Here is a 121896-nt window from a genome sequence, read left to right as displayed (position 1 = left end):
GAACTGTTCCTCTTCCTCCTCCTCATCTTTTGCTGCTTTTTCTTTTTTTTTTCATCATCATCACCATGTTCTTCTTCTTTTTTTTCTTATTCATCTTTTTCTTTTTGTTTTACCTTCTCAAGTGTCTTCTTGTTTTACTCTCTTAACAAGAATAAAAATAAAAAATCAAAAAAAGAATAAGAAGAAACACATAATGCTGCAAAATTACTTGTAAGAGGATGAACTTATATTCATTTAACTAAAAGAAAGAAAGAAATAAGAAAAAGAAGAAGAAGAAAAAATGCAGCATTAGAGAAAATATTTTTCTGTACAAAAATGCTATTTGTACACTAAAATCAGCCACCAATGTATTTGTGTATAAATATATGTGCGCTTTAATTTATTTTCAATGTATTATTTGTATTCGAGTATGTATAATATTGATGGATGACTTTGGTTGTTGATTTTAGTGTACATGTAGCATAACTCATTTCTATATTTACAGCAAATTTGGGTGTAAAACGAAGATATTTGGGTGTATTTTTATTTTGATAAGTTTTGCATAATTCAGAATTCTTCATCTTTCTCCTCCTCATCTTCTGATGTTCTTTTTCATCTTCTTATTTCATATTCTCATAATTCTTTTTAGGAGGAAAAAATCAAATAAAGAAGAAAAAATACATAATGTTGCAAAATCAAAAGAAGAAGAATGAGAAGCACAATGATGACGATGAAACACGCGAAGAAAAAAGGAGGAGAAATACAAAGAAAAAAGAGAAGAAGAAGGAAGAAGAGGAAGAGGAGGAGAAACGCGAAGAAAACATGACAGTTATGATTTTCATCGAGAAAGAAGAAGAAGAGTCGTTCTTAATGGTGAAGGAGCGCTTTGAAAACGTGATGCGCGTGTTAGTACGCTTTTGTGAGTGAGCGTAACTTCTGTTTAATTTGGCCCAACTTATAAGACTTATAAGTACAAAGATTTGTATGTGTAGCAAACCTATTTAAAGAATAAATAAATAATGGAGCAAAACATTATATATATATATATTCTCCTATAATTAACAACCTAACTAACATTTAACTAATCTTCATCTAATTCTTCTAGGAACAAAACATGCTTAATTTTCTACCTTTTTGATATTTTTCATGTCGCTAATTTTTGCCATAAGAGTGGCATATTCCATAATATTGGTTCCATGGATCATATCACATCATTTCCGTGGACAAGGGGAAAAGGGGTCCACCCTACACCCTCATCAAAGAAGATAGTGACGAGATCCTCATGATGTATGCCGATGCTAAATCAGAAACCAATGTCATTATATCATTGTTTGTTTATGTGTTATTGATAGATTCTTTTAAAATAAAAATAATTTTTTTATTTTTTAACACGTTTGAAAATTTTTAAATAGTTCTCTAGAAGTTATAATTTATATTTTTTTAAAAGATATTTAAAAAAAATATTTTTATATAATAAATAAATTTTTTATATTATTATATTTAAATATAATTAATAAATAAAAATATTTTTTATATAAAATATTTAAATATAAAATTATTTTTATTTTTTAAAAGATTTTTAAAATAAATAATTTAAATATTTTTTTTAATTTACTCAAACAAATTTATTGTGTCATGACACCATGTTGACACGTAGTGCCGATCTACCATAGGTGGTCTCCAATGTATAGGGAAACGTTGTGTGTTGGCATGAGACCAAACCAAAGTTGGTTTCTTCGGACCATGAAATGATCAAAGAGATGTGCTTGAAATCATGTGGTGGATGGAGGATTTGATGTTGTTGAGTTGAATCATCCATATGTTTTGTGGTAGGGTTATGATAAAATAAAAATATATTATATCTCTAAATTATTCGTCTAAATTTTAATATTAGAAAAATTATTCTCATACCTAATAAAATGAATATTCGATATATTTATTGTTTATATTATTTAATATTTTTATTGTCTATTTATACTTTTTCTTTGTGGTATAAGAGGTTAAATATGTCAATGAGCTTTTAACATAACAATAGCAAATTAAGCTTTTAAGATGGAGCGAGTTAATTGTATTAATAGTCAAATTCAAAGGATCATTCATTCTTTAAATTAGTATTTAAATAATTTTTTAGTCATATTATTCTTGAAAGATAAAAGACAAAAATTCACCAGTCGACTTCATATGAAGTTGTTTTTGGATGGCTGATATATATTACTATTTGGTTTTAAGAAAACCGATTTATTTTATATAATGATTTAATTAAAATTTTAATTTAAATTAGACCAAACAATTATTTTTACTCACCTCTTTTTTGTTATGCTTTTGAAATTCGTTCTCTTCTAATTTTTTAGAATTAATATCAAACTTTCAATTATGTATGTTCGTCTTATTTGTATTTTTTAATCAAATTTATTATTTCAAATGTATTTTTTAATTTATACTTTTATTTACTTCTCTATTAATGATGAAAATCATTTAACAATCACGTTACTGTTTATATCATCACACCATTTGAAGTTTTTGGGATGCCATTACTTTCCATATTCAAATTATTATAGAAGAACAAATCAAATTCATCGTTTAGGAATTTAGGGATAACACACAGAAAAAAATAAAACTTTTTTAGAGGCAGTTATTTGATTTATCTAAATCGATTTTTTTAATTAAATCATTTGTATAAAATAAACCGATTTTTTTTAATCAAATGATAACTCGTGTCAGCCATCCAGAAATAACTTTATGTGAAGTCGACTGTAGGTGAATTTCTACTAAGATAAAACTTAAGTCAACTTGGTCCATCCATTAGTTAAATAATGACATGTCACGTTAAGTACCACGTAGCATGATGACGTGATAGGTTAATATTATATGTCACAAGATAATTGGTTGACGTGTCAGGTCAGTGACATCTAACACGTCACGTGTCACTTGATATATAAAAAGTTATTTATAATCAAAATAGTCCTTAAAAGTTCAGTTATAAATAATTTTCATCCCTAAAATTTTAAAAATTAATCAAATTAGTCCTTATATAATTTTTTTATTTTTTTCTCCATAATATTAAATTTAAAATATTTTTTATAGTACTAATTTTAATATTATTTTTTAAACCTTAATACATAAAATTATCTTTGCCAAAAATAATAAAAATAATTAAATTATTATGAAGTTATTTTGTCATTTATATTTTAAAATTTTATATTTTCAAATGGTAATTTTTTTATAATAAACTTTTTTTATTTAAATGAGTTTATCACATTATTGTTGATTATATATTTAAAAATTTAATATTTTAAATCTCACTAAATAATATAATAGTTATTTTAAAATTTGAATCTCTTAAATTTTTTAAAATTATAATTTTTATGATTGTTTAATTTATATGATAGAACTTAATAATTGAAAAATTGATTTGTGGGATCACTTGTTGGCTCTTAATATTTTAATATTTATTTTAAATAACTACTATATTTATTTAGTGAGATCTAAAAGATTAAAATATTTAAAATAACTACTATATTTATTTAGTGAAATCTAAAATAATCTTTTGGATTTCACTAAATATAGTAGTTATTATAAAAAAAATTATATTAAAATATTAAGATTCAACAAGTGATCCCACAAATCAATTTTTCAATTATTGAGTTTTACCATATAAATTAAATAATAATAAAAATTATAATTTTAAAAAGTTTAAAAGATTTAAATTTTAAAATAACTACTATATTATATAGTGAGATGTAAAATGTTAAATTTTTAAATATATAATCAACAATAATTTGATAAACTCGTTTATATAAAAAAATTCAGTATAAAAAAATTTACAATATGAAAATATAAAATTTTAAAATATAAATGACAAAATAATTTTATAATAATTTAATTATTTTTATTATTTTATATAAAAAAGTTTGTTTATTAATGTCTAAACCATAATACTAAAATTAGTAGTACAAAAAATTATTTTAAATTTAATATTATGGAAAAAAAATTATATAAGAACTAATTTGATTAATTTTAAAAATTTTAGAGATGAAAATGACTCACGTCTAAACTTTCAGGGATTATTTTGATTATAAATAATCTTTTTACACGTTAAGTGATACGCGGCGTGTTAAGTGTCACTTATCTGACACGTCGACCAATCATTTTGTGACACGTGGTATTAACCTACCACATCATTATGCTACGTGTTACTTAACGTGACACGTCATCATCTAACTAACGAAAGGATCAATTTGACTTTTGTTTTATCTTTTAAGAACTAATATGATTAAAAAAAGTAAAATGTACTTTTTGTCCTTGAAGTTTGGTAAAAGTTTCAAAAATACCCCTAAATTTTATTTTGTTTCAGAAGTTTTTGATTTGCATCAAATATACACTCAACGGCTAAATTTTCAAAAAAATTAAGAGCAATCCAATAATGCATGAAAATAATGCTTGATTTGCTTGTGTTGAGGGTTGTTCTTATGAAATTGTTGTTGAATTAGTCTTAATTTTTTTGTAAAATTAGCCGTCAGATGTATATTTGATGCAAATTGAAAATTTAGGGGACAAAATTGAAACAAAATAAAATTTAGTGGTATTTTTTAAATTTTTGTCAAATTTTAGGGATAAAAAGTATACTTTAACCTTAAAAAAATTATTTGATAACTAATTTAAAGAATAGATAATTTTTTAGGGATGAATTTGACTATTAACCCTTAATATAATGAAAAAAGATATTCTAAAATAACAATGTTAGTAAAGTGTTAAAGTGATGCTTTAATTATCTTTGAATTTGTAATATTTATTATCTGTGAGTCCACTATCTTAATTCAATGGTAATTAATAATTAATGGTATACTTTTATCTCTAAAGTGACAATACAACTTTAGAAAATCCAAATTTTAATATAATATGTGTTCCTTAATTTTGTTCTATTGGATATGTGTTTAATTAGGTATTGACTTATGAGTTTGACTTAAATGTTCAATTTAATATTTGTTAGGAACTAATTTAAGTATTTATTTTTTCTTATTTTGGTAAGTAGTTAATAAAGAAAAATTGATAATTATAATGGTATAAAAGTTATTATTATTGTTATTTTATAAGTTTGTTTGGGTGAATTTTAAGAAAAGATATTCTTTGAATTATTTTTTAAAAATATCTTTTAAAAAAATAAAAATAATTTTATATTTGTATATATTATAAAAATTTTTTATTTATCAATTATGTTTAGATATAATAATATAAAAATATTTTTATTTATTTATTATGTAAAAATATATTTTTTTAAAATTTTTTTAAAAATATTATAAATTATAACTTTTTAAAAAATTTTTTTAATACTTTTATTTTTGTTACTAAAAATTTATTAAACACATTAAAAAAATAAAAAAATATTTTTTATTAATTTAATAACACTCAAACAAATATTATATTTATATTAATTGATAAATATTTAATTAATATCATCAACACTTGTTAGGAGAGAGAAATAAATATCCTATCTTCTGCTTTTAAAATAATGGTGTAACATCCTGAGATTATTAAATTAAACACAATCATTTAACTCAAATACTCACCGCCTAAAAAGGTTAGTATGTACTTAGCATTTTCGAATTATATAATTCGAAATGGATTTTTTTAAAAAAAATTGAAAACGTATCGAATAACAAACTATATAATCTTCATAAAAATGGAAAGGAAAGAAACTATAAGAAAATGAATGATCTTCGTTAAATTAAAATAGTAGTTTGGTTGTTTTTGGTAACTACCATAAAAGAAAAAGATAAAACTACTATTAGTATTATCAGAACTTGGAAAACAAAATCAGGGCCAGCAGAAAATTCGGGATTTTTTTTCTTTTACATATAATTTTATTTTCTATTTTCTATTATTCGCATATCTTTTTTAAATTTTAAAATTTTATCTATTTATTTTCACTCTTTCCCGAACATAGTTGTGGCTGTCACAAGCTCCTTCTCTCAAGCGGGAAAATTCAGAGTCTCTCTCTCTCTGACTCACACACCTAACTTCATCAAGATTCAATTTTGACGCTTACCCTCTTTTTCTTTCCTTATATATAGTATTTTAGCACTAAACTCTTTTCCTCTCTTTCAACCTTTATTGGCTAGGGTTTTTCCACGGTTCCCTTTCTCCCCCAATTTCCAGCACCGACTGTAAGAATCTTAATCACTCTTTATCCCTTTTAATTCAATATTGATTTTTAATGGAATTGAGTTTTATTTTAGTTACAAGCACGGTTTTTATTGGATTTTGGAATGAACTCAGCTATGGATTGATTTTATTTGATTTTCTGTTTAATCTTTAGGTCTTTGAATAATTGGGAAGGGATTTAAGTTCTGCGTTTCAAGCGTTGATGTGCTGGGAGTTATGAGATTGTGTTTTGCTTGTGGTGAAGGGAACCATTCTTTTGAACCTGAATACTTGTGTTTGTAAGATGCCATCCAATAATTACTTTTCAAAGCTAAGTTCAATTGTGCAGAAGAAGGGTGGAATCAAGTGCTGTTCTGAGGTTCTGATTGGGCAAGGGAGATTGTGGTTTGGTTTGGATTCAAGGCTTTTCCATTCTATGAATTTCTCATCCTGTATGGACCTTAACCGAATTGGTGGTGTTGGATTGACTTCAAGCTCAGAACTAGGAAGGAGAACCTTGTCTGTAGCCGACACGTTGTCACGTACAGTTTCGACTCCATCCATATCAGGGCCTTCATTTCAGGTCTGTGGATACCACATTGGCCGTTCACTTTCTAGACCTGAGCAGTTCTCGACCGCCACGAAACCTCAGAGTAAAACTATGGCTATTCCCTTGCCCAGAGCTATGTTTGGAGAATGCTATTTAGATAACCCAAATTTGAAGTGTGGTTGCCCATCACCGTCGATAAAGAATAGGAGTAATATCGGTTTAAGCAAGAGTTTGGCCAATGGGAAAAAAGTCATCATGAGTTTGGAAAATAATCATCGGCCAGATAATTCTGTGATTTATGGATATTTTGTTTACAGTGCTGCAAAGACATGGTTCAGTTCTCATGCTTACACAGAGCCTTGGTCTAAAGGTTTTCATAGCTCGCTGGCATCATCTTCCTCGGTTGGGCCTGCTCATGATGTACATTTTGACTCCTCCTGGGAAGAGCAGCTAGCAAATTCTGCAGAGTCAGCTGAACAGTAAGTTGTTTGCTTTATTATTCATTAGTATAATAATAAAACATATAATGCGTGTGAAGCAATATAATTCTATCCAAAGAGTGATTATGTCTGTATAAGGATCAAAGAGTGAAAGTTTTGATGATGCATATTTGATTAGTGTTATTTTTATAATATGTAGCAGTTATGGTTTGATACCATGTTTACATAATAAGGCTCAAGATGCTTATTTAACCTTAAAATTTAAAGCACTGAATAGCGAGATTTGTTTCTCTAAGAACCATGAAAATATTTAGTTGGATTTTGATCTGCAACTATGAATCTACTTACATGATAAGGAATCCTACCTTGTAATCATTCCTTGCTGGTTATCTTGATAGGTTTTCCATATCAAGTGGTGAAAAATATATTCCGGATTTATAATATTAATTGCTAATATATCATGATTGGATGCTGACTGCAGGAAAAACCCTGTGTGCCAAAACCTCAAGTTAGTATCAGGATCATGCTACTTGCCTCATCCCGATAAAGAAGAAACTGGTGGAGAAGATGCCCATTTTATATGTTCACAGGAACATGCAATTGGTGTGGCCGATGGTGTTGGTGGCTGGGCAGAGAGTGGTGTTAATGCTGGATTTTACTCTCGTGAACTCATGTCCCATTCGGTAGATGCTATTCAGGAGGAGCCTAAAGGCTCAATTGACCCTGCTAGGGTGCTGGAGAAAGCACACTCAATTACAAAAGCTATGGGTTCCTCTACAGCATGCATCATCGCACTTACTGACCAGGTTACCTTCATGTTCATGCTGTACTTTTTGAATTTGGAACAATACAAGTGCTTCAATTCTGTTTCGTTGACTTATATTGCTCTAAACATCGGAAAATGCTAATAGATTATTAATGGTGCTACCTTTGATCATTATTAAAGACTAGATCTTCCTAACAATTAAGAAAAGTTTAAAAGGAAGGTTCTAATTTAATTTTCTAAATATAATTTGTTTGGCATTAGACTCTGCATAGCATGAGATGACGTATATGAAGCTCAATTAACAAAGATGGTGCTAACTTGTTTGTACTTTTGATTTGGAACTCTCAAAAAGGAAGTTTCTGATAATTGTTCTGGGACTTTGCCATCCCTTCTGCTTTACTTGGTATTTTATCCTTCATTCTTTCATCACCATATATTCATGTGTTACATTTGTGTCACAGGGTCTTAATGCTATTAATGTGGGAGATAGTGGGTTTATGGTGATCCGTGATGGGTGCACTGTATTCCGATCCCCTGTGCAGCAACATGGCTTCAATTTCACCTATCAGCTTGGTACTAATGGTGATTTACCTAGTTCTGGTCAGGTATGTTTCTGTGGTGGACTTGACACTTTCGAGTTGGGACAACTTTTGTTGGTGAAATATCATTTCATTCTCTCTTCGTGGATTAAATTAGTTCCAATGCCTTTCTTTGAATGATGTGTTCAATTTGGATTGTACTTTTGCAATTTTCACAACTTATAAGACAATATATCACTGCCGTTTTCTTCCTATAAACTTGTACTCTTAAGATTTTAAATTTTTGGTTGGTGCTCTATATTTTTAAGTATTTGCTGTGGTAATCCGCAAATTGAATTAAAATCTTTCAGCTTTTTCTGTGTTCTGTTATTTGTAGAATACTTATATGGTTTGACTTGATCTTAGGTTTTCACAATTGCTGTTGCTCCTGGAGATGTCATAGTCGCCGGTACAGATGGTCTGTTCGATAACTTATACAACAACGAGATTACGGCGGTCGTGGTTCACGCTGTAAGAGCTGGGTTTGGTCCGCAGGTGACAGCCCAGAAGATAGCTGCGTTGGCGCGTCAACGAGCATTAGACAAAAACAGGCAGACCCCTTTCTCGACTGCGGCTCAAGATGCCGGAATTCGTTACTATGGCGGCAAGCTTGATGATACTACAGTTGTAGTTTCATATATTACTGGCACAAAGAATGCATAAATTTTCATTTTGATGTGTCCCCCTTCCCTTTATAGGCTGTATATACTAGCCATTTTGTCCTGGTGGTGACTTAATTGTGATTATAGGATTGTAGTTAGAATTTAGAGACATATCGTAGTGAAGTTCTGTTGAGATACTCCCATTGAATTTGAAGTTTCTATTGGTTCTATTTATTATCCCAAGTTTTAATAATTGCTTCAGTGTGAGAACTGAAAAAAGATTATTATGTAGCTCCAATTTGAGAGTGAAAGTAATTTTTGATTTTGGTGGATGATTTTCTGAATCTACTTTAATTTGTTGAGTTAGTTTGTGATACTTAGAGTACCCTTAGATATGCATGCATGCATGCTTGCTTAGGCAATTTATTATCATTTGTATTATAGTACTGTTTTATTAAAGAAACTCAAATTCTTTTTGAAATTCTTCGTTCTCACGTTAATAGTAAAAATCAATCTCAAAATTTGTACTAATACTAATACTAATTATTTTTTTATATTTTATTTTGTATATGAATTAATACTAGCTAATAAATATGAAAGATAATTTAATGTTGTTAGAGAAAAATTCAGTTAACTTTATATGAAGTTGATAGTTAAGGGTTATTAAATAATAATTTAGTCAAACTCATTAAATTATTTAATGATTTTTATCTATCAATTTCACATATGGTTAAATATTAAGAGGCTATTAGAATTTATTATTTTTTATTATTACTCATTATTTAGCTATCAATTCAATTTTTTTAATATAATTTTTTTAGTCTAATAATTTAATAATATATTTTATTCTATACTTTTTAATATTAATGACTAATCGATGGCTAAAAACAATAAATTCGGATGGTTTTTTAGCATTTTTCTTCTAACCTACAGTGATTAGTGAGGGTGTAATTAGTAATTAATTATGTTGTATAAAAAAAAAGTAAAAAGAGAATGAAGTTGGCAACTAGCAGTGAGTAGTGAAGTGGCTGCAAGAGAACAAAGATTCCCACTCTACTCTCTTCTTCTCTCAGCTCAAAAAGCCAAAACCATTAAAATAATAACCAATAAATAATAAATAAAATCCTTTTGTTTTTTTTAATTATTATTTTCCGTCAATTTTAATGTGAAAAACACGAAGAAGAAGAAGGTTCCTCTTCAATGGCGGGTCGAAGAGACGCGTTGCTGAGCAAAGACAAAGCCCACTCCTCCCTCTTCTTCAGATCTCCGATCGCCGCCGCCGTCCTCGTCGGCGTTATCGTCGGCTGCGTCTTCGCATTCCTCTTTCCGCATGGCCTCTTCTTCGGTCCTCATCATCGCAAACTCAAAACTCGAATTTCACATCCTCAGGTTGTTTTCTTTTTTCTTTTTTCTTTTTCCTCTCTCTCTGTTTTTTATTTAAATTATAATCTACTATAATTGATTAGAACTTGCACTTAACTTTGATTTGTCTGTGATCACTGTTTCCTTCAATCTTAAGTATATGTTTTCTCTAGCTTCAATATTTGAGCAGCAAAAAATAGAATTTTGTAAATTTAGGGTTTGGTTTGGTTCAGTTCAAATCACTGTAAGGTTTTGAATTCAGAATGAGCTGAATGAAATTGGCACTGTGTTGATGTATTGTTACTATTAGTATTTAATTTCCTTAGGGGATAATTTTTTCGGAAACTGAATATTTTGGAGGCTAAAATTGTGGTTTATTTATTACTATTGTATATTTTTATGCTGTATTTTGATCATTATCAGTGTTGATCTATTGCACTTGGCACTTAAAATTCAAATGCTATGATTCTGTGTTGTTTGGTTTAGCATAGTTCTTTAATGTCTGATGATGGCTCTTGCTTTTGCTATTCGTTTGTAAGATGGTTTCGTCTGTGGCGTGTGTATTGCCGGAACAAGTTAATGTGCTGAAAACCGATATTCTGGCTGCGAGGGAGAAGAATTCTGAGCTCAAGAAACAGGTCAGGAGTCTAATGGAGAAGCTGCGGATGGCGGAGCAAGGAAAGGGTCATGCACTGGAGCAGGTTGTTGTGCTAGGTGAGAAGCACAAGGCTGGGCCTTTTGGCACTGTCAAGGGTCTCAGGACAAATCCAACCGTGGCTCCGGACGAATCGGTGAATCCAAGATTGGCAGAGATCTTGAAGGATGTTGCTATTTATAAAGAACTTATAGTTTGCCTTGCAACCTACAATGTGAAGGAAATGTTGGAGCTCTGGTTTACCAACATCAAGAAGGTTGGCATACCTAATTATTTAGTAGTTGCCTTAGACAGTGAAACCGAAGAATTCTGCAAATTGAATGATGTTCCGGTATATAGAAGAGATCCGGATAAATATGTTGATTCAGTCGCCAAGGCAGGTAATAACCATGCTGTCTCTGGACTGAAATTTCGTATTCTAAGAGAATTTTTGCAGCTGGGTTATGGTGTTATTCTCTCGGATGTTGATATTGTATACTTGCAGAACCCATTTGATCATCTTTATAGAGATTCAGATGTGGAATCAATGTCTGATGGCCACAATAACATGACAGCCTACGGTTATAATGATGTCTTCGATGAACCTTCGATGGGTTGGGCGAGGTATGCTCATACGATGAGAATATGGGTTTACAACTCTGGTTTCTTTTACATAAGGCCTACTATTCCATCAATCGAGCTCCTAGATCGTGTCGCTACCCGGCTTTCCCTGGATCCAAAAGCATGGGACCAGGCCGTTTTCAACGAAGAGCTCTTTTTCCCTTCGCATCCTGGTTATGATGGAGTTTATGCAGCCAAAAGAACAATGGATATGTACCTTTTTATGAACAGCAAGGTTCTGTTCAAGACAGTTAGGAAAAACAATTCACTTAAGAAGTTGAAGCCGGTGATTGTACATATTAACTACCATCCTGATAAGTTCGAAAGAATGAAGGCAGTGGTTGATTTCTATGTCAATGGAAAACAAGATGCGCTGGATAATTTCCCAGATGGTTCTGAGTGGTAAAAAATATATTTGGGGGGGGGGGGGGGGTAGTGATACAGTTACACATAGGGAATCATTTTACTTCACCTACCAAGATCAGTTTTATCTCCATGAGTGCGTTGGTTTCAGTTTTACTCATTGGAATGTTAATTCAATAGATTTATTGTAGTCTATACACTTGGGTAGTTCCCATTAAGGAGAGAAACTAACTGTAAGAAATTAAGAATGCTTTTGGGGTATGAAATAGAATGGGAGAAGATGATTTCGATAGTAGTATGCAGAAAAGGACAAAAACTGAAGACTTACATACCGTTGTTTTTATGTGAAGTTAATAGTTAACAATCGTTAGATAATTTAGTCAAATTTATCAAATCGTCTAATTATTTTTAAATATCAATTTCACATGAAGATAAGTACAAGTAAGTTCTCGTCTACAAAAAAACCTCATGTGAAAAGTAAACGGGATTTAACTAGTGATTCTGTTGGCTATTAACTTATAGATACTATAATGTTTATGGTTAGAGAAGTAAAAAGAATATTACAGTCACAAAAAATAACTATTATGTTTTTTTAAAATAATTATTTACATAATGAACAAAAAAAATAACTAATTTTATTAAGATAATATTACATAATTATATGCACATGTGAAACTTTCTTAGCTTGTGAATAAAAATTAAATCTATTTTAAAATATGTTCACCAAAATCAATTATTTCAATACAAATTTTATTGTAGAGCCAATGTTTTTTAGAAGGAAAAAAAAGGAAGAGAATTTTAATACAAATTTAATGCGTGTTTCAAGAATATCCACAATCTAAATGATGCTTTTATCGGTTATTTGTATAACAAGTTTATTGCTATATTATTATTAATCCTTGCACTCTTAAAAATATCACTATCCGAATTGAATTTGATGTCTCCTAAATTAATTATGAATGTTATGTTTCGGAAGCATAAGCTGCAAACTCTGTTCCGCATGACATGCACCTGGTTTTCTGAGGAAAAAAAAAAAAAAAACAGAATTATTCATTACTCATTCTATAAGAAAAGCAATAATGAACACGAATTCAATATAATTATTTATTTTCGTCCATTGGGGTTATTTTATTTCTTTACTCTAGTGTTTCAAAAAAACAAAAAAGATATAATTAATTACTTAATCCCTTACATTATGATTGTCATTGTCTAGACATTTTCTTATATTTTTCCAAGAGCAATAATGCGAGTATTGGCTATGAGCACATTTAAGTTGGTATTTATTTTAGATACTTATTGTTCTTGCCTGATTACAGCCGAACTATAAATCGTCCCCGAGTAAAGGTAGGCCGAGTTTATTCTCGAGTTGTATTACTCCACCACCAGCCAGCAGAACCAAAAGGAAGAGGGGGGAAGTACCTGCAAAAGTACTCCGACGCTCAAGTCAGTTTAGAAGAGTTATTCTTAGAAGTTAACGGGTCAAGAAAGGTCTACCTTTACCGATTCTTCCTGATTGCTTTTTATAACCGAGATACTGTAACAGTCATATTTCTTAGTTTACCGTTTAAGGCGTAACCGATGTAACTGATTATAAGGTTGTTTATTGCCATAAACTCGGCATAGGGGATTCGTCGGTTATCAAGATGTTCGCCGAGCTATAAATCGTAACCGATGTATAACGGTCGTATCACAGCCCCCAAGCTTAGCCTGGACGTAGATAGGGCAGGTTGAGCTTTGAATTTTGATTTGACCGAGTTATAGCTCGGCGTAAGGAGCCCCCAGTTCAACTTGACATATCGAGTGGGGTGCATTTATTATAGCATAGGAAAAGTTACCTGAACAGTTAATGATGATGCCTGTCTTTTCAATGCAGGTGCAAGTTCCAAAGTGACATTTATGCCATTAAAAGTGGGTTTGGACGGACGGTCAGGATTTAAACTTTGGAAATGAAACATTTTCTTAAAAGAGTGGCTAGGAAGTGATGTTGAGTTACTTTCGTGTGAGAGTTTTAGTCTCTTTGTCTTCTAAAGGCGGTTTTAAACTATGAGTAAAAGAGGTTAGAACTTCTGCTTTCTCTCTTCTCTTCATTTCGTCTTTTCTCCGTCTGATAAGTAAAATGGGTGATTCGAAAGTAAAGCTACTGCCTAAGGTGGAAGATGATGGGTCATATGGTTGGGTTGGTGAGGATGTGAAAATTAGGGCCTCTTTGTTCTTTGATGAAGAAAGTGTTAGAGCAATATCTTTAGAGAAAGTAACGAGGCCCGGTTTTCACATCGAACTGATTCCGTGTAACCGTGTGGATAGGGTTTATCACAGAAGAAACGATTTTGAAAGTTTTTATTTGTATAGTTGTATCCTTGAGGAGTTGTTTGTGAAATTGCCGTTTTCAAAGTTTGAATGTAGTGTGTTGAAGCAGATGAACTGTGCTCCGTCCCAGGTTCATCCTAACGGATGGGCTTTTATAAAGTGTTTTGAGGTATTAATGGAGTTCCTAGGTATTGAACCTGAGGTAGAGCTTTTTTTCTCACTCTTTCAAGCAAAAGGCGTTTGGAAAGGTGTCTGGGTAAATTTGAACAGTACACCCGGATTTGCTGTTTTTAAATTATACAAATCCTCTTTCAAAGACTTTAAAGAGATGTTCTTTAAGGTGAGATCGGTGGAGAAGGAATTCCCGTTCTACTTGGACGAGAATCTCGGCGAACAGTTTCCTCTTTTCTGGTGTTGTCATCCTAATCATATTTTGGGTCCTGAATTAATTTCGCCGCGGAATGAATGTATTATCAATTTTTTAATGGAAATGGTTGATTTGGGCGGTTTGATATCTGTCTCTAACTTGTTGCCTTGGGAGGAAAATAGGGCTTCGGTGGTGGAATATTTGGGTAAGGGTTTGTTGATCATATGTTCCGTGCTAAATTCTGATTTCTAAGAGTTTTGTTTTGTTGTTTTCAGGTGGTAGATATCCTAGGGTTTCAGCGTCGAGTATGAGGGCTCGTTTTAAGTTAAAAAACTTTGAAGGTTCTTCCTCTAACCCGGAGAAAGTGGAAGGGGAGGTTGAGGTGAATCAACCGATTCCGAGAAAGAAAGGTATCGTATTTAAGAAGAGAAAGTCGGAAAACTTGGAGGAGGGGAAGAAGATGGTTGAGCTTGACGAATTGGCGAATTTTATCGTGAAGCAAGAGAAGCTCCACTCGTTTGAGGAAAAAGGTGATGGTTCGTCACTGTGGGACAAGAATTTTCCTTTTAATGTGGTGGCGGACGAAGTTGTGCAGTCTGCTTCTGATATTACTCGTATTGATGAAGTAGGCAATCTTGGAATAGACCAATTCATGCAGGTCTGCTGTGTTGTAAAATATACATATTCTTTTTTAAGCAATTAATTGGTTTTGCAATAACGCAGGTTTTGGGTTTTCGGCTAGCCAGCATTGGTCGGAGCCAGGAAAAGAGACATAGAAAAATGTTACAGTGTGCATCTGAGAGCACCGAGTTAAAAGGTCAGCTTGAGACGAAAGAGAATATGCTTGCCGAGCTTGAGAAGGAGTTAGCTGCTGTGAAAGAGAAATTGAAGGTTGAGAAGGAGAAGCATCAAAGTGTTTCTGAGGCTTTAGAGAAGAAGAAGGGTGAATTGACTTCTATGAGTGAACAAATCGTTGAGGTTACGATGAAATTGAAGCAAATGGAATCTAGTCGGCAGACTGATGTCCTAGATGCTTTTGCAGAAGGTTTTGAGCGTGCGGTAATTCAGGCTAAGTTTTTGTTTCCTGGCAGCAATTTTACTGCCATGGATCCGAGTAAAGTAGTTCGGAATGGTAAGTTAGTTGACGATGAAGATGAAGCTGAAGAGGGGGACGATAATTTGGCTGACTAAGATATTAGGCTGTATTTTGGGTTATCTTTTTGTTTGTTTTAAATTGGAATGATGTTATTCCTGTAAGAACTGTTTGTTTCCTGTTTGATGACTTACATACGGTTGTTTTGGCCATTATGGTTTTGGCGTTGCTTATTTTGTTATCTGATATGTCTGTTGGATTAGGACGTGGTTAATCCTAATTTTATTTGTTCCCGTTTGAGGGTCTGATTAATTTGACAAGCTGATTGATGCTTTATCAGCAGCGGTTTGCGCATGAGTTATCAATGCGACTTAAGGTTTGGCCGATGATATATAGATGTCTGGATTGCCAGATTTTAAATGGGAGACAATGTATATGAAATATATAGAGTTGTATATAGATATTGTAAAACAAATTTTATTCAGTGCAGTACCTTTACATTTGAGATAGGTAAGCTAGCCTCGTTAAAACCTTCTTGAGCAAAACCATATATGGAAAAATCTCAAGTTAGGAAAAAGAGTACTAGCGTGCTGCACCTTGTTAGCTGTAGTATTTCTTCAATGAGGTAACATTCCAAGTGCTAGGAAGTGTTGTTCCATCTAATTCCTCTAGCTGATAGGCGCCTTTACCGATCACTTGACGTACTCTATAAGGTCCGTCCCATGTTGCGGCGAGCTTGCCGTGGGAAGGTGGCTTGCGGGCTGTTTCAGTTTTTCGTAATACCAAATCTCCTTGGTGGAATGATCGTGGCCTGACAGTTTTGTTATGACGTTGAGCTATTCGTTGTTGCAATGCTTTTTGCCGAATTGTGGCTATAGCACGGACTTCTTCAATCAAGTCAAGCTCGGCCCGGCGTGCTTCGTCATGGGCTTCATGTTGTGTTCTCAAGGAGCTTTGTGATATCTCAACCGGAATCATTGCCTCTGAACCATACACCAAGCGAAATGGTGTTTCCTTTGTTGTTGAATGTACCGAAGTATTGTATCCCCATAAGATCTCCGGAACAAGCTCGGCCCAAAGGCCTTTAGCGTTATCGAGCTTCTTCCTTAGAGCTTGGAGGAGGACCTTGTTGGCAGCTTCTGCTAAACCATTGGATTGAGGATGCTCTACTGAAGAAAAGTGTTGTTTAACTTTTAAATTCTGCAAAAAAGTCTGAAAATTATGGTCTATGAACTGGCGACCATTATCAGTCACAATATGTTGAGGTATGCCGAATCTACAGATTATGTGTTGCCAAACAAAGGATATCATTTGTACCGATGTAATTCTGGCTAGAGGTTGAGCTTCAATCCATTTGGAAAAGTAATCGATTGCCACAACTAAAAATTTTACCTGTCTGGGTGCCGTGGGAAAAGGTCCGAGGATATCAATTCCCCATTTATGAAATGGCCAGCTTACCGTTGACTGGTGTAGCTCTTCGGCTGGAATACTAAGCACCGGGGCGTGCCTTTGGCAGTGTTCACAAGCTCGGACTTTTTTCTGGCAATCTTCCCATATGGTCGGCCAATAAAAACCTGCACGGAGAATTTTCCGTGCTAAGCTTCTGGCGCCTGAGTGTATTCCACAGATGCCCTCATGAACTTCGGCTAGGGCTATTTCGGCCTCGGATCTGTCTAAACATTTTAATAATGGTCGAGAGTAGCCTCGCCTGTATAATTCGTCATTCAATAATGTAAAAAATGATGCTTGTCGTTTAAACTTTTTAATGTCTTTTACTTCTGGCGGAAATTTAGCATTTTTGAGATATTGGATGTATGGCTTTTTCCAAGAATCCTCGGATTGAAGGTTGCCGATCATATTTATGCTCGGCTCCTGTAAAGTTGACTGCAAAAGTGATGCATTATGTGACTGACTAGTAGCTAACTTAGATAGTATATCTGCCCTGTGATTCTGATCTCTTTCTATGTGGGTAATTTCGATTTTGGAAAAACGAGTAATCAGTTTATTAACAATTTCAAGATATTTCAGTAGAATAGGATCTTTTGTCTGGAAATGCTGATTTACTTGTTGAACGACTAACAAAGAATCACAATAAACATGTAAGTTAGTGACTTGTAATTCAATTGCTAACCTGAGCCCTGCAATGAGGGCTTCGTACTCGGCCTGATTGTTACTGGCTTTGAAGGAAAACCGAAGAGAATGTTCAAATATAACTCCCTCAGGGTTTTCCAGAAGTATTCCTGCACCTGCTCCTTGTGGGTTTGATGCTCCATCAACGAATAGCACCCATTTCTCGGAACTTTCATTCTGGGTAGGTCCTGTAAATTCAGCAACAAAGTCAGCTAAATACTGTGACTTTATGGACGACCTAGGTTGGTAGTGGATATCGAACTCGGAGAGTTCGATGGACCATTTGATCAATCGTCCGGCAAGCTCGGGTCTGGCGAGTATTTGGCGTAATGGCTGAGACGTCCTAACATGGATCGTGTGGCTCTGAAAATAGGGACGAAGTCTTCTTGCTGAAAAAACGAGGGCGTAAGCCAGTTTTTCTAACTTTGGGTAACGGAGCTCGGCGTTCTGGAGTGATTTGCTCACAAAGTATACTGGCTGCTGAGTCTTATTGTTTTCTGCAACAAGGACAGCACTAACTGATATGTCAGTGATAGATAAATACAAATATAAGGGCTCACCGAGTTTGGGCTTTTGTAGAACAGGTGGTTTAGAAAGGAATTGCTTTAAGCTTTGAAATGCCGATTCACAGTTTTCATTCCAGTGAAAAGCTGTGTTTTTTCGTAAGCAGTGGAAAAAACTCGCCGATTTTGATGCTAAACATGGCAAGAATCTGGACAGTGCTGCTAGTCGCCCTGTCAATCTCTGCACTTCCTTTATGTTTGTTGGACTGCTCATATCTAAAATTGCCTGACATTTCTCCGGGTTGGCCTCAATTCCTCGGCTAGTCAGAATAAATCCGAGGAATTTTCCACCTCGGACACCAAAGGCGCATTTTTCTGGGTTAAGTCTCATGTTGTAAACTCGGATTTGACGGAATATCTCAGTAAGATCGTCGACATGGCTTTCTCCGATTTTTGTCTTGGCGACCATGTCATCAACATACACCTCAAGATTTCTGCCGATCTGTTGGTCGAAGACTTTATTCATCAGCCGTTGGTATGTTGCTCCTGCATTCTTTAAGCCAAAGGGCATGACGTTATAGCAATAGTTACCATATTCAGTAATAAAAGCGGTTTTTTCTTGGTCTGATGGATGCATAAAAATCTGGTTGTAACCAGAATATGCATCCATGAAACTCAATGTACCATAGCCACAGGAGTTATCTACTAAAGTATCAATTGAAGGTAAAGGATATGCGTCCTTTGGACATGCTTTGTTTAAGTCAGTAAAATCAACACACATACGCCATTTACCGTTATGTTTTTTTACCATTACGATGTCGGCTAGCCAAGTCGTGAATCTGATTTCCCGTATGAAGTTTGCATCTATTAGCTTTTTAGCCTCGTCCATGGATGCCAGTCTTTTTTCTGCGCCGAGGTTTCTTTTTTTCTGAGCTACTGGTCGGGCTGCCGGATTAATGGCGAGCTTGTGCGTGATAACAGAAGGGTTAATTCCTGGCATGTCCTCTGACGTCCAGGCAAATAGGTCGGCATTCCGTCGTAGGAAGTTGATGAGTTTGTCTTTCTCTTCGCCCTGTATGGTTGTGCCAATAAAGGTGAATTTGGTTGGGTCATCTGTCAAGGTAAGCTTTATCAGCTCTTCATTGGGGAGAGGGCGATCTTGAAGGTCGGCTCGAAGATCCAGGTCGGTAAGCATTGGCTGTTCTGCGCCTATGGAGTTTACACGTCTGTCGCTGTTTCTCTTGATGGGCTTTAAACTAGTGTTGTAACAATGCCGAGCATCTTGCAGGTCGCCGTGGACGATGGCTACTGTATCATCCTGCAAGGGAAACTTGATACAAAGATGAACAGTAGATACAATTGCGGCAAACCTGTTTAGAAAAGGTCGCCCTAAAATAAGGTTGTAAGGGCTGAAGCTGTCAACCACCAAGTATTGAATATCATGTGTTCTGGATGCAGGCTGTTCACCCAATGTGGTTTGTAACCATATTAAACCCATGACTGGGACTCGTTCCCCTGAGAAGCCGACCAGGTCTCCTACAGATGGTTGTAGAATGTTAGTACTTAATTTCATTTTTTCAAATGTAGTAAAGAATAAAACGTCGGCGCTGCTGCCTGGGTCCAGCAGTACTTTCCGAACTATTAAATCGCCTAGCTGGATAGAGATGACGACAGGGTCATCAAGGTTCGTGTCATGAGCATGATAATCGGTTGGAGAGAACGTTATCTCAGGTGCTCTTTGTGTCAGCTGAGGATTGTTGATCGTATCCGTCAGGGCGAGCATGGCTCTGTATGTGCGTTTTCGTGCCGAGCTTGTGTGTCCTCCTCCTGCATAGCCCCCGGAGATGCAATTAATCACGCCTCGGGGTTGTGTGGGAACTTTCTCCTTGTCTTTCGATGTAGTTGTTACCGAGGATGGTTCCGCGGCAGGGTGGATCTCTTTTGCATGTGACCTGCAATGAATTTGTCAAGGTGTCCCTGCCTCGCTAAACGTTCGAGGAGATCTTTAGCGATCACGCACTCATCGGTTGTATGACCGAACTTCTGATGGAACGTACAATATTTGGATTTATCAACATTTTTTGGCTCTGGATAACTCCCGGCCTTCCGTGGAGGTTTGATTAGCTTGGAGTTTAATATCTCCTTGATAATGTCATCTCGCTTGGTGTTGAACTGCGTGTATGACTCGTATCGGGGTATTGGCTTGAAGTTCTTTCTATTTTCTCGGGGCCTCTCGTCGTCTTTGGCAGTTGCCGACTTTTCTGACTTCCGAGCTTGACGGAGTTCTTCGATGTCTATCTGTCCTTTGGCCTTCTCGCGGAACTCGGCCAGGGTTTTTGGTTTAGCTACCGCGATAGCTTCCTGGAATTTTCCTGGGCGGAGCCCACTCTTGATGGCATGTAGGTGGACTTCAGGATGAAGGTCGGGGATCCTCATCGCTATCTTCGTAAAACGGGTGATGTAGTCCTTTAGGCTTTCTTGAGGGCCTTGTTTAACAGTTGTCAAATAGTCCGAGTCGTGTAGGTAAATAGCGGACGCTGCAAAATGATCCTCAAACTGTGTTGCCAGTTCTTGAAATCGGGAAATAGAATCTGCAGGCAAAGAGCAAAACCAGTCAAGTGCAGGACCATCTAAAAAAGAAGGAAAACAACGGCATAGAATAGGATCAGATGCACCGTTAACGATCATAATTGATCGGAATTTCTTGATGTGTTGTTTTGGGTCTCCCAATCCATCATAAGGAGTTAATGTTGTTGGTAAAGTAAACTGCCTAGGCAGCTGGAAATTCATGATGTCTGCCGTGAATGGTCCTGTGGAATTGTCAAGCTCGTCCTTATCGGTTTCGGCTCTTTTTTCGCTCTCGTGCGGACCGCCGCCTTCCTCATCCTGAGGTGTCTCCGAAACATGTGTGCGGTGTTCCTCGTCATTATTCTGCTCATTATGATTGTTACCATGTTCAATGCGGGCGTTGATTAATTGCTCGATCTGTTGTTGCATCCGTTGATTTTCGTTTCTCATATGCTCGTTGGCCTCAGCCATGCGCTGATTTGCCTGCTGAAGTTCAGTCACCATACGAAGAAGCTCGGATGGGGTGGGAGGAGGTGCGTCAGCCATCATCGAGGTATTTGGGACCTGAGAGAAAGGGACTTCAAGCCTCGGGCCCCACGGTGGGCGCCAAATGTTCTTGCCTGATTACAGCCGAACTATAAATCGTCCCCGAGTAAAGGTAGGCCGAGCTTATCCTCGAGTTGTATTACTCCACCACCAGCCAGCAGAACCAAAAGGAAGAGGGGGGAAGTACCTGCAAAAGTACTCCGACGCTCAAGTCAGTTTAGAAGAGTTATTCTTAGAAGTTAACGGGTCAAGAAAGGTCTACCTTTACCGATTCTTCCTGATTGCTTTTTATAACCGAGATACTGTAACAGTCATATTTCTTAGTTTACCGTTTAAGGCGTAACCGATGTAACTGATTATAAGGTTGTTTATTGCCATAAACTCAGCATAGGGGATTCGTCGGTTATCAAGATGTTCGCCGAGCTATATATCGTAACCGATGTATAACGGTCGTATCACTTATTAAATTTATAAGAATAAGGAAAATAAAATAAGTAAAAGTGAATTAAGAAATATGATCTAGTCAATATAAAATTCAATTTAAATTGGATAGAAGAGCCAATATAAAATTGATCTGTGTACTTGCATAGTTGCATTGTAAAGGACTCCAACGGGAACCAAAAAAGAACCAAAAAAAAAAGTGATGGAGCAAACAGCGAAGAATAAATACTTAATTAAACATAATCATTCATATACATTGATCTTTATTAAGTGAAAATTAGGTGAAGTCGATTTCAGTTGAAGTTGATACTTAAGAGCCGTTAGATGAAAATTTAATCAACTCAATAAAATCATCTAATAACTCTCAGATATCAACTTCACATAAAATCGACTGCACCTGAGTTTTCACTTATTTATTAAAGTTCATGCTACAGTAATTACGATAGTAGTTATATAATCTTAATACTATTTAAAAAGTATTACTAAAATTAAAATAATATATTTTTAATATTTAAAGATATTTTTTAATTTGAGAATAAGTATTATGAAAAATTAAAAAATTATAGTCCTAATTTTAATAATATTTTTAAATATTATCAAAATTAATTAAATTTGGTACATCTTCCTAGAAAATCCAATTTCCAGTTTGCTCATATAAAATATTAAAATTACACGTTTGTGGGTCATAGATAAATGCAAGTTATTTGTTTATATTTGTTTATTTACAAATTAAAATTAATCATTAAAATTAATTATTTAAATAAATATATATTAAAATATAAAATATATATTAAAAATAAATTAAATTACATATATATTTGTATATAAATTTATAATAATTAATTTTAATAGTTAATTTTGATATGTATTTGATATATTTGATTTATTTATTTATTTTTTTGGTCTGTTACAGCATTTAGAGACAAGATTTTCTAAAATGCATATGGGATGTGTGAGAATAAACTCCCAAGAACACAAGTAGGGTTGAGATTTGAGAGGTTCATAATTCATATAAATTTTTGAAGGACAATTACGCCAACCCTTTTGCTCCTTTTTGGTTCCACACTCCATCTTGGATCAATGCCAAACCCTCCTCCAACTGTCAAACAACAATAAAATAAAATAAAATAAAAATCAATTTAATATCATGTTCTTCATCTTGGCTTGTATACAATTTATTCAGGAATCTTACCCTAAAATTACTGGCCAACTATCTTATTTATTGAGCGAAATTATGAAATACATATACAAGTCTTTGTTTAATTATTGACTAAAATTTATCTCTTAAAATTTCAAAATATGCAATTTTTTTTGCTACTTAAAAGTTTCAAATAGTATATAGAAATTTTTTCTACTAACTTCCATTTTTTTTTCTAAATCTATTATTATATTCAAATAGTATATTCTTTGTTTAATTTTACTGTTTTAGAGCTAGGGTAAAAAAAGATCGATTTATCAAGAGTCTGCAATCTAATTTGTGTGTTGACTTGATCTGATAAAAAAATAAATTTAAACTCAAACTATATTAAAAACTTAAATTCTTTAACAGGTCTGATTCAGACTTATCAAATAGTCAGTTAAATTTATTAGGTTAATCTAGACCTTTAAAAACATCTAAATATATAGTTTTATTATAATAGTAAAGGCTTAATAGTTTTATATCTATTATTTATTTAGATTTTTATCTATTAGATTATTTGTTTCTTTAATTACATATAAATATTTTTATTTTTAAATATATTTAATATCCTTAATTTTATTTAATTATTTATTTTTAAAATTATTAAATCTTTAAATAAATTTTAAATCAGGCTAAATTTGACAACAGACTAAACTTAATACTGAGTAAATAATTTATATTTATAATAGACTATAAATTAGATCTAAACCAATAAATTTTATTACAAACTTTACATGTTAAGGATGAAGCCTGACTTAACCGGATCTATTTCCACTCCTTAGAAACCAACCAATTTGTCGTTGGTTGCAGCACCATAGAGGATTTGATGTCCTACTATTTGTATTATAAAACCTTTTCACCTTTAAGCATTGTATGTCATGTCTTCAATCACTCACGTGTTCTTATTACACTCTCAAACTCTATCCATTATTGCATGCATGCTATTTGTTTCTTTATGCATCTTAGATCATTCTATTCTATTATTCTTTTCTTAACATGCATGACAAAAATAATTCACATATACATCATGATGATGATGATGATTGAGTTCAAGTCATCAATGATCAAGGAAGATTGATGTCAAATATAAGGCTCACAAATAAAAATATCTAATTCATTGGTTAAAATTAGGGTAAAAAACTGAAATGAGCCAAGTAGAGCTCAAATTTACCTAAATCAGCCAAATGAAAAATCAATACATGAATCAACCAGGACGAATTACTATATAATTCGAATCAATATGATTCGAATTTGATTTGAACGTAATTCGAATCAATATGATTCGAATTACTAGGAACGCCAAAAATGAATGAAGTTCGAAACAACTTGTTTCGAATTACAACTATAGAATTCGAATTTAGTTAATTCGAATTACTAGGAGAAGCATTGTTTAGTAATTCGAATCAAGTTGATTCGAATTACTAGGTTTGGTTGTCACATTAGATAATTCGAAACATATAGATTCGAATTATATATATATAGTGCGAGCCAGGGCTATTTATATAAGGTGTGAACTCATGTTGCTCTCAACAAAGAGGGGAGATGGCTAGTGAGGAGAGTTTCCTAGTTCTGGTACATTACAGAGGGCCCATTAAGAGAAAAACCCGGTCCGGCGTTAAGTTCACTGATAAGGATCCCCTATGTATTATCGTGACGCCGACAACCACCTACGATGCACTTGTTAGCTCTGTGCTGGAGAAGCTGGGTCTTGAAGGCGTTAAAAGGGTGAAGAAGTTTTTCTACCGCATTCCTACAGCGGTGCTCCATGACACCGTGAAGTTTGATTGTTTCACAATCGGTAGTGACGAGGACTTGCAGGTTATGTTTCTTTCTCGTAGGCAGTTTCCCGAGGTAAGGACTCCGGAGCTGTTGGCTAAGTTGGTTGATATGGTATCTAGCTCGGGTGGTTCGAACCGGAATGCCACTACTATAGCCGCGGTTGCCGGCTCGAGCTCGAGACCTGCTGTTGCTTCATCCTCTGCTCCTGTGTATGAGCCACCGATGCAGCCTGTTGCGTCCCCTTCGTTTGCCGTTGATCTGAGCGGCAATGTTGGAGATGAGGTTCGGTATGGGGAACATATTCCCACCGAGGTACGTTGTCCCACACCGGCTGGTGTTGGTGATGGTTTGTTTGATGATCCAGATGACGATGACGTGGAGCCGGATTTCATCGCTGATGAAAGCGGCGATGATGTTGGAACTACTGTTCCGACAAGGGCTATAGGTGGATCTAGTTCTGGCACACAGCAGTATCCACCCCATTTTTCCTCATTGGACCTGGATGCCATGCGGCAAGACGACAATGATCTGCAGGCCTCAGGATTTGGTGCTAGAGATACCGAGGGGTCTGCCGGTATGAACGAGTTCCAGGTTGGCCAACAATTTCAAGATAAAGATGAGGCGCTGTTGAGTGTGAAGACGTACAGTATCCGTCGAGGGGTCCAGTACAAGGTCGTTGAGTCTGACTATCGCAGGTATGTGGGAAAGTGTTCTGAGTTTGGGAATGGGTGCACATGGCTAATTCGGTTGAGTCTCCGACAGCGGAAGGGTATCTGGGAAGTGAAGCGATACAACGGACCGCATACATGTCTTGCCAGCTCCATCTCCAGCGACCATAGGAGTCTGGACTACCATGTCATATCCACCTTCGTTATGCCGATGGTTAGGGCTGATGCAGGTGTGAACATCAAGGTGCTCCAAAATGCCACGGCCGCACACTTTGGGTTCAGGCCTACGTACAGGAGGGTATGGATGGCGAAGCAGAAGGCCGTTGCCGTGATATATGGGGACTGGGAGGAGTCGTACAATGAGCTCCCTAGGTGGGTTTTAGGAGTGCAGCTGACGATGCCTGGCACTGTAGCCGTCCTCAGGACTTGCCCTGTTCGAGTTGGGGGACAGGTTGACAATTCTCAGGTTTATTTTCATAGGCTGTTCTGGACTTTCCCCCCTTGTATCCAGGCATTCCGTCATTGCAAGCCTTTGGTGAGTATTGATGGCACCCATTTATATGGGAAGTATGGGGGAACACTGCTAGTCGCCATTGCACAAGACGGAAACTCGAACATCCTACCCGTGGCATTTGCACTAGTTGAGGGTGAGAATGCTGAGTCATGGTCTTTCTTTCTTTCCCACCTCCGTGAGCACGTGACGACCAATATTTCGGAGTGTGTCAACTCAATCCTGAAGGGGGTTAGAAACCTCCCTGTATGCTCCCTGGTGAAGGCCACATACGGAAGGCTTGCTGAGCTATTTGTCCGTAAGGGGAGGGAGGCCGAGGCTCAGATGGGTACTGGACAACAGTTCAGTCAATACCTAGTAAAGTGTATCGAGGCCAACCTGAGAACAGCCCGGCATTTCACGGTTACTGTTTACGACAGAGACAACTCGGAGTACACCGTTGCTGAGACGACTCCGACAGGCTCATTCTCTCTTGGTACGTACAGGGTCTCATTAGGGTCTCAGACTTGTGATTGTGGATACTTCCAAGCACTTCATTTTCCCTGTCCGCATGCACTGGCATGCTGTGCTTATTCACGGCTTACATGGCAACCTTACGTGCACGAGGTATACCGGCTTAGCTCCGTCTTCGGCGTCTATCAGATGGTATTTGCCCCTCCCATACCGGAGGGTTTCTGGCCACCTTATGCCGGGCCTACAGTTATACCGGATCCGAGTATGAGGCGTGCGAGGGAGGGTCGTCCTAGATCCACAAGAATTCGAACCAACATGGATGAAGCAGATCCGAACCGGCCAAAGAGATGTGGCCTCTGCAGGCAGCCAGGACACACCAGGCGTAGTTGTCCACAAGCCGCAGGCCCAAGCGGGACTGCTAGAAATCAGTAGGCGATTTGCTATGTATGTGTTTCTTTGTTATTGTAGTAGCACTTGTCCTGTACTTGTTTATAACTTTTAATGTATTACAACTTGTATGGAACAACTTTGCTTCGTTTGTGTAATGAAACTTGATAATGGTACCAAATATTTCTGTTTAAAGGCTTTTACATCATTGAAATTTATAACTAGAACAAACAACATTATATAGCGGTAAAAGGATAACGAATAACATAACATGAAACTATAAATCATAACATAAAAGTATAATACATCGACGTAAATGAGACTACATAACATAAATTCAAATAACATAATAAGAAAGTACATATCATAACAACTATAACAAACCAACGAAGTACAAAATATAAAAAAGACAACAAGATGTAAACCAATATCCATGAAGTCATCTAAACAGGTGCGATCCAGTGCCGCAACGGCGTGGCACCCGTGTCCGGTAGCCCCTACGAATAAACCGTTAAGAAAAACCATTAACAAAAACCATTAACAATAAACCGCTAAAACAAAACCATTCACCTAAACCATTAACAAAAACCATCAACAATAAACCATTAACAAAAACTATTAACAAAAACCATTAACAAAAACCATCAACTAAAACCATTAACAATAAACCGCTAAAACAAAACCATTCACAAAAACCATTAACAAAAACCATCAACAATAAACCATTACCAAATACCATTAACAAAAACCATCAACAAATACCACTACCCTACACTAATTTCCTAAACCACTATCCAAAAACCATTTACAATAAACCGCTAAAACAAAACCATTAACAAAAACCATTAACAAAAACCATCAACAAAAACCACTACCCTACACTACTTTCCTAAACCACTATCCTAAACCACTAACAGTAACATAAACCATTCTAAAAACCCTTTAACAAATACCATTATCATAAACCGCTTTCATAAACCACTAACCTCGTCGTTGATAACACCGGCGATATGAGCTACTCCATCCAGACGATAAAGCCTTCCCGGATCGTCCCCCATCGACAGAAACAGCCGCTCTGGTCAAGCTCGTACTGAACGCTGGTCTTTTTCTCTGGGATTTGGTGGGGTTGGAGAATGAGAAAGTGATTCGAATGAACTTGGCTCGAACTCCTTTTATAGCCGATTCCCTTGTAATTCGAATTACTATGCAAGCCCGTTTTCACCTAATTCGAATCGAATTGATTCGAACTCCTCTCACATGCGCTTCTCCTAGTAATTCGAATTAACTAAATTCGAATTCTATAGTTGTAATTCGAAACAAGTTGTTTCGAACTTCATTCATTTTTGGCGTTCCTAGTAATTCGAATCATATTGATTCGAATTACGTTCAAATCAAATTCGAATCATATTGATTCGAATTATATAGTAATTCGTCCTGGTTGATTCATGTATTGATTTTTCATTTGGCTGATTTAGGTAAATTTGAGCTCCACTTGGCTCATTTCAGTTTTTTACCCTTAAAATTAATGTATTATGCTTTTATTTAATAACTAATTTACAATACAAATATTTTGGTGTTTATTATGCTTAACTTTAATCTGTATAAAAGTTAAAGGGGATCGGAAAAATGTTAAATGGATACTATATAGTACATTACAAATGTGAAAAATAATAAATACATTGAATAAAAAACATTTCTCTAACAAATATTTGTGAATATTATTATTAGATAACGTAATAAAATATAGGGTAATTAACATAAATAAATAAATAAATAATTTGGAGTTAAACATTATCGAAATGTCTTAAATCATTTTTTAGTTTGGTATACATCTTGTCCTGAACATTTTTATGTTTGATTTGATTTACACTATTTAAATGTAAAGCGAATCAAATAAATTCAATTTAACATCATGTTGAGTAGTAAATCAAATGAACTTAATTCGATTCATATAAAAATATTTAGGACAATACAGGTAACAAGAATTGATTCCGAATATCTACATAATTTTCAATCTCAAATTATTTATTCATATAAATTGCTCTAAAATATAACTAGATAATTGTGGCCACATTTTTTTTAATTGTTGAAATATCTATTTACCATATAGAAAACAGAAGTGCCGGAAAAATCGCAATCCTAGAAAATGAGTAGCTATAAGTCTATAAATAATGGTTATACTACGTGTACACTAAAATCAATCGTTAAAGTCAGTTATTAGTATAAAATATTTGTTGAAATATAAATATATATTAAAAATAAATTAAATTATACACATATTTATATACAATATATTAATGGCTAATTTTATTAGTGACAAATTTTAGTATACAAATAATATTTCTCATGAATAATAATAAGGGGGCGAGATTTAAAAGTGGTGGTCCATTTGCATTATTAATGAATGAGTTTGATTCTTGAATCCATACACAACTTGAAATATTAGAGTCCTTTTATGACTAAATTATTATTTCTTCGTTGAACTTATGCTGCAGACAAAATTTTGGTTCTTGTTGGCTGCCATTAATGCTGCCGACGAATTTTGCATAAACAAGTACCCAACTCATCATTTTATATTTTTTTCATATATATATATATATATATATATTATTATATATATATATATATATATATATAGTAGAAAATCTGGAATTAATTAAATTTTTGCATCGTTACTGGGTTTTGTTAAGTGAATTAGATCTAATTAAATTATTAAGATATAAGATCAAATTCTTAATCTTTTAATAATGGAAACTCTAATGTCATATTGTGAATTATATCTTTCATAAGCTAGACTATTGAGACACAAAACATAATATGACACGGAATATATAAATATATAAATTTTAAAATTTTATAAGATAAATATATATATAAAATATTCTTTACATAAATTATAATGATGTTTTTATTTTATTAATATTGAAATATAAAATATTTTTTATTTTAATAAATAATAATATATATTATTTTTACTCATTTCAATAATACAGGTTAAGAATAAGATTAGATACGTAATAATATTTAAATGTATCAAGTATTTTTTGGGTAGAAATTTTTTTTATTTTTTATTAAGACACAATTAAACATAACAAATATGCGTATCAAATGAGTATCGTGTTAAAAATATGTCTGATATACAGACACAACAATACAATAAAGTGTTTATGTTTCATAATTCATGAGAAATTAAATTATTAAGTGAAAACACAAATTATTTTTAAAAAATATTGTATAGCCAATATCTAATATATATATATATATATATATATATATATATATATATATATATATATATATATATATATAATGATCACTTACAATTTCTAATAGTTTTATTCTCGAATGACAATATTCAATGATGGGACGTGTTATAATAATGTATTTTAGCAATTAGTGAACACGAGAGTTGAACCAAAATTGATGAATGAAATGATAAAAGGGAATTTAATTTGTCTAGGTAACACAACACATGACCCTCGTGGATTCTAAAAACAATGGAGTAATGCCACACAAGTACTTTTGCTACGACCTGTCTATTATGTTATATATATAAATGCTCTTTTATTTTAAGGTGAATTTAATTATTATATCAAATGTTCTTTTCTAATCATTTTTCAATCACAATTTTGTTTATTTATATGAAAAAAAGAGAGCCTAGGATAGCCCTCTAAATATATATATTTTTTTTAAAAAAAGGCAAACACGTTTTGTCTTTTCCTATACTTAGTTTTTGCCTATATAGAAAAAAATATTTATGTACTTATTTAATTTTACCTAAATAATTACTTTTCTATTATCTTTTTTTAATAGCTTTTAGAAATTGTATCATACTTTTTTCTAAAATACGGATAAAAGGGGGAGAGATTCAGAGACCCACAAAAAGGGGTTTAGATAGAGCACATTTAAAGTTATCAATTAAAAAAACTTTTTTTATAGAAAAAAATATAAAATTTAGTTTTTAATATATTTATCATGTATTTATTAAAAAAATTAAATTCTTTTAACACACATTAGTTAAATAAAAAAACACTTGATTTAATCCAACATTTAATGTTTGCAAAATAAAAAAGAAAAGGTTAAACATAATAACCTAGTGATCAGTAGTAAGTGATAGTAGACTAAAGTAAACATTAACCTTAAAAACATTATTACATCATTAAAAAACAGTAGCTTAATTTGAAATCGAAATATGCAGTTCATTATAATTAAGAATTAATTAACTCAGTGCTAGTGTTCCCTGCTCGGTTTGTGTGCATAGTTGCTGTGTCTGCACGAAACTTATTTTGAAATTAAAATAATATTTTTCAAGATTTAATTAACATGTACTTTAAAAATACAAGTTAAAATTATTACTAATAAATTTTAAATTTTTTATTTTAATAAATATAAAATAATTACATTAAAAATTAAATTTTACATATTTTTTTATAATAACTTTCTTATTACACACAAGTTCAAACACAGTGGAAGTTGCGCTGTACAGCTGTTTTCACTTTTCACATTCTAATTCTAATATTAATATTATATTTGTGAATCTTTTTATTTCAACAAATAAAATAAATGAGTTGTATTGTTATTAATATTCAATTTTTGTTTTTATTGTTAACATTAATTCTTGTTATTAATCATTAGTGTAACATTTTTCCATTTGAATAATGATTTTGTACCTTATTTCTGTAAACACTTTTGACAATGGAAATTTATATAAATATTTTAACATCAAAACTATATTATTGTTAGTGAACCTCATTTTTCACTTTTCATTATAATAATAAAAAAAGGTACCATAATTAAAGTATTTATCCAAACAATAGCTTCACAAACCGATAATAATAACATGATAACACTCTAGAATTTATGAAAGTAGTTGGATCAAAGGTAATAATGATCACTAATCATGTCACATACCCCTTTTAATTTCTTAGTAAATTTGAGTGCAATATCATTACTTGTGCTTTCACATGTAAGATAGCAACACTATACTATATACCTATGTATTTCCGAAACGTGTTATATGTACTTGTTTTTACTCTACATACTAAATTAACATATTCTTATAATCACTTTAATATTTAATTCGTTATGTCATTATCATTTAATAATTTTTTTACTTAACAAAATATTTTTTAAATTTAGTGTATTTATATCGATAATACTAATGAGACAAAAAACAATCAGTCTAAAATAGTTAAAATTTGTCTTATTTAATATTTATTTATTAAAAAAATATATTAAATAAAATTAAAATTAATAAATTTTGATAATTTTTTACTGATATCTTTTGGTTATCAAATATTTTCGTTAAATAAAAAATATATTTTTGTTAAATAATTAGCACACAAAATAATAATTCTATAATCTTTTTCTTCCTTCCAAATAGATTGGTGTTTGTTGAAAATGGCAGAAAGTTGAAAGTTGAATCTTAAGAGACTTGTTAACACTTAACACTTTTAAATTATCACTTGAAACTAAAACTAAACACTTTTTATTTGTTGTTGTTGTGATCTAATTCTTACGCCACCTTTCAACAGTTCACAGTTCACACACTTATGTCCACATCTCAAAACACTTGACACTATTCTCACATTTTCTCCATTTTCTTTCTCTTTCTCATTCTCAATGGCACCCTTCTTTTTATCTCTTCCTGTAAGTTCCTTTCACTTTCCTCTTTCACCTTTCTTCCTCTATCTTCTTCATTCTATCTTATTTTTAATGTTAATTAATTTCTCACTTGGTTGCTTTGTTTTTTTGTTGTTGTAATTAGTAACAGTTTTTCTGCTTTTAATTTTGTTTCTTGATTATTGGATAACTGTGGTTATTGTTATGCATTATTAGCATTGTTATTACCTAAGGTTTTGTGATCTTTTTTTCACTTTTTGTTTTTGTGTTGAATGTTTCAGTGACATGATTGTTTCTTTGTACTTTCAACTGTTGTGTTAGATCTGAAACTCAGCTTAGAGTATCTTTTATTCCAATTTTTCTGAGTTGCTGCCCTTTGTTTTCTGATGTTCAAAATTGGAACTTTTGACCTACCCAATTTGGTTTCTGTCTTGCAACTGTTCTGAGAAATATCTACACTTTAGGTTCTTTTCTGTTTTTGTTTTTGAATCTATAAAAGAAAAAAAGAGCTCATTTTTGCATCATAGTGTTGGCTAAGTTGCCATTTGTGTTTTGTGTTTTGTAATGAGAATCATGAATATTTTAGAGCTTATTCTATCTGAATTATTAGGAAAGGGTGAAAATTTGTTGGTATTTTCCTTTTGATAATAATCTTTTAACCAAATAGAGTGATTTTCTTTCATTCTGTGGAATTTTCCAGGTAAAGAATCTATACAGGAAGAACACAAGATAAGAGGGGAAATTTTTCTTCAGAGGTTCCTGGGAATTGAGAGGTGAAGTTCAATTGAATATTACTTTTGTTTAGAATGCTTTTTTCTCAAGAAAGTGTGTATCCTTCGAAATTCGAAGGCCCCTTTACTTGTATTTCTTGTGCTAGATTGATGCTGATAAGTTTGTCACATTAAAACACAATGTTAAAAAATTAAAATGAGCAAATAAGTTTATGGTCTGAAGTAAAACAAGGAATGTCTAAATCTCAGAACAAAGTTTTCTTGTTACTATTTGAATGCAGGTATTATGCTGGTGTTCGCATAACGGAAAGATGAAATTGAAGTCTAAGAAAGGATGGAAATCTATTGTGCCTCTTCATTTGAAAGGGAAATCGGCGACGCGCTTTTCTCTCTTTCGCAAGGTCAATTCGGCTAGCTGTGGACCGGCGAAAACGCCAGTCTATCTCAATGTTTATGACTTGACACCCATGAATGGTTACATGTATTGGGCTGGTCTTGGTATCTACCACTCTGGTGTCGAAGGTGAAGCTTATAGACTTTGATCTCTTAAATCTTCTCATAAATGTTATGAATGATATATAATTGAATGGTGACCACTCTCATGAAGTTGGTTTCCTGTGAAGATGATAGTTGAGAACCGTTAAATGACAATTTAGTCAAACATGTTAAACTATCTAACAGTTCTCATCTATCGTCTTCGTGAAGACAACTTTATAGCATATCATTCTTGAATCAATGTATATGATCATCCAACCTTGATCCTTCTCTGGTACCCGAAAGTGTTTATCACTTCACATGTTTTCTCCCAACTTTTCTACCCTAATAAGTAAGTTAGGAAACTAGAGAGTGCAGCAGAGCACTCAAATTTGTTCCTATAACTTCAAAATAGATGGATTTTCAAAACAAATTTTCTGCCTTACATATATGTCTTTGTTTTCGAGTCGTCCCCAAAAGCTTAATACACTTTGATATTCTTGTGTTATCTGATGAAGCTTAAGTGTATCTTACAGTTCATGGAGTGGAATATGCATTTGGAGCTCATGACTACCCATCAAGTGGTGTTTTTGAGGTTGAACCAAGGCAGTGCCCCGGCTTCAAGTTTCGGAAGTCAATATTCATAGGAACCACTTCTTTGGATCCTGTTCAAGTTAGGGAGTTCATGGAACGCCAAGCCGCGAGCTACAACGGCGACACATATCATTTAATTCTTAAGAACTGCAACCACTTCTGCAAGGACATGTGCTACAAGCTTACTGGCAAATCAATCCCAAAATGGGTAAATAGACTTGCAAAGTTAGGTATGTGAAACACAATATTCAAGTTAAGGTGGAAACTCAGTTATCAACTTTACATAAAGTTAACTGCACCTGAATTTCTACTATAAGTTGAATCCATCATCAAAACCACTATTAATATACCAGACACTCTTGATACCCGTAAAAAGATACTGTTGACATATTAACATGATGTTTGCTGAACTTGTGGCAGGTTCAATATGCAATTGTGTTCTACCTCAAGCACTAAGAACTTCATCTGTGAGGCATGATCCTAGCTATCAACCCTTACCCCATGATAGTGAAAAGAGAAGGCTTAGAGGCTCCTTTAATTGCTTGTCCTCAATCTCAATGCGCCAAAAGCACTTGTCAACGTCTTCGCTATTTCTACAGTCACCCATTAGAGGGTGCTTGTCATCTTCATGGCCCTCCTGGGAACTCAGGAAGTCCATTAATCGTTCCTTGAAAGAAAGGTAACTATTTGAAAAGCTAGAAAAATGTCTTAATTGTATGAACCCAACTGAACCAGACCGGACCGGACCGGACCGAACCGTTGATTTTTTTGTGGATGCTACCTCTTTAGAGGAGCCAAACCCATGTATGTGGGAATCTTTGTAAGTAGTTTCTTCTTTGAAATTCATTTCCCTTTTGTTTCTTTTTTCTACCCTTAATTTCAAGTATTCTTGTAACTTTGGTAATACTTGTGCTGAATTGTGTCATTAATATAGTTATTTGGAGTTATAGGAGAAACTAACAAATCAAAACTTCATCAGTGTTTGGCTTCTTATTTTCAACTTGCACGTGTGATACAAGTATATAAATTACTTAGGAAAAAGACAAAACAGATGATTGGTTAAAGATAATAATAGTACTTGCATGAGAAATGATTTATCTACCTTATCACAATAAAGGAATGATAAAGTAATTATATAACTTGATTTTTCTCAAGTATAGATCTACTTTTTACTACACAATCTGTTGTTGTATCAACAGATTAACATATCAATATATATCACTCAGAATTGCTATGTTATTATTACTGTTTTTTCTATCATCTGATTATCAATATCTTTATAGTTTTACAAGAATATGCATAACAAATTTTAAATGTTTTTATAAACTCTCTCTTGGTTTCTTTTCCTTTAGTGAATTAAACATTTAAGTATTATTTGATTCATTAAATATTATTCATTAAAGCTTAAATTCTATTATAATAAAATATAATTATTAATAATTATAATATATATGGATCAATATGATGTTAAACAAAAGGATATTAATCATTATGTCAGTAATTTATATGTTTGGATAACCTATATGACTATATATATATATATATATATATTTGGTATCTTAAAATATGTTAGTGACCAATGTAATTTCGGAAGTGTATGACAAAAATATTTTAGTAAAGAATGTTTTAGTAAGGAATGCACAAACAAAAATCACATGGTTGCTAACTATTACTTCGATAAATAAAAAGACTATACCAAAAAATAAAGGTTTAATGATTAAATAATACATAAAAGCTAAGGATTTCTTTTCACTATCCAGATTAGAGAGAAGAAAAAACAATTATAGAAATTGTTTCTATCTATATAACTGACTCTGAGGTATAGTCCATTCTGTTCGATGTTTAAATTTATCTTTCCTTAAGGGAAATGAGATATACATTAGCTCTTTGAAAAATGACGACAATAAACACCAGAAAAGATATTCTGATACTTAATTCAGAATGAATAAAAGATAGAGATATTATTCAAAATGAATATAAGATAGTGTTAGTGATGTGTACTGCAGAAGTAAGTGTAATTATTTATCTATTGGATTAGACTTCAAAGTTCAAAATCCACCGCAAAAAAAACATCTTCCATTTACTCATTTTTACACTAATTCAGATTTTACTTTTTGCCATTTCACCTTTCACCCTTTTTTATCAAGTGAGAGAGCACTCTCCTCTGATTCTAGTTGATGACAAATTTGAAATGTTTCTTCTGAAAATGTGGTGTTAGTCTATAATGACAAATTTTTAGTACGAAAATATCTAAAATTTGAAATTGTAAGAATAATGTGTACTTAAATCTTGTACAAAAAAAATACTAATACCACGTTATAGATTGGATAATTAACTTTTGTTTTTTCTAGATCGTATTCTTCGAAATTAAAACACGTTCTTTTAAAGTGGCACATGTTTATTTAATTTTAAGCATATTACAATTTATAGTTTTAATTTGGTCGGATTATAGCCAATAACATCACAGTCCTAAATTTGATCTGTGAAAATTTTTAATTAAATAGATTGAGTTTTCAACCTATAAATTGAAATTATGATAATAGCAAAACAAAATTTGAGTCACTATAATTATGTATGTAGAATAGTATAATTTCAAAGAATATAAACCAGGATTTCAATTGCAATTAATGTGAACCATTATCCAGTTTTTATTGCTATGTCTTTGGTTAACTTTTTGTCCGAATTAATTGGCAACTAATTAATTAAATAAAGTTATATAATTTATCTTCGAGACGAGTCGGCTTGAATTCGGTGGCTTGCTTATTTAACACATCTATCGATTCTTATCATCCTTGCAAAAACTAAATATGGATTTTTAAAAAAAAATAAAATACAGAAAAGCAATTTTTAGTAGTCAATATTACTGCATATAAAATATGTATATGATATTTTATAATTTTTTTTATTATATTACTGTTTAATTTTAGTCAATTATAATTTTGATTATTCTAATATATATTATATACACAAATATATTATAATTAGTTTAGTAGCTAATTTTTAGTATATATATGATGTTTTATAAAAAAAATTCTGAGATCCCAAATATATATTTCTATTAGTAATAATTAATTTGTGATTGATTTTTTTATACACATAAGACAACTATTTGATTATGCCCACTAGAGTTCATTAAACAACTAAAAATTTATGTGAAAAAATAAAAAAATGATCCTTTATACATCTAGAACTAATTATCTCGTGAAAACATTTTCTACTTCTTCACAATAGGTGGTGATTGTTTAATGAGTTCTATTTGTATCAATAGCAGTTGAAATCACTTTTGCGAAATTTTACATCCCATTTAGTCCTAAAATTAAACATTAATTCTCCCTCACAAAGGAGTGACATAACAATGGATAAAATTATTGACATGTATAATAATATGGTGTCGTCAATTTACGCACAATAACTTTGCGAATATTTCAATTTTCATCTAAAGAAAATAGTTGGAAGATGATCTAAAGTATTAAGAAATTGTTAATCCAGTTTGTTAGTAATGCAAAGGACTAATTTAACTCCCATATATTTTTATAGAGTAAATATAAAAGTTTACTCTTTTACTCTTAATTGTCACGTTGGCATTCTGCAGAAGGTGTTTGATAATGTTAATACTTAATATCAATAAGGTAAAATAAGTGTACGATATTTGAATGTTCAAAGAACAATTTTCTTAACAGAAAAGCATTCCAAAATTGAGTTTATATCAGTGCTATCTAGCATTTATAATATTCTACATTGCAAGAATTAAACTGCTACATAAACATTCTTCTATCTATATGATCCAATGATTTTCCAAAAAATTTAAAAAATAAAAAAGAGAAGATAAAGGTGGCACAGTGCACTAAAGTCCTATCAGGATATGATAAAGATGCAGCATGGGCTATGGAGTCTCACATTCTTAAACAAAAACGAATAAATAATTCATGGCTGGTAATATATTATACTAGACATCTTGACACATATTAGAAAATAAATTTACTCCTCAAATATAAACTGCCATAACTGATCCAATCTAATCTAAATATGATGCTCTGTATGTTCTCTTTTCCCTTTATCTATTATTGCCACTTTTCTGCTCATCATTGGATCAATGTATTTAGATACAAATTGTGCACACGATGAAACATTAATATCATTTTACAACCATAAACAATAAGTTATAGTGTTGAAACTTCAGAAGTGTTATTTGAATTACATAAAAATGCACAAGATATACATCAATATGAAAGAAATATATAGCAGGAAGCAATGTTTCTGTTAGTGTATTTATCCTACTATATGCAACCTAGCAAACCAGTTTTCTTTTCTTGAATCATGCAGATAATGGGTAAAAGAAAGAACTTGAAAAGAAAGTAAACTTACTAGGCAAAAACATAGCACATAACTATTCAAGAGAAGTGCCTTACCAAGTCTGAAACATTTCACAATACATCTCCAACAGCAGACAAAAGATTACTATATAATTATAGCTATACCCTTTGTCTCTGACTATAACCATACAAGATTTGACACTAACCCAACCTCTCTGAAAATCTAAACCATTAATGCCAGTTGATGAAGGCTGAGAAAATTGTAGTTTGATCAATATTGACACACAAAAAAAACCCTGCAAAAATAAACCACTACAGAGAATTGGAACAATGTTAGTTATTAGAGATATAACTATTCATGTACCTCCTCTTAACAGCTTAAGTCTTGGGAAGAAATGATTCAATAGCATAGTATCATAGCTTCTATGACCTAAAAGTCTAAAGTTCGATCCACGTTAACCAAAAAATCGAAGTATTTCAGAATAAGGCAAATGTGTCTTCTTCTATTTGCTTAAACTTTTGGGAAAACTAATTTCATGACATTAGTAACTACATAACAAGTACAAGAAGATAAAAAAATGGACAAATAAACAAAGTGCACCTAAACCAATTTATACTACCAAATTTTGGAGCACTTATCAATTATTCAAAGACTATAGTCTATAGGTATGGACATTTTATTCCTTTTCGGTGATACCAAACTCCCAAGTTCGGCTCAAATGAGCTGCCAATCAAACTAATTGGCATCTTTGTCCACAATACCAAACCCACCCGCCAAAAAAATGTGGAAGCTTTTGATTATAAGCTAATCACTACACTCCTAAATTTAATTCTACAGAGAAGCACAAAGGCAATTTTACATTCCTGTCTAAATGAATGCAGAGAAGCCAATCATCCTCATCTGCAATTCTCCATCAGTTTTGCAGTAATTGTAGCTTCGAATTTAGTGTTTTCAAAGCCACAATTATTACGGAACTGATGTAGAATTTTCACATGCTACATGCTACAAGCGTGTTTGAATCTCCATTCACAAGTTCCTCAACAATTCTAGACAAGTAAACTGAAATTCAGATTATGCAGTAACTAACTAACTAACTAACTTGATGTAACCGGCGAAGTTTAACAAGATTTCCAATTCTTGTGAGTGCTGATGAGAGCAGACAACAATCCGGCGGAAGCCATGAAAACCGGCCCCGAAAACGGTCCCTTGCCGTCGATCATATCATCCAAAGCCATAACCGAATCAGCCAAATCCTGAAGAATCGAAAGCTTCTTCATCGTCTTCTTCTCCCTCACCTTCCTCAACCTCTCTTCCTCCACCTCACAACATTCCCCTCTCAAACTCGCAATTTCAACGGTCGATTTCAAGCATTCTTCGTCCTCTCCGATCACCTTCAAATCCCTGAATTTCAACGCCACGCTACCGAAGTACCCTACGAACTCGCACCACGCGCTGATTTTCTGAAACGAACGCGACCGTTTCGGATCGATGAGTCCCGATTTGGATAGCCAGACGAGCTGCTCGACGAAGTAGTAGATTCCCTCGCCGCCGTAGGCGACGATGGAGAGGAAGAAGTCGAGATCGGATGAGCTGGTGGTGGATTTCACGCGCGGTTTTTGTAGGGCGCGGAGCGCGTTGAGGTCTTGGACGAATTTGCCGAGGCGGAGGGACTTGCGGCTGATGCCGACGCTGGACTCGAAGGCCTTGAGGCGGTTGTAGAGAGATGGGCCGTTATGGGCTTGGGTTTGGGCCTTGGCCCAGGAAGTGGCGAGGATGAGTTTTGAGGTGTAGCGTGAGATCTTGAGTAGCTTGTCGACGCCGTCGCGTTTGGCGAGATAGGTTTCGAGGTGAGTCAGGAAGTCTCTCTTATTTTCTCCTTCAGGTTTGGGTTTTTGTTGGTTCGGGCTTTGGGTCGGGTGGAGCGGTGATGGTGGTGGTGGAGATTGGAAAGACATGTTTTTTTTTTAAGTTCGGGGAAGAGTGTGTGTTCCGAAATTTGGGAAGAGTGGCAAATGATGCAACGATTTCTTCTTACCCTCTTACACGGCACCGGTATATTAACAAAATAAACAACACTTGCGTTACCCACTTGTTTTACCCACTTCTTTATTTATTAATCAATAAAATGAAACGAACTCTAATAAAGAATTTTCAACATAAATAAAAAAATTAAAATTCATTATTCATTATTATAGATAGAGAAAATCTTTTAGAACAAACACGCGCATACATAACAACAACGTAAATATAATTTCATCTTAGTCTCTTCTTATTAAAGTGGATATTCTCATTATAACATTTTTACACCAAGATAGTATTGTAAACCATAATGAGTTAATATAGTTAACTAAATATGTTTGATTAATTATCTAAAAATTCAAATATCATCTTCCTATAAAGATGTTATCACGTGAGTATTTTCCTCTTATTAATAGTTTAAAATTGATGTTTCCATAACTTAGCAAATGCAAGTCGTGAGTGATAAGAAGATCCATTAACCTGCAATGTGTTGATTGCACTTTAATTTGTTTGAGTTCTTTAGCCTTTTGTTTAATGGAATTTCGTTTTTGGCCTTCCACCATGACCATCTTCGCGACCCTCTCAACCTCTTCTCTTGGAACCAAAGCACCCTCACCAACCTTCACTTTCACTCCCACCCCGATTTCCTCATCCACCATCATGGCATTCATCCTTTGCTCCGCGTACAACGGCCACGCAATCATCGGCACCCCATTCGTCACGCTCTCCAACAAAGAGTTCCAACCACAATGCGTCAGAAACGCCGCCATCGCAGGGTGCCGGAGAATCTCCACTTGTGGGGCCCATGACGTCACCAACTTGCATCTTCCTTGAGTCTTTTCTACAAACCCTTTTGGCAAATATGATCCAACATTATTGCCATCGTTATAGCCGGCGTTGAAGAACGATGCGGAGGCGCTACCGTTGCTCGGGGCGCGAACCACCCATAGAAATCGTTGGCCACTGAGTTCAAGGCCCCATGCTAACTCGTTTTGTTGCTTTATGGTAAGAGTGCCACCACTTCCGAATGTAACAAACAGAACCGAATTAGAGGGTTGTTGGTTGAGCCATGCAATGCACTCGGATCCGGTTTGACCCATTGGTTCGGTCTTTTTTATGACTGGTCCAATAGGGTGAACCGGTGGAATTGGTATGTTGTGGTAAAAAGCATGCTCTTGCAAAGCTCTAAGGGTCACAGGTTCTAGATCTTCCCATGTGTTCAATAAAATACCTAGAAAAACCTTCCACAATTTATTATTTAGTAATATAACTTGGAAAAGTTAAGGGGCAGCAATTTTATTGCATTTTGGCCAGCATGTAACCAGCAGAAAAATGTGAGCCATTGGATGAAATCTCACACCAATCTCATACCATCAAATTATCATTGATGGCTAATTGATGGCTACCAATCATAAATGTTGCTGGTCCCCTAGCATTGCTCATATAACTTATTTGCTTTGAAATTAAAAATATATATATATCTTAGAACAATAATCATACACAAATTCAAGAAAGATAAAGTTAAGCATAGATGTCACGTTTTTATTTTTACCATCAATATGATTTTATACTTAAAGATTATATGCATAGTTTGTTTTTGTTTATGATACAAGTTCATATGTAGTTGTTTTTATGTGAAATTCATAACTAAAAATTATTAAATTATTTGACATATTTAATTTAATTAATTATCATTTAAAAATTTTCAACTATTAACTATACATGAATTGTCACCTAAAAAATATTTTATAAAAAAATATATACAAAAAGTAGTACACATTTTATATTATAGGACTCATCATAAAAAATGTAATATGAAAATGAAACCATTGATTATATTTTTGATGCTTTAGTGAAACTAATTCAGCTGAAAAAATATATTTAATAATGCAAAAAAAATTCAAGAGAATATCTAATTAATTTTTTTTTAAAATAATCAGGACCAAATTAAATATTTGTTCAAAAAATTATATAAAAACACTATCTTTACATGACAACATATATAATAAGCTTTTTTTTTGGGTATGTTTATCTCAAATGAAAGCCTAACCTCTTAAAAAAAAGTTATATAAAAGCACTATCTTTTAATGAGAACATATATAAAAGTTGGTAAAGTAAAAATTTAAGATTTCTAAATACTTTTAAAATCAACGTTAAGCTATATCATTCTCTTAATTAGTTTACATCCCAGTATCCTCATCACTTTAAAAGAGCTAAATTCAAAATAACTGCCATGGGCAAGCGACTAACATGGTAAAAGTACCATTTATACTCATCAATCTTTCGATTCTTGATTTAGTCCAATAAGTTTTTGATTTGAACCGGCTCGTAATCCGGTACCTGAACCGAATGTAGAAGGTCCACAAACTCTCCCTCCACGTCACGGTCTAGTTGAGGAAGGAACAAGGAGAGTGCAAGAAGTCGAGCGGAGGCGGTGAAAAAGGTGAAAACCAGAATGTTGCATTGGGAACAACATCCTTACATGCTTCAAATGCTTGCATACAAAATATGTCTATGATAAGTGTTTGTGGCTTGTTTGGTAATTGATTTAGTACTTTGTTCAAACATTTTAAACTTTTATTTGTGTTGATACAAAGGTGGATTATGCCGGGAGTTTCGCTATTGACCAAGTTGGATATATCAATGGTTGGGAGGTTAACAATGTCAAAATGGAGTGGAAAATTTGGTGAGTGAAGAAGATTGTTTTGAGCTGAAGAAACCTCGGTGGTGATGTTAAAAAATGTGACATGAAAGCCATGATTGGTCACAAGGATCTTTGCTAGCTCAAAAAAAGGTGTGACATGGCCTAGACCTAAACTAAGAAGAAAACCAACATGCGATCTTTTGGATGTGAATTGAGCTTCTACCTTATTTTCCATGGTTGCTATATATGTAAGATGTGCAAAGCTTCAAGGATAGAAAAGGACCATGAGTTTTATCATGCCCTTGCGTATATATGTAATGTTGCATGAGGTGCTTTTCGACCATTACAACAAGGGAATGTTGTCTTTTTTAAAAAACACTTATATCACATTATTATTGGACGTATTAATAAATTAATTATTTTTAATTTCTTAATAAATTAGAATAAAACTGATTTTTTTGTAATAATAACAATAAACATAATTTTTTTTAAAAATTTAATTGTATTTTTTAATTTTTGGGGATTTAAATGTCTACAAAACAAAAAGTTAGATATATATTTATCTTTTTATCAAAAAATTTAAAGATATTCGATTTAAATTGAGTAATTCGATCGGATCAAACTAGGTCTAATAGTTATAATGCAGACAATTGGATTTATTATTGTTGTTATAATAAATTAATTTTATTCTGATTTATTAAAAAATAAATTATTGACCGATTTATAAAAATATTCAATAATAACATGGCACATATAAAAGTTTTAAAAAAAATATTTTTAATGTCTTTATTAAAATGGTCTCCTTGCGATAATAGTAATACAAATAATAACAATAATAATAATGAGAGTGGCTTCAAATCAATGATTAATAAGTGATGGATTAGTGAATTATTGGTATACCCTCACATTCTGGTGGTCTCCATGTGAATGATAAAAGATGAACATTCATACAATTGTGTTTGTGTGAAGTTAATTATTAAAAATTATTAGGTAATTTGATTTAAAAGAATGTTAGAGAGTCAGTAATTTTGATGTTTTGTAATTATTAATGGTTATCAATAGTATTTTTAATGATGTGAGATTACATTTAATGATATCTAATAGTAAAAGATCTATTATTTTTATTTTGATGGTTAAGTGCTGATTAAAAAATACAAAAATTACTGCTCTCTAAATTTTTTTTGATTTATTTAATTAATTTATTATTTAATAATTTTTATAATTATAAGTGAGTTTTCTATCATTTTAAATTGTCCTCGACCGGACAGGATCAAGGTAAAATAAATAAACAATAATTGTTGTGGTCACCAGTTTCCCCCACATATATGACAGGTCTTTTTCTTTTGTCAATGGACAAACATATCAGAGCTCTGAATCTCTCAGTCTCGCAGCATGTGGACGAGGTCCATGACCAAGGGTCCAAAACTTCAAATTAATGTTTTAAAAATTGGACCGGTCAATAATATTAACAGTTAGATCGTATATGTAAAACTGTTGTTTAGAAAATTCACACGTTGTTCTGCTTCAAATTCTGCGACTAACCCGCACGCTTTATCTAGTCGTCGAACTACTCTTTTTTGTTATTGCCGTGAGTTCTTTAAATCTGCCACCAGACAATATACGCACACAACACCAATATTTTGTTTTAAATTCTGCAACTTCTGATTTCTATTATAATAAATAACTATTTGATTTGATAATAGTTTAGATTTTTTTATAGATTGAATTAAAGTTATAATAGTTATATTTTTTTCTCTATCACATTGATATTAAATTTTAAATTCTCTTATTTCATTTTAATTTTACCACACTCAACATGTTTGATGAAATACTTTAACCATATTTTTAGTAGATTTTATAATTTCTATCTTTTAAAAATTTAGTAAGTTGATTGCATGTGAAATTAGAATAATTGGATCTTAGTAATTAGAAAATTTTAGCTGCACATATACCATCTTTACAAAAAATATATTAGCATGATGATTCTACTTGCATTAGTGTTCTTCTAGTAAATTTTAATTGTTATTGTGCACTTGTTAATTTGCTAATTATTCTTGTGTTGTTCTGTTGCTCTTCTATTACTGAAAATTTAAAAAATAATAATTTAAGCAAAATAACTTAAAAAAATAAGTTAAAATTTAAAAAATAACCACCTAAGCAAATAATTTATAATTTATAAATACAATTTTAAAAATTTTTAATAACGACACCTAAAAAAATAATTTTCAAATTAAATGTATGAGCGACACATCAGAAAAAATAACAATCTAAAAAAACAACTTAAGTAAATAACTTAAAATTTAAAAAATAACTACTAAGTAAATGACTTAAAAAATAAATTTGATTTGATTTGAATGTAAAAAATAAATTTTTTGATTCGATGAATTTTTAAATACAAAAAATGAATAAATAAACAAAATAAACAAATAAAATAATCTATGAACAAATAAAAACATAGATTACTTTACTAAGATTAAGTACAGATAAATTTATGATATAAAATATTGCAATCTATTATAAACTAAAATTTAAAAATTTGGTTAAAAAGTTAATTAATATTACAATATTAAAATATTCTTTTTTTTTTAAATGTTTCAAACAAACTAATTTGTACGCATTTAACTTACACGTATTTTATTCACACGTTATCCGGATTAATTCAAAATGAATTACTTATAAACGAATTATATTTTTAAGAACTCGATTCGCAATTTTTTCGATAGAATTGAATTGATTCACCAAAAATTATGTTTATGGAAAATAAAAAGTTTAAATATATAGTTACAGAATTAAAAAAATAATTGATACCTATCATCGACTTCCAATTCAATAACATTGTACTTGATAGACTTGTTTTTAGAAAATAAATATTAGCTATTAAGTATCTCTACACAGCTCTTTCCCAAAACTTGTTTTTGGCTCCTTGTCAAAGACTATGAAACATGCATAATCAAAGTCATCAATAACACTAAACTTTATTCGGTACCTGCTTAATTAAAAAAAACAAAAAAACAGCATAAAAAAGGTTAAACATACACTTATTTAATATCTAGTCCATTGTGATTAGACTTTAAATTAAAAATAAATAAGGGAGTTTGGAGAAGCAGGAATCATGATTTATTTAATATAGATGATTCTTGGAGTGCTAATAAAGTGGTGAGTTTGATTCGTAGTTCAGTAATTCACATTATTTTTGTTATGCATCAATCTTTGTCTCCTCCTTCGCTTTGTTTGCATTGGGTTCCACCTCCAGTTCATTCTGTTAAATTGAATTGTGATGCTAATTGTTTTGCTCCTTTTGGCTGTGCTGATTTTGGTTGTATCATTCGCAATCCTGATAGATGTTGGTTGAAAGGTTGCACTGGGAAAGTCGAAGTGTGCAGTGTTCTTTTTGTTGAATTGTATGCAATTTGGAGAGGTTTACTTCTTGTTTGGGAGAATAGATTTCGTGAGGTTATTTGTAAAAACAGACTGTTTAAAAGCTCTTTTCTTGGTAAACCAAAGAATGCTTAGTAAGAATATTCCGGAATGGGATTTGGTCATTTGGCAAAGCATATACAAGAGGTTATGAAGTGGAATTGGAGAGTCTCTATTCTTTTAATTCAGAGGAATGCAAATAGTGTTGCATATGGCTAAAGCAGCTGCTTTTGTCGCGGACATTCACTCGAATTGGAGCCAACCATAGAGTGAGTTTCAACATCTAATAGATTTAGATATGAACCTAGCCAATTAATTTGGTTTTGTCTCTTTTTTTTCTATTTAGTCACCAAAAAATTAAAAAAAATAAATAACCTTGGAATTATGGATAAAAGGAGACTGCCACAACTTGAATATTTGAAAGTTTTTGTAAAAGCATATGTAGATCAGTTGCATTCACATTGACCGTACCACTAGTCTAGAGTATCTATAATATGACTTATAGTAGCCAAGATAACACAAACAACATTCTGAAAAAAAATAATGATTTAAATCTTCTGAATTTGATGAGTTTTTAAATCTACAATATATATCTAAATAAATAAGATGAATAAACAAAAATAATCAATATATAATAGATTTAAATTAATTTTTTCCTCAACCTTTTTATAGCAAAAAAGTACCGTATCTTATTCTTTTAACTGCTCAATGGTTTTGCCCTGATAAATTTTTAAGAATGCAGCCTCATTTGAAATTCTGCTGATATTTTTCCTAGGCTCTTCAAATATTACAAAGCTAGATAAATAAAACGAAAAAAATACGTTAGATAACACATATAATATTAAACTAAAGAATTAAAAAAATATATATACCCACCTATTTCTACATTGGATGACATTTGCTTCTTCAAAATTGAAGAATATCTTTGTACCATACATGAAATTCTGTATAACAATTTTTTCTAAAAAATTTAATTTAATACAAAATGAGTAAAAACTCACATAAAAAATGAGTAAAAGCTCACATATAAAAATTCACATAATTATGGATAAATATTACTGTTATATAATTTGACTCTAACAAATTGTAAGACAACAACAGCTCTATCTTTATTGCCAAATTCCAAAAAAGCATTTAATCCGTATGCATAATTGTCAAAAAATGCACACTCTATTATTTTTCTATGTCAAATAGAATGTTTAATGTTAAATACATTTTTTTAGAACAAAATAAACAAAAAATAATTACAACTAAAAAAGTAACTACCACTAAAATAATATCAAATTATATATATTTTATATTTTAAAATTTAAAAATTAACAATAAAATTAAAACGTCAAACACAATTTAAAAAAATTAATAATTAGTTTATTAATTATTTTAAACTTATAAAAAATTAACTAGGGAAAGAATGCTTTCTATTAAATTTAAAAAAAATTTAAATACTTTTTTTCAAAATCAATCCGAAGTGATTTTTCAGAAAATTCAAATACTATTAATAAAAAAATATTGCCTTTTTTTTTAAATGTTGCTCTTGAATAAAAACGTTTGTTACCTATTAATAATATTAATAAAAATAGTCATAATAAAATAAATTAAAATAGCAATTTAAAAAAATGAGATGTAATTCTTTGCGGTGGACTTGATTTTACCAAAGATGATGAAAATGTGAATTCTTAACCATTTATGCGTTGGAGAGACCGTTTCTTATTTTGTGCCGAAGCAATTTTTAAATTCCAGGCCAAAATTGGTAAAATCAAAGGGTATTACTTGAACGCTACTGCAGGTACATGCGAATAAATGATAAAAAGAGCTGTATTTGCTTGAGAATTGGGCGCTCCTATCGTAATGTACGATTTGTCAAGATATGGATCAAATAACAAATATTCCTTTTTGGGTGGTCTACGAGCAGCTGCTCAATCGATTAGTTATGAAATACCATTAACTCTATGTGTGTTATCAATATCTCTACGTACGATTCGTTGATACAAAAACTTCTCGATGCTATTGCTATGGCCCTTTCCTTGTAGGACAACTTTATAGGAAAATAGAAAAGGGGCAGAATATAAAAAATTCATTATTATTCTCACTTCAAGTCTGATTAAAGAACAAAATCTGATAGTTATATGAGTGAAATCAGACAGCTTCTATAGAAATATAAATTCGAGATTCTATTTAGATAATTTACAAATACTATATTAGATTAGATAGTAGATTACCAACCTATTATATATATATATATATATATATATATAATATTATATTTATCTTATATATATTATATATGGGTATATGGTTATATATGTTATTTCTATGGTATGATGATTTGAAATTGCAGTCAAAATATTGAGTTTCATTTTCTATGTAAAAGAATTAAGTGAAAAAAAATTAGAAATAGACAAGTCTTGTTATCCCAAGATTGGATAATTAGTAATCTTGTCTTGAAGCAGGCTTAAAAGACCAACCTTATTGAGATTGAGTTTTTGCTACTATTTGGATGATTTATTATTCATGTATTAACAAAAACAGAAAATAAGGGCAGCTCAAAAAATAGAAGTGAATGGTTAGAAGCACCAAGATACACATGGGATTAGTAACACGGATTATGTAAATTGTCAAAAGGAACATTTTCACATAATCAAAATTTTTAGATTTATAAAAATAAATATATGATTACCCATCATCAATCTCTAATTCAATATCAGTGTATTTGGTAGATTTGTCATCTTTTTTAAAAATGTTTTCACTCCCAATACCATCAAGATATCCAACAACATTTAAAATGATTTAAAATAAAATAAAAAATATTATCAATAAGTTTGTTAAAAACAAAACCTAGCCGAAATTATCAATAAAATAAATAAATTAATAAATAAATTATACTTTTTCTAAAATAATAAACTTACCAACTAAGTAGGTATAATCGTACCTAAGAATATTGAGAGCGTCAAAATTCACAAAAAATTAAATTCATATCGTGAGATACTTAATGATCTGGAAGTCTGTGCACATCAGTACGTTGGTTTAAATTAACCACATACTCATGATATGTAGTCTTGAAGTTACCCTCGTTGAGTCAAATACCAAAATATCTTATTTGGTAAGATATTCATTCCTTTAGCAAATTTACGAATCGACACAAGAGCCCTCTTAAACCGAGGCGTATATTTTTCCTCTTTAGAATTGATAAACAAAAATCAAAGAATGATTAGACGGGAATAAACAAATAAATTTAAAATATAAATAATATAAATTTAAAATAAAATAAAAAGATATTAGTAGAAAACTCACGCCTTCATCGAGCCAAACGTATGGCAATGAAGAATTTCCGTAACTTGGTAGCATCCATAACCGTATCACTCGTATACATATATACAAATTATCGATTGTAGGTTTGATTTATGCGATTTTGTGAATAGCAGCTATTGGAATAAGTAGAGAAATTTTAGATTTTGAATGTATATAAAGAAAGGGTTTAATATACTTTAAATTGTAGTGCTACACATATTTCATAATTTATACTTTTATAGTTGACTCATAGCTAAAATTTTTTAAATTTGATTGACTTTAATTTAAACTTAAATTAAATTTGCAGATAAAGTAAATAAATATATTAATAATTTTTAAAATCCTAAATTAACGTAAATATATTTATATTTAGCTGCAATTTTTGAAAAAAGTCTATTATAATTTAAAAAATTGTGCTAAAAAGAATTAACAAATTAAAAAAATAGTGTTAAAATTTAAAATATAACAATTTAAGTAAAACAATTTAAAATTTAAAAAGTAACAACTTAAGTAAAACAATTTAAAATTGAGCTCTCTATTTATATTTGTATTTGTATTTGCATTTATATTTGTATTTGTATTTATATTTATATTTGTATTACTATAAAGATAAAGATAAAAATAAAGATAAAGATATAAAAAAAATTCTGTTAAATTTAAAAGTAATAAGTATTAATATTAATAGATATGTACCAACAAATTTTTATAATATCTGGCCGACGTATAGGGCGGGTTTTACACTTTTTTTAGTGCTTGTTTGGGCGCCATTAAATCAATAAAATAAGATTTTTTTAATGAAATTCATTTTTTAGTGTGTTTAACAAATTTTTAATAGTAAAAGTAAAAGTACTAGAAAAATAAAAGATATTTTTTGTGAGAAGCTACAATTTATATTTTTTTCTAAAAGATCTTTTTTCTATAAAAAAGGATATTTTTTACGTTATAAATAAATAAAAAAATACTTTTATTTTATTCTACCTAAACATAATTGATAAATAAAAAAAATTTTTTAAATAAAATATTTAAACATAAAATCACTTTTATTTTTGTAAAAAATCTTTAAAAAAATCATTAAAAAAAGATTTTTTTTAAAAATAACGTACAAGCTCTTATTTTAAGAAGAATTAGTCCATATTTTATGAAGTTTTTTATCAAGGCTGCTCAGTCTGTTTTTTGTTCTCTCTCACTCTTCCACTCTCAGTCCACTTTCTCTATTCTCTCTACGCAACCATGGCTGAAACCGCCGTCACCGACGCCGATAAAACAATCACCACCACCACATTGCCGTCGCTCAACATCGACGAATTATCGATCGACGAAAACAAGAAACCTCCGAAGCTATTAGACGATCCGGAAGACTCCAATATCCAAGCGGTTCGATCTCTTTTCTCCAATCACGACTTCTCCATCTCGCGATTTCTCAACAGCTAGGGTTTACACTTTTTAAACTTTTGTTGATTCGGTGCAGGTTAGTTCTGACGACACGCCGTACACCTCGGCGGCGACGTTCGAGGAATTGAACTTGTCGGCGGAGCTTTTGAAAGGACTCTACGTTGAGATGAAGTTCCAGAAACCGAGCAAGATCCAAGCTATAAGCTTGCCGATGATCTTGAATCCGCCGCACCGTGATTTGATCGCTCAGGCTCACAACGGTTCCGGCAAGACCACGTGCTTTGTTTTAGGGATGCTTAGTCGTGTGGATCCTTCGACGCAAGCTACTCAAGCTCTCTGCATTTGTCCAACGAGGGAGCTTGCTATTCAGGTATACTTTTTGATAGAGATAAGAAAAATATCGCTTTCTTAAAAAGGGTAGAAAATTAATTCGTCTCAACCCTGAGGATGTATTTTTTCAGAGAAGTTTATCCAGACAGTTTAGTAATAGACTTAACAAAAAAGTGTATCTACTTGAAGTGTGAAGTGATTGGTTTTTTCTGTGTGTCTTAGAACACTGAAGTTCTCCGGAAGATGGGGAAGCACACAGGGATTAGCTCGCACTGTGCCGTTCCGACGGATAGCAGGGATTCAATTCCAATTCAAAAAGGGGAGAAAATTAAGGCTCAGGTGGTTATTGGGACTCCTGGCACTATCAAGAAGTGGATTTCATTCAAGAAATTGGAGGTGACCAAATTGACGATTCTTGTCTTTGATGAGGCTGATCAAATGCTTGCTGAGGTAAGTTTTGCATTCTGATGAAATGTAATGCGATTGCTTTTAGTTAGGATTTAAAGTTTCATTGTAGTTTAGAATTGTAACTTGAAGTTGTGATGCTTCTCCGCTTATGTGGAGGATATAGAGGGTGAGAGCACTAGTAAATCACTTGACTCTATGAACTGTGAATTTCCTAAACAACTATGAACTGTGTTGTTGCAGGATGGTTTTAAGGATGATTCCTTGAGGATAATGAAAGAAATAGAAAAATCCAATTCTAGCTGCCAGGTTTGTTGAACTGCCTCTCTTATAGTCTGCATGCATGTATGCAAAGTTCAATCCATTCGAGAATTCTTCTCTAGATATAAAGATGAAACGTATATCCTAATTGATTGCTTTAATTAGGTTGCAAGTTGTGTTGAAGGAAAATATAATTGTTCCTTGATATTTTAGAAACTTCTTATTTGTGCAGCTGAACAATTGCATCTACTTAAATGTACTGTGCCATTGCATCTTCACGTTAATGATCTGAATCATTGCATCATTACTTGAATTGATTTATTGGCCTAGATGTAATTTCTATGCATTTAGTTCAAATATTTGGGTATACTTGTGTGAGGTGTTGATATGTATATTTTTGTTTCTTTTAATCTCCAGGTTCTTCTATTTTCTGCCACATTCAATGACATTGTCAAGAACTTTGTTGAGAGGACAGTTAAAAAGGACCATAATAAACTTTTTGTTAAGAAAGAAGAGCTTTCTTTAGACGCTGTCAAGCAATATAAAGTGCAGTGCACTGATGAGTTGTCGAAGATTGAGGTGATAAAAGATTACATATTCGAGTTAGGAGAAAATGTGGGCCAAACCATCATATTCGTGCGCACGAGACAGAGTGCAAAAATGCTGCACAAGTCACTTGTCAATATGGGTTACGAGGTGACTTCGATACAAGGTGCTCTTGACCATGAAGAGAGAGACAAAATTGTCAAAGAGTTCAGAGATGGTTTGACTCAAGTTCTTATATCGACGGATGTTCTTGCTCGAGGCTTTGATCAGCAACAGGTGCTGAATTTGTTCAATTTTCTCTCCTCCTTTTCCTTTCTTTTGTGTGTAGTTTCTTTTCAAAGTAATGACATCCTACAATTTTATTTAGGTCAATTTGGTTATCAACTATGATCTCCCAATAAAACATACTGCGGAGTATACACGGGAATTTGAGCCTGATTATGAGGTGTACTTGCACAGAGTTGGTAGGGCTGGTCGATTTGGCCGCAAGGGTAAGTTCTTGTTCAGTGTAATGTACTAATACATCTTTACTTTCCACTCCTAAACATATAGACTCTTAGTTGGACTTGTAACTTATTATGAACTTTGTTAGGCCACAGAATTTCTTAACATACAACTTTTAGTTTTTATGCTTTCATTCCAAAGGAAACTAATTCCAGATTTTGTTGTTCATATTTTGTATGATATTTTCAGTGATAATGCAAAATAGTAATTTGTTTCATTTGATCGTACAGGGGCTGTGTTTAACCTAATACATGATGAAAAAGATGAAAGGCTGATGTCAAAGATCGAGAACCATTTTGGCACCCGTGTATCAGAGGTATGTTATATCATGATGGTTTAACCTAATACATATTTGAATCCGCAGAATTTGATTATGGCTTAGTATGCTTGTGGAAAGAGTCATTGAACATACCCATCTTCAATAACTCGTGTTTCATGTCAATGAAATGCAGGTACGAGAAAAAAGTGTCGAAGACTATAAAGCTGCACTTAAGGAAGCCGGTCTACTACAAGCATAGTTGTCAGAACTGAATCGGTGATCGAACCGGTTAGGTCATTGGGTCATTGGATCCACCGGTTGAACTGATTGACCCGGTCCTTTGTAAATAAAAAACAAAATATAGTAAAAAATTTAAAATTAAAATTTAAAATACATATTTTTACTAACATTTTAAAAATATCTAGTTATTTTAAAATAATATGAAACAGGAAATAAGTATTTATTTAATTTTACTCTATCATAAATATTTTTATTTTATTTTTATATTAAAATAACTATTACTTTCGAATTTCAATAATTTATTAATTAGTTTATATCTATTATACTATTATATATTACATATTACAAGTATTTATTGAAAAATAATATTAATAGATATTATATAATTATAAAAAAATAAGTGAGTTTATAATTATTGTTAAATAAAAATATAATTAATTTAAGAATAAATGAGTTTATAATTAAAATTAAAATAAATTAAATAAAAACAAATTATTTGTTGAAATATATATATATATATATATATATATATATATATATATATATATTAATTTGCATATATATTAATAACAAGCTTAATAGTGTGGTGGTTGAAAAATTGGGTACCAAAAAATGAGCCTTATAATGTGGGTTCTGTACCCGGCCAACAAAAATGTGAAAACACATGACTATAGACAAAAATTAGTAAAATCCAGAGAAAAAGAGTCTTGGATTGTTTTGGTTTTTTTTTGTTTTTTTGTTTTATTTAGATAAAGATAGTAGATAATCAAATTTACAATATATGATTTTAAAGGAAAGAAAAATCCAATTTACAAGCAAGAGGGAAAAAATTAAAAAGAAAAAGAAGAGGAAAATGCCTTCTATGATACCTCTTCTGTCCGAAACTCTTTTCTTTTTTTAATGGTCTTGTAATGTTTTTTTTTTTTTTTTACAAAATTCTAATATTTCTATTAGTATTCATGAACACTAACATATCTTATAAACACTACAAGAAAAACACTAATTTAGGTATACTTAAAAGTGTAGTCGAAAGTAAAAAAAAAAATGATGTCTTAGGTAAAGGCTATGCTTTTCGGACTATAGAGACGCTTTATTGAAAGATGCCTATTATGCCGTTTTCTATTCTCAAAGGCTACGCTTTTTTGTACTTTTTTTGTACCAAAAGCTATATTTTTGGTGTTTGAAAATAGGGTGCGCTTTTTAAGTGATGCTGTTTAGAACCAAAGGCTACGCTTTTTAGCTTTCATGCTTACCCTACTACACTTATCCCTTTGAGCTTTCATGCTTACCAGAATAGGCTACACTTATCCTTGCTACTACACTTATCCAGAATAGGCTACACTTATCCTTGCTACTGCATCACTTTTAAAGTGTAGCCACATTGTATACCATAGCTACTCTATATAAGTGTAATCTTATATCCCTCATTTTTTTATTTTAAATTTGTGTATATATATAATATTTTAATAATTTTTTGTACAATTTAATATTTAGTAATATAATTACATATATAATTTTGTATTTTTAATTAAATTAGTTAAATATTATAAAATAAAAATAAATATATTATAGTACTAAATAATTTTTTTTAATAATAAAAATGATCTTTTAACAAAATATATTTATAATGAACCAAAAGTATTGGAATGAACATAATTTTAAATATTCATACATCTCACACTAAATTAAGCATACCCATATCAAAATATACATGAGACTATTTAGAGTTTACTATTAATAAACTATAAAAAAACTAAAATATTATAACCTACATAAGTATCTTTTAATAAACAACTTAATCTTCATCAGCATCTTCAAAATTATCCTACATAATTATATAGAAAAATAATTAAATAAATATTTATAATGATATAGTGCCAAAATTAAACAAAGGATATGAAAATAACTACATTGATTCGCAATTATAAAATAAAAAATCAGAATAATTAATTAACGAGGAAAAACTTCAGATATTAAACGATTACGATAAGCTCCTCAAACTCAAAAGATAAGAAATAATAATGGCTGAATCAAAGTAACTGTAGATAAAAGTTGCAACTAAACAAAAGAGAGATTCCATGGCCCTTTATTTAGTCTAAACAATAAGAAAAACATTATCAAGGAAGATAAATATTATGAAAAAAAGGTTATAATTTAGAACTAGATTCCAGCACATTAAATATTATGGATATGAGAATTATCGAAGGAAGATAAGTAATAAAGGCAAGAAAAGACCAGATTAATAGAAGAATCTCATACCCAATAGACCTACCAAAAGTGGTATATCATCATCATTGATGCAAAATACATGTATAAAAGATGAATTATTGACAGGCACTATATCATCATCATTGATACAAAATACATGTATAAATCAAGCACTAAATATAGAAAGCATCTGTCTTGCACAAGATGCCAAAGAATGTTTCTGGTAGCAGCTTTCTTAGAATATGCAGGTTGCACACCAAACTCTAATTCAGAATCACATACTGCATGGCAATTTGACTCTCTCTTTTTAAGAAAAAATACAGCTTTGTTCTGATTCACAAGAACCTAGACAATATTTAGGAACATTTACAAAGAAATTCAGTTAAATAAAATATAGAAATATAACCACCGAAAGCTCACAGGTCACCAGTTGTATGCAAGAGAGGTGTGCTTGTAATGCCATGAAAACGTTTTCATGCATAGAGGGCTGCTTTTTAAGAAAAGAAACAAGAACATGACTTGCAAAATTTTGGTGAGTATCATTTGCATGAGGACAAAAACTAGGTAGCAATCCCCATAGTTCATGGGCTCGAGTCAACAGATCTTCACTAATTTGTGTCTTCTTCACTGGAAAAAATGTTGAAAAGCTTGCTCAAGAACTTGATATTAGTGGTTATGTCATAGAATAGGAATTGCATACATACCAGCAAAGGGTAAGATATATGAAGTGAGAACAACAAACCATTGAGATAAATTAGTACTTTCAACTATGCTTGCCCCTCCCTCCCCTTCTTCCATTTTTTTTTTTAAGAAAATGGGAAAAAAATGTTAGTCACTTTTTACAAACTCAAATTAGATTATCTCAAGAAACTTCTCTGATGTGTGATGTGAAAGCTGATGTCAATTTTTTCAATGAAGCACTTTGTCTAAAGTGAACTAACATTGTACTCTTACCATTAATTTATGCCAACACTGCTACTTCGTTATTTCAAAATTTTAATATCTTCTACGTCCATAAGAATTCAAGTATTTACATTAACTATGCATTAATTATTTCAATTCTTTAACATCTCCTACATAGCTTTCATAATGACAAAATGTTCATAAGAGTCCAAATAATTGCATCAACTAGGAATTAGAGAACCAAATATATGCCACGCTTGAAGACGTTTGGCTCAATTACTATGGAAAGCAATTCATACAAATAATCTAGTTCCAATTCATCACATTTTGTGCCAACAAATTTTGCACTACAAGAAATTAGTAAGTATACAGTTACAGTTATTAACTAAATCAAACATAAATATTAGGTTAACTCATGGAATCCGGTAAAAGGCATCTTCTTTACACAAAGGAAAAGTATATAGAACCAACTAATAATCAGCCAAGAATGGAACAACATAATTAATTATAATTAGTTTTATTAATTTATAATTTAATTTGTTTTTTAAATTATTGTTGACCACGTTCAAAACATGAGGGAAGATATATTTATAATCAGCCAAGAATCACGGAACAGATGCTTTGATCATTCATTAGTTGGTTCCACATAGAAATCATATCCAAAATCATCAAATTTATTAGAAAAAGAAACATCCGTGTGCCTATCAGTAGCAATATCCGGTTAAAGTCACGGTGCCTCTGGTTTACTAGTTGGCTGATTCTTGACTTATATAGAGTTAGTTCCCTGTTGTTACACAAATATTCTGCACAAATCTCTCAAAACATATCGATCAGAAATTATACTAGACAGAACAACTACATCAAAGCACATCACCTCGGAACTTTATCTACTGGCATACCATGCACATGTACAAATTCTTTCGACACAAAATGCACAGGGACAGATGTAAGTAAAACACACATAATCAATAAAATTCGCTTATTCGGTCACAAGTTGCTCTATCTTCGCCAGTTAATACTAGTTTGGCTCTGACATCTATCTTCTTCGACGAGTACCACGAGAAAAAGCTCTCCGGCATCTTTTTGCAATCTCAATGGCGATTCTCCATCGGTTTTCCACTTTTCCTCTTCTCACGGCGGATCGGAGACAACGCTATGTGAATGCCGATACTTGCTATAATGATCGGTGTTCTCCCAAACCCAGATAATTCTAACTCATGTAATACCTCAGCATCCATGAATGATGTGGTAACATCTATTTTTTTTTCTTATTTTTCTAACATAAAAAAGCTATTTCCCCCAAATTCCAGTTTAAAATGTTTACGGTAATTATTAGTCTTTTTATCATGTTTAACACACAGTAACTCAAAGTCAAAGCATCTTTATAAAAGCCAAGTGTTCACATTTAATTAGAAACTTTTTTGTAGTCACCATAGCCATGGTAAAATTATAGGTACCACAGAACCGTCAGAACGCACCTTTTACAATGAGCCAAACTGCATACAACTTGAAGTCATCTTCTAAATTTTCTATGTCCTTTTTTTGAAAAAAAAAAATCATGATTAAGTCAAGTATTTGCATGGTTTTGTGTCAACCGTGTTTGGTTTCATAACTACAGAATGTGTGTGGTCTACTATCAACCCAGTAGAGATAGATGGCGTAGGTTCTGAAATAGTTATATAGGTGTTATATTTTTAATTATACATGAAAATTAAGTATGAGGTTGTATTTAATTTTGGTGACAGGTTATTTGATGCCATTTTTGTACTAAAAGATACCAAGAGGAATTTGATTTGAAGGGAAACAATATGTCGCTATATTCATTAGTTCAATCCTGCTAGCAAATTGTTCAAGGGTTTACATTTATGTGAATGAAGCACGTATGTCTCTTTATCTGTTAGTCAATAGCTTGTTAACCAAGCTTCTCAGTTAATAGTCCAACTGTCAAGTGAGTTAAAATTGGTTGGATGGTTTAAGTAGTTCTAAGTGTATATAAACTTGGTTGGTAATATAAGTTGAGGGTTCATATGTTTTCTGGTGAGATTTATATTTATAATAAGTATCAAAACAATGTTATGACATAATTGAGTGGTCTATGAAATTTAGTTATAACTTAAAAGTAATATTCTCTAGGTAATAGCACATATATACAACGTGCAAATATTGTAGTAGTATTAGTTAAGGTAAATACAATTGACAAAATACAACTTCATCTTCTGTCTTCATGTATTATATTAGTAGCTAATTATTTAAGTCCTAGCATTCTAGTGAGTAACATTATTTATCATAGACCATAGTGTATCTTGAAAGTAATATTAAGGTAGCGATATCCTATTTAAATTTTAAAGAGCTAAAGTAGTAAATAAGATTTCTCTCTTTCTCCCTCTAAATGAGCATTTTTAAGAATCAGGATTCCATACCTTGGAAATAAAAATTACTTTCGATTTAATTTATATTTATTGGACTAATTAAGTAAGACATGGTGTTCTATAATTTTTACCTTCTATTACTTGTCTTTGCTTATATTTAAATTGTACAATTTTTTTATGATTAAATAAAATTTGAATCACTAGGTTAAATATAAACATTATAATTTGATAATATTATATAAATTTTATAAATGGATGTTATTCTATTTAGTTGAATATTGCACTAGTTTTTTACACTATCATAAATGGTTTGTTTATTTATTTCTCAATTCTCATAGTCCCTTGAAATTTGAACAGCTATATTAAGTACTCCAAATAATTGGAATAGATGATTTTTGTCACGCAGATGAGTATATCGACCCTATCTAGCCCTTATCTATTTTTTAAAAGACAACATATATCCCTTATGAATTACCAAAAAAAAAATTATATCCCTTATGAAAAAAGGAATGCTCTGGTCTCCCAATATTATTATTATTTTGAAATAATACAACTGTTTTGTTAAATTCATCAAATAATATCAAAAATTAATTTTGTAAAAGTTTTATTTATAATTTGTAAAATTTTTAATCTTTTATTAAAATTATATCCAAATATCTATAAAATTATATGAAAATACTTTATTTTCCATAAAAGAACCAATCCAATCCAAATACTTTAGTTTCCGTCTAAAGAACAAAAAGAAAAACATTATTTCTTTCACTTTATGTTATATAGGTGGTAAGGTTTGAGATTACACTGAAGCATACTTAGCTCCATTCTGGTCGATCTCCAAGCCTTATTCTTCGCATATCTGTATATAAAATGCTAGGCTAGTATCTCTTTTTTTTTCCTGTCTAGATTATTTTCATTCTCGTTGTACTTTCAGTAGGTTTGTAATCCTTGAGATTATTGACCCTTGAGGCCTTAGCTGGGTTCCTCGTTAATCTTTAGGGGTAAGATTAACGATAAGGCAATCTAGCATTAAAAGTGCAAATTCTACCTTGGTTACAATGATACCTTTAACATATGCTTTCTTTCGCCGCGCGGTCGGGTCGTCGGGTGTACTATCGGCCTTGTTGGTTACAAATTTTAATTTTATTATTTTTGGACAGAAGGGGAAAACATTATAACTGGTCCAAACTCCAAAGGACCAAAACTAAGCCGAACCACTTTATTTATAGCTCACACCAATTCACTCATTGTCCTCATTGATTTCACATTTTGCAATCTAGCATTTAAAGTGCAACTTGGAAGATGGAGAACAACAATTTTAAATCCTTTGCTCGTTTCCTAATAAAGATATTTCTTAGCTGAAATTAACGCTGCACAACGAATAACACTATTTTATTATTCAATCTACTTTTTATAGATATTATTTATGAAAATTGATCCTCTCCATTTTTTTTTCCAATGGAGAGAATAAAATGTAATTTCTCACTTTTAATTCTATAAGTGGGACCAGAAATAAATAAGACAGAGAGCAATGAAGGGTAAGATTAAACCCTGGATACCATCCAATTTTTTTTTCCACCGGAGAAAATCCACCCCTATTATTTACTTAAACGTAGACTAGTCGTAAGCTAAAAATCTTCTGAAATTTAAAGGATTGGACGATAAGGCAGAAACAACAGAGAGAAAACAAATAAAACCTATTGACAGCAATAATCCGATACAAAAATACTAGCCTGACATTCCTACCTATGCGAATAATCTTAAAACTAACAGTAAAATGCAATGCTAAAGATCTAAGAGGAACACTTTTGGACCCCCACTGAACCACTTAAACAATAAGGAGGTTCTGTTCTTCGAAACTTTCATTCTTCATTTAATCATTTTGATTCATTGGCTGCACCAAAAGGTAAAGGTGAACAAACTAGTGCATTATTTACACTTTGAATTAAGCCCAGGTGTATTTGTCAGAGTAAAGGAATGGTAGGATTTCAAGAGCAATTATGAGTTAATTTTACATCCTTAAAAGTATCTTACACCCGGAACCACAACTCAAACACACCTTAAGGTGCTTGTGCTTGGAGAGGAATGTTCAAGACTAAAACCCAAGTAATCGAGTTGATGCTTCCTAAGCTGAAGCTCACTGAGCCCTTAGCTCTAAACAATAAGGTCAATCAATGACTCATAGCTTAGTAAACTGAAAAATAGCTCCTATCGAGCCACTCACCTCCGGGAATGTTTCAAGAAATGCTTTTACAACCACCTACTACTCATATCTAATTAAGCATACAGATATCTGTTTCATCCATAACAACCAGCCCAAGATTATTAAGCAAATCAAATTTCAATACTTGAGAAAGAAGTAGATGTACCTTTTCATCTTTATTGTTTACCAATTCCGAACAATACAGAACCACTTCTTGATATCCATTATAGATCTTTGATGCTGTCACAACTCTTAATTTATCTTGAGGATCTTCACCCTCTGGTCGTTACAGTGAACAGACATTCAACAACTTCTGCATATGATACTTACCAAAAGGATTCATCAGCAGTTCCATAAAATGAGCAGTGATCACATCAAATATGACTAGAAATTTTCTGGTATAGCCTCATCAAACATCTTTACGCAAACTACAGCCATGCTGAGATTTAGCTACTAAATTTACATGCCTTTGATATTTGTGTAGGAATCATACTGGGGTAGCAAATGGGGGAACTTTTGAGGCAGTCAAACAAAGAAGCAAATGACCACTTTTCCCATTCAACCATGAAAGTACCAAAAATAATATAAATCATTACTGAAACTCTCCATGAGACAGAGAATTCACAAATGCCCAAGGAAAAAACCATATTCCCTTATTAGAAGCATGAAAGTACCAAAAACCTCACATTTCTTTATGTAAAAACCCAACACCTGCAAAATTCATCATGTATTATACAGTCCACCAACCCAAAAACTAAATCTAAGAGTTTTACATAGCTTCAGCCATTGTTACTTATAACACCACTTAATATGTGTAATCACTGTTCATACCATGTAGGGGTCTCTTTGTTGTATTCAGTCAACAAGATAGAAAAACAAAATAGACAACTTTTCACTTTGAGCTGATGAGCTCACTGCAAATTTTCTTAGTAAAAATAAACAAATAGAATCACATGAATCATTGATACATAATTAAAAAAGAAGAATAATATAATTTAAAGGTATGACATCAACAAATAATCTGAATTTGAGTGACAATAACCTTGACAGAACCTGAAATTTTTAATCCAAACCATCAACTGCGTCTAAAACTAATGCCTGCAGAGGCGTTCTGAAAGATTGATGCCTTAATAACTAAATGGAGGAGGTGAAATCATAATATCTATGTTTTACCAAGGCATGGAAAGACATGAACCATGAACCCTTTTTTACTAAAAAGCATGCCCATAATATCCAATATAATTCAGTTTCCAATAAATAAGTTATGCTACTTGCACCAGCATAGCTGGATGAGGTAACTGTTACTTGACCATTAGCACTGAGTTGGATGAACAACCAATCACCAAAGGCAATCTTGTAGTCTCATTCTTACATAATCCATATGAGGTAACAACACACTAGCAGCTTAGCTCCGTGCTTTTCCGCTTCCAAGTGTAAGCTCCAAATCATCCAATCCTACCTCATGAATTTTTTCTCCGACCCAAGGCTTTACCTGTGGCTGTACCCCAAACTCTTCTGCGGAACTTATCCTCAGCCCTTGGATTGCTTTATCAGGCACATAGTGCTGAGCCGCTACAGGGTTAACAAGATTGAAGGTTGGAGATGTTGGCATCGCCGATGCAGAGGGTCCAAATGCTTGGAATTTCAGCCACTGGCCAGACTCAATGGTGGAGGAAGTATCCGACTCGTCACATTCCGGGATAGTTGCCGGGGTGTAAAATTGTCTGTGTGTGGGGCTAGCGGGGGCTGAAGCTGCAAAGAAAGGATAACTAAAAGACGACATGGATTCTTTTGCAATAGCTTCCCATGTGGGAATCGGTTTAGGATTTCTTGAAGTTGGCGATGAGAGTGGTGGTGTCACAGGGGCACTATTTGATATCCTTAGAGGAGGGAGGGATGCAGGAATAGCATTACGAAGGTATGGAATGAGGTTCGATGTGTTCTCTCCGTCCAAACGGAAAGGGCTCGGGAAAGAGGAGGAAGTAGGACTGACTTGGTAGGAAGGAATTGGACTTGGAAAAGATGAAGACAGAGGACTAGGATTCTGTGAAGAGAAAGGTGTGTTTCTGGAGGAAGTGCCTGCACCATTATTGGCCAGCGGTGGCTTGCAGCCCTATTCATTACAATCAAAACCAAACACATCAAATTAGTAACAATCAATGACATAGCTCACCATAAAATGATTAAGCAAATTCTATAATCATAGCACAGAAATTCTTGTACAATTTGGCCTCAAATTTGTTTCCTCATTGGGAAAACCAACAGAGAAGACTATTACTACTGCCGATCACATGCAACTTCTTCAAATTCAGTAACATCGAAAGAGAATCAGACAAATGTTAGCAAGTATAACAAATCACTTCTGTTTCTTTCCCGAAAAGCGTAATCGTAATTAGTAAGGCTTCTTTTTACTTTTATTATTTTCCTCTACAAATTCTTTAAAATAGAAAGCATCAAAATAAATAAATGTTTGAATCAACCAGTCGCTAAATCCTAATGCATCAATAAAAATCACAGAGAGATAACAGATCCAATATCCTAACGCTCCGAGAAACTCGCAGTCACAGTACAAACACTCGAATCGGAGCTAGAAACAAGCTCGATCGAACTTAAAATTAGTCTATCCTTTTTCTATTTTCCAATCGCAGATTCCGATCAAACAGTGAAGATCAAGATGCAAAATAAACAAAATCAAAGCGAGATCTGCGAAACAGTTTCAAATTCTCTTCGATTCAGTGATTTTACCTTGCGATACGTGGTTCCGTCTTCTTCAACGGCCCAACCAGCTTCAGCACAGAGAGCTTTAAGCACCTCGTTGTTATCACAGTGTTTCGGCAAGTTATAGTTCCCCTGAGCTCGCAAACCAGCGTAGATCTTGGCCGCTATAGCTCTCCTCCTCCTCTCTCTCCTCCGATTGTTCTCCCTCTCACGCCACGACGGCTTCCTCCGGCTAGTCGCCGCCGATGTAGCACCGTCGGAAGCCATATAATATAAATACCTCCGGCGGAGAAAGCGTGCAACTAACTAACTCTGAGGTTGCTGCGTTTGCGTGAGTATGAGTGAGTGTGTGTGTGTGGTGCGTCGTAGGGGATTTAAACCCCTCTAAGAAGGTGAAGAGTGTTGTTGTTATGTGTGTGAGTGTGACTGTGGTTTGTTACTTTTTTGTTTTTCAGTTATTCGGTTTTCACGAGTCACGAGGAATGTGCTTGTTTCTTCATCTTGCTATAGCTGGTTATGGTTGTGGTGATGGTGGTGGTTTTACTATGGGGTATGTGTGAATAAGAAGTAGTAGTAGTAGTAGTAGAAGAAGAAGAGAAGAAGCATGAAGAATCTCATAAAGCTGAAATTGAGAGAGAATGGGGGTGGGGGTGCGTGTTAGTGTGCGTGCTGTCACACTGAGAATCATGAGCTCGTTTCATCATCTTGCACGTACTCTCTCCCTGTCTCTCGTTTTTTTTTAAAAAAAAAATAAATAAATATCAGTGAATTAATTGGCAAAGTTAAGAAAATGGAATTAAGATTTAATTTTTATGCAATGTGCTTGTTGTAAGTTTGATAGAAGGATTTAATCAGATGTTATTATTTTCTTAGGAAATAATTAATTTTTATCTACGATGAAAAATATGATAAAATACCTTTTTTTAATACAATAATACATAATTGAATATATTAAAAAAGTTATATTGAAAATATATGCAAAATAGATTCTATTAATTAATTAATTAATTAATTTATTAAACTCTAATGATAGTGAGTTACTTATATTAATACAATTAGGTATTGTTTAATTTATTTTATGTTGATAGTACATTATTTGAAAAAATAATTTATAGCTACACTCACCTAAATTGTATCAACCGAAAAAGATTTCTTCTTATTATTTAATTGTGTAGCCTCACATTAATAAAATATTTCATTACTTAAATTATTTTTCAAAATACCGCATATAGATGTGATAAGGATATTGGTGTATTAATTTAAAATAAAATTTGTTACATTAATAATTATTAATTTAATATATACTATATTCCATTAAAATTAATTTCTCCACTTAAAATAATATACCGAAATAAACCGAATTTCTTCCTTTTCCGTGAAATCGTTGAGGATTGGAATCCGATGACAAAACGAACGGCTGTGATTAACCGGAGGCACGATAGTGTGACGAAGTGGACCCCAAATAATTTGAGGGATTTGACGCGTGGACATCACATGTGGGGTGCTCCTCTCTGATAACCTAATTATTAGTGACTATGGACCCCACTGCAGGTCACTACACAGTACTCAGTAATCATTCAAACCAGAATGATCCATATGTCTAATGATGCTTTTTCATTTCATTTCTTTAAAAAATTTTCAATAGTTATGTAGGAAGAAATTTTTAGAAAAAAAAATTGTATTAGATATATATCAATTCATCAACATTAAGATGTGGTTTACAGGATTAAGGAGAGTTTATAAGTGCAAATCACCTACTAAAATTGACTTCAAAATGATATGGAATGTCTTTTGACTTTTGACTAAATGAGTTTTTACTACTTGTAATAAATCGCATTGGCTAATTGCTAATTGAATATAAACTGCGAAAAAGTCAGTTAAAAACTGTAAACATGTTATAAAAAAAAATTATAGGTAATCAATAATATTATTGAACAATGTAAATAATAGGGTTAAAAGAGTAAATTAATTTTAAATTTAACTAATAATATTAAATGAGGGTGTAGTGACTTTTAGTTAGAATAAACCAATTTTAAAATGTTGTTCATATTGTTCAAATAAATTATTGGTTACTTACCATTGTCCTATAAATAAACATGCTGAAAAGGAATCGTTTGATCAATTAAAAAGTACTTAAAATTTTAAAAAATAATTTTAAATAAAATAAAATATATTAATGGATTGTAAAATTATGTCCAAACAACATACTCATAACTATGTCCATATAACATAAATCTATAAGTTGGTATTGATATTAAGATTGATTTATCAGTTGTTAGTAGTGCATTAAATGAAGTTAGAAAAGATTACGTGTTATTGAAATTAAATGTTCGTATGATTGGATTGGGAAAAAAAAAAGTTCACTCGAAATTTAGTGTCCATTTACCCGCCAAATTATTGCTGCTGCGTCCTTTACCATTGCGAATGCCGAAAAGCATTTTCTTTTTGGCTTGTCTTTTTTGAGTGGCATTTCTCGCTTTTTCTTTTTCTCCCAATCTCTTTAATGGTCAAAGATGGAAAATTCTCTTTAGTGGGTCAAAGTTTGAAGCTGAAAAGATTAGTGTACATTACATGAAGTTAAATTCAGATTAATCTAATTAAGTAACAATTTGTGAAAGTCTAGTACGTGTTTTACAGGCATAGAAACAAAATTCTTACACTTCCATTATAATGCGTACTCTGTCCACGAAATTTGTCAGCGAAGTGGACCAACAAGTTCACAAAAAAGAATTTAATTTAATGAATGCTTCAAAAGTTAGGGCAGATGAACTATAACTATAACAATTTGTCAATTAAATTATTTAAAAATATATATATATTGAGAATTGTCTGAATTCAAAAGAGAAAAGGCCAATATAATTTGTCATAAAATCTAAACAAGAATATTTTGAAGTGTACATTTAAAGTACTTAGACATATTGGACAAGGCATTGAAAAGAACGGGAAAGTGGCATGGGAATCGCTTTCGGTGATTTTTTATCATTATTATCATTATTTAATTTAATTATATATAACAAATACTAAAATATTTTGCACTAGGCACGAGCCAAACAAGTCACAATTAGTTTGGCAACCAGATCATAATATTGGTGAGGAACAACAGCAACTATACAAAAAGAGGATATACGAACTTTCTCTATATGAATCTGCTAAGAACCCAAAACGATATCAAATTTTGCAACAAAATGTCTTATTAGTTGTTACATTATTTAGCAACCTTTTCCTGCTAAAGACTAAAGCCACTCCCTCAAAGTAGAAGCAAAGCTTCGATATAGCTTTTGTTTCCTCCCCAAGCCACATAAGAATGAAAAAGAATACAAAAAGGGACAAAACAAAAATAGGGTGTTGGACGAGAGATACAAATATTCAAACAAGCTCCGAAAAAAGTTTTCTTAAAAAGAAAAATTCAATCAACATTACTCCGGTTAAAAAACTCGTCTGCTTTTCAGTAGTCTCGAGTTCAAATAAGGAGATAGAAAACATCTAATAGGAGCAGCAGTCATAATTCCTCTAATCGGATAAGTTGAAACCCTAAATAATATTCAGTCAACATAACATGCAGCAAAAAAGCAGCACCAGAAATAGACGATACAAATTCAGGCATGAACAAAAATTTGATCATATTTCACTTGTACAATAATCATCTATCTATTGAACACCATAATGCACAAAACTCCGGCCTACCGCATAACCTTATACCACCCCACGAGGAGAGAAGAAAAAATTAAACATGTGGTCGCTTGGTTAGCACCTTACTGCAAAGAAGTATAGTATCTATTATCTATCTATCTTTTGACAAAATATCTAGAATCTTGGAAGTGAAGGGGTTCGTTCCCCCAAGAAACCCAACCAGCTGTCAGTTCCCTAGCAAACAGTTCTATGCATCGAGGAGGTCGGAGCCCAGGAACATAATCCAATAACAAATCTGTTCATATTATAAAGAAAAGAAAAAATGAACTAGCATTCAAATCCTACAAGGTTCTCAGCACAAATTAGCAACCACATAAAAGTAAAACATCCGCACATTAATCAGACAAGAAGAATACCTGCAATTGGGGGCTTTCTTGAGTAATCACCGGGAATGGTCATAATCACATGATGATCCTTCACAGGTTTAAATTTTGAATGCTTAGAAGAATTGTTCACCTATCAAGGATGAAAGAATGGAAATGAGAGATGAGAGATATATAAAAATAAGGGGAAAAAGTTTATGGTGGCTAGAGGGCCTATAAAGTAATAATTTGAAGAGTTTACCTTCCCAGCGATGTATCCCAGAATAAGGCATTCATATGGCCTATGATGGAAGAGATCAATATCACCAATCAAGGATCCATTTGCTTTCACCTGCCATAGACAAGAAGTACAGATGTATGTTGAGAATCATGATAGTAAAAGAAGAAAGAGTTGCAAAGAAATAGAAAAATAGTTTACTGAATGGTGAAAAGTGCTGGATATACATGCGTACCCTATATACGGTTGTAAATGCAACCAACCAGTAACTAATATTCAAGATATCTAACAGTAAAATATCTCTAATAATGTAGCGGAGTTTGGAATAGCATCACACACTTTAAGGGCAAACAGTACGAAGAACTCAGATATCACCTTTAGCCAATAAAAAGTAGCAGCATAGCCAACTCCCCATGCAGGAAAAAGCTCATTCTCTGCAAAACTGCGAAGCTTCTCTCTGTTGGTCACCCATAAGGCTACAAGTGCACCATCAGTGTGAGTAAGTTGCTTAATAGGAACGGATAAAAAGTATCTGTTGGGCAGGGTTGGGTACCTGCATTGTGTAAGAAATAGATCAGAATTTATGAAGAAAAAAAAAACAACATTTGATGGTATTCTCCTCTTAAGATGGGTTAGAGAATATGTAGCTGAACAGTCAATCTAAGAGAAGCATGGCATATCATAAAGGCGATTGAACACCAAAATTATATGGCATACAAATCTCTTCTTTTAGAAGATGGCACATGATATCTGAGCAAACAATAGTGCTGCTTAAATACCTTGATTTCTGGGAGGCACTAGCATTTTCCCATGGTGGATCTACTACTATAAGGTTGAAACCAGAGTCAGCATTAGCTGCAAGAATTAATTAAAAGGGAAGCTGAATTAAATATGAAACATAATATGAGATCCTTTTGTGAGCACCTAAACACAAACAAGTTGTCTTTAGAAATGCTACATGAAAAATTAACTGGTTTTCTGTTGATAAGATCATACAGATCTAAACATAATTCAATAAAGACAAGATAACTCCATTCACATGTCATGAAACTGTTGATGTGAATTATTTAAGGTCATAAGAAATATACCAAGTATTATCAACAAGTAAAACAGATCATTTCTTTCCATGATGGCAATTGTGGCATAAACATGCCAATGAACAATGGGAGAGTTATTGAATGTGAGCAGGAACCAAGGTCCAAGCATATAAGTCAACAAGAAATTGAAATTTATGTAACCAACCATTACCAGGAATTAGATTGCGAATCTGTCCCAGATCAGACTTCCACATGATGAAAACAAATACATATAAACACATGTAAGATACCATCCATCAAATCTCAGTTTAAAATTTCAGCTACCAAGAAATCTAGAAAAACTTTCCATAACAAAAGGACAAATAACCAAAACAATACGAAATGCAAAAGCCAAGAAAATTTGATTATTATTGTATGGAGGAAAAGATACCATGTAAAAACAACTCTGTCGAGGCACTATATAATGATTGTTCAAAATTTCAGCTACAACATCATCCTCGGTGTCGTTAGTGACCAAATTATTGAATGCAGGAAGCACCCTCTGCTCACAGCATTGCACATTTGCGAAGTCATCTGACGAAAATTATATTCAGAGTAAATTATCATTCCACCAGCTAATAGTGTCCAACATTTAACCTACAAACTAAATCTAATAAGCAACTGCACAAATTCATGTATCTAAACCTCGACTACAACCTTAGGCAATTAATAACTTAATTGAAATCCTACCAACATGAAATAGCTAAGACTATGTATCATTCTTTCATGGTAATAGAATATGATGAAATGTTATGGAGCTAAATAGAATATGACCAATGTTGAATTCCATTGTATATCAAACAAATGAATGGGGAAAGGTTTCAGTTTCATTGTCTATAAATACAATATAGAGATAGAATCGTAACGCTTTTAAGTTGTTTGCTTTCAATACATTTCCCTCCATTATTCAACAAAAGAGTGAAAGCATGAAAACCCTCACCATTAATCTCAATTAGCTGCTGTTGAGGCTCACGGAGAGGCATATTCAGTGTCACCTCCAAGTGCAGCACTTCCCGAGCAAGGTCAATGAAAGAGTGTTGGACACTCTCATGCTCCCTCTTTGAGCAGCCACAAGAATCATTTCTCAAGGTTCTCAATACATCCAACATTTCGGTACATTGTAGCAAACTCTCATGTGCCTTCAACAACAAAGGCCTTGCTTCCTGCACAATATAACAACAACAACAACAATAAACACATTTATTTAACAAATTACAATACAGTTGTAAATGAGTTGAACCGAACAAGAGCTATCAGATTCCAAGCTTGGCATAGCTTAGGGTCAACTCTCACTAGCATTGTGCTCGGCTCATTAACAATCGAGCCTAATTTTGAAGCTCAAATCCTTGGCTCATGAACTCGCCTTATGAAGGATTAGTATCCTTCCCTCTGAGATGCTAACAAACTCGAACTAACTCGACTCACGATACTAACACTGAAATACAGCTTAAAATTTTATGACATCGAAGAATTGTTCCTTCATAATATAAAATATCCGTCAAATTAAGAACGTAATTTAAAATAAATCATTTAAATAAATAATAAATAGAATACCTGGTGACGGCGATTGGCGATTTGTTCTCTGGCGTTCAACGGTGGAGGTTCCTTCTTCTTGTTCCGTTTCCGTTTCCGTTTTGGTTGTTGTTCCGAGGTAGTTACGGTGGTGGAGAGAGGTTCGTTACGCGGGGATTCGAAGAAACGAGGATAGTAGGTGGAAGGAGAGACATTGAATCTGTTATAGGAACGGTTAAGAACGCGAACGGGGTCCAGGAAAACGGCGTTTGAATCGTCATTGAAGAAGTATATGCCAGATTCGTTAAACGACGCCGGTTTCTGTGACTCCGCCATACTTAGTAGTCAGCTCTCGCTAGCTAACTTGCAAAACGGTTACAGTGCGTGAGTGTGTGTGTGTGAGAGAGAGAGAGAGAGAGAGAGAGAGAGAGGAAAGTGCACTGAGCTTTTGAAATTGGGCCATGTGCATTGTGCAACCTTGTTAATGGGCTTTTTGGGTAGAATCAATAGCCCAAAAAAACACATTGACTGAAAATAAGAAGATAATTGGTATATGGGTATCATTGATATTATACACTATAATGTAATAAAAACTTACTTTTCATAACATTTTAAAATAGTAAATCATTAAAAAAGATAATTTTATTAATGTGATAATATATAATTAAAGAAATAAATATTGTCATTCCTATTTAATAATATTATTTTTTTATAAATTTATGCAAATATACAATGTAAAAAATTAATGTAATAAATTTATGCGTATAGTAGTATTATTAAAAATAAGAGTGGTATATCATTTTTCTATAATTAAATAATTATATAAAAATGTTTACAATAACAATATAATCAAATTAATTCAAATTTGACTAGGTCTAAGGTATTGAATCTAATTTTTCACATATCAAAATTCCAATATATAATCCTACAAATTTTGAGTTACATTTTGAACTTTTTTATTGAGCAACTCTTATCACTCTCTTTTACATGGAATTATGTTTCATCCAATAATGATTTTCTTTAAAAAAGAAAAATAAACAGCTTCATGAATGAGAAATACCAAACTCTATCCATGTCCCTAATTTTTTTTCCCTTTTACTTTATAGAATTTACCGGTTAAACGGTTAAGCTTAAGAATAGAGAATCTACTTTCGTTTTCAGTTAGCAACTAACAAAAATAAATAAATAAAAAATAAAAAATATATTCTTTTAAATTTGACAACGTATAGGGAGCCAATGGTCTAAGCGTACAATGGAGGTTTAGGAAGTATTAGAAATATGATCATTAATGTTACATTGTCTTGTCAAATTATACTTTTGGGATGAGTGGGTTGATCACATGGTATTAGAGTTTTAGATTCAAAAGGTCAAAGATTTGATCTTTGGTAAACTCCAAAATCAACTTAAGTTTTTGGGATGAGTGATATTATGACATGAGATATTTATTATACCTGATATCGGATGATTATTCTGAATAGTATGAATGATGTTCATTTTATTCATGAACTAAAAATTTAACACATTATACACATTGTATGTTCAGGTCATTGACTCCCTAACAGTACCCTTTAAATTTTAATGTTGCAAGGAAATTGAGAGATTGAAATGAGGCTAAGAAGGGAACAAAGAAGTTGTTGAAATTTGGGGCCCAGTTTTATTTGTCCATTTCTGCCATAACTTGCTTGGAAGGTCTCCAATGCTCCCAATCCCAAGTATCTTTAATTTCCCAATGTCTCTCTCATTACATATGATATGTTATTCAATTATTTGGTTTAATTAATATATTTTTGTGTCTATTTAGATTAATTAATATTCACACTGCATGTTTGTTTCTTTTGCTATTAATCTTCAGTACTAATATTCATAATTCATATACAGGGTACGGTCCTTCACAATCACTTATAATTAGTAGTTAAGTTTCTTTATTAGTAAGGTCTTTCCTTGTTAAGTTTTTGTATTTCTTGTTAAGGAAAGAAAAATACTATTACTTTTATTTTCAGTTTAATTTCTATGGAGATCATTTAATATGTACCTTTTAGATATCTATAATAAACATTTTTAAAAAAGAAAGAAAAATAAATAAAAGTAATGTCTTGTATAACTTTATGTTAAATCAAGGTTTATTGATTTTTTTAATCCTATTTTCATCATGTGCCCAACTAGTCCTTATTTATTTAGGTTTTCTTTTTTATTGTTTCCTTTGTTAATTGTTAATTAATCAATCTATGCATATAAAAAAAAAGACCATATATGACAAATTGACAATAGTATAAGATTATTATAGCTTAGCCTTCTGAGTTCACACTATGTTCCGTACATATTTTTTAATTACTGGAGAAAAAAAAAAGAATTGAGGTCAGGGAACATTGACTTATTATGTAAAATAACCTACTTCTTATATATGTGTTAAATTTATATAATATGACTATGAAGTTATTGAATAATATAAAATATAATTTTTTTTGTTAGTTTTTATTTCACAATAATCTATCTTTTTTATTAAGAGTAATAATAATTATGTCTACAAAGCAAATTACATGAGATTTAATTTGGATGTGAGATTGTGAGGTGTTTTCATTGAAGTTATCTAAAAACATAAACATGTGGTGAGCTTTATTGATACTATTAAATTCTTATTTTATTTTTATTTTTTATTGTTTTTATATAATTATAGAAAGAAATTTAGAAGGGAAAAGAGCTTGTAGCATTTGACGTTTGAGGAGAGTGAAATTATTACATGTACACTTAAAAAGTTTAGAAGTTAAATATTAATACACATTAGTCAAACTTTAGAACAGTAATTTGTATTTTTGTAAAAAAGTCTGAAATAAAATTTATTTTGTCCAAAACAAAGTTTATTGAAATAAATTAAAACTATCCCCACCACAAAAATTATTTTTTCAAATTATATTTGATGTACTTGAGCACTTATATATTTAAAAAAAAAAAGAAAAAAGAAAACGTGTTTGTACTTCTCATGAAGCTTCAATGTCTAAGAAAAAATATCTACGCCCAATAATGGTCGAAAACCATTTAGATAAATCTCTTGATACTTCCATGTCCCTATCCATCCTAATTATTTTTCAAAATAATGATCAAATAATGTTCAAGCTAATTAGAAATAATTAATAAAATAAATTCTGCAACAAAAGTAATATAATGATCAAGCAACTAATTATCAAGATTAAATATTTATAAGATATTATACATTGTAAATATATATCTCACGCAAGGTTACAATTTATTAAAACCGAGTGATGAGTTTGATTATATTCTAACTGAAAAATTAGTTAAAAATGGGCAAGGGGTGCTGACTTATTGTAAGTATTATTTTCAAATTCTAAACTACATATATAAAGTGTAAAACATGTAAAATTAGAAAAATGTAAGTAGCTCAATAATAACAGATAAATACAAGACACATTGAATTGTTATGTTATAAAATTGAGTGTAATTTCACCTTAAAAAAAAATATAAATACGGAGTTTTTACAATAAAATTGGTAAAGAACAACGACTTGTCAAAATTATTACAATTTATCAATTTTGTAGTTGTTGTTGCGACGGTTTAAAACAATCATCGCAAATGAGTGAAATAAAAAAAAATATTTAATTATTTTGGCGGTCTCTATAATTTTACTGAATGTTTAATAGGTTTCTATACTTTTTTTTCTTTTTGATTGAGTCCCTATATCGTATTAGATTTTGTAATTAAATTCCTACGTGATAAAAATGTTGGAATTAACGGTATATTTCGTTAAACAAAACGAATATGCCTAATACTTGACTGAATATTTTCTATAGTTTAATAGAATATTCAGTTATTTTCAACATTTTGGTCATGTAAAGACGTACTTACAAAATTTGATATGTTATAGAGATTTAATTAAAAAATATATATATAAAAAATTAATTAAAAATTTGATAAAATTATAGAAATTAATAGATTAATTAAACCTACAAAAAAAACAAATTATATTATGACAAGAGTATAAAACATCTAATACATACCCTTCATACTTAGCAATTTAGCATAACCCTAATAATTATGATAAGCACCTTATCTTCCATAGATGCCAAATTTGTATATAAGATCCACATAGATAAAATAGGGGGTTTGGTTTGTTCCTAAATATATATACAATGTCACACTCAAAAAATAACCAAATCAACTATCACTTGCAAGCTCAAACCTAGATATAGAGAGGCTTATATCCACAATTTTGGTGCCTTGTTGGTCATATATCTTTCAATGTCGTCATTGATGAGCTTGCACTCAAAAACAGCAACATCACTTGCTGCTTCGTTATTCGCAACATAACAACATAACATAGTTATTATTCATCTTTGGCATTTTTTTTTAAATTTCTTCTTTAATTATTAATTTCCATACTAAATAATCCCTGCCCCATATACGTACATGCACAAATTAAACCTGCCAAATATTTCATCTTAAGGGACACATTTATATAATGAAAAAACTCCATGAAATAATTCATTGGCCCCGTCCAACTTGTCAAGTCATAATTATAGGGGGTGGTAACGAATTTACAGCACTCGTAAGAAAAAGACAATACTTAATCAAGTGAATGATTGAAGGACACTATTTTGGTTCGTCATAAATATATCGAAATAATAATATATAGTGTGTATATATATATATATATTTCTCATGTCAACAAATTAAACGATTGTGAAAATTGTATGATCTATGAGGACATTCATATAAATATATCACATGCAAACTTAAACCATATAAGAAATATCATCATTAGAATTTAGAAATTATCAAATGGATTTTATTTCACCCTAGATAAATTTGATTGCAATTCTCTACTTATTGTTTTATTTTGACAAAATTTAACTTAATTTTTAGTTTCCATTCAAATATTATTAATAAATATTACATGTATAAAGAAGGTTGCTTTCTAACTTCCATAATAACCTTCGTATTAAAAAAATTAAATTGAATTATCCATTACTTTATCTAAACAAATTTTCGCTTTTTAATTTTAGCATACTAATAATTTGTCAAGTAAATTACATAAAATAGTATAATTTCATTATTTGTGAAGATATAATTGATGTGAAAAATTTTTGAATTGAGACAAACTCTATTTTACTAATTTATTTTTATGTTCGTATTTAAAACAAGGTCACGATTTGAGGAAGTGAAGGCAAGAGAATCTAACTTCATCAAGTGTAAAATTAAATTTGATAGACAATCTATCTATAAGATATTTCAATACTAAAATTAATAGAGTGTGAGATTGTAGATTGAGTTTTTATATTAAGAGAAATTCTTCGCATATAAGTGATTAAAGTTTGTAAGTCTTACAAGTCCAATTAAAACTAACGCTCAAAACACATTTCGAATCGTTCTTCTTCCTCTTCATCTTCTTCTTCTTCTTCTTTTCTTTCGTTTCTTGCCTTCTCTTTCTCCTTTTTCTTCTTCCTCTTGCTGCACGTTCTTCTTCCTCTTACTCTTCTTCTTCTCCCTTTCTTTCGTTTCTTGCCTTCTCTTTCTCCCTCTTCTTCTTTTTGCTGCACATTCTTCTTCCTCGTCTTCCTCTTCTTCTTCTTCATTTATGTGTTTTTCTCTATGTTTTCTTTCTTCTCGATTTTCATTGTTTTTTGACATCAAACTCTGAAATCGTTTTTGAAGAAGAAGAAGCAGCAGAAGATGAAAAGGAGAAAGAGAAAGAGTTATGAATTATGCATAAGGTTTACTTCGGGTGTATTTCTTAAATCCTTTGGATGTAGTTTTGTAATCCTTTGGGTGTATTTCTGTAATCTTTTGAGTGTATTTCTATAATCGTTTTGGTGAATTCCTGTAACTATTTGGGTGTATTTCTGTAATCCTTTTGGTGTATTTCTGTAATCGTTTAGGTGTATTTCTGAAGTTCTATTATCTTCAAAACGATTTCAAAGTTTGATTTCAGAAACCATGAAAATTGAAAAAAAACGAAGAAGAAGAAGAAGAAGAGGAAGAGGAGGAGGGAGAGGGAGAGGGAGAGGGAGAGGGAGAGGGAGATGGAGAGGGAGAAGAAGAAGAGTCGTTCATAATACATGGTGAGTGTAGCGCTTTTAAAACAGAAAACGGTTGAATAACGCATTAAAAGACCTGTATGTGTAACAATTTATAAGACTTGTAAGTCAAAAAGACTTGTATATATACAGACTTTTTATATTAATATGTTTATCCAATAGTTATCTTTTTTTTAGTCGTTCCATCTAGAACGGCAGTTTTTCCAGCATTAAATATTTATTACGGTACACTATTATTTGTTGAAATTCGTTGATTATGGTATATGGTGGCATATCGGCCTTAATTGGTCGATTATGTTCTGTTTTGTCCGAAACACTTTAATTATTTTATTATTTAAAAATAAAATTTACAATTTATTTCACAAATTATTAATTTAAAAAATCTCTTTGACCATTTATATTTTTCTAAATCTCTCGTAATTCCCATTTTCTAATCAACCAGCCATATTAAAGTTTTTATCCAGAATTTTACTACTATTCATTATATAATAAATTTTCATACTAAATTAATGTGTTGGCAAAACTTGAGGGTGATGACTGATGACTCACCTAATTCTAATTCTAATTTTAATTGGTGAAATTTCATGAATCGCCGCAAAATGACACTCTTATCATATACAGCACTCTGCTCACTGGGTCCCAGTCAAAGCCTAAACTTTTAATAAAGTTGATATGAGATAAATAACTAATATAAACAATAATAATATTGTCTATTTTTAATATGTGGCATTATTTGGTGCCATAAGCTTTAATGATGATCATGATGATAATAATAATAATATTAAAACAAGTTAAAGTGTTCAATGGTGGCATGAAAATCACGGGAAGAGACCAAAGCATGTGTTGATTTACGACTGAATTATTTATCTTCAAATATGATGCCAATATTTTGTTAGTTATAAATATTTCAGATAATTAGTTTGAAATTTTAAAGTTTTTCTACTCAAAATATTTTTTTTTTATTTTGACACTTAATTAACTATACCCAGAATTAGGAAAAACACAATGGAATTAACATAAGTGATAAGTGATAGCAGTATTCAAAGTGTCCATTATAAAAAAAGCAATAAAAATTTTATTTAATTATTTTTTATTTTTATAAAAAATATTTTATAGCAATAAGACATTTGATATACTATAAAAGCATTAATTTTTAATAAAAAATTCTATACTAAATATCTTAACAAGTGTCTTAAAAAATAGTTTTCTGATTTAAATATCATTATTCAACAAAAAAATTGCTCAATAAATATTTAAACATGTCCTATTATATTATGTAATTATTTTACATATTTTCCATGGTCATAGAAAGCTTCAAGTTTGATTGGATTGGATATATACAAATAATGGAGACACGTGTCAATCAGAGGAATAAGCAAGTGGCAATTCCGCATTATCCGCGGATACCGTTGTCCTTCATAGTCACATTCACAAGGTGCATTAAATTTGCATTACCCACCATAGCCACCCCACCTTGCTGCAATTATTTCCAAGCTCACAATATATTTGATTTGGAATTTGGATATATATATATACATTTGATTTGTAATATTGTAAATATATTAGTCACACCGAGAAATTACATGAGTGACTATGCACATAAATTTTTATTTATGGTGAGTTAATTTAAGTGGTTCAACTCTTGTTCTTAAAATGGGTAGGTCTAATTTAAATCATTAGAGCTCAGTAAATTTTGGATAGCAATGATAGAAAACATACACACAACAAATTGTCTTTGTCCACCATTTTTTGTGAATTTTTATTTTTTTTCTCTCTTCTTTTGGGGAGGAGGATTCCAAAACAGTACATTCCTTTTCTTCCTCAAGTTTATTATTACATGAGGTATAAATGAAACTTCTATTTTATACCAACACAAATTTACCATTTTATATTTTGAAAATATACTCATAACATAGAAGTAAAACAAATTCACTAATTTTATTTAAGAAACACTATTATTTATTAATTCTATATTTTTATTAACTTTTTATATAAGTATGCTTCGGTCACAAAAGAAAACATAATTGTGCTTTAAACTTTAAAGATATATAATTTATTAGACTTTGTATATACAAAAAAAATTTCATTTTAATTTAAATATCACGATCATTAGTACTCATGAGAAGCATGATATGTCATCCATATTTTTTTAATGTTATTAGGGTGTATATAATTCGATCTGACTCTGAATATTTTGGAGACTAATTTGATGTAATTTTACAGATTCAAAGTTGAATAAAAAATTTTAAATATAGATTCGGTCGTTATTTAGAGTCGGATATGAATTAAGACGAATTCAACTTCATCCTATCTCATGTATATGAAGAGATTAAAACTATATATATTTTAAATTAATTTTAATATTATGTTGTATTAATTATAAATTTATTATTTTATTTTTAATCATATTTATTAAATTAAAAAATAAATCAAAGAAACGTGAAATTATAATTAATGGACAAATTCACTCCTTGGTAATAAGTATGTTTATTTTTTCTTAATAAAATTGAAAGCGTAAAGGAAATTTGTGTATTTCTTATTCAATTAAAAATAAAAGTAATGACTATATATATATATATATATATATATATATGCAAAACAAACTAAGAGTTTTGAATTTTAAATTTTTTCATGTGTTTTTAAAGGTGGTTAATTCAATGTTTTTTCTTAAAATGTGCTTTCACTGTTTAGATAAATGTTATGTATATGTGAAGAAAATAAAATTTCTGTAATTTCACCAAAAACTAATATATTATAATTTGTTTAGTTTGTGTTTTTTATATTTTATTTTTATAATTTTGTCAAAGACATGGAAAAATATAATTTATTTTTTAATTATTACATTTTGTTTTCACTTTTTTCCTCCTAAGGATTTTAGAACAAAAATAGTAAAAATAAAAACACAACCAAGCATATTATTATATTTTTTTCATTTGAGTGAAGAATCATTTTATTAAAATAATCTAACAAAAAATTATAATTTTACAATTCTATTAAACTTTATTTCATTTTATTCTATATAAATTCATTCAATTAGCATTGTGTTTTTAAGTGGATTTGGTATTATACATAATGTCTAAACGCTTTTTGAGTAAGAATCTCGACTTAGTAGCCCATAGTTGGAGGTGGGAGTACTGCAAAAAAAACTTCGATATTAAAGTCAACAAGAATTTCAGCATGCTTAAATAAAATTGAATTGGAAAAAATATCTATGTGATAGAATATTTATTATTGAATAAAAATATTGAACTTAGTCATTTTTTAAATATGACTTTCAAAAATTATGAGTAGGAATGACAACATACATTCTACGGCTAATTTTTTTTATATTGTATAAATATATGTGTAATACATTGTTATGAGAAGATTAGGTGTTTTTTTTTTATATGGTGTTTTATTCAAATCGGACGGTCCGATTTGTTTAAAAAAAAAGCAAAGTACAAATCGGAGGGTCCGATTTGTTTGATAAAAAAAGCAAACTACAAATTGCATGGTCCGTTTTGCATTTTTATTTTTTTTATTTTTTAAAATAGAAATCGGATGGTCCGATTTCAACATTAAAATTTTTTTTTATTTTCAAAAACACAAATCGGACCATCCGATTTGTGATTGTTGATTTAAAAAATGAAACAAATCGGAGGGTCCGTTTTGTTCACACCATAACAATGAAAAACTCATCTCTTCTCCCATCATTGTGAGATACACTCACCTCTCTCCCACACAAAAAATAATAAGCGACATTCTACCTGCGGGTACTCAATTTGAATAATTCGATCGGTAAGATTGTGAACAGGATAGAGTGCAGATAGAATTTTTGTGTGGGTGAGATTGGGTGCGAATTAAGTCTAAATCTTATTCAATCAACTCGCACTCTATAGGTGTATATGTTATATACTTATATAAATATATTTTAAGTATACGTTGAACTAAATTAATTATTTTTAACCACTAAAAAACGATCATTAATTGATAATTTAATACTTTTTCAGTGGTAGAATTTGAAAAAAAAAATTAAGAGTAAAAAATTTTAAATAAAAATAATATGATAATATTTATATTAAAATAAAATTTATAAATATAATTATTTTTAAGTTTATTACTAATATGAAAATAAAATAAATAACTATATAAACAATATTACGGAATACTTTAGAACTTTTAGAATTAAAATTGTAAAATAAATAACTATATAGAAAAAAAATTTACTATAACAAATTTTAATATTAAAATTATAAAATCTAGTTGAAGGTTGTGGTAAGCTTAGAGAATAGGGGTTGAATCTATACCTTCCTTTTAAAGTTGCTGTTGTGACCTTTTAACTCAAACTTTCAATTCTGATTCTATTTGTACTCAGTAGCGGAAATTTATGAGACAATTTATTTTTGTCTCATGAATATCAGAAAACAGAACACAACAGAGAAGAGAAAAAGCTAACACCAACATATATCCTGGTTTGGTTGCCTTGTGCTATGCAACCTACGTCTAGTCTCCTCCACAACAATGGAGGAATTTTCACTATAGTTAAAAGTATTACATACACCAATTTCACACTCAAGTTCTAACATAACTTGACATTGGTTATGCTAACACATAACTATTCACTCTTAGTGCTAACCCAACTAAGAAAGGGATACCTAATAGGTACAAGATACAAGACACTTAACCAACCTAAAGAAATCAGAAAATAACTCTAGACTTTTCTCTCAAGTGTATCACTCAACCTTTTTCCATTCATGACTTTTACTTGAGCTTTTTCACAATGTCTTTTCTCACAAGAAATTACAGAAAGATTAACATAGAAAAGATCAACAGCCTCTTCACTTTGTGCAAAACCAGATTTGCAAATATCAGATACAGTTTTTCAGTATTGGCCGAATGCTTCTTTGAAAGAAACCATTATCCAAGTAGAGGAACTTCTTCTAAGAACTTAACTTTCCAAACTCTGGTTTTCTCTCCTTGGTTCTGAATGAGCAGAAAGTCTTATTTTATCTCCTTGCATGTTGCTTGGTTGCTCTTTCTAGGTCAATTTCTTGAGCCTTGAGCTTCACCAACCAACTGTCTCACTTTTTTCCATTAATCCTCACAATGGAAACTTTGCTTCTGACCTTCCTTGGTTGACCGAAAGCCACTTTAACAGCAGAAAAGATTTCTTCAATGGTAAATCCAGATCTTGACCATTGAAATACAACTTGGTCCCAAGACATATTCTCAGCCGTTGATGCACAACAGTGAGGAACAGAAAATCCTCTTTTCCATATAATCCGAAATGGAGTGGCAGAGAGTTGAAGATGAAGAGAAAAAAGTGTGTTGCATGTAAAAGAAAATAGGTTACCTTTAACCTAAGCTTAATTTGGTTTGAAATAGGTGATTAGACTTCTGAGTTTCAAGCTTGGACTTTCTCTTTCTTGCTTTTTTGATGATTACTTTAGGGAAGAAGTTTTCTCTTTCTCTTTCTCACTTTTCTGAGTTTGTGATTTGACATGGTAAGAGAAGAGAAAAACGTTGAATTGGTAAAAGCAAGTGAGAGGGGTTTAAAATCAATTCGGGCTTGGATGTGGTTCTACTCAAATTCAGCCCATTAGTTATCTTGCTTTGATTTCTTTGGGCTTTCCTTGCTTTATAGCCCGCCAACCTTGTTTATTAATTTCAATCAGTTTGGGTTGCTTGCTTTTATATTAGGTTGTTGTAATGTTGAGTTTTGGCTTGCAATACTAAATAATTAGTAATATGCAATTATAATTAATCAATACTAATTATTTATTTTATCCGAAAATAATGTTTGTCACCACTAATTAAATTTATTAATTTCTTAATTCAACACTAGTTGATAATGAGAATAAAAAATAATAATGAGAATACTATTTTAATTTGTAAAAGTCCATTAAAATCAAAGTCTAAGATGTTATTGTAAAATAAATAATTATATAAATAACAAAATTAATTTTACTATAACTAATTCTAACATTAAAATTGTAAAATTTTATTGATAATGAGAATAATAAATGATAATGAAAATGAGATTTTAATTTACATAAATAAATTAATAAAATTTTTAATTTATGAAAGTCTATTAAAGGATAAATCCAAAATATTAATATTTAAAATTAAAAATAATTAAATAAATGAGACTTAAACCAATTAAAATATATATGTTTTTTGTATTAATACTAATAATTTATTTATAAAATTTTTAGAGAGATTACAATTTTTTGTTGTTTAAGCTAAGTTCTGTTCTAGTTAAAAGAGAGCAAAGTAGATTAAGTACAAAGAAATTACATTAGCAAAATATTAATATAATAAAAACAAAATTATTAAATTAATTAATAAATTTTATTGAACGCAAAATATATTTATTTATTTGTTGATTATTATTTGCGTTTTATGTATGCCCTAATAAATAACTGCATGCATGCAAAGAATTTTTTTTATATGAAAATAGTATATAGGGTGTGAGTGTGAGGGGTGAATTATTTGCAATTTAATTTTCTCGTGTTGGAGAAGACAACACCGACGACAGGTACAGCTTTCGGTACACGTGGGACCCTTCGATTAATTTCTAATAAAAAATATAAAAATAAATAATTTTTAAATATCTAAAATTTATTTTAAAAAATAAATTAAACAAAAATTAATTTATATATAATAGATACTATAGAATTGGCCATATATTAAATAAGATGAAGGCCAGAAGAAATTAGAGGAAGGTGATGATCGCTTTGAATAATTAATTAACAGGACGTTAAAGATTTAAATCTTTTTTTTTTCTGCAATTATTGAACCCTTGGTTATTTTTGTTGTATTGTTTTTTTTTTCTTTTACTTTAATTTTTTAAAAAGTTTTTTTAAAATTTTCTACTATTTAATTTAATTTAATTTATTTTCTTTCAATAAAAAAAATTAAGTTAAAATTAAATATTAAAATTATTTTTCACTTTTCACTTCTTTTATTCAATGAAGTTTCTATTTTTGGATAGAAAGAAAAATACTGATACAATAATAATATCTAATGAAGTCTTGAATATTGATAATTTATAAAAATTGTTACTATATTTGGTTAATTGCGTTTTCAATAATATTTTATAATTACTATATTATTAATATTTTTATAATTAAATCCCAATGAACTAATTTAGTGTTTTTTTTGTTGCAACCTTTTTGAGATTGGAAACAAAAAGAAAAAAAAAGTTTAAAACTTAAGATTTAAGAAATAATTGCACGTATTGATAAATAATTTCATTCAAATACGTAAGGTAAACTTTTTTCCTTTCTTGCTATAAGCACACATTAACTTCGTTGTACACAACTACTGTGGAAACTATGTTCATGATAATAAAACAATATTGTTAATTTTTTTATTAATTAATAGCAATTATACAACATGACAACTTGATAATTATAATTGGAACGAAGTCGACAATAAACATCATTATAAAGATACTTTTTATATATAAACATATTTATAATAAACTTTTTCTTAAAATAGTTTACAAATGTCTCTTACACTGCTTGAAAGGCAATGTAATTCAAACTATAAGTCTTTTTTTTTTCTTTTAAAAAAATAAATTAAAATCATTATTTTATACTGTAAAGAAATTAAAGTTGCTCAACTTGCCAACTAAATCATACTCGGTTCTTGTCTGTGATTGGTGCATGATTTGCGTATATGAACAAGTTTAGTTTATTTCAATATTTCTATACAAGAATTAATTAGCCAATTACAATAATTACCCTACATATATAACCACTATTTTATATATAAATAACAAATTAATTAGGTGTATAAGTGTGATATTCTATATTTTTATTTGCAAAAAAGGAAACATTGTATTTCATATCAAAGTTTAATATTATTCGATATACTGAATTTTTTTTTAGGTATTGTTCGATATTTTGTCTAATAATTATTTAACATTAACTATTTGAACATTACCTATCACCAATACATGTTAATGTGTGGTAATACTCTCAAAGAAAATAATTAAATAAATTATCAACTTCAACATTTAAGAAAGAATAAAATATACTATTTTTTTTTTCTTACCAGTCGATGGCTAGCTAGGTTTGTTTAGTTAATTGAAAATTTTAAAAAATGTATGCTCAAAATAATGATTATTATTGAACCTTATTAAGTAGTAGTGTTGGTTAAGATATAAAGTTTAATTTTTACGTATAACAGTTGTAAAATGTTTTACGCAGTCTTTTAATTATATTCGTTATTTTGGATAATTGTTTACGTGATTAAAATAAAAAAGTAGTCATTTTTATTAATATGATATTTCGTAATTCGATACATATAAAAAATTATTTTATACTAATAATACATTAAAATTATAATTTGTCTATTTATAATTTTCAGTAATTAACCGCGCTTTTAGGTTAAATAAAATAATAAAATACAACATATTCTTTCGTTTTCCCAATAACAGTCTCAAAAAGGTAATAATAACAAATAAACTAAGATGAAAAACTATATAAATAAAAATACCTTTATAAAAAGATTAACTAATATATACTTTTGTTTTCTTAAAACTATGTCATTATTAGAGATAATACTAGAATTAAAAGTTAATACTATCCTAATATTAAACAAAACAACTCTAAAATATATACATAAGATAATCAGGAGTTTTTAACAAAAAGTAAAAATTATAACTAAATTTGTTACCAAAATAGTATATATTATTAAAAATTTTTTAAGTATATTAGTAAACTGGTGTTTTAGTAATTTTTAATTGTTAGTCTTAATTATAAAAAATATATAGAGTAAAGTGATAATTAGGTCTCTGAAGATTTTGATTTCGAACTAATTAATCCCTAAAGAAATAAAAGTACAAATTTGGTTCTTCAGGATAATAAACGGTGGATAGATGATGTCCTTCTATCAATTCATTAACTAAAACTTAACGGTGATGCTTATATGTATTGTTAATTACTCTGACATGTCTATCTATAAAAGATAGTCATGTAGATAACAATTTTTGAAATCGAATTTTACTTATTTTAATAGGGTTTGTGATAAATAGAGAGCAGCTGATAAATGGTATATAAAAACTCAAAAGATAATGAATATTTCAGTGTCCAAAACTACATCGTTTTCCTGTGAGAATAACAAAATATGCACTATTATAAATAACGAAATATATGAACAATTTTGTTTTATTTTATACTATTCATTGACAGAAAAATATACATATGTGATATTTCCATGGTTTATTATCTTGTAAAATCTAATTAATATTTTTTTTTCATTAAGAACTAATTAGTCCAAAATGAACATTTTTAAAAATCTAATTATTATTTTATTTAAATATATATAATATATATAAATAAGATTAATAATTAAAATTTATTGAAATACTAATATACTTAAAAAAATTTCTATATTATTATTCATGATGTCTTTAAAATTTTGTTTTCTTTATCATAAAAGAATTACCTTCAATGTTCATTAAAAATTAAGCTTGTCATAATATCAGCCAAATAATTAGCTCACAAAAAGGAGGAGGAGAATTTGGTCATTACACAAAGGGAGTAAGATAATTTTTTGGTAGAGTCACAGAGCGAATAGTCAAAAAGTCAATGGGGGCAAACTCCTCAAAACCCAACCCAACCCGCATAGTGGGGACTTTGCATTATTTATCACAATATATTAATTTCTTTTTTTATTTTTTTATTTTTTGGTTTTTCTCTCTCCCAGCGCTTGAATGATTGAAGACCCCAACCTCCCCCACTGACGTGGCTCTCTCTGATTCGTCCATTTACCCTCGTTGGGATTCATACCCAACACACCCCATTCAACAAGTTATTATTAAAAACAAATTAATACAAAGAAATATTTAGCCATGCCTCCCCTTTTTCATTCATTTTAAATGAAACCTCAAATCATTTGTGTCTCAAGTTTTATTGAATTCTTTTTATGCAATTGAACATATATATATATATATATATATATATATATATATATATTAAAGTCCATCAAATTTTTTTTGGTCATAATTTACTACTACTTATAAAACTCAATTTAATATCATACACAAGGAAGATAAATATTAAATTATATTTATTACTAATTTGCTAAGTATTAATAATAGACGAATTAACATTAACTACACTTGGTTTTTATTATATTTCTAATACAATTAAATATTAAAAAATTAATGGCAAAATAATTTATATATGAAAATTAGGGAAATCAATTTTGACATTGTGCATAGGTGTAGAGTTTTTGCAACTATAATTCAATTAAATTATTAAGTATATACATGGCCATTTAACCAATATATATGCATGAAAATCAACCTTATTGACTGAAGTGATAATGTATAATTAGATGAATATTTAAAAACAATATGCATTCAATTAAATTCTAAATTATTTTGGCTAAAAAGGAAAACTAAATAATTACTGATGTTCAAATCATTATCTTTTTGCAGTCAATATATCTTAATTAATATAGTTTAAAATTTATACGAATAGCCAATTATATTTTATAATTTATGAAAAATAGCTTGTTATAGTGCTCAATGAAGAAACTTTGTATCGAAATGTAAAAATTTAAAATTTTCTATAAAATATTTGAGATAATAAATGATAAAGTAACACCACAATAATATGGGAATATATATATAAAAAAAAACAAATGTCTGTGAAAAATGATACATAAAATAAACAGTATCCTATGTAGTATTTTCAGGTAGAATTGATCCAGCTGAATTGAAAAAACTAGTAAAAAAAATAAAAATCCCACAGATGTAATTTAGTTGCCACCTCATCATTAAATCCATTCTAATCAAGTTATTGGAATTTGATTTTCACTCTTGGAGCAGAAATTACTTCGAATTAGTTGTGCAACAATCTTTAATTAAAAGTTCAAGTGACGAGAAGATTAGTTGATTGTCGATATAATGATATTTTAGAAATTCAAAATAAAAAAAAAACTTTGAAAAAGAGAGGGAAAAACAATTACTCCTTTTGATTTAAACTAATTATCATTGTAATATTTATACATTAAAAACAATACATTTAGATTTTTGTTATATTTAAATACATAAAAAATAACAAATATATTTTAATATAAATTTAATTTTTACATATTAATATTGTAAAAAAAATTATATGAATCTGGTTAAATAATTATATAATTTTTTAAAAAAATATTAAAAAATTATCAAAATTTATTATTTTTTATTTAATTTTTTTAGTTTAATAATTAAATAATATATTTCATCTCATATTTTAAATAATAATAATTAGTTAATATAAAAAAAGTAAATTTTTAATATATAAAAAAAAGTAAAAATATAATTATTTTGAGACCAAAATAATAATAATAAATTTATAGAAAAACCTGGTGTGTAAGCATGTGAACCAATATACAAAAAGCGTTGCTAAAAAAAAAAATAGCAGTTACTCTTACACACCTCATTCTCTCTCTTCTCTTTCCTATCTCTGCTTTTATTTTCTCTTCTTTTCTCTCTCTCTCTCTGAAGAAAGAAGAAAAGAAAGAAGAAAGAAAAATCTGTGTATCTAATCCATTCCATTCCGCCTATCCCTTTCCGCTTCCCAAATTCCCACCATCCACCAATGCAATTCAATGCATCATTCCTAACTTGCCTTCTCTAATTTCAATTTTACAATAATAATTTCACAATACACACTCTCTCTCTCTTCTTCAATTCAAATGCTGGTAGAAGCAATGGAAACTTCAATAGCAAATGGTGCTGCTAGTGCTGTTACTAATACTGCTTCTGCTGCTTTCACTCATCACCATAATCACCACCACCATAATCTCCACCATAATAATAATAATAATCAGCTTCATCATCAGCAGAGTGGCTTCTACGGTGATAGCAGCGAAGAGGAACTATCGGTGCTTCCTCGCCACACCAAAGTCGTTGTAACTGGCAACAACCGCACCAAATCCGTGCTCGTTGGTCTTCAAGGCGTTGTTAAGAAAGCCGTTGGTTTAGGAGGATGGCACTGGCTGGTACAATTTTGATTTTATTTCTTATTTATGATTTTGTAATAATCAAATTGAGATAGGGTTTTGTTATGGTATTTGGGGAATTTCATGATCCTCAATTTTCGACTTGCGAAATGTACTTCATTTTTCATTTCTGTTTCTATTAATACACAATACAATGTTTGAGTTTTTAATTTTTATTTTTATTTTGGGAAGTGATTTTCGGTAATGTCTATCTATTTTGTTGTTCTAGCTTGTTTTATCATTTTAATTTTGATTTTTTTTCTTTTTCTTCTTCTTCAATTTTGTTCATTGCGTATTGGTTCTATTGATGTGTGTCAGTTTTTTGGGCTAACGAATGGGATTTTGATATCTTAAATTGGATTTTCTAATAAACAAGATTTTTTTTGTTATTTTAGTTTTTATGTATTGCAATTTGAATTTTTATTTTAATGATTTATGTATGATTTTGACTTCAATTTTTTCAGTCACTACACATTGCATATGATGATTTGTTCATGGATCTGGTGGTTTTTGTTGTCCTCTTTGATGATCACATCCTTGAGGCTTCATTTTCTTGGTTTCTCTGATCCTAGGAGTTCATTTCAATGATCTTCTCTTAGGTTTTGCTTTGGTTGTTTTCCTTTCTCTTTTTTTTCTTAAATGGAAAAATGGGTAAAAATATTTGTTTTCTTTATGCAATGTTTCCTATTGTGAAGATCTTTTCTAGTGGATTTTTCCCTCCATTGCATTGATGTTAATGTTTTACTTCAGATTATTGCGTCTTCCATTCATGCATGTTTTTTATTCAGCTTCTTTTATCTTTATCCTGACCAAAATTTTGAAACAAATTGCTTTAATTATTTATATTCAGTTTTATGATTAATTAAGAGTTATTATATCTTGAATGCAGAAGTATTTCACACCCCAACTTTGATCTGAATCAAATATGAATTGTTTGTTTCTGTGGATTGTGTTTTTATTTATATATTTATTCATTATTCCAAAAGCATTAGATGTGTTATAGACTTTTAATTTAATTAATTTAATTATTTACATTTTGCATGATATAATTTTTTTTTTATTTTGCAGGTTCTTACAAATGGAATTGAAGTGAAGCTGCAAAGGAATGCACTTAGCGTGATTGAAGCTCCCACAGGAAATGAGGAAGATGACGACCTTGAATTTGAAAATGTGCAGTGGAATGGATCAGATATGGGTAAGTTCTTCAATTTCACAAGTTAATGTTCTTCTTTACTTCTTTCTACATTTTCCCACACTTTTTATTTATTTATTTATTATTTTGGGGCTAACTTTCTGGAGAATTAATTTCTTGTTGGTTCATAAAGTCTTTTTGTAATTTAGCAATGGTCATACTCGTTTTTTATACTGTGGTTATGATTTCTAGCAACTCACATTTATGCTTTTGTCTTCATATTCAATGTGATATATAAGGGTATTGCTAACAAGTGCATTTAACATTGTAAAAGTGTTAATTTTTTTATTAAAAAATTCTTTTTTTTTTCAATGCATTGAAATTGAAAAGGGTCTATCTAATTTTGTTTTTTGCTTTTATTTTTAGGATTTTGTTAAAAAATTATGAAAATGTATAAATGATATAAGCTCGTTTTTATTTTTTATTTTTCACTTCCTTTTTTTTTTGGACAAAATCATAAAAGCAAAAATATTAAAAAGAAAACAGAATCCGAATAGAGCTTTACTACTTTTAAATCTTCAACAAGTTCCTTTAGGCTATTGTTAATAAAACCAAATTATTTTTTTTTTTATAATTCACACTATTACTAACCCACCCACCACTGAAGGTAGAGTAGAAATTGGAAAAGTGATGAGTGAATTGTAGCATTGGATCCATTTGCGTTGTCTATCCCTTTTGCTTTTGGCTTATATTTTCCTAAAGCTCAATTGTCTTAGCTTCTTTTATTTTGTCCTTTGGCCCCACCCACTATTGCTGATTTTGTTTTCATTATCTTTTGGCCATCTTTGTATTCTCATCAGCATCAGATGACACTCAAAAGTCCCACAAATCGAGGCATAGAACGCATAGATCGTTGGGATCGTCTCACAAGACTATGAGCAGGTCCTTCTCCGGTGATTCACAATCTAAGGGGTCCATTTCAATGCCGCATGGAGGGACGGTACATCAACTTTTACCTTTCTTTCTTTAGTCTCTAATAATAATTGATAGTTACTGCCTCCATTTCAAAATAACTGTCGATTTGGAAAATGTGGTACATTAGAAAAAATCTTTGTATTTCGACATTTTCTTTGTACAAATTGACCATTGTTTTGAAACGGGTGGAGTAATTGGCTTTCACATTCATTTACATGATAGAGAATTTCTTAGACATTTTCTGTTTGTTGAATGTTAATTTAGAAGGTTGACCTGAGTAAATTGGAGATGGCTGCATTATGGAGATATTGGAGACACTTCAATCTGGTAAATAAATTCATAGACTTGTGTATTTGTTTGCAAGGTGTTTGATTTTAAGGTCGTATGTTCCTAATTTTTTTTTTTACTCCTGAAACGCATAAAACGGATTTGCAGGTTGATGCAGTTCCAAACCCATCAAAAGAGCAGCTAGTGGATGTTGTTCAGAGGCATTTCATGTCACAGGTATAGTTTTACAGATTGATGATGGCATCCTTATTTTTATACATGTTCCGCTAGCAATTGTACTAATATGACATGGTTCTTTTTCAAAGGTATTTATAAAGTAAAATTCTCAAATTAGTTATCAAAATAGTACTTTGCCATTTCAAAAGAACTATTTTAGTTTCTTATATTTTGTAATTCATCAATTAAATATGTACCAACACAGTTATATATGCATAATTTACCTAATTTTGATCAGAGATATGTTTTTTGTAATTTATTTTTATCTAGTATTTTGAATATATACACATTTCTGCACCTATTAACGACATTCTTTTTTTTATGAAGCAATAGGGGTTATTTTTATTGACATTTGTAATTTTAGAACTATTTTGAGCTTCATCTGAAATTATGTCTCTATTTTTGAAGCAAATGGACGAATTGCAAGTGATTATGGGATTTGTCCAAGCTGCAAAGAGGCTTAAGACAGTGTGCAAATGAGATTGAACCGAAGAATGAAAAAAATATGAAGATATTTTCTCAAGTGATATTATCTATGACTCTTAATCCTAACATTTTTAATGGTATGCTAATATGAAAATCCACTTCTCTTTAATTTAGTATTCTGTAACATATTCTTAACTTTGGTTTCAGTCTTTTTGATCAAAGTTAAGCAATGTTATTAGGTTAGTTGTTATATGATGATGAGGTTTATAGTGTTATAGAGTTTCTTACTCTTTTGTAGCCCCTAGTGTAAGTGTTTGTGTAGATATGCTACCTTGAGACTCTTAAGGGAAGCTTCTTTGGCTTCCATTTTTAGTTTTTTTTTTCCCCTCCCCTTCTAAACTTTGATTAAATGTAAGCTGACCTGGGAAGTGGGTCTCCTTTGACTTTTTAGTTAATGTATATAATTTTCTCCTTCTAACTTTGATTATTATTCTTGTAATTTTTTATTTTTTGCTAGATTAAATCTTTGGGTCTTTTTTTTTTTTGGATAGGTTAAGTGTCTTGTGTGTGTGCTTTGAATTGGTGTTGAAGCAAATCCAAACGACAAATTTGATGTTGTTGAAAGTAGTGCTTCATGAATAAAAAATTGGGAAGTGATTTGTATTTTCAACTCCAAATGATATGAATATTATTCTAAGAAATATCATATACCAAATAAAAATTTGGTTATGGTTATTCTATTTTTTGGTTTTTACGGTATTTTTCAATCTAACAAGTTAATGTCTAATTTATTGTGGATTTGAGTTTTATTTAAGAGTTTTTATTAATAAATTGTTATATATATAAGTTGAGATTTAAATTTTTGATACATGTTTATACAAAAATTTAAGTAAATTTAAAAAAAAGTTATTATTTGAGAGAGCATGTTAAAAAAAAATCATTCATGTATTTTTTTTATTAGTTTAAATTTCTAAAAGGAATCATTTTTATGAGACAAATGAACTTTTACTTTTTATATCACAATTATAGTTTAGATTTTAAATATTGAAACTAAAATTTGATGAGGTTTTCAAAAGAGAAACATTCTATAATTTGATTAACACATAATAAGCAAAAAGACCAAGCACTTGATTAACTAATTTATTACAGTACTTAAAAAAATAAAGTTTTTGTTTCATTATATTTTCTTTCAAAATTTGGTTAGTTTGGATAAAGCATATAATTACTGCAGTGTGATAAACATAAGGAATGCTTTTCATGGTACTAGTAATTGCTATTGCTAAGTAGTTTCTATTGTCGGAGAAACAAATAGTTGTCGGGAATAAACAAAAATCTTGGTCATCTCTTTGATCTAATTGGACAATAATAAAGGCAAATTACTACTACTACTACTAGCAATAAGGAAACAACAAAATTCAAAAGTATATAGCACCGAATCCACTTTAATATTCCAACTAATTAATTAGCTAGTGTAATTTTCCACGATGGTGGAAAAATAAAAATTTTATTTATTTATTTATTTATATTATAAAGTAAAAACGTCATATCCCAATCCAATAGTACGACGATTCTCTTCAGACATTTTATTTTTTTGCATTTACATTTTTCAACTAAAAAATCGGAGTGCCAGCTGTTGCCAACTATGTAAGCTATGTTTCAAGCTATACTAATTTCATTTCATTTCGAAATTCAAAATTCAAACTGTTCAGACATAGCAACTGTTCATAACAGAGACGTTACTCCCAAATAGCTATACTTTGCTTTTTATAACTTCAAATGTTCTTTAATCAATCTTATACAAACTTGTGAATTGTGATAAATATGAATATAAATTCAGTGGTCCCTATATAAAGTTGATTGTTGAGATATACACGTATTATGGTGATGAGAATGTTGTACATGTATACAAGAAATAGTAATAATAAATTGCGTTATTTGAATTACATAAATATTTTTTGCAAGTAAAATGAGAAAGTAAAAACTTAATCGTTATTAAACTAAAGTTGTGGAGTTCACATATTGATTAATTTTTTATTTTATTATTTTTTAAATCTTTTTATTTTAAAAATTCTTTTTTTTCGTTTGAATTACATTTTTAGGAGTGCTCTACTAATAAATAATAGGTCTGCATTTTAATATCTTCAATGAATTATAAAAGATGACATTACTTAAAATAAAAATATAAGGAAGATTTTATGGTATTTATTATAAAGATCAACATAACATGTTGTTTTTATGTATTGTTGAGGATTGGAGGTTAATAATTTTCAGTGAAAAAAAGTAATTATTTATCAAATCATTTTAACAAATTCATCATATTAATCTAATTTTTAATACATTTTAAATTTATTTAAACAATAGTTTATTATAATAATAAAAATTTTGAGAAATTTTTTTAAATAAATAAATTAAATATTTTATTATCAAAATATATTATTGTAAGAATATTTATTAATTTATGAAGTATTACTTATTCTATTTACAATAAAAATAATAAATATATATATATATTTTTCATTATAAATAAGATAAATAAAATAATATAAATAAAATATTAAAAAAGTCTATTAATGTCTGAAATAATAATAATAATAAGTATCAAATTAATTAAAATAATAAATATTTGATATTTTTATTATAAAATTGTTAAAACATAAAATTTAGATAAATTATGTAAATTAATTTTACTTTTTAAAATGATCCAAAATAAACTATAAATACCATATTTTTAGTTATTCAATAATCTATTGTGAAAACTAAATATATATAAATATCTCATTTACACTTTAAATGAAATTAACTAAAAAAATTTTAACATATATCTCATTTATATTCTAAGTACGACAAAAAAATATGGTTCTATGAAAAATTAATACTTAACTCTAAACTATTAATCTTGCATAAATTTTTTAACATTGTTATTTGTACAAATGTAATATGAGTCCTCGTTTTATTTTTTTATTATAAAAAAATAATTAAACTTAAATAATTTGATTAATCATTATAAATTTTAATATAAAAAATTTAAGAATTGATATTTTAATTCATAAAATATATAAATTAATTCATATTCATTAAAATTAAATTTGCTAAAATTGTTGAAATAATATAATAAATAATAATTTATTCTTTTTTGATTCAGGATGGTCTCGCATATGCAGTAATTCCAACACAATTAAAAATTTTGCTATCGTAAAAGGACATTAAGATTTGAGGTCATTTGCTATAGTTTAATCTTTTTTTCTTTTACATAAATTAATAAATATTCTTATAATAATATATTTTGATAAATAAAATATTTAATTTATTTATTTTAAAAAAATTCTCAAAATTTTTATTATTATAATAAACTATTGTTTAAATAAATTTAAAATATATTAAAAATTAGATTAATATGATGAATTTATTAAAATAATCTAATAAATAATTATTTTTTTCACTTAAAATTATGGGATGGATTTAATAGTTAGCTTCTCTCTCTCACTTGATTTGATATTTGAGATTATTTTATTTTAACTTATTTTTTTTATTTAAAAAAAATTAACTTCCAATCCTCAACAATTAATACATAAAAACAAAATGTTATGTTGATTTTTTTGTTAAGCACCGTAGAATCTTTCGTAAATATCATTTTTAATTATTGGACAAAATTTTTAGTTTGATCTCTAAGATTCACGCAATTATATTTTTATTTTAGTCTCTGAAATTTAATTTTTTTTTTTACAGTAGTGCTACAAATTTGAATTCGAATACTAATTTGGTCTTTTGATATTTTTAAACAATAATAAACAAAAAGAATATTGAGATAACACCTTCTTTTTCACGCTATAATGACTAATTAACGTGGCTTAATTTGTATTTATATCTAATATAGTCTTTGAAATTCTAATTCAAGTCTTCCTCGTCCTCTTTCTTTTTGTTTTATTCTTTTTCTTCTTATTACTGCCACTGCCGCCTCCGTCTTCCTCCTCATTCTCTTCCTCTGTCATTATAAGCGCAGCACCCCTTTCACCGCTTGAAACAACTCCAAGCCCCCACCGCCTCTCTTACTCTCTTCTTTACCGTGTCTCTAACTCATTTTCTTTTCCACTCGACCAGGACTGCTTTCAGTGCCATCTTCTCCAGCACCTTCCGTCGTCTAGTGAGAACTCCTGTCGCAATGAAGCTCATAGATCCCACAACAATCTCGCAACAAGGTAAGTGCGAGTTTCACAATGAGCTCTTTTTCACCTCTGTGCCCTGCCAATCCCGCCACATCGTCGTCATCGTGAGATTCTAATCAACCTAAAACGGCGCCATTTCCTCCTCGTCTACGAGATCATGGTAAATGAAAACCTTTAAGACGCTCTATTACATAGAAACTAGAAAGTGCTTTGAACTTATGCAGGAAAACAAGCGCTTTTCTATTACATTAGACATATTTCTTTATAGTTGTGGTCCCTTTTGATTCATAGTGGTATTAAGCTCAGTAATATTTTTCTTGATGCGAATACAATGTTAGAATTGGAAATTTTGGACTTGCCCATTTGAAATCGGATCCCAATTTAGATGTTTTGGTCGGTGGGGGTATGTTTAAAAGAAAATGAGAAATTTTTAGAGTGTGATGGCAGCATGGCGCTACGGTGGTAAGGTAGTTATTATCGTTGATGATTGTGAAACAGAAAAGACAAAAAGAAGGAGGAATGAGGATATGAAAAACTGAAATTAAAATTTCAAGAACTATATTAAATATAAATACAAATTAAGTCACATCAATTAGTCATTGCAGTATTCAGTATAACAAAAAATGTGTCATCTCAATATTTTATTTGTTGATTTATTGTCTAAAAAAGTAAAAAAACTAAGTTAATATCCGAACCTAAATCTAAAATATTACTATAAACAATTTTAAATTTTGAAGACAAATAAATAATGGTGTGAAATTTCAGGACCAAAATAGATTTAATCTAATTATTGACTTTCTATACATATTTCACAAGAATTTAAATTTAACGGACTTCCATTACAAATTTATAAAAATCTTAAGAATATGTGACCCTCTATCTATAGATTATATCTTGACCTTAAGATAATTTAATATTAATGTACTACAAAATATATGTAATAAACTCTTGTAAATAAAAAAACCAAAAAGATATTTTCTTAAAACATCAGCAAAACAAGCTCTAACAGAATTTGATTCAAATAAAAAAATTGTTAATTCAAAAAAAATACATCAATGTCCTAGCATATATGAACCCTAAAAAATTTGTTGACTTAGCAACTAGCAAGTTGTACATGTTATATGGATTAGTGTGGTGATGGTGCCATACATGTCACAATGGCACTGCTTTATTTATCTCTTATACTAATTAGGATAAATTTGGTTGGCTAAAAAATATTTTTATGTCTAAAGTAAAATTTGGATTCTCAACTTCATATACATGTATAGGTTTTATTTCCCTTAATTAATTTTTTTTTTGGTTTCTTTATAACGAAAATATCCAACCTCAAGGGTCACAATCTAGATGTCAATGCGAGTCAAAATCAGGTAGATTTTAAGATCAAAATGGACCCCTCACCATATGCAAAGCCATGCTTTTGTTTTAGCTTTGAAGAACCCTCAAGAGATAATGAGAGAACAAAATCACTAAAGAAATTTCGATTATTTTCTTATGTTATTAGTAAAATCCTGTACATATAGTATATATACATTTATACGGTAGAATACAACAATATCTAAAAATTAGAAGATACATACAATAATGCAATATAATTTTAATGTAGTATATAAATGATAAATTAAAATAATTAAGATAAAATAATTTTTAGTTAAATAGAATAATACATATAAATATAAATTATTGTAAATACAATAATTTTTTATTATTATGGAATTTTTATTTATCTTGGTATTGTTATTCTTAACAAAATTAATATTAAATGTTAGGACCTCTAACTTTTAGTGGGAAAAAATAAAATAGAAATTGGTTAGTGCTAATTCAAACACAGACAAAAATAAAAAAATATTGATGATTATTTAATATTTGTGTTTATTTAAAACGGATATATCTACTAGTTTAAAGTATTAATTAGATGATCATAATGACCGAAGATTAGTTAAGAAAGAGTTGTGTAATGGGTATTAAACTATTAAGTGTGTGTTTGGATTGTGGTTGGTCAAATTAGAGTTTGAATAAAAGTGATTTTATAGAATTGATTTTGGATAGAAGTAAGTTTGTGTCAACATGATTTATGTTTGGCAACTCTTTACCAAAATTGATTTTGATAAAATAAATTTTGTTTGGATAATATTAGTTAAAATCACTTTTAGATAGATAATTACTTAAAAGGACATGACATTAAATTATAATATTATTTTTTTATACATGTTTAATTTTTTTATATTTTTTTCTTATATATTTTTTATATAGTATATTTTTAATACTCTTAGTACTCTTTTTTAGTACATTATAATTTTTAACTATTATTATTATTATCTAATGGGATCAATAAATTCTATTATAAAAATATAATAATTAATATAATACATAAAAATTATAACTATCAAAATATATAATGTCAAATAAAAAAATTAATAAAAAATAATAAAAAAGAATTCATATAAAGAGGAATAATAAGAATTCTATAAATAATGTAATAATATGTATAAAGGATAAAGTTAGTAAAAGAAAAATAAATATGGAAAGTATTAGCTAAAAGCACGTTAGTGCAACGGAGAAGCTATAAATTATTGCTTCCTGTAAACGTGGGTTTAGGAACAAAAGCACTTCTGCGTTTGTAGAGAAGAAAATTAGCCAAACAAAAAAGTGAAGCTTTTAAGAAACTCTAACGTGCTTTTTTCCTTTAAACTTGGTTACCAAACACACCCTAATAAATTCTAAAAGAAAAGTAAGCACCGTGTAATTATTGGAATTGTAAGCAACTTTTTTGACAAATAATAAAATTAATAATTAAAAAATTTTAATTTTGATACATTATCAGTGTAAAGTAATTTTACACGTGTATCTAATCACGTAATGTCACATAGTAAGAATTTATTATTTTTATTCGTCACGTGAATAATCATAAAAAAATAAATATAACTATATAATTATATAAAATATTTTATCTTCAAATTAAACTCAATTAAAAATACTAAAAAGATTGTGAAACTTTGAAATGCTGTATAGTGAGACAATAATGTTGATGGTGAATTCGGTTATGGTAGATTGGTAGGGTCATCATATACTATATAGACTCTGATATAAGACCCATAACAAACTAGAATGGGATGACTTAATTGTAGAAGGGAAAAAAAAGGAAAAAAAAAAGCATGTATAACTCATTAAGTATCAAGTCATAAGTTCTTCATATTTTAACTTTAATTATGTCATTATTTAGGGTTAGGTCATAAGACATATCCATCACTGTCTTTGAGTAATTAGAATGAAAACATTTGAATTATTTAGATACTGTTATACCAAACGTACCAAATAATGACGGCAAAGTTTTCAATGAGATTATCTTTTTGGCAGTCTTTGATCACCTTTTTTTGTTCTTCTTTTTTGATTATACTGTTTTATTGATATTAAACTCTTCAAATTCAATGTATAGCTTCTAGTACACTTAGTTAACTCTTTTTTTTTTCTTTTTTTTTTTAGGGTAGGTGATTATCTTTAGCTTCTTGGTTGACAAAAAAAAGTTTTTATATATGATTACCAATTTACAATTTTTTGCACTATATTATTATTATTATTATTATTATTATTATTATTATTATTATTATAGTGTAAAAGAGTTATTGGTAAATAATAGCAAATTAACTAATCTAATATATATTAAATATGCTATATAATATCTTATTGGCACAATCTCTCCCTTGTTATCTTTTAAATGATGATGATGTGGATGGTGTTTCCATGCCAATTAGCAACAATCATATTGTGAATTTCACTGCTCAATTTTTTTTTCCAAACAGCTTTAGATATCATCACTTATTATAAATGTCACATACATTAACATCAAGTGATATGGACCTCTTTAGTACTTCCCAATAAAAATGCTCGCAGTCTCTTCTTTTTTCTTAAAAGTTGTTAGACATGTTGATCAATAGTAGCATTTTTCAAACCCCCCAATATGCTAAAAAGGAAAAACAAATTAGATATATAACTTACTAATTCCAAACTAGACTGTGACATGCCACATAATTATAATCAAGGATAAATAGAGAAATTATGATAATTTATCAAAATATCCTCATCCCAAAGCTCAACAATGCTAAATGTACCAAAAAGATTATATAAATATATTGATACAAATATGTGGAGTAACAGATTTTGAATAAATGACCATTTGTATCTATAAAAGATGAAAATACTGATATATGTATTCACATTAGATCGAAACTAAATTTATATCTACGTAAGATATTCTCCGCGTGACAAAAATACTCTACGTGACACTCCAATCCTCTAAAGATAGAGTACTTTTGTCACACAAAATGCATCTTGCGTGGATACAAGTTTAGTTTTGATTTAGTGTGGGTATATATGTCAGTATTTTTATCTTTCATAGGTACAAATGGTCATTTACTCAACAGATTTTATAGATAGTAAAACAAAATTCTGGGAATATTTAGAATTTTAGTATCTTTTTAATTTGTGTTTTTTGTTTTCCTATTTTTATGAAAAATAAAATAAAAATAGAACTAAGAAGTGATTTTTTGAAACCAAACAAATATAATAAAAAAAATTGTCATAAAAATAACCTTCAGTTGATTGCCCATTTATGATCTTTGCTGTTTCTTGGTATGGTTTTCTTCAGTTTTTGTCCAAAAGAAATAAGCATTAATGGGCTTCGGTCTTGATTGTAGGCCCATGAAGCCCAACCTGTATAATCCTGAATGTTTTGGTCGACATGTTACTGGGTTTTTACCGATCAATGAAAAATTGGGCCCCAAAACCAAAAAACAGGGGCCCCAATAAGGAAAAGTACGACCCAAACCAAAAATATAAAAGAAAAGTGTATGAACCACGAACAGATAAAAAATAAATAAAATTGCAAAGGTGTTGTTTTGGATACAATTTTACACTTTTTTATTTTTCATATCGGAAAGAAGATGGAGTATCACATGAGTACGAGAGTACATGATGCTTTATACAAGTGTGATGGTTTGGAAATCGCTGGGTCCGATTTTATGACTTGTAAAAAAAATCGCTTGGTCCGATTTTTTTGGACCCAAAAAAATTTGAATGTAAAGCATGAAATCGGTGGGTCCGATTTTCATGCACTGTCTTCCATAAATCACAAATCGGACGGTCCGATTTGTGTTTCTTTTCAACTGCAATAAATCGGACCGTCTGATTTCTTCCCTTCACTGAACGCCGTCACAACGATGTAAAACTTCCCCAAATTCCATAACTCAACATTACACCAAACTTAGTCTCATATCAAAAAAAATTAGCCACAATTTTGTGTTTATTTAAATGTATTTGAATATATAATATTTTATAAAATAAAATTTACCTCTCTGACTTTATAATTTGTTTAAAAAAAATAATTTTATAATAATGTAAGAAAATGGAAATGATGAAATCTCTTAAATTAGGAAATCCTAGGTGGCCAAGGATATTCTTATTAAGGAATCTTTTCAAGTTCACAAAATGAACCGTGTGGGACGAGAAATCCCCCAAAGAAAAAAAAAAACGTGCATTCTTTTTGGAACACATTTTGGGACGAGAAATCCCCCAAAGAAAAAAAAAAACGTGCATTCTTTTTGGAACACATTTTTTGGTTGCCTAAAACAAACATTAATAAATCATATTTAAACGAAAAATATGAAAGAATTACTAGAAATAAAATTGTGAGATTGAATAATTAGAGTCGTAGGGTTTTTGGATAAACAAAATAAAAATATTATTTATACACTAAAATCAGTTATTAATGTATTTGTATATAAATACATGTGTGATTAATTTATTTTCAATATATATTTATATTTTAAAATATGTTTTATACTAATAACTAACTTTAATAACTGATTTTAATATACACATATAACATAATTTTAAACAAAACTCAAACTTATTAATAAATCTAATTTAAGTAAACAAAACATTTTACCACCAACACAAATATGTTAGTACTTAGTTTATTAGAGTAAGTAACGAGAGTAAGCACCATTAGATTATTAGATAACTTGTTCAACTAATTTTTTTGATACCTGTATTAAAACCAATTATTAAAAAATTAATTATTAATATAAAATATAAATTAAAATAAAAAATATATATTAAAAATAAATTAAATAACGTATATATTTATACTTAAACACGTATTGTTATATACCACACATTTCACGTAGTAATTTTTCCTTGTCTGGTAGTAAGTGAATGAGGGTCCCATCCCATGCATCCCCGGAATGGTGGACCATGTTATCAATTATGATGTGATGCGTAATAATCCACAATACAACATATATATTATTACTAATAAATCTTATTTTAAGCCAACATTCACAATGCTTTCCTTTTCTAAAACTGAAATAATTTGAAGTCAATGCTTGCTTTCCCAAAGGATCATCATATACTGTGGGCTTAAATAACATATTGGTCCCTATAAAATATTTTCAGTGCTTGGTTTTGCTCTCTATAAAAAATTTTTATTTGATTTTGGTGTAATAAAATTTAAATAAGTATTTATTTTAATTACTATAATTAAATTTATTTCATTTAAATACTGACATAGAAGATTAAATATTGATATGATAAATTAAAATAGCAACGCATGTTACATTAACACAGAGTCAGTTTAGGTAAAGAGCTCAATTGAATTTCTTTTTTGAAAAATAGCTTAAACAATAAATGACTATATTAAAAATAATTTATAAATAAGTTATTTTGTATTTGAATTTTTAGTTCTAAAAATTCTTATTTTATAGAAATGTGATAAAAAAATAATAGTATTATGAGAAAAAATTTTTTTTAACTTTTCTATAAATTTCTAAATAGCTTCTTAAAAGTTACAATTTAATTTTAAAAATTATACCAAACATTAATACTACTATACTTTTCATAACTCAACAAAACAAAAACTCAAAAAAATTACTTTTAAAATTTCCCAAACCAACAATCTACCATATAAAAGAGTGACTAACAAAAAAGGGACTACTTTTTTTATTTAGTAAAATTAAAATTAAAAAATTTTATATGCAAATAAATGTATGAATTTGAGGCGAGAGATCCATTTCTTTTCTTCCAAGTTACATGTAGTATAGTGCACACTGCTTTATATATATTGGTCCAAAATAATTATTTTGAAGCAACCTTTTTATTCATGGCATTCTTTTCCCTATCATGTTCTTAGTAGCATGATAATGACAATGAGTTTATGCGTTAATTATGATTATTACTTTATGCCAAAAGCTTATTGAGAAAACATTTTTAAACTAAATTGCCGGGAAGAAAAGTTTCATGAAAGCAATCGCAGATTGAGTAAAGAACCAATCACAATTGCCAATGCAAACTCCATTCATTATCGATCATTTAAGTTCCTTTCCTCGTCTCTATAATTCTATGAAAGGGAATGTAAACAACCATATATTTCAATGCAATAATTTCTTTTTAAAAAAAAATCTTTGATATTGATGTTTATCTAGATCTTATTATTTGAATTTCGACTATTCCAGTTGGTGAAATTATATAGTGGTCGTCTCTTTTATAATAGGTTCCATTTTTTAATACTCAAAATCATTTTAAAAAATAGTTAGAAAATTTATCTTTTTTATTCATGCAATTTGTATAGTAATTTGATTTGATAATATATATATTATTTATTCATTCAAAAAAAAGTAAGGACGGAAGCTAGTTGATTTGTCGATTTGTCTCTATCTCCGCCATTCGTGGAAGTTGAATGGTCGCATTATTACTTCTTTTATTTCTTTAGAAAAAGATATGGCTTATTGGTTTTATAAGTGTGCTAAATATGTGTGACATTAATTGAGGGAGGATAATAATTCCAAGTTTTCAATCGAAATATTTGATAATAAAAAAAATTTAAAAAAAGAAGTGAGAATTTATTTTATTTAATATTTATTAATTTTTTATTATTTATTATTAAAGTTAATAAATATTAAATAAGATAAATTTAATTTTTTGTTATTTTCTTAATAATATTATCGTAATCACAAATAAACTATCTTAATTACTTATTTGTTCATTTAAAAATGTATTAATAATTTGAATTATGTATTGTATATACATTAATTTATTAGTTTATTAATTAAAATATAAATTTTTAAATAAAATTTAAATTTACAATGAATTAATGGGTCATAAAAAAATTTAAGTTAAGAACTTTGCATCTAAGAATTAGAAGATTAGATTTTCTCAATTTTTTTATTTAAAAAGGTAAAGTATAATTTTTTATCATACATTTTATATAGATAAAACTAAAAAAAATAAAAAATTAAAAATTAAAATTATTATACTTTATATCCTCAATTAAAAAAAAATAAAGAGGATCTATTTTATATCCTCAAGTTGGGTGTACTTATTGGGTTCACTCTCTTATTACAGCATAGAATAACATTAGATTCACAAATATAGTGTGTAAATAACATGAGAATATGAATCATACATCATCAACCCACTATTAACTTAGAATCTAGAATACCATGCATGAAAAAGGTGGATCCAAAAAATTCGTTGAAATCTAATGCTAATGCTAATAATTCCAACGCTACTCTTGATCCTATATTCTTGAAGCTACGTATACTTATTGAGACATGCATTATTAGTGTATGCTACACAGAAATATTTCCTTGTCTTATAAACCCTAAACTCTCCACTAGCTAGAATCATAATTATGTGTAATATAACAATGATAATGCATTATGCATGTTTTTCAGATCCTTGTGCAAATTTTTTATCATTCTAATATTCGCTTTTACTATGTTCAAAGGATTCAACCATATAAAATCCCTTGGACGAGTGTTTTAGTATATAAAAAATAATGTGATTTAGTTTACCTTAGAATATTACCAACCACTCAAATAATCAAACTTGTTATAATATTATGAAACTTAAATATTCTATAACTTTCAATAATAATAATAAAATAATAAGTACCTAATTTCATGGAATGAGGGAGAAATTCCCAATCATCATGCGTGGCATAATTAAAGTCTCCAAAACAAATAAAAGAACATTTCTTTTGTTTTAATTTCTCTTATTAATAAGTTCAATTAGACCACGTTACCACACTTGCCTAATTAATATTCCCGGCCGTTTAAAACTCATCACTCACATTTTCAACATATTTTATTATTATTATTTAAATGGAGTACTTTATTATAAATTAATGATCTTGTTAAATACACTTGTCAAGAATATTTCAAAAAAAATTATAAAAATATATAAGAAATTTAAATGTGTTAAAAGGTCCAAATTTACAGTTTTAATTCAGTTATTACTAATGTTTTTAGACATGACACTTTTTAATAAATATTAAATCAAATATCTGCCAGAGAATATTATCATTGCTCAGGAGATTATGCACTTCATGAGGAACACCAAGTCTCGAAAAGGGACCATGGCATTCAAGATTGATTTGGAAAAAGCTTATGACAGGGTAGACTGGCGTTTTTTGGAAGCTACTTTGGTCCGGTTTGGGTTTCCAAAGGCTACCATTAATCTTATATTGAATTGTGTGACTTCCTCTTCATTGGCAGTTTTGTGGAATGGGAACAGGCTCCAAAATTTCAATCCAAAGAGAGGGTTGAGGCAAGGAGATCCTATGTCTCCTTATCTATTTGTACTCTGTATGGAAATGCTTGCTTGCTTTATCTCTCATAGAGTTTCCCAAGGTTTGTGGAACCCAGTTGCGGTTTCTAGGAACGGACCACGACTCTCTCATTTGATGTTTGCAGATGATCTTTTGCTTTTCTGTCAGGCATCAAAAGCTCAAGTAATAGAGGTCATGCATTGTTTGGACTTGTTTTCTAGAGCGTCAGGTTTAAAGGTAAATCTTCATAAGTCAAAGGCCCAGTGTTCCAAGAGGGTGTCGGAGAGGAGAAAAGAGGTTCTCTCAGGGGTCTCTAACATCCGTTTCTGCAATGATTTGGGTAAATATCTGGGAATTAACATCGGTCATGCCAGAGCTTCCAGGAAGACGGCTCAGGAGGTTATTGAAAAAATTTCGAGAAAGCTCTCCAGTTGGAAAGGACGCCTACTAAATAAGGCAGGGAGGCTTTGTCTTGTTAAATCGGTTATGACCTCTATCCCAGTTTATGAAATGCAAATTTCTCTTCTCCCGAAGTATGCATGTAATAAAATTGATTCCTTAATGAGACAGTTCTTGTGGAAAGGCCAAGCGACTGGAAAAGGGCTGCCTCTGGTCAGGTGGGAGGTCGCCATAACTCCTAAAAAGGCAGGAGGATTGGGTATTAGGGATACTTCCTGTGCTAACATGGCGCTTTTGGGAAAGTTGGTATGGGATTGTCTAAACAATAGTGAGAAGTTATGGGTGCAGGTTTTGAAGCATAAATATCTCAGGAATCAATCTGGTATGAACGGAAACAGTAGAAATTCTTCATCGGCTACCTGGAAGAACATTGTTAGTGCCTATGAGCATCTCAAGGAAGGGCTTCATTGGAATATTGGAGATGTCCACAAATCAGTTTGGTATGATGAGTGGACTCCTTTTGGTAAACTTTGCAACCTTGTTCCTTATGTACATATTTCTGAATCAGATTTCATGGTGGCTGACTTGTGGAAAGGGGTGTCTTGGGAGGTTGATAGTCTTACCACGCCTATTCCGCATGAGATTAAGCAGTTTATTTGTGGTCTGAGATATCCTAGTTCGACTGAGTTGGAGCCACAGTGGGAGTGGTGGCCTGCAGCATCAAAAAGTATAGTGCAAGGGAGGGTTACAGATGGTTATTAAAGAAAGTATTAAATTGGAATGCCAATAGTAATTGGAACTGGTTGTGGAACACAAACATTCCAGAGAAGTTCAAATTTACTATGTGGCTTGGCTTACATGATGCTCTACCAACTGAGACCTTTCGATTCAAGCGGCATTTAGCTTCTTCAGATATGTGTAAGAGATGTAACAAGGCGCAGGAGACTATGGAGCATTGCCTTAGAGACTGTGAACGATCAAAGGCAATTTGGTATATGTTGGATCCTAGTATCCTGGACTCGACGACTGGTACTGCTCTTGAAGAGTGGTTTCGGAAGGCCTTGGCTAACAATGAGGCGTCCTTTGGTGCAGGACTTTGGTGGGTATGGAGACATAGGTGCAATGACATATTCAATACTGACAACCCTTGGACAGACCACAAGGTTGTTGCCTTGGCCAGAATTACCGCCAAGGACTTACAGGTTTACAGGAATCGAAGCAATGCCTTTAGGTCTCTCCGAAATTGCCTGTGTTGGGAACCACCGGTAGGTAATAGTTTTAAAGTTAATTGTGATGCAAGCTTGTATATGGATTCAAATTTAGCGGGATTTGTGTGTATTATTAGAGATTCTAAGGGAGATTGGATCTCGGGCTGCTCTGGAAGCATTCCCCCTTGGTCTATAATCAGATGTGAATTATTTGCTGCTTGGAGGGGGCTGGTTTTAGCTTGGGATTGCGGTTTGAGGGATATTATATGTGAAACGGATTGCCTTGACATTCTGCCCATCATGCATGAGCTTACAAGTGGGTATTCATCTGAAGTAACAGATTTGGTTCACAAGATTCAGGAGCTTTTATCTCGTCCTTGGCTTGTTCACGTTGAATGGGTGTCCCGAGAAGCAAATAGAGCTGCGGATTGGATGGCTAAATATAGTGCCAAGAATAACTCTAATCATGTTATTTGGTCTGAGCCTTGTGTTGATCTTCAACGAATCATCCGCTCGGATTTAGGATAGTTTTTGCTTTGTTTCTTTCCTTGTTTAGACACCAAAAAAAAATCAAATATCTGCCAATTAGATTAGCTATTAACCTAATTTAAATTAGAGAAAGTATAACAAGATGATAATATAGTACTAATATATAAAGACAGAGATAGTTGCCTATCGATTAAAGTGCAAGGATTTTGAAAACCATATCAACAAACTCATCTAAGAGACAAGATATTGTATAATACCCAGGCACTAAGGTTTGTCTTTTTTTTTTCTCTCTCTCTTGTGGTGGGAGAAATGTCCGGTCAAAGAATCCATTATTTGCTGATATATAGGCTGATTTTTATTCATGTTGATCTTAATTAAAATAATTTCCGCTCTGATCCTGCTAATTTTTTTCATATTGAATTAATACTTTTATTTAATTTTAGTACTTTCTATTTATTATTCTTTTTATTTTAAGATATCTATCACTTTAGTATTTTAGCACACTAAAGCTTGATATATTTGCGTATAATTTTTGTCTAAATACATTTATAGTTTTAAATGTAACTAGCAAAATTTCAGAGTGATAAATATTTTAAAATAAAACAACGAGTACTTGTTTATATATATATAAAGCTTGTTATTTTATATTTCATAAATTTTTTCCTTGTTATTTTTACATATAAAATAACTTTTATGCGTTTAATATTATCAAAAACTTCATTTTATTTTGCATTTTTTACAAGTGTCCTATAATATACTTATTAGCTTTTTTTTAATATCATGTCAAAACATTATAAAATAATTAAATTATCATAAAAAAAAGTTCAACCTTTGTTGATGTAGTATTATAGTCAAAATTATTTTGGGCTATTTGCATCAACCGTGGAAGTCACCAACCATATAAGACATTGACAAAAACTACTCTACATTTGAATGTTTCAGTAATTCAATTGATAATTATTATTTTTGCATCAATATTTTTGCTTAAGCTTTTTGCATAGACGTAACTCATTGTTTTAAGATGATGATGATAATGGGTATCAATTTGTAGTGCGTGCACTTTAACAATTAGTCAATTATTATGCAAAATTACGTAATATACCTTACCCCTAGATCTTGGACAATATATATATATATATATATAGAGGTGTTAATACAACAACAATAATAATAATCTTGTATTCACACCAAAATCATTCTCTACCAAACTCAAAAACATGAGTGGAGAGTGGATGGAATGTGTGCCTGAATGAGAGAGAGTGGAAAGAAATAAAATAAGTTTCTTTAATAATAAGTTTTATATTTCATTCATTATGCCCTATAATAATTTTAAATGGGTTTTTTTATATTTTGAAAATGTGTATTTTTCTTTTGGGGTTCGATAATAAGATGCTTATGTTTCCAAATACTTTTAAGAAAAAACAAAAACTTAAAAGGTATGCTTAAAATTTGCAAAATTTTGCCACCTGGATTTTATTATTAATTAACATGTTCTTTTTGCAAATTGATCGAATTCGTTTTAGAAAAAACCAATTAAAAAAAATTCCACTAATTATTGTGAAATAGGATTTAGTTTAAGGTAATGACCATGGAATGCTATATATGTTCAACACTTTATATAGAGTGGAATATAAAGCAATATAAGGATATTAATTATTGCATTTTATTAGTGCTTTCATCCCTGGCGGATCATCATATACTGAGTCATGCTCCAAAACATATACACAACCAATTAGTGACCTCATTGCATGCAATTGTCTTGAAAAATAATAATTAATATACTATTTTATCTAACTAGACAATTATTTATTTAAAAAATATAATATTATTAAATATATAATTATTCATATGTCCTTTTTTATCAGATTATTTTATTTAAAAAAATAGTATATATTATGATATAGTATCAATGTTTAAATGATTGAAAAAATTTAGAGTTCAATCTCTGTTAAACTCTAAAAAAAATCAGCATAAATCTAATAAAAAGAAAAAGAATACCGTATTAAAAACATAAATATTTACATCATTTTTTTTAATCTATTTCAGCCTTTTAAAAGAATATTTTCATGACAAATTTCACCATTGGAAAACTCATCAAATATCACATAGGACTTCAAATGCATGGTAATTAAAACTCATCAAACAACTAACAACTCTTGTGTCAAAAGAAAAAATTTCAAGTTCACATTTATATATATCTAATTGCGACGATTTTAAACCGTTGCAAATTTCTTTTAAACTGTCACTATTTAAACCAAGGTTTGAATTGACAATAATCATATGCGCATTACAGAACATCCAAACATGCATCATTGTATGTTAGTTCTTAATTAGTACTTAGCCATCTCAAATCCCAAAATTAAACAAGCATTAGAATATTATGTTTCTTATATATTACTTTTGTCCTCACTGGCAGGAATCTCTTGGAATCAAACCGTTTTAGTTATTAAAAGAATATTCTATAAATCCTTTTAGACCAATGAATTTTATTCTATGAAGAGTAGAGCTTGATTTAATTAACAATATTCTAATTCGATTAATAGTCATCGAATCAAATCTTACATTAGTGATATGCAATATAATGCAATTAATATTATTTGAAAAAATAAAGGAAAAATCTTATTAGAATTGAACGAATTTATTAACTTACCCCAAAATATAATTTAAGAGATGAGAATATATATTTTATTAATGTGAGTATATGAGAGATATAATCATTTACATCTGTTATCTTATCGGCTTAAATTTTTGAAAAAGTAATTTCATTATTTAGTAGTTAGATATATGATTGATGTGTTTCTTACTATCAGATTAAATTTTTATAAAAATTTAAGGTATATAACCATTTAAATACTTTTATTCGAAAACTTAAAATTTTTGGAATAAATATCATTGTAATATGATTTTAAAGCTTTAATTTTATAATTAAAAAGTGTTAACGTGTTTCAACTCCTCAAATTGATGAAGTATCCTTTTCTCTTAGAAGGAAAATGTCTATATATAAACGGGAGAAGCTAATATATAATATGATGGCCATATAAGAAAGAAATAAAGAAATTAAAGAACCTGATTCCTAGTGCTACCAATTTCATTTCAAATGTTTTTTAATTGTGTGTTGCAATTTTATAATTTGGACTCTGTTTTCTTTTGTTTTATAATTTCTCCCATAATTTTTTTTCGCTCAATAATAATCTTATTCTAATTAAAAAAAAAAACATATTCATCACAAAATTATCACACTTCTAATTACTTCATACCGATTACCATAATCGCTAACAGTGTTATGTTATTATTATAATAACTGTATGTTAGTTAATGGATTGGACTGGAAATTAATATTAATAAATTAAAAAGGAAAAAAAATTGTGGTTCCTATATTTTCCTATAGGTATGATAGTGATTGAATGGACCTTTCAAGTTCTTATGGGTCGTTACTTTGTATATGAATCGTGATAATAATGTTTTTATATATATACTAATTATGACTATTCAATTTTTATTTTCCTATTTTTTTAATGCCATTATATATTTAAATTTTTTTTATCAAGTAGCAATAGGAGTGTGGCCTTCATGAAAAATTTATTCATTTGGGTTTTCAGGATATTCCCTACTAATAGTGATTAATTTCTCGTTGATTAAATAAACCTCTAATTAAGCGCTTTTTATTTTTAATATGAAAGAGAGTATAGGTGATATAATGTTATAGAGAACAGGAGTGTTTTTCTGTATGTGATGTCAAGGAGGTTGAAATCGGATTAAGAGATTTGGAACAAAGAATTCTGACGGTCCTATTAGAGGATATTCAAAAAAAAATATTTTTTAATAAAATTTGGAGGGTCCGTTTTAATTTTAGAAAAAAAAACAAAAAGGATATGTTTTGATTTAAAAAAAAATTAATAAGACGGTTCGATTAGTTAATCCTAAAGTTCAAATTTTCCATCTCTAACAACTCGGACCATTCAATTTATAATTTATTTTTTTTCTTCAGACAAATGGAACCGTCCGATTTAAATAATACCAATAAAAAAATACCATATCAAAAAAAAATACCTACTCATTTAATAATAATGTATTATACATATATTTAATCAATATAAAAAAAATTAGCCCTAATTACGCAGTAAGAATTATACAACTGGTTACAAAATATTTTCTAATTTCATAAAAATGAGAAATTGAATTCTCGGTGCTTAATTAAAAGGAAAAAAATTAGAAGCTTTAACTCATTTTTTAATTATCTTTTTTAACTTCTGAATAAAAAATATTATTTATTTTTTGAAAAATACCATATATATTTAAACTTTTAATTATTTAAACATTAAAAAATAAATTCAGAAGACTCCCAATTATTACTCTAATTAAAGTATCTATCAAGATATTGACTAGTAGATCCTCATTCATTTAATATAGCCACCATATTTCATTTTCAATAACCAAATTATATATATGTATGTATATGTAGTTAACTAAGACTTCTAGCTTGCCCAAAAGGTCTCTTTCTTGAAGCAAAAACGGCCTCTATATAATTATTATAAAACATAAAATTAAAAAATATATTAATGAGGTCAATTGATATACACTATATATTATTATTATTATTATTAAAATACATTATTGGATGATATCATTTACCAAAAATAGATTGATTAAATAGATTTAATTTGGTCTTGTGGAGATATCATGCATGAATCACGATGCACGTGTTTAGGAAACTATTTTTATCCAATAATCGACTAATAATAAGTGCACATATACAAATATTCAAAATTTCAGTAAATTAAATCTATTTGAGATGTATATATATATATATATATATCCTCCTGTTATACCTTGTACCGACTTGTAATATCAAGATTTAGATTAATTATAATTAGAGAGTTCATAATTCAAAAAGGGTAATAATTGGAATTCTTATTAATTCTCTTCCTAATTGTTTTCTTAATATTTGAAAGAATATATATATATATATATATATATATATATATTATTTAAAAAAATTCAAAAATCAACAAAATTTTATTATTTTTAATTAATATTTTAAATTATTAATTTAATTTTTTGGTCTAATAATTTAATAATATATTTTTAATTTAAATTTTTAAATATTATTAATTAATTACTGGTAAAAAAATAATAAATTTTATTAACATTCTAACATTTTTTCTTCTAAAAACATCCATACAATAAAATATAAGAACTTTTTGTTATCTAAAAATTTAAAAAATAATTAAAAATGAATTAAAAATTACGTACTGCATTTTAATATGTGAAAATCAAATTACCTACCGATGACGAAAGAGACAAAATGTACTATAATATTAAATTAATTAAAATATTTTTTGCATAATGTATTACATAGTAATTAATATTTTATATTGTTTTTGTTAATATCGTTGACGGATCGGATTTTTTATTTAAATAAATAAAATAAAAATAATATTTATCAAAATAAATAATTTTAAAAATATTTACTGTTTTGTATTTTTTAGTCTTATCTCGTTTGCAGTGTAAATGAGATGATATTGAATGTATCTCGTTTACAGTGTAAATGAGATAAGACACGTTAGTCGAACCACGTTTATCAGCTTTACACCGTAAACAAGATAAGGTCGTACCACATTTATAAGTATAAATCGTTTACAGCGTATTTTTGGGTCCCATTTTGACTTAGTCAACCTCTTTCTCCCCTCTTTTTATCCTTTTCTACCATATTTGAGACTGATACGGTGATCGCACGGTCGGTGGGGAACAACGGGAACATCAACAGACTGAACGAGACGTCGCATTACATCGGGGCGGCTGACTTCGAGATTAATTGTGTTCTGTTCGATTAATCTAAGTATGTGGACATTGTTAGGGTAGTCTCGTAGTGACATGCACCGAGTAAAATGCTTTAGGGATTGGACTGTATGATGAATTTAGAACTATATTTGGTTGTGTAAGATTGGTATGACTTAATTAGGATTTGCTTACCGACATATGTAATTTAGAGACATGTGTAGACTAGAGATATGGAAGTATGTTATTAAGTAGAAGTAGATCTATGTTCTTAAGTAGAGTACACAAGGTTGTCAAACTCGCGAGTTAACTCGTAGACTCGTACGAGTTCACCTGTTATGAAGTTTATATATATCATATATAATGTATATTTACTCAATTCTAACCCTTCAAAATTAATAATATCAATCTTAAAGCACATAATAAATTAAAATAATAGCATACATTATAACAAATACTTTAAAATATACATTCACATCCTTTATAATTATTCTTATACAAATACAACATATAACACACAAAATTAAACATTCTAAATCTGTAATACTAAATCTTTAATTGAACATTGAACAATATCAAATAATCAAATTAACTTTAATCAAAATAATTAATTACTAATCAGCCATGAATGGATGAACCATCTGGCCAGGGACGGACATAAGGGAGGGCGAGTGGCGGCCTCGGCCCCAATCTTTTTTAATAGTAATAAGTTATTATGTATAATTTAATTTTTTTTAAAAAATTATTTATTATTTAATCTAGTATAAATAAAAGTTCAGTCTAATTTAAATATTAATAATTTTTAATATCTAAAAAATAAGTAACAATATTAAAGAAATCTGAAAAATATATTATTACTAATATTTTTAATTAAATAAAAATTTTCAAATCTCAAAGTAAATTATTTTTCTTCTTGTGGCCGTCTTTTTTTATTCATTTGGTATTAATTCTCTTTGTTTCAACTGCTACAATTAAGAGATCTTTTTCAACTATGAATATTGTGAAAAATAACTTAGAAACAAAACAAAAGATGAATTTCTTACTAATTGTCTTTTAATTATATTGAAAAGAAAATTACTGAAAAATTTAACACAAATTCTATTATTGATGAATTTTATTATTCGAAGATTCGACCACTTCGTTAATAAAAAGTATACACATATTTTTTTTACTTTAAAATATATTATCTGTCGGTATATTTTTGTAATACATCTTATATTATATATTTTTTTACATAATTTTTAATATTATATGTATTTTTGGCCCCCATAATATCATTTCTGGATCCGTCCCTGCATCTGGCCATCTAACATAAACGATAAGAAATAGGCTAAAATTAAAAGCAATAAAATTTAAAAAGCAAAAAAAAAAAGATCAAGAAGCAAAGGCTTAAAGAAAGGACAAAAGGCATATAAAAAATGGAGGATATAACAGAAAAGAAGGGGCAAAGTTCCAACAACAGCAGATCAAAGACAATGGTGCAGCAGGCAGCAGTGATGAGGGTGTAGCAGTAGCACGAAACGACGGCGACAAATAGTCATGAATTTCACGACGGTGCAAACCAGAGCAGAGATAGGACTATAAGAGAAGTAGTCGAACATGTGAATGGTGATAGCACGATAGAGTTACGGATAGTGAAAAGGTGAAGAAATACAAACAAAGGGCAACATAGGTAAAATTTGCAAAGACAATGATGTAAATTAGAGCAGGGGTAGCAGACACAGGCGAACAATGACAGTTCGACGGGAAACGGCGACTGCAGCAGAACATGGAGAAAGTGAGACTTGAGAGAAACGACGTAGATAAGTGAGTCGTGAGTGAGTTTTCTTTCATTTTTTGGAAATATTTTCGTAACCCTAATAAAAAAGTGTGTTTTTGGTTTCAAAATGACGCTTTTTTAACAAAAACGAAGAAAAACGCAAACTCGTTAACTCGATCCTAGACTCACGAGTTTGTCCGAGTTTGACCGAGTTTAGCCGAATTTACTCAGGATAGAGTCTATGTCTGAGTCAACTCGATTCTATATCTAAACTCGTAAATTCGTACAACTCGAGAGTTTGATAACAATGAGAATACAAAAATTTATGATTTTCTGTTTATAAGTTATAAATTTTTTATTTATTCCTCAGAGATCTCGTCTTCTATTGTTCCAATAAGTTAGATATACCTTTTTACTATCGGATACTATCGTCTCGTATTTAATTGAGGTCGAATTCGACAACATAATATCTATTAGAAATTTTATTTTTGACAAATCTCTTATTTTAACACTCGTAAAATAATAGCGTCTGAATACACTTTATCTTCTTAAAGTGAGGTCACTATTATAAAACCTCTTATTATTCTAAAAGTTCAAGACAGAATATAACAATAATAATGATATCTCTAACAACAGATAATGTGATCAATTTAGTTTTTTATTATTATGCATTAAAAACTGAAGCACCAATTAGTTATCCATAGTTTTATGAATGATTACTCGTATTCCAATATGATGACCACCGATTCACAGAGCTTAGATTGCAGTGTCACGTTTGCTTATAAGTGAAGAGTAGGCAATGGATATTAACGTGACATTAAGTGATGAGTAACCATCTCTTAAATGAAGTGTGAAGGGAAATGCATACACGTATCGTATTCGTATATATACATAATACATGCATGATTTCTTCTATGCATGTGAGTTTAGACATCTTTCGGCAACCATTCATAACATAGCAGCTACTCTATTTGCAGTTTTGACACGTGGCACCCATCTAAATATTATTGCCAGGTGGCATTATATGGGCAAGCCACTTCTCTACACCACAACAATTTCCATTCCATTTTTCTTCTTCATTTCTTTTTTTTTTTTTTTAACTGATTATCAAATTATGTAATAGAAGGTATCATTTCCAACACCATTTACTCCGTTTGTTTTAATATAACGTAACAGACAAAAAAACAGCATACATATCTATATAAATAGCTAAATTATGAAAAAAATATATTATTATTATTATTATGTATAAAATAAAAGTGCAAAATTAAATATATGAATCAATATTAAAAAGAATTTAATTATAAAAATTAAATCAAAATCCTTATTTAATATTATCATTTATCATTATATTGCACTACACTTCATCTGATTTTATTTGAAATCAAAATAAATAAAAATGCATGAATTCATTTAGGAGTTTGTGCATGAATACTGATTCATTCATATGTACAGATGAAGAAATTGTTCGAAGTCATCTTATAGTGTGGATGTTAATAATTATCAAATTCATGCATTTAATGATTTTCTAGGGATGCATTGAATGATTTAATTTCTTTTGTAACCTAACCTCTAAAACAGTGTCGGCTGCTTCCTATCATAGCCACACCTAAATCTATTATATAGTATTAAAATAATTTTTTTAATCAATAACATATATAACTAGTATTTTTTAAGATAATTTTTTATTTATTTTATTTTATTTATTTAAATAAACTATTATTTTAATTGAGATAAATATTAAATTATTTAATATTTTATTTAACTATATTAATTATAATTAATTAATTATATTAATAATTTGATTTGACTGAAATAAATTAATTAATTTTATCTTCATTGTATTGTTTTTTAATCTTATATATTTTAATTAATAGTGTTTAAGAATGTCATAATTAATTATTTATTTGACTATATTAATTATAACTAATTAATTATATTAATTATTTGATTTGATTGAAATAAATAAATTAATTTTATTTTAATTTATATTAATTTTTTTATTTTATATATTTTGATTAATGACTTTTAATAAAGTATTATAATTTTTATATGACATATTTATAATATATTTTTATTTATTTAACTTATTATTTTGAGCCAAAAAATTATAATAATTTATTATATTAATTATTTAATTTAATTAATTTAAATATATACTATTTGACTCAATTTATTGTGGCGCCAATATTTTAGTTGTTGTTTACAAAAAAATTCTCTTCATTTTCTTCAATCTTAAATATTTTAATTTTAAATTTTAGATTTTTATTCGATGTTTATACTTTTATTTTAATATATATTTTTACTAATATTTTTTATAATTTATTGTCTAATAGTTATATAACCACCATTAATTATATAATTGTGAATATTTTTTCGATTTATTATAAAAGCACAATTTTATTCTTTATTTTTTTTACTATTTCATAATTTATTCGTTGTAAGAAAATATATATGCTAAAAAAAATTTTTATTTTTTTATCAATTGTTTTTTTATTTGGTAATATTTTTTTTAGACGATGTATTATTTTTATTCTTTGATTTTTTTATAAATTATAAAACATTATTATTTGTTATTGTATTTTATCTATTGTGTTCTTATTTATTTAAGTTTTTATAATTTTTTAAATAAATTTTATTATTTTTATTTCATATAAGTTAATTTGTCATATATAACTCTTCACATATTGAATTTTCTCAATGTTTAAAATATATTTTTTGCTTGCTTAATTTTATTTTTAATTTGGGGAACGAATAATAAAATAACATTAATAAAAGTTGTTATGCACTTTTTTCTTCATCTTTTCAGTTTACCTCTCCTTTTATAGGGATCATGAATAGTTATATATATATAATGGTGCTTATGTATAAAGGGTAAATATAAATTGTATCTTATTTTATTTTAGTAAATTTTTTTATTATTTATCTTGAAATAGAGCAAAATATTGTAAATTATTTGGGAATAATAATTTTACTATTGTTGCAACAAGATATTGTACATTTATCTTATTTTTAATAATTTTGGTGGGTGTTTAAACTAACAAATAATATAAAATTATTTATAGGTACAAATACAACTATTTCAACTTAAGAATAGATCAAATATTTTAGTAAGTTTTAACATGAAATACTGTTGATCATATTATTTTTATTCCAATACAATAATGAATATGATACTAAAATATAAAATAATTTTACATATATTTTAACAAAAAGAGTTTTCTATAATAATTTTTTCAGCTATAATATAAAAACAGTAATTCAAAGACAAATTTTATCTTATATTAGATTGTATTTATTCAATTCGATTTTAATGTAGAAATAAGAGAATTTAAAAATTTTATTCATGAATCATAAAATTTTTTTTACAAATTTAATCATTAATATTATTTAAAAAATTAAAAAAATAAGATTTTAATATAAATATACCAATTTAATCACATACTAATGTTAAACTTTGAAAATTAGTAAAATTATTACTCATGAATTTTACTATTTTCAACATAAAAATAATTAAACTTTAAATTTAATTAATTTTATAAAATTTTTATAATAAATTATTATGCATATTTTTATTTAAAAAATATATTTTATATATTTTTGTATATTATCGATGCAAAGCAAGGTACACATACTAATAATTAATAAAAAAAATATTTATCTTTTATACTATAAAAAAATAAGCCACAAAAAAATATCCTAATAATTTTATTATTGATAAAGATGCACTTAAATTTTGTTATTAACAAAAAAGCTCTTAAATAATTTATAAAGACAAAAAAAAATTTTAACATTAAATATGTATTCTCAAAAAATACTTTAGAGATTGAATTTTGACTTAGTTTATTGCAAGTATGATTTTAAAAACGAGATATTTTATCCTTAAAATTTGGTAATTAGTCGTTAAGTATATATTTTTTTGTGATTTTTTTTAACAACTTATAATACTTTTAAAAAATAAAAAAAAATATAGAGATCAATTTTGTGTACCCTTTTTTTGTGTATTTTTTAAACAGTTGTCTAAATATTCATATAAAATTTTGAATCAAATACATATACGATTTGTCAAATACAAAAGTCGTTTGCCACTTATAAAAAAATATTCTTTGTAGACAATTTTATTACGTTTTTAAATTATTTAAGAGTATTTTTATCAATAATAAAATTTAAGTATCTTTTTACCAGCAACAAAATTATTTGGGTACATTTTGTTAGTTTATCCTACCTTTCTACTATATATAAAAATATAAAATAAAATGCATATAAAAAATAATACAAATAATTTATCTTAATTATTCTTCCTTCACAAATAATTTATCCTACCTTCCAATATTCTGTTTTTATGATTTTAAAAAGTTTATAACAATCAAAATAATAATATTCTCATTTTAATTTATTTTTCCAAAATTTTGAATACATGAACACTTAAAATAAAACTAGAAAATATAAATGAAAACTACTTACTTAACTTAGGTCATTTAAGTGTCGTTTTTTTTTAATTTTAAAAGTTATTAATTAATTTTTACCAATTAAATTGAAAGAAAAGGTAATTAGAAGAATAGAGAGTTAACAGAAATAAAAATTAATACTAGAAATACTTTAATTTTATTTTTATTTACTTATATTTAAAAAATTAATAATTATCTTAATAAGTTATGCACAATTAAAAAGAAATAATTAATTTAAAAATCAAAGAGTATATAATTTATTTTTAATTATGATAATTATTTTTATAAAAATATTTGTATATAAAGATAATATTAAATATTATTAAATAATTCAATCAAATATATTTTGATGAAATATATTAAATCACCCTCTAATTAAATTCACAAACCAAACTTTACCTGAGGAACTCTTCATACAAGTAGCTACATCTAATTATTTGTGCAACTCTGTTTTTAATCATTTTCCAAAAACTTTAAAAAATTATATTATTTTATAATAAAATTGCACGTATTCTTAGATAACATGAATATAACTCTAATTTAAATCTTAACAAACTAACATAGTCCATAGATCTAAGTTTTTTTTTTTAATTTTCATCTCTAAAATAAAAAAAATATCCTTAAAGATGAAAATAGATACTTAAGAACTTAACAAATTAATATAATCTCTATATTTAAGTACGTCTTTCTTCACAGAATTTTCATCTCAATAATAAAAACTTTTTTAAAAAATGTGTAGGGATATTTAAGTTTGCACGTCTTTTTAAGCTATACCAGGGAAATTCTAATTTAAAACTTAACAAACTAACATAGTCCCTAAATCTAGGTAGGTCTTTCTTCAAAAAAAATTCATCTTGAAAATGAAAACTATTCTTAAAGATGAGATTGAATATATATTCAAGACTATTATATCTCTTTGGATTATTTTATTAAATATATTTGTCTACTTATTCTTCAAAATAAAGATAAATATTCAGACACAATTATCTATTTTATGTGTCCGTTTAAAAAAATATATTTATATAAAAATAATATCTTTTGATAGGTCTCATTTTTGTTATAAATACCCATTTAATTTTTTTAGATGAGTACTTAAATATATACATGGATATTAAATTTTAATTAATTTTAAAAAAAATGAATACAACTATAATATAATCTAATGTAATTGTACTAAATTGATCATATTAAAACATAAATTTAACTTAACTTATATACATATAAAATCTCTAACATATATATTAAAAAATTATATAAATAATTTTTAATAAAATAATATAACATATCTTTTGTGCATAAATAAATGTTTTAATAATTTCACTCTTGGTAGAAATTTTGCAAGTCTTTATGTTGAGATGGGTACTTCCTTCTCTTTCTTTTGTTCTGTTTCAATTTACAGAAAATTTTATAGCTTTTTGTTAAATTTTTTTGTGGATACCAACTTTTGAGAATATTTGTGCGCTTTCTACTTGTACACTAATTCTATTTCATCCTTGTATTATATTTTGTATTTTTTAAGTTATTAAAATATTTTTTTATTCAAAATACATGAGTTAATATGTATTTTTAAGATACTATTGAAAATTGCAATAAAAATATTTTACTAAAATTTATTTTCAAAAAATAAATTTTAAATTTGACTAAAATACATTTTAAAGATGCATATTAAAATTATTATTTCTAGAATATTTTAATTTTTAATAAAAATAAATTTTGTAATCTTTTATCTAAATTTTTTTAATGGATAAGTTTAACATATT

General features: G+C 29.6%; 10 protein-coding genes and 1 pseudogene across 13 annotated transcripts; 6 read left to right on the top strand and 5 right to left on the bottom strand.

The window, feature by feature from the left end:
* The first annotated feature begins 5671 nt into the window (after positions 1–5671).
* On the top strand, positions 5672–9391 carry LOC140179739 (probable protein phosphatase 2C 55). 2 transcript variants are annotated; one of them, XM_072219470.1, is made up of 5 exons: positions 5672–6143; positions 6296–7149; positions 7592–7916; positions 8338–8481; positions 8821–9391. In XM_072219470.1, exons 2-5 carry the CDS (start codon positions 6425–6427, stop codon positions 9115–9117), a joined length of 1491 nt encoding a protein of 496 aa, XP_072075571.1. In that variant the 5' UTR covers positions 5672–6143; positions 6296–6424; the 3' UTR covers positions 9118–9391. The 2 variants fall into 2 exon arrangements, with proteins under 2 accessions (XP_072075571.1, XP_072075570.1); XM_072219469.1 differs by having other exon boundaries at positions 8338–8532.
* A 570-nt stretch (positions 9392–9961) lies between these two features.
* Positions 9962–12331, top strand: LOC140179740 (arabinosyltransferase RRA3-like). The gene is made up of 2 exons (XM_072219471.1): positions 9962–10445; positions 10958–12331. Exons 1-2 carry the CDS (start codon positions 10257–10259, stop codon positions 12077–12079), a joined length of 1311 nt encoding a protein of 436 aa, XP_072075572.1. The 5' UTR covers positions 9962–10256; the 3' UTR covers positions 12080–12331.
* A 1821-nt stretch (positions 12332–14152) lies between these two features.
* Positions 14153–16031, top strand: LOC140180332 (uncharacterized). Its single transcript, XM_072220809.1, has 3 exons — positions 14153–14915; positions 14986–15335; positions 15434–16031. Exons 1-3 carry the CDS (start codon positions 14153–14155, stop codon positions 15899–15901), a joined length of 1581 nt encoding a protein of 526 aa, XP_072076910.1. The 3' UTR covers positions 15902–16031.
* Positions 16032–20341: 4310 nt separating this feature from the next.
* On the bottom strand, positions 20342–21550 carry LOC140180331 (uncharacterized). Its single transcript, XM_072220808.1, has one exon. It carries the CDS (start codon positions 21548–21550, stop codon positions 20342–20344), a length of 1209 nt encoding a protein of 402 aa, XP_072076909.1.
* Positions 21551–32436: 10886 nt separating this feature from the next.
* Positions 32437–35360, top strand: LOC140179738 (deSI-like protein At4g17486). 2 transcript variants are annotated; one of them, XM_072219467.1, is made up of 5 exons: positions 32437–32618; positions 33292–33364; positions 33604–33844; positions 34333–34620; positions 34811–35360. In XM_072219467.1, the coding sequence occupies exons 3-5, from the start codon at positions 33634–33636 to the stop codon at positions 35071–35073; spliced, it is 762 nt and encodes a 253-aa protein (XP_072075568.1). In that variant the 5' UTR covers positions 32437–32618; positions 33292–33364; positions 33604–33633; the 3' UTR covers positions 35074–35360. The 2 variants fall into 2 exon arrangements, with proteins under 2 accessions (XP_072075568.1, XP_072075569.1); XM_072219468.1 differs by lacking the exon at positions 32437–32618 and having other exon boundaries at positions 33199–33364.
* A 3953-nt stretch (positions 35361–39313) lies between these two features.
* On the bottom strand, positions 39314–40810 carry LOC140179737 (peroxisomal membrane protein 11A-like). Its single transcript, XM_072219466.1, has one exon. It carries the CDS (start codon positions 40657–40659, stop codon positions 39823–39825), a length of 837 nt encoding a protein of 278 aa, XP_072075567.1. The 5' UTR covers positions 40660–40810; the 3' UTR covers positions 39314–39822.
* Positions 40811–41088: 278 nt separating this feature from the next.
* LOC140180330 (UDP-glycosyltransferase 72E1-like) lies at positions 41089–43614 on the bottom strand (annotated as a pseudogene).
* Positions 43615–51192: 7578 nt separating this feature from the next.
* Positions 51193–54187, top strand: LOC140180427 (DEAD-box ATP-dependent RNA helicase 38-like). Its single transcript, XM_072221550.1, has 8 exons — positions 51193–51446; positions 51541–51834; positions 52017–52244; positions 52443–52508; positions 52878–53282; positions 53374–53497; positions 53741–53826; positions 53963–54187. Exons 1-8 carry the CDS (start codon positions 51303–51305, stop codon positions 54026–54028), a joined length of 1413 nt encoding a protein of 470 aa, XP_072077651.1. The 5' UTR covers positions 51193–51302; the 3' UTR covers positions 54029–54187.
* Positions 54188–62575: 8388 nt separating this feature from the next.
* LOC140179736 (protein BRASSINAZOLE-RESISTANT 1-like) lies at positions 62576–65135 on the bottom strand. The gene is made up of 2 exons (XM_072219465.1): positions 64432–65135; positions 62576–63799 (listed from the first exon to the last, which is right to left on the bottom strand). Exons 1-2 carry the CDS (start codon positions 64669–64671, stop codon positions 63092–63094), a joined length of 948 nt encoding a protein of 315 aa, XP_072075566.1. The 5' UTR covers positions 64672–65135; the 3' UTR covers positions 62576–63091.
* Positions 65136–67909: 2774 nt separating this feature from the next.
* LOC140180426 (methyltransferase-like protein 2) lies at positions 67910–71685 on the bottom strand. Its single transcript, XM_072221548.1, has 9 exons — positions 71265–71685; positions 70651–70873; positions 70102–70244; positions 69883–69916; positions 69414–69489; positions 69010–69187; positions 68659–68748; positions 68451–68550; positions 67910–68329 (listed from the first exon to the last, which is right to left on the bottom strand). Exons 1-9 carry the CDS (start codon positions 71556–71558, stop codon positions 68190–68192), a joined length of 1278 nt encoding a protein of 425 aa, XP_072077649.1. The 5' UTR covers positions 71559–71685; the 3' UTR covers positions 67910–68189.
* A 16930-nt stretch (positions 71686–88615) lies between these two features.
* LOC140179735 (uncharacterized) lies at positions 88616–92769 on the top strand. 2 transcript variants are annotated; one of them, XM_072219464.1, is made up of 6 exons: positions 88616–89254; positions 90323–90449; positions 91247–91386; positions 91629–91688; positions 91797–91865; positions 92274–92769. In XM_072219464.1, exons 1-6 carry the CDS (start codon positions 88949–88951, stop codon positions 92343–92345), a joined length of 774 nt encoding a protein of 257 aa, XP_072075565.1. In that variant the 5' UTR covers positions 88616–88948; the 3' UTR covers positions 92346–92769. The 2 variants fall into 2 exon arrangements, with proteins under 2 accessions (XP_072075565.1, XP_072075564.1); XM_072219463.1 differs by having other exon boundaries at positions 91626–91688.
* Positions 92770–121896: the final 29127 nt, after the last annotated feature.

The sequence above is a fragment of the Arachis hypogaea genome, chromosome 16 (assembly GCF_003086295.3).
Source record: "Arachis hypogaea cultivar Tifrunner chromosome 16, arahy.Tifrunner.gnm2.J5K5, whole genome shotgun sequence".
NCBI lineage: Eukaryota > Viridiplantae > Streptophyta > Magnoliopsida > Fabales > Fabaceae > Arachis > Arachis hypogaea.
Note: the sequence above shows the minus strand (reverse complement) of the source record. Positions and strands in the feature narration are given on the sequence as shown.

Coding starts and splice junctions, on each gene's coding strand:
- LOC140179739 (XM_072219469.1), top strand. CDS start 6,425: ATGCCATCCAATAATTACTTTTCAAAGCTAAGTTCAATTGTGCAGAAG. Junction 7,917..8,337: donor TCATCGCACTTACTGACCAG/GTTACCTTCATG, acceptor TTTGTGTCACAG/GGTCTTAATGCTATTAATGT. Junction 8,533..8,820: donor AGTTGGGACAACTTTTGTTG/GTGAAATATCAT, acceptor ACTTGATCTTAG/GTTTTCACAATTGCTGTTGC.
- LOC140179740 (XM_072219471.1), top strand. CDS start 10,257: ATGGCGGGTCGAAGAGACGCGTTGCTGAGCAAAGACAAAGCCCACTCC. Junction 10,446..10,957: donor CTCGAATTTCACATCCTCAG/GTTGTTTTCTTT, acceptor TTCGTTTGTAAG/ATGGTTTCGTCTGTGGCGTG.
- LOC140180332 (XM_072220809.1), top strand. CDS start 14,153: ATGGGTGATTCGAAAGTAAAGCTACTGCCTAAGGTGGAAGATGATGGG. Junction 14,916..14,985: donor TTCGGTGGTGGAATATTTGG/GTAAGGGTTTGT, acceptor TGTTGTTTTCAG/GTGGTAGATATCCTAGGGTT. Junction 15,336..15,433: donor ATATTACTCGTATTGATGAA/GTAGGCAATCTT, acceptor GCAATAACGCAG/GTTTTGGGTTTTCGGCTAGC.
- LOC140180331 (XM_072220808.1), bottom strand. CDS start 21,550: ATGGCTGACGCACCTCCTCCCACCCCATCCGAGCTTCTTCGTATGGTG.
- LOC140179738 (XM_072219467.1), top strand. CDS start 33,634: ATGAAATTGAAGTCTAAGAAAGGATGGAAATCTATTGTGCCTCTTCAT. Junction 33,845..34,332: donor CTACCACTCTGGTGTCGAAG/GTGAAGCTTATA, acceptor TGTATCTTACAG/TTCATGGAGTGGAATATGCA. Junction 34,621..34,810: donor AAATAGACTTGCAAAGTTAG/GTATGTGAAACA, acceptor AACTTGTGGCAG/GTTCAATATGCAATTGTGTT.
- LOC140179737 (XM_072219466.1), bottom strand. CDS start 40,659: ATGTCTTTCCAATCTCCACCACCACCATCACCGCTCCACCCGACCCAA.
- LOC140180427 (XM_072221550.1), top strand. CDS start 51,303: ATGGCTGAAACCGCCGTCACCGACGCCGATAAAACAATCACCACCACC. Junction 51,835..52,016: donor CGAGGGAGCTTGCTATTCAG/GTATACTTTTTG, acceptor TGTGTGTCTTAG/AACACTGAAGTTCTCCGGAA. Junction 53,498..53,740: donor TGGTCGATTTGGCCGCAAGG/GTAAGTTCTTGT, acceptor TTGATCGTACAG/GGGCTGTGTTTAACCTAATA.
- LOC140179736 (XM_072219465.1), bottom strand. CDS start 64,671: ATGGCTTCCGACGGTGCTACATCGGCGGCGACTAGCCGGAGGAAGCCG. Junction 63,800..64,431: donor ACGGAACCACGTATCGCAAG/GTAAAATCACTG, acceptor TGTAATGAATAG/GGCTGCAAGCCACCGCTGGC.
- LOC140180426 (XM_072221548.1), bottom strand. CDS start 71,558: ATGGCGGAGTCACAGAAACCGGCGTCGTTTAACGAATCTGGCATATAC. Junction 70,874..71,264: donor TCGCCAATCGCCGTCACCAG/GTATTCTATTTA, acceptor TATATTGTGCAG/GAAGCAAGGCCTTTGTTGTT. Junction 69,490..69,882: donor GATTCGCAATCTAATTCCTG/GTAATGGTTGGT, acceptor TAATTCTTGCAG/CTAATGCTGACTCTGGTTTC.
- LOC140179735 (XM_072219463.1), top strand. CDS start 88,949: ATGCTGGTAGAAGCAATGGAAACTTCAATAGCAAATGGTGCTGCTAGT. Junction 89,255..90,322: donor TAGGAGGATGGCACTGGCTG/GTACAATTTTGA, acceptor TTTATTTTGCAG/GTTCTTACAAATGGAATTGA. Junction 91,689..91,796: donor ATTGGAGACACTTCAATCTG/GTAAATAAATTC, acceptor ACGGATTTGCAG/GTTGATGCAGTTCCAAACCC.